This window comes from Aphelocoma coerulescens, chromosome 4, assembly GCF_041296385.1.
Source record: "Aphelocoma coerulescens isolate FSJ_1873_10779 chromosome 4, UR_Acoe_1.0, whole genome shotgun sequence".
Lineage (NCBI taxonomy): Eukaryota > Metazoa > Chordata > Aves > Passeriformes > Corvidae > Aphelocoma > Aphelocoma coerulescens.
In genome coordinates, this window is record NC_091017.1 from 58254922 (window position 1) to 58399100 (window position 144179).

The window sequence follows — 144179 nt, forward strand, 5'->3', positions numbered from 1 at the left end:
ATCTAGTGGGTGGCATCCCTGCCCATGGCAAGGGAAACTAGATGATCTTTAAAGTCCCTTCCAACTCAGGCCTTCCTCTGATTCCGTGAAACCTTCGCATGGTTAAAACTAATTAAACTTGTCTACCAAGATAAAATGAACACATTTAAATATGCATATGTGAATAGGTCTGTCTTCATTATCTGAATCAGTTTGTTTAAAGATTTACAAACTTTAAAACAAATTTCATGGGTGAAATTATCAGTTTGCCTGGAATGCTGTTTTTTGCTGTTTGTTGTAGGCTTTTCTTTTTTTTTTTTTTACCAGAAACATATAAACATCTCTTAATAGAACAACAAAAAAAAGGATTTTAAAAGCTTAGAAAATGCATGCAAAGCAAAATGTGCTAAACTGGTAAGCCTATAGACAATAAGACAAGGTGAAACGGGCAACTATTCATGTAGCCTCCTAGAATTGAGTACCTTTATCTTTGTCTACATTTTGCTATACTGTATACTCAGAAGAATATCTGTTACCTATGCAACTGATAGCATAATTTTATTATTGTTAATCTTAACATAAGTAACACAGCTAAATGCTCAATAGATGTAGGAAATGAAACGATTTTTTTCTTAAACTAGGAAAAATTCTGGAACCCTAGTAAAACAGCTATTTGGGGTCCATGTCCTCATAACAGGAAGAAACTTTTTTTTTCATTTTAAAGAGGAGAACTTTTTTTTCAGGCCATTAAAAACATAAAGGAGAGATGAGAGAAGATAAAGTGGTGTCCATCATGTATATAATGTAAGTAAGGTGAAAAAATGTTTTATTAATCAGTCTTGAAATGACATGAACCCAGAATTTTAGAACGAGAGCATTTTTTTTCATTTCTACTCACATTAAAAAATAACTAAAACAAAATAAGAATCCCACATTCAACGTTTAAGCCTTGAACTTGAAAAAATTAAAATTTTTTGGTTGAAATGAATACATTTTTTCCTTTTTGTTGTTCTACTCAGGCAGTAAGTAGTCTTTGATATAATCAATAGAATAGAATACAGAATATTTCAGTTGGAAGTGACATACACCAATCATCCAGTCCAAACACCTGACCATTTCAGATCCACATCAGAAGTGTTTAGTTTAACTGTGCTCTAATTATAAAGCTCTGATTTTAAAAAATCTAATTATTTTTCCTGACCAGGCATGTTGCTACTGTCCAAGTCTCCACAGGAGAAAAACCTTGAATTTTTTACAGTTGTTTCCATTTCAGATATGTTTATGCCAAGGTGAAACCTTACACATAAACAGACTAACTTTACCTGCAATGAACACCAAACAAAACCATTCAAACAGCTTTGGGGAAAAAACTTAGTGTAGCTTTTTTTTAACTCTTGGAGCTACTTCTGATTTTAGTTTGTGACAACATTAAAAAATAACAAAAGGCTATATCATCCCCTATGGCTCTACAAAGAGCAAACCTGCTAGAAATGTTGAAATGGGAGGAAAAAGAGGGAAACAGTAACTCACATGTTCCTACATTCCTTGGGACTCACTGAGAGCTTCTATAACAGAGTTTCACCAGGTCATTCCTCTATTGGATTAAGAGGCAGATGGAGGAAAAAAGGTAAAGGTAAGAAACAGATGCTCTGTACAGCTTGATCCCCTGCTGATCTCACAGATAGAACAGCAGGTGCTTGCACTGCTGCGAACAGCTATAAAGAACACACAGATCATCTCGGGCTACCTCTGTACCATTCTGGTGAAATGTTAAAACTGACTTTTTGTCTCCTACAAAAATTATTAAAATATTGCACAACACATTAAAATTTAATAATCTCTTTCTGTGTTTTGTGGGCAATTACTTAAATGTGGAAAGTTTCCAGATTTGCCATGACTTAAGTGAATGTTTGATCCATTGTACTATTCACCCTTCTTCTATAAGGCTGTATCACAGGATATTCACTCCTGTACCTGATGAGATTTTTCTGGTGAAAATCTTATCAAAATGCATTCCCTTGAAAAAAAAAATTACTAAATAATATTTTTTGACCAAAAAGCATATCTTTGAAAATTCTTGGTCATCTTTGGTAGTAAGACAAAAGAATTTGCACAGCCTATTGAATATAAAGTTATTGAATATAATCAACATTTGACTATGCTAGAGACTTGGTTTTTGATAAATCACTTATTTTTGTATGATTTAATTCCATGATGCTAAACAGATGCAACAATTTATTCTTCTTTTATTCAACCCAATGATGACAAGCATCATTTCTTCCTGAAGCTGCAAAGGTTGTCATTCCCCCAACTGTTAATAATTTTTTTTTTCACTGAACAGAAATTACTATTCCTTTAGAATTGCTAACTTATTTTTCTTTTGAGTGAAACCTTCTGAGATTTAGTAAGGAAATTGTTACATGAGCTGAAATAGTTTAAAGAGTGTTTGCCATCTTGTGGAAGTGTTTGACTGAAATAAGTTGATTAATCCATGTAGCCGAACTAGCAATTTAGAAAGGCAATGTAGGTGTGCAGTTCAAATCAGCCTGAGAATGTATTATGGCCTCCTTCTCTGATACATTCACTGCACAGTAGTTTTATAGCAGTACTTAAAGCTGTGCATTTGTCAATGTGGGTCCAAAATAGAACCTTATGAAGAAAAGCTAGGATATTTGGTAAGGTAGAATATTTGCTTGAAATTGTGAGATTTGAGATGATCTTTGAATGGTTTCTATTATCTATGTGAATAGATAAACATATACTGTTATTTCTAGAGAGCTACAGAATAAGCAAGAAAACTGCTAAGTCTTCTCTTGCTCAAAGTCTTCCCTGAGATCTTGGCCCCACTGGAAACTGTGGAGCCAGAATCTCTATTTCTGATACTGTTCTTTTGCACTCCCTGAGTTTCTCTCATGAGAAGTAAGATTAATACAAAATAATGACAAAAAATACTGTGTGGACACAGCTTTTAGCTTTAAAATTGCAATAGGAAGGTACTTCCAGGAACATTTAATTCAGATGGATTTAAAGATGGCCTTTTAGCATGTTCCTGTAAAGCAAAGCAATGGTATTTATCTTCTCATTGTTAACAGATTAGGAATTTGCCTCAGGGAAATCTGGCTGTTCAGCAGTTTTGAGATCAGAATGAAAATCATTAGCCCTATGAAGTCTAAAATTTAGTTATTAAGTGGGATGTGTACAACATGAGGATATCAAGTTTTAGTTTAAGGTGTCTATCCAACAATACAGAGGTACTGCACAGAACTTGTATAAATCAGGACATCTGCTCTAGTTGTGACCAGCACCAGCAGTTCAGGAGAACAAGACACTCTGAGAGATCAGAGTATCCACATCCATATATCTCAGTTTAGATGGGTAAGAAACACCACCAACCTTTTACAAACAAGTGGATTTTTCCTTATTTAATCTGATGAGTGGTCGTTATCTGAGGCAGTATCACCTGATGGATCCTTCTTCAAATAAATAAAAGTAAAATTGTTAATAGCTCATCTGCACTTCTTTGCTTCTTTTCCAGATGCACCTAAACTATTAGAGAGGGCAGATGTGGTCTGGAGCTTTCAGATAAGCTGCTCATACAATTATTATTTTTTCTCTTCTTGCTCTGCCAACCCATAACTGAATCATCTAATGAATCACAGCTGTGCTGGTGTTCTAAAAGTCTCATTTTGTCTCAGAAATACTCAAGTAGGCTTTACTTGCAAAGTGTTTGAGGTCTTATTTGGTCAAAATAAGAGTTCAGACTAGTGTCTTCCCATTGGCCCCTTACTTCAGCAATATTTCGAACAGATACAGACAATGAGATGAAGCCCATGAGTGTCAAACCACAGAGTATCTCAGACCGTAAAAAAAGTTGATGAAAAGTGTTATAGGATTTCTTAAAAATCTGATCAGCGTGTTGTCGACTTATAATGGAAGGATCAGTGTAAAAAAATTAAAAAGCCCCAAAATAAAGCACATCACAGTTTTATTGTTATCTATGAATAAAAGAGCACAGAAAGATAAGAACTCCTTTTGTTAATTATTTTTGTATTTGTTGTATTATTTTCCTTGAAACAATAAGGAATTCTGTGTTAGTTTCAGACTGAGAAATGATACTTTGATCTCCTGTCAGTGACAGCCAGCAAAGTCAATATATACTTCTACTCTATTCTAGAATATAAAAAATATGTATTTCTAAGAGTACAGCAACAAAGAATGAATCATTTCACTTTGTAATCTACAACTTTGCATACGTACTTTTGATACCTTTATCTAGAAGCTTTTGCTTTGCAGTCATATTGGCAATGGAAAATTCCTTTGTACCAGGGAACTTTATTAACATCTGTGTATCAAACCATTCTTGGAAGAATGCACTGCAACTGACTGCTGTCAAAAATTAATAATCATTGCATGGGGTCTGGAGCAAAGGGTAATAATATATTAAGTAATACAAAAAGGTTGCCTGCCAAGCAGTAAGCAAAGAACTTTGACAGAAACAGGACTGAGAGAATTCTTGTGTACAAATATAATCCTATAAACTAGAAATGGTTTCACTTCTTTTGATGAAAATTTATTAATTTTTCAGCTATCTCTGTATAGGAACTTAACATATTGATTAAAATATTGCAAGGGATTGTCACTGCTGAACTCTTGTATTCTGATATTTTTGTATCAGTGAGAGGGTTGAAACTAGATGATCTGTAAATTCCTTCCAACCCAAACCATTCTATAACTGTGTGATACCAGTTTTAGCAGCAACTCAACCAACTTTCCTACTGAAAATGTAATATTGTGGGAAATAAAATGTCATTTACACTATTTGTCATTAGTAACATAAAGCCATAACAATCATATTCTTCCATGCATGTTCTCTTTGTGTATCAGTCTTGAAAGAAGTATCCTCTTTTCTTTGGAAGTACTATGGTAGTGTCAGAATTGATGACAAAGTTTGGTATAGCAGTAAAAAGCTGAAGCAGCAAAAACATAAATAAAAATATATTACAGTAATTCACAAGATAATTGTGTGGGGGTTTTTTTTAAAGCATTGGTTTCTTTATCCCTCTAGCTACTTATTGCTGTGACAGTTACTGACACATGTCCTGACAGAAATGGAATTTTCTAGACAGCATGACTGAGCAGTTGAGCACTCAGCAGTTACTGAACTGAATGTTTCCTCTCTGAAATAAAGCCATGGGGAAAATAGTCATCATTCCTGTCAAGATCCAGCCCAAACAGTTTACACAAACAGCACATTATTGGCACATAAATCTACAATCTCAGATACTAGTTTGAGTAAAAACATTATGTTAACATTTGAGACAATTAATTGTCCCTTATCACAACTTTGCATCACAATTTTTTATGGTATTATTCATTCAAGTCTCTTTATAACACTTTATAAACACTTTTAAAAAATACATACTCTTTAGTTATTCATGTTCTGCAGAAATAAGGTGGTGAATTTTGGGAAATGGTGCAGAGAACCAGAAATTAGTCTATTACTGCTCAGTTCTGGTATCCTGTTAATTAATCAGCTTTGTAAAATCAATCAATCAATATCTTGAACTTTGGCATATTCCATACCTATCGGGACTATTCAGTTTATTTACTATAAACCGTGAAATCAAATAAAACTTGGCAACATGTAGTTGTGTGACCAACCAAATCCTAAACAATGGAAGAAGGCTCAGAATCACAGAATCATTCAGGTTAGGAAAGACCTTGAAAATCATTGACCAACCTTTGACTGATCCTCACCTTGTCAAATATACCATGGCATTAAGTGCCACATCCAGTCATATCTCGAACACCTCCAGGTATGGTGACTACAACCCCTCCCTAGAGAGCCCATTCCAATGCTTTACAACACTTTCTGTGAAAAACTTTTTCCTAATATCCCATCTAAACTTCTCCTGGCACAGTTTAAGGCCATTTTCTCTAGTCCTGTTACTAGCTGCCTGGGACAAGAGGCTGATCCCTACCTTACTACAACCCCTTTTCAGGTAACTGTAGAGTGATAAGGTACTCCCTGAGCCTCCTTCTCTCCAGCTAATCAACCTGAGCTCCCTCAGCTGCTCTTCATATGATTTCTGCCTTGAGCACCTGAACACAAGTGATGTACTTATGAAGCTCAAGGAAGAATGTAGGGGGGTGACCACAACTGTTTTAAAGGAAGACAAACATCACAACATTAAGGGGACCAGGAGAGCAGGGCATAGGATTTGGTTTAGATATGTAGCTGTATAAGTTGAGTGAATCAACTGGTATATCAAGTGGACAAATTGTGTAAACAACCTTCCCTGAATTACCTGGGAAAAAAAAAAGTGTGAATTACACTCTGACCAAGCCAGACCAGCATGAGGTAAATGTATACAGCAGAGTCCAACAAGGAGTATAAAAACTGAGCAACCAACAAAATGAACTTTGAAGAGAGCAATGGGCTTCATCTGTATTCCACCCATGTATTCCTTCCCACTGGGGACAACCAGTAACATGATGGTGAGCATATTTTAGACTGTTGATGAGAATCAGGTTGGTATTGTAATCCAACTGCATGTGCTTGCGTTACGATTATACTACATTTCTGTTGACTCTAATAAAATGTTGTAATGTCAAATAAATTTAAATAAGTACATTTATTATTAAGACACTAAACCCTCCCTGTGTGGAATATCTAAAGTACTTGCTTGGACACTGACAGGATGTTAAGAGATTGTTGCTCGGAAAATTGCTAAACTAAATACCACTGCATGTATTTATAATGTGGTGTCGTGATTTTGACAGACCAATAATAACAATTGATTGTTAAAAATAAAGAGGCTAGTAGAATGGACCAGACTTATGTTAATGGCATTGCAAAGTCTGTCCAGGAAGTTTTCTCCTAAAGTTTAGAGAAAAAAAATCTTAAAACCAGTCAATGATAGCTATTACAGAAACCTCACAACAGAAAAAACAAAACCCAACCCCAGAACCTTTGGTAGCATCAAGGATCTAGTTCAATTAAAAGACTTAACAAAGTTATAAAAAGACAAAATATTAATGTTCTGGTACCTTAAAGTAGTCAAATACCCCAAAACTTTGAAGAAAATGGAAACTATGAAGAGATGTGTATCTAGTAATCCGTGAATTATCTACAAAATGAAAGGTTTGAAGTTTTATTTTGATGTCTTCAGGGATTTGAAATTTAGACATCTGCATCCAAGGAAACATTTGAAAACATCAATGCTCCGTTGTTTCACTGATGGAGTAGTATTAGCTCAGTTATCCTCTGAAACCACATCTAGTTTGTAAAGGATGTAGAATCCCAGAATCATTTAGGTTGTAAAAGGCCTTTAAGACCATTGAGACCTACTGCAAACCTAACACTACTAAACCCACCACTAAACCATGTCTGCAACTGCCACATCTTTTAAATACCTCAGGGAATGGTGACTCGACCACTTCCTTGGGCAGCCTGTTCCAATGTTTGCCGATCCTTTCAGTGAAGAATTTTTTCCTATTGTCCAACAGAAAACTCCCCTGGTACAACTTGACACCACTTCTTCTCATCCTATTGCTTGAAACTTGGAAGAAGAGACCAACTCCCCCTTCATTACCTTTCAGGTAATTGTAGAGAGCAATAAGGTCTCCCCTGAGCCTTCTTTTCTTCAGGCTAAGCAGCCCTAGCTGCCTCAGCTGCTCCTTGTAAGACCCATTCTCTAGACCCTTCACTATGACAGCTGGTGAGGGGTCAGTAGCTCTGACGGAGGAAGCTGTGACCGGTCCAGAGAGATGGTCCCATAGAAGATCGTCTTCCCGAGGCCCAGTATCTTCCCTCAGCTGCTGGCAGGAGGGCCCGTGCAGAAGCTGTCAGCTCTTCAGTGATTGTCAGCTCGTGATTTCAGCTCTGCTCTGCAGGGCAGCCTCCAGGCCAGACCAGGGAGAGAGATGAGAGGCCCATGTAGCTGTTCCGCATGAGGCAGCTTTATTGGTGGCAAAGGAGAGCCAGGGATGAGGTCTCTCTGCCCTCGCAGGGGCAGGGGGCTAGCCTTATAGGGATACAGGGGGTGGGTGTCAGAGGGTAAAGGCCAATGGGTTGCAAAGGATCTGCATAGGGTCTCCCAGAGGATTCTGGTCTGTCTTCTTCTTGCTGTAACTGAAGCAGTTGCCTTTCCAGGGGAGTTCTGCTGGGAGATTTGAGCAATATCCTTATCTCAGCAGACATCCCTCCAGGACAGTGGCTGGGCATACCGCACACTTCACCAGCTCTGTTGCCCTTCTCTGGACTTGTTCCAGCACCTCAATGTCTCTTTTGAAGTGAGGGACCCAGAACTGGACACCGGATTCCAGGTACGACAGGATCATCACTTCCCTAGTCCTGCTGGTCACACTATTTCTGTAAGCCAGGATGTCATCATCCTTCTTGGCCACCTGGACACACTCTGGCTCATGTTTAGCTGCTCATGACCAGCACCTCCAGGTTTCCATCAGGCAGATTTCCAGTCACTCTTCCCCAAGCCTATAGTGAATCATGGGAATGTTGTGACAAGCACTTGGCGTTGTGCTCCACAACTCATACAACTGACTTTTTTCCATCAATCCATCCTGTCCAGATCCCTCTGCAGATGTATCAGTGTGGTGTCCCTAGCCAAATTCTGTACTTAGTAGCCAGATACCAAAGGATATTCTGCTAGAGCCATTCTTTCTGCTAGATCGGATCAATGATCTGATAGGAATGTAAGAGATGCAGAACCATAATGAAGCGAGGATGAGGGAATATATGTCAGTAAAGCAATTTAGATCTTTTCAGCTATGCTGAAAGCCCTCCTCAGTGAGGCACTGTGAATGTCAAAGGAAGCATGAAATATCTCCAGTGCCAACTTGTATGAGTCACATAAGGGTGATTAATTGATTGAAATCCATATGCATTCTTAACCTTTCTTGTCTCTCTGTTTAACTAATTGCTCTTTAACATTTCCTTCTTCACATATCCCTGGTGAATGCATTACTTAGAAACTTCATACAATTTTCCTTTCTTCTTCTCTAACTGATTCTACTTTGTTTTCTGCCTATGATGTAGTGACTACAGAGTACATGTTCTTTACCCTTATGCAATATTCTGTACTTTAATTCTAATAGGCCGAGCTTCATCTCAGCTATCATTAGTAGTGTAAAACCTAGTCACATACATCCAATCAGTCATCCTGGCTTCCTGCCTTCAGCAGTAAATGACACTGAAAAGGTGATACATTCCATCTATTAAAGACATCAGTCTTGCAGTGGGATGACTTGACTTCTGAAATACTTTGTCTCCCCCTCTCTTTCTTTCTCTCTCTCTACTATCTAGAGATGAGTTGTTTTTAGGCTGTACTCATAATTTGGCTTCCAAACATCTAATTTTACTTGAACTGTATTATCAGCCTTGGTTCTTAGACACCATGAATGTAGTTGAAGATACTCTGTGTTTACAAGACTCAAAACTGTTTTTTGAAGCAAGCCATATAAATGTCAATACCCTAATTCCTCTAATCAAAATGTATGAATTAATTGACTGCTTGATTTTTACCCCATGATGCATTATTAATATTTATGTATTTCTCCAAATGAACACTATACAAAAAACAAGGTACCTGAAAGAATTGTTTTCTTTTTTTTTTTCCTGTAGTTGCAATACATACTGATCATAGAACAGCATGTGACTTTAGGATTGAAATTCTTGATTCAATAATGGACTATAACAGAATATTTTTAAAATAAAAATGAGTAGATTTGATAGCTTTACATGGAAGAATGTTTCAGGAAATAAAATGAAAGATGACAAATCAGGAATGATCTAAGAAGTAAATAACATATTCATATCAGACATCAAATGTCATGTTAAAAAAAAAAAAGTGAGGTAGGAGACAAAATTTAACTACTTGTAGAAAATCCTCTTAATTTCAACTTCATTTTTGGAATTAGTCAAAAATTCTGCTTTTTTTCTGTTTGTTTGTTTGTTTATGGTCTGTTATTATTTTTTCATTAAATCTAATAAATAATTTTCCATTTCATCTTCATTCAGCTTAACACTGAAATGTTAGGCAGAATGATCTGAATATTTGCAGTGCAGCACCCCATAGTACAAAAAGCACAGACTGCTGGTTCCCAAGTAGAGCTCTACTCATGTCAGATTTGTGCCATGTAATATAGAAAGCTCCACTTCACCTCCCCCCCTCTCCTTCTCTCAGTGGAGAAGTATTGATAGAAGTACCATGCCAAGTTTTCTTCCCATGCAGGAGGTACAGGTAATGCTGAACTTCAGAGCCTCTGTTTCCTGTTCCCACCCAACTTCTCTTCATGCTAACCAGAGTCTACCATCTGTAGGGTGGGGATCCTGCAAGAATGGTGAGATCAGCAAGAATTTTTTATAGGGATCAGAATAAAATTTTTACATATAACAGGAGCTTCTAATGCTATCACAGACCTCTTTTCAGTGCTACTGTATTTTTCTTTCCCCTTTTATAAATGAACAACAGTAACAAGAACAGTAACGATGATAAGCAATTACATTTTTTCCCAAAATGTCATTAATAAGAATTAAGAATTTTAACACTGATACCATACCGATTTTTATAATATATGTTTACAATAAGACTGATGCAGATAATGTAATTTTCAAATGTTACTACTTGCAAAGGAAAACAGTAGCACAGACAGACTAGTTCCCTTTATGCTTTATCTGTTCTTTCTCTATCTAATGAGGTAAAAAATACAGTAAATATATATTACAAAAAATGTCTGCAATGTTTATTTTGACATGACATATATTCTGGTGTTTTTTTAAATAGAAATCATAGCAATACCAAAAATCACAGAAATGCAGAATGATAAATTAAGACCAACTACAGCAAGATAGCATACAATCTGAAGTAAATAGTATTTTGTTAGTGATCATTGAGTGGTATATTCTGTGATACAGCAGTGTCTACTGTTATGGCATTAATATGCAGCACTTGTTTTACTGCAGACTTACAAACTACTTTCATTATCTCTCATTGCAACATACTTTTAGGAAAAAGAAAGAAACCCAATATTTAAATTATTTTGGAATAACCTTTCAACATTTCATAAATGCTTTGATCATATTTAGATTTAGAAAGAAGAGACAACAAACCCAACACGTCACAATTGATTGTATAGGTTGACATAAGAGGACCTCTCTACTTTTAAATCTTAGATCCATTTTTCTAGACATATTTTCATTTATAGTTGTCAGGAATAACTAGTTTTCTATGGAAATGCACAGACAAAAGATTTCCTACAATACCACATTCATCTGTTTTAAATTCTAGCTGATGCTAAGCATAGGCATGAAGCAGAAGGCTGGATATTTTAATCATCTTTTTAGGGTAATTTTTGCTAAAAATAATTCAGGGTATCAAAGTTGTAGTGAAATGTTTCAGAATAATGTCTTTCTATGCACTATAATGTTCTGTGTTGTCTCACATTCATTAGATAGAGAATTTAAAAAACCAAAACGTAGTGAGTGTATCCTTGGCATCTTCTGGGATGCATCTTTTCACCACTATGAAAGTGTATCCACTAATTACTTAATAGATATTCTAATATGAAGGTAAACAAAAGCTAATTAAAATTTTCATTGCAGTTCTTAACATCAAAATATTCGTATGTTGGAATAAACTGTGCAATATGGATTTTTCTTAAAGAAGTACGGAAACTTTGTGACCCACTTCTGTAAATATAACTGCTTTCCATTTACTGGCTGCTCAGAAAAGTGAGTGCCTTGGAGACCTCTAAAGCATATTGATGGAACACTCTCCTGAAGTCTAATGTAAGCCGCTGTGTGTTTGACCACACAGCAGAAATAGAAAAGATTTTTAAAAAGGACAAAAAATCCAAACAAAAAATATAAACTGATGCAGAAATCTATTTCAGATGTGTAAGCAGTTTTTTTATTACACAGTATCTATCTATCTATCTATACTAGGTATTTATAGCATAGCACTAAATTACTAACTAAATGTTGAAATTATTTTTATACAACATTAATGATTCTTGTTAATAATTTCCTGGCAAAAATGCAAAACAAAACATACAATATAAATAGTACACAGATCAGTTACATATTTTAAAAAGACATTGCTAACACAATTCTTCCTAGAACTTGACTGAGGGTGTGTATAACAGTGTTTCAAGCAGTCTACTGCACCTTATTTTTCAGCTTTCCAGAAGAGTGATTTTAAATTATTTAGAAAGATGATATTTCTTAAAAGCTTTAGTAAGCATATCCTGCTCATTTTGTCTGTGCATTCCACCTTTATGAAAATTATTCAATCATCTCTCATACTGTGTCAATATCAGGCAAAAGCTAACACTTGCATTACAGTTTCTACTAAATTCATATTGGCTTAAGACTGTAGACAGTAAGGGCCATCAAAATGTCTCCAGCACCCAGGATTTTGGTGGAGACAAAATGTCTCTCTAGACTTGTGAGAATATAGAATTAAATATTAATTTGACTTCCAGGTAGGGTTTTAGCATTTATATTATTGAAGGTACAATGGAAAAAAAATTGATAGAGTGCCCCTAATGTGCTTATCAAAACCAAATTTTATAACATCTCCGGTAATATTATTGTCACTATCTTCCAGGTTTACTAGACTGTAGTGCTGTACCACCCTCATTCATAGCCGATTTCCCCAAACCAACTTATTAATTATTCCATGTCATTGAGATGCACATAATCTACAAAAGGTTTAATTGGCTTCTTCCCATGAGGAAAAATTTACTTGCTGAATGATTTTTAAGCATCTCTAATTACTTATTTTGTAAGTATACCTGTTATCTTGAAACTGTTGCACCTAAAATCTTGATACGGGCAAAGGAAATAGACCATATATGAAGTGAAGAACTTACTGTTGAACAAAATCTATCTTTTTAAAAATTATTCTAACAGGTAAAATTATTGAATTCAGATGGAAAGCTTCATTCACAGGAAGATGAAATAGTAATGCAACCTCCTCTCCTCCCTGGTATGTCTGGATGTCTTCTAGTGCAATGCTCAATTCTTGAGGTATTCCTCTGGGTCTCAGGGCTCACACATCATTATGTCTTAAGCAGACTGTTGAGGGGAAAGTATGACATGACAACAGCATCCTGATATTGAATACCTAATATGTTCACTTAACGATAAGAATTGTTCTGGAAATTATGTTCTAAACTTCTCTAACTTGGTATTTGAAATGACGAGATACCTACAAATTGAAGGTGAAAACAGATATTTAAAAAGTGTGGTAGAAATGAAATCCTTAATATTAAGACACAAAATTTGTAATAGTGATACTAGTTTTTAAATACACAACTATGCCTGTCCACATATAAGTAATCAGACAGACAGCAACAGAAATGCATGGAGGAGTGAAGTCTTTAGGTTGCTTATTTTTCTATATTTTTCATGGTTTTTTTCAGATTCTGTTCCTACATTATCTCCTTTAAATATTGACTTCTCATTGTTAAGGCAAAATTTTGCCTTTTTAGAAACTAATGCTGCATTTTATGGATTATTTTTTAAAATGTTGTTTATATCTGTAGTTTTTTCCAGCTTTTCATGTGCTCTGATTGTATATTGCATATTCCAGGGTTCCAGATTCACTCATAAAATTTTGACTTTCCACACGTATACTAATGGCAATCTGCTCTATTTTTCTTTAGAAGCTTCCATCCCTGAAGTGCCCTTAGCATTTCCTGGCTGTTTTTAAATCACCTGTGTCTGGATGTCATTTGATATCCTGCAAACAATCAGTAAACAGAAAAAAAAGGTTGGTTGGTTTGTTTGCTTCCAAAAAGATGCTATGCATACACTATCTTTGCTTAAAATACATTCTTTATTTAGAACAGTAATCTGGTATGTCTCCATGGCTTTTTTAAATGTTGAAAGTTCACTTTTCAAGGTCAATTTCATTGTACTGGAGATCTTGAACTCAACAACATTTCTGTTACTCTTTTCTGTCCCATCGAATGAGATCTCTGCCTTAATAAGGAGAAAAAATATCATTTTGAGTTCAGTGTATTTAATCTCCAATCCTAGCTCTTCTTTTAATTATTACAAGTAGGCTGTGATATGATCATTCTTTGAAGAGCTAAATATTAAATATATTACTACTAAACTGCTTAAAAATTGATATTTTTCTTCATAATAGAAAAAAAAAAAGTATTAGAAGGGTGCTGCAACAAATTCCATCTTCACAAGCTTTTGCTATGAATTAATCCCTACAAGGGACAACCAAAGCATAGGATTTTTATATGTAAAATATATTTTCTTTTCTGGCTTTGTGGATCTTATTGTTCCATCCATAAGAGCGGCATTAGGCATTTTTAAAAGTAGAGAGAATGTTAGCAATTAACCTGAGAAATCTTTCGGTGTTAAGATGAAAGTTTAGTCTTTCGTTCTAATAACATGAAGACTTTGCTGGTTATGAAAGGGCAATCAGTAGATCATGAGAGCACAGGATGGCTCATTTTCTTTCTGTTGAGGTCACACACAGCAGAAAAGGACTGGGTATCCAATAAATTCTTTTTCACAAAATTTGTTCAATGCTTTGCTGTTACTTCTGAAAGTGATAGTGAGATACCTTTAGAACTGAAGTTCTGGAACCTGAGTGGACTGGTGCGTGGAAAACTTCAAAGAATCATTTTGGATAGGGAGTTGGACTATCAAATACTGATCTCTTTAGGGAATGGAATGATTCAGCCTTCTCACAAGAATTTGAATGATGTGTAAATGTTCCAGGAAAGATTTCAGTTGAAAGGTATACTAACCAAGGAATAAAAAAAGTAAAGATACTGAGAATCTGGGGATCACAGTCAGAAGTGCTCTTTCACAGTTTTCTCTCAGGTAGCTGGAAACTACCTTTGGCAATTTGAGCTTTGCTATGGTTTGTGGAGGTTATTTTTGTTTGGGTTGGGTTTGTTTTTTTTTTTTTGTTTGGTTTGTTGTTATTCTTTTGGGTTTTTTTAATAAAGGTAATTTTTCTTTGGCTTATATTAATACTAACAAACCTAGGTCACCCATTTGTATTCTTATAAGTACTATGTAAATATAGTGAATTTTGAAGGGTGAGAATTAACTATAAATGAAATTCAAACAGCGTAAACAATCATAATTAACTTTTCAATATAACTTTCCTATGAAATAATAAAGTAAGAATTGTCTGTAAAAATTGATTATAATGGGTACATTATAATCAATGGGTAAATTATAATAATACATTCTACTCACTTTAATAAAGACAGTATACAAGATGTGAGTGCCTAGACTTCAATCTTGGTAGGCTAATAGCAAAGATTCATAAGAACGTTTTTTTTATAACCTGAGACATCTCTGACAGAGATATCACTGTTAATGACTTTTTTAGAAGTTCATAGGGTGTTGTATGTTTGTGTGGTTTTTCATTTTTAACAGAAGCATTGTGAAGAAAAGCAGTGGTTAAGGTTACCATTCACTGTGAGAGACAAAACAGACTATAAAAATATTATATCACACAGGGAAAATAAAACTACTTGAGAGACATGTACATCATTACAGAGAAATTCCTAAGGGAATTATCTGAAAATTTCTGGTAAAGCACATTTTGACCATCCTATACTTCATTTTTACATCTTGATATACAAGCAGGAGGATCAGACATGATCATACAAACCAGAAAGCAATTATTGCTTTCAGAACTAGTTATCAGTGTTTACTTTTCCATACCATGCTTTCATTACAGCTTATCTGCTAATTTCTCTGTCCCATCTCTGAATTATTAGCATGTACTGCAGCCTACAATCTGCAGGCTATCAAAGATGTATTATTAACATACTGGATTTCATAAAAGGCAAATTACAAGTGGAAATACTAATGAAAGAGATTATAGGCACTGCATTGATCAATATCTTAAATATAGGCTGAGAAAAGGTGAATTAGGGTGAAACCTGAAAACTTAGGATAATGCTGGTTATATTGGTATGATTACATGACATGATATAATTTCAGTGCCATTTTTTAGCAGGGGATTACACTAACTGAGCCAGAAGACTCTTCAGAGCACTAGATCCATGTAAAAAAAATACCCTTTTCTTTAAATAACACACTGTACAAAAAGATTCCCTTCCTCCTTCTGTTGGAGACAATGATCTAGAGTTCAGTCTTCCTGCTGTCAGTCTGTTATTAACTCAAACAGCTGTGAAGTAGATACAACTACATCTGAGAGGTTCTGAGGGAGCCATAGCTCTTTCTGAATCCAAATTTTTAATACAGTGTTTTATCTGCAAATAAGGAACATTAAGACTTTATGTACAACATTTTTGTATATTAAATTACAGAGAAGTTACTGTACTGCTGCTGTGAGATTTTAATAGAACTCTTGAAATCAAGGTGTATGATAAGCAGAAACTAATGTATTGCATTATATTAGGGGAAGGGAAAATGAAATTCCTGGTACCCAGCCAAAACTCACATAACACCTAAGTAGTTAAAGATTAAATTCCCCACAGGACTGAAAACTTCAGGTTCATGGGTGTTTGCACAGTCAACACATCATTTTTTTACAAATGTTAAATACTAGCCTTTTCTTCCTGATCACACCTGCAGAGCTACTGGTGTTGTTTACTAGTAGGTGTGTTGGAAATGGATAAAGAAGTTTGTAATGTACAAAAAAAACCCTAAAAAAAACAAAAAAAACCAACATAAGTACACCTGCAAACTTTATAGACCACCAGTAAATGTTACTCTGTAACAAAATACTGAAAATGTATTGAGAAAAAATTTTCTGATCAAAATTAGGAATAAGATTTAGAGATAATTTATAATGCTCAGTAATAACATCTGATGTAGGGAACTTTCTCCTAAGTATTTAAATATTCTGCTTGGATATGGAAAAGATAGTTTACGTCAGAGATTCAAAACCAGAAAAGGTTTAAGGAGAAAGACTGTATATGAGCAAACACACTAAGAGCAACAACTCATACAGTGATAGGGGACAGGCACTGAGTTGATAGTTCCTTTTTCTTTCATTTTTGCTTTTATTTATTCCTGATATGCCAAAATCAAATATCAGCAACCTTTTTATGCCACCAGGTTATTGCTTCTTCTTGCTTTACTTAAATCCAGGCCTCGATACACAACAATACCTGATTCTGCCATCATCTGCTGTCTGCTGCCTTGAGCAACTGACAACATTGGTTTGCTTAAAACTGCTCTGTTCCTGCCTATTGTGGCAGAAATCTCTCTGCTGCATAGATCTTTAAGAAAGCTTGTTCTGACTTCTTGATTTTTAATAAAAAAGGAGAGTGGGATCCTGTGTTTGTATCACAGAAAATCTGATAAATAATCTTTAACATTCAAACAAAATAGTTGTTTTCCATATTTCATATGCTGCTATAGAGTAATAAATTCCAGCATAGGCATGTCAAGAAACTCTTCCAACTTAAGTTGCTCCAGCAGTTCAGGATCCAACAATGCTAAGATCCAATATACCTTTCCCCTATGCTTACTGACAGTTTGGAAGAAATTATGAAAATAGGATTAAAACCTGAAAATTTGTTAGCTTTGTTCTATAAATGATTTCACTTTCATTCCTTCAAGGCTTTTCTCCATAATAAATTCTCTTGTAAACAACATACAAAAGTGGTGTCCTGGTTCTGGCCAGGACAGTGTTAAATTTTGCAGTAGCTAGGAGGGACCACAGCCAGGACTCAAAGGTTACTTTATACCACCTGACATCATTGTTGGGGCAGGTGGAAGGGAGTCTCTTGTGGAGAGAAGGGGTTCCTTCCAGTCGAGTAAGTGTGGCACCGGCTCCAAACTGGAGGGAGTGGTGGGTGGTGCCAGTTCCAAGGAGAGGGAGCAGCTGGGTCATGCCAGTTCTGAGCTGGAGGGATTGGTCAGTGTGGCATGGCTGCACCTTGCAGTGAGCATTTTTCCATGTGAATCGCTCTCTTTCTTGTACACTTTTGTTATTATTGTTGCTGTTGCCGTTCATTTTCTTATCTCACTGATGTCTCCAGTAAATTGTTTCTATCTCAACCCATGATCTTTGCCTTTTGTGCCTCCACTTCTCCTCTCCAGCCAACCGCAGTGGGGGAGGGCAAGGGGGGAGCAGGCTACTGGCATGCAATTTTCAGAGTCTCAGTAGAGCACTTAACTGGAGAGTACCATTCCTAAACCATGACAAGTGGGTTTTGGTTGAGATTTTTTGTTGTTGTTGTTTTGTTAGGTTTTTTTGGGGATTGTGCTTTTTTGGGGGGAAGGGTGTGTTTCTTTTCAATATATTTATATTGCATATTCTTTAAAGTATATATTATCCTTGAGGCTTTAAGTAGGAAAAAAGATCAATTAAATACACTCTCTTCCCTGGTACTTAGCCACAGGGGTCACTCTATGCCCCTCCTCATGTTCATAACTTCCCAGTGTTGTCAGATATATCTTGCTTCACCAGTTATTCAAATTACTTACAGGTAGTTTGTTACATCTCTAGCATCATAAGAACATCTGTCACATTATGCTGCACAGAAGTCAACACTGACTTTGCTTCTAAAACTTACAGTTCTCTGGCAAATTTTGTAGCAATTACAGGCTGCTTATACCTTAGTAAAATCTGAGTAAACCTATCAAAGAATTATCATAAGGAGCAGGTATTTAAAGGCTAAACAATGTTATGCACTGATGATTCTAATTAAATATAACAAAAAAAAAATCCTGTTTTTTATGTCTGGAAAAATTGCAAAGGAACATTTCATATAAAATTCTGTCACTCCAAAATAATTCGGTATAGATTATTTCAGCTATCATGTTCTGTCATCTGAAGGTGCCAGATAACATTTTAATAGAAGAGATGAACATTTAATGCACTAGTCATGTATATTGCACCAGTGTTATGTTTGGAAAAAAAGTGGAGTGTAGAGGGTTTTAGAATACTCACAGCATATTTATATTGAGTTATAATAATTCTCTCTAACATACGGAAGCTACAATGTGCTTTCATAGTCTGCAGAGTTTGTTAGCATGACAGTAAGCATATGCAGTTCTCTCAGCCTTTAAGAAGAAATGGGTTTTGTTTGCAGTAAAAGAAAGAAACCCTCAAGTCAGTGTTTATCACTATCTTCTCTCTTAGTTTTAACTGCTTTCCTGTTTTGTACTGTATGACAGAGGGAAGAAGGTTCAGATAATTTTAGATTCATGTTAATTGGTGGAAAAATAATGAAAAAGCTCTCATAATGCATATCAGAGTCCGAAAACTGTCATGCTGATGTGTAAGATCTACTCGTATCTGTAGCCAGTCCATTGTCTGTGTGCATTTCTTAAATATTAAGCCAAGTGATCGGTCGCTAGAGGGCATCAAATCTGTGCCCTAAGAAACGATGAAAGAAAAGCTGCAGATGTTTTAATAGAACAAAGAGAATTTACATCTCTGTATGCCAAGTGCTGTTCTGCAGATCATAAACCAATTCATGTGTATTTTTAAAGTCACTTTAGGGTAGTTGTTAACCACCTCATAAAACTGTGCAATAGAAAGCCTTTAAGGAAAAAAAAAAAAGAGGACACCATCTACCCCCACCCCCCAAATAATATTAAAGATCTGACTTTCAGACTCTAGAGAAAGACTTATGTAGAGCTAGAAGGTGGAAACATAGAGTATCTTCCGTTGCTGTTTGCCATCAGGTCAGGGTAACTATGGAAAAGAAAAAAAAAGAGCAAACAAGAAATGGGTAGAGAAACACATACCTTGCACCTCTCTCCTTTGTTTCATGTCTTCTAAATATAGGTTTCTTTTCAAAGCCACTAAACCTACTTTTACAGTACCCTCTAACTCTGTATGCTTGTCTGTCTCACACATACTTTTGTGTCCATTCTTTATTCGCTGTCAGAAGTCTTCTGCATTCTAGGATGTACTTCTCTTCTGGAATTGGACATCCTTTCATGTAGTACTTTTATGTATTTTCAGGGGTCTTAGCGCCTAGAAAAAATTCTGCAGAAGAGGTCATAACATTTTATTGCATATAAGAATGAGGAAAACTCTCAAACATGGAATAACTGTTGTGTTGTATGTAATGAGGTTTTTGCAGTAGAGCGTCATATTTAAACCCAGCTGGCGACTAGCACCACACAACAGCTTCCTCACTATGTCCCAGTGGGATAGGGAAGAGTCAAAATGAGAAAACACATGGGTTGAGAGAAAGGCAGTTTAATAGGTAAAGCAAAAGCACACACACAAGCAAAGCAAAACAAGAAATTCATCCATGGGCAGGCAGGTGTTCAGCCGCCCCTGAGAGAGCAGGGCTCCATCACATGCAATGCTGACTCAGGAAGACAAACATCATAATTCCAAATGTTTGCCCCTTCCTTCTTCTTCCCCTGCTTTATATGTTGAAAATGATGCCACGTGGTATGCAATGTCTCCTTGGGCAGTTGGGTCAGATATGCCAGCTGTGTCCCTTCCCAGCTTCTTGTAAAACCCAGGCTCCTAGTTGGTGGGGAGCCGTGAGGAGCTGAAAAGGTGTTGACTCTGTGTAAGCACTGTTCAGTAGTAATGAAAAACTCCCTGTGTTATTAACAGTTTCCAGCACAAACCCAAAACATAGCCCCCTACTTCCTACTGTGAAGAAAATTAACTGTTTATCATCCAAAACCAGCACAGATAGATATAAATCAGAGATTAATACTGCAGATAAATTTGGTAAATTTCAGTGCTTTGGTTTCCATTGATTTAATATTTGACAGATTTTCATATAAAAGCCTTAGCTACTTAACAAACAAAAATTGAGTAATTCCAGTACCGTTAAAATGGTTTCAGTAAAATTAAGGTGACATCAATCATATTGAGTTGATATTGCTTGTTAGTGCATTAGATCCAGAGTTAGCAAAACATCTTCTCATTTATGAAATGAAAATATTTGCATGTTCTGTTAGTTGTTTACCTGTCATATTGAATTTTAATGCTATAGGGATTCTCCACACAAATGAGTATTTTTATTTGAAGTTCCAAGACATAAAAGTATCCATAGATTTTATGCATCCAGGACAGTTTAAGATTCTCAAAACCTAACAGGAAATCATTAACATTAAACCAGAAAAAAAGAAAATAATAATAAAATCTCCCAGGCAATATAAAATTCTTGAATAGAAAAAAAAAAAAAAGTAGCAAAACAGTTTGTATAACTATTTCCTTTTCTGAAATCTTTGGGAGAAGACAGTACTTACATCTTAAGGGAGGCTGTGTTTCCTAGAAGTTTTAAAAAATTATTATCCAGAAGAGAACTGATAAGTGAAATCTGTTTCTGCCATATTATTGCAACTGCTATATTTCTTTCTCACTTACTAAGGGACCTACAAGGTTACTAACCTTTGAAATAAACTTTCATTCCCAGTATTTTGCCTTGTTCCTTAAAGTTTAGAAGTCAATACATTAAGTCAAGCAGTGCCATAAGGGTTTGATTTTTTTTTGCCTGCTGTTCTAAGTGTAGATACAAGATTCTATAGAAATGCCTATTTCGCATGCCTATTTCAAGACTTCAAGTTCCACAACAGCAGGCCTCTGATCCCTCATCACCTCAACTTTGTTTTCAGCTTTCCGGTGACTTTGTCCGTCATCATTTTTCCAGCTCAGGGAATGTTCAACGGACTATCCACCTCAACAGGTTGGAGCGCTGGGTCCCCAGCCCTCACCCGTCCCACACGGTGGCAGGATGTGTTATTTTTATAGCTGTTGTTGCATTTTTTACCTGTCAGTGACACCCTCATCAAATAGATTATGGGTGCTGATCGCAAAATAACCCATAGTCATTCCCCTTATCTTTTCATATAGAATTCTGTCATTCACTTAGTTTTTAAGTAGATTTTGGCTAAAAGATTCTCTGAAAGCCTATATAAAAGTACAAGCTTTTTACTATTTAACACTGATAAGGGTAAATAGCAGATATAGAGTAAAGAATGAAATCTTTATTTAATAAACTTAGAAAAGGAGACTGTAATTAATATTAGAAGATTCCATAATATTCCTCTTGTATATATACTAATAAGAAGACATTGTATAACAGAGAAAACAGTTAGAAAGACCATTGCTTTTCTCTAATCTAAAGCAAATCCTCTTGATAGACTGCTTTATTATTTCTCTTTCTGACTTTTCCATTTGAAAATATTTCCCCTCTGTACGGCACAATAGCATACAGAATACCTTTCAAAAAAAAAAAAAAAAAAAAACAAACAATGGTAAAACTTAAATTCGGATGTCAATATTTAGTTAAGTTGTGTGGGTGAAATTTGTCTATTTTTCCAAAGAAGATAACTTTTTCAGACTGTTGCACAGAAAAATGCATTAGTTCTATAAGTTGAGTGAGTTCAGTGAATGGTGAATTGATTATCAGATTGAAATTCCAAGTGTTTTGATCTCTTAGATACTTATTTTGGCTTTACATTATTTTCTTATATCTTCCTTTGCAAACAGTAGGATATAAACTACCTGACTAATATTATGTCATAGTCAGAATTTTAATACAAATAGGAAGAAAAGCTCTCAAAGACAGACAGCCTGAATGAATTATTAAAATAGACTTGCTAATAACCAGAGTCAAATATTCTTGTATATTCTTCTCTAAATACCAAATTTTAGGCAGAGAATTTCAAGGTTACAGCACTGTATTGTAATTGAGACCAGTCCTTGAGACTAACAGAAGAAGACACAACAGAAAGTGTGGTCACCCTCACTAAATGGTCACTCACATTTTGCTGAGTCTATCTAACTCTGATAATTATTTTGTAGACACTTGCACACTTATCCTGGAATTAGCCCAGGAATTGCTGACATCAGCACCAATCACCACCAAGTTATAATGATTTTTTGTCCACTACCGACAACCAGTGTGGATAGATAAATCCACACAACATCAAAAACTTTGAGCCTCAGTCTAAGAAAAATCTTAAATATTTTTTAACAAAAGTTTATTGGTTCTGTGTTACTAAGATATGGCAGTGTGGCTGCATGATTTAGTAAATTCCAATGAAGAAAACAATGGGAAAAGGTTGTTGTTTAAACAGGTGAAGACAAGTCTGCATTTATTTTTTCATGTGTTGTCTCCTAATATGATTCTGCCATTAGTACTCAAAAACTGAGCAAAATAATTACAGCCGAAAATAAGGAAACAGATCAGTGCAGAGCAGTTACTGAAGTACAGCTTTTATTCAGAGAAACACAGTGTTTATACTTCTCAGAGTACAACTTAAAACTTGGAATTGAGGTGGATTTTAGAAGTCGTTTTTGCAAAAAATTTCTTTCCGTAGTTTCTCTTCACTCAAAATCAACATCTTCTTCTTTAATGTTTACATTTGTGCATTTTTGCTGAGTGTTTTGTTTCATTTCTTCAAGTATTTTTTATAAAAAGTTTCTATAACAATTGTTATATAATGTTTTCTTTTGTGTAACACATGGAACTACACTCATGAACTCACAGACCTTTTCAATTATGTTCCTTATATTAGCTATTAAGGACATCAGGTGCCTGTGAGATTCAAAGTTCTTCCTTGCATTTGAAATTGTACGACAGATAGACAGAAAATAAAGTGCAACTGGTTTTCATTAGTCAGAGGTTATCAAAAAGACAACTCGGAACCTGTAATGGTACCTAATTTTTAGTGCAAATTAGTTATACCACCACCCAGCAGGCAATGGACAGGAAAGTGAAAAAAATATCAGATAAAAAATGGGGTTTAGCTCCACCACCAAAAATAATATTTCAAAGAATACAAAAAAATTATTTCAAATAAAATAATTTATCATGTTGGTTGGACAGCATGTTGGTAAATAACCGAACAGAGAGACATAGTTGGTAAATAACAGAACAGAGAGACATAGTTTTCAATTTGGGGTATTGTAATGCAAAGCAGTAAATCTGCTATGTACCTTATACCACCATAAGAGATAACAAAACCAAAACAAACAGTGACACCTAACTACCAGGTGTGAACATTTGATGGTTTAATTAACATGTAAGTGCGACAGTTAAATTATATAGTTGGTCCTGTAAAAAAGTTTGATAAAGAATTTATATATTTGCAAATAGAGTAAGAAATTTGACTGATTTTGATCTGTTAAATTCTATTTTCAGCTTTTAAAAGATCTCCCCATACATATTTATGATTTACATTGTTCGTTTTAGGATTAATTATTTTAATTTGTTAGTGAAAAATTTTAAGGAAAAAACCCAAACAAACAAACCAACCAAAACCAACAGCAATCCTTAACATTATTTTAATTATCCTCATGTTTTATCAAGGATTGATTATTCTTCACTCTCTAACTAATTAACATAAAATCTTGGTTATTCTTTATCATAAAATAGAGCTTTTGGTATTCAGTAATTCTTACAGTAATTCACTTTCTGTTTCTACTCAACTCTCAGTTTTTCCCTGCAGTGCTGGACATGTGGTCATGATATTGTAAATCACTTATGATCATACTACCTTGCAGAACATAAACACAGGGATTCACAATAAAGCCAGTTACAATAACTGGAAAAGAGCAGGCAGAATTATCAATTCTATTGATGTGTAGTAAAGCATGGGAAGATTAAAAAAGCAAAATATTAAAATGTTTGTTTTGTTTGTCAGTGAGTTGAACCATAAGGAAACTAAACTGTGTTCTATTAAATCATGCTGTTGTAAGAAGAATTATAAAAGGAAAAGAAACTCTAGTGGTATGTAGATATGCTAATACCAAAATATAGGGATTAGAGTTTTATTATCTGTATTCAGTCTCATGCCTCAATTTTAAGCAACGCATTTAAACTGACTGGGAATTTTCAGCTGACTTGATTTTATCAGCATCAAAGTCATAGAGATCTCTCTGACTCTTTAAAATTTCAAGAAAAACTAAACAAAAAATGCATTGGCTGTGCTTGATTTCACTTAGATTGATATATGAAAGAAAACCCAACAAAACAAACAAAGAACAACACCGTTCTGTGTAGAATAAATACGAAACATTTCAAGTCAGTTTCAGTTTGCATTTCATCTCACAAGCATGCTGCATTGCATCATATCCTGGGGTCCTTTTGTCCTTATTTTCCTCTTTGAGGGAAAAAATGGTGCAGTTGATTGAGCAATATATTTCATCATAGAAGGTGGCTCCTATATATAGCTGTTTTTTTCTCCAGTTTTGAAAGCATCCATATGTCAGCAGGTATTTAAACTTTAATACTTCAGCCTAAATCCAAAGTCCCCTATGCATTGTTGTGACATTGGCAGTTCAGGATAGAATAATTTGGGAAAAATGCTTGTCATCTTTACCATTTTTACCATTGGTATAAATGGTTTCTGTGAAGAGTAAAAAGCATACTGTGGACTTGAAAACATACAATTTTTACAGTGTTGTAAAACTCTTTAATATTTAGTTATCAAGTAAATCCTTTTCAGTGACAATGAATGCACTGGTGCATCAGCAGTATAAACTCCACAGGAGTCATGCCAAAAGGAAACCAAGCCCCACAGAGCAAAACTGGTAGTCCTTTCAGATTTCTTTGAAGAAAGTGATCTGTCATTAAAAATTCACTAGTAGCAGTAAAAACTTAAAAACATCACTACACATTTTGAAGATCCAGAAGATGAGAATATGGGAATTGTTAATGAAGTGAATGGCATCCAAGAGAAAGCTGACCAGACAAAATAAAGACATGCTAATTTCTTTCCTGAGGTTGCTTGCAGTAGATTCAATAAGACTATGTTTTTATGTCAGCTTTTAAACAGGTAAAAATTTTAAATTATGGTGATGGTACTTTTCCATGTAGTATACCCCTAAAAAATAGGATCTGTATATGGCAGGAATACAAATACATGTATCTCAAATTGGCTCCACTGCTTTAATCCTATGCTTCATTTGCAGTGCAGGTATAATTTATATCACACTTTGAGAAATACATAAATATTGCCATATATTCATGTGTATATCTATGTGTCTATATATCTCAACCTCAGTACTACAGTAATAGTTATTCATTCCTGTAGTGTATTAGTTTATAAAAATGATTTACCAGGGATGAAGAACCAATGAACGCATACAACTCAAACAGAAAAAAAAAAAAAAAAAAAAAAAAAAAAAAAAAAAAAAAAAAATTAACAAGATCAGAACCATAATGAAACTCAGTGTAGCCTCAAAAATGGACATTACAGCAAAGCTTAAGTGGTGATACAAGAGAGGGAAAAATGAGTTGTGAGGAAGGAAAGGGTAGAAAGAGTTTGACACTGTTATTCAAAAAATGCATGAAGACCCATAGCACCAATTCACATACTTCTTGCATTGTGCTTCTATTTTTTAACTTTCAGTTTTTTAATACCACCGCCCCCCCTGCCCCCCACTGTTTGGTATTTGGGGGGTACTTTTAATAAAACCTATATTGCTCTCATTGCTCTTGTTTGTAATTTACACAACTGGAAAAATTTTATAAATTTACCTAGCTTTTACTTCCTGTGAACTAATAAATCAAATAATGTTACTAACAGCCTCACAAAAAAACTGTCTAAAACTCTTAAATAATTGGAATGTATTAGGCTCTGGTTAAGAGCAAATTTTGCCTATCAGTTTAAAATGATACTGTCAATGACTATGTCTTAAGGAGAAATCTTCTCTGAGTGTCCAAAAAGTTTCAAAGCAGATACCTGAATATATGTAATGATGAAATCATCCAGAATATTCAGGTCATCCTTAATCTACATATCCATAGCCTCCTGTTGAATTCATTTTCATCTATAGCTGACCTCCAGGTCTTTTTGATGTCTATTCATGTTCTCCTACATGAGGGTTAAAGTCAAGGGAAAAAATATCTCCTTCATTACTGCATGTAAGAACACTTTCACCCATTTTGGTGCTTATCTTAACCCTAATAATTTTTCAGTTCTAATTTCTGAAGGAAATAGAGTGGTATCATCTTTAGAGAGCTGTTGCAGTAAGTTTTCACCGGTTTAATGGTATTAATCTGTTTCAGGTTTTTTATGGTCTGTAAAGTTACGTATAAATGTAGATATATTTCTACAATAGGGCATACTTCCTTGCCAGGGAGTGGGAGTGTGTGTATAGATAGATAGATATGCCTGGTTATGTCCCACAATGAAAATATGTTAGTCGGTGTGTAAATGGTAATCACTTCACATACGTTATTGACTACCTTTGTTATCTGGATATCTATATATAGACATTGGACCTGCTTCTATTCTTACAAGTTTATTGTTTTGAAAGGACAGGTTTTCATATTACAAAGAATAAGTCTTAAATTTGTTTCAAAAGTCTTGCTGGCTTGGTGATTAAACTGTAACTTTTAAGAATTTTGGATACTTTTTTCACACCGTTAAATAACTCAAGAGGATTGATTCCTAAATTGTTGTCTTGCAGTTCAACTCAGATTTATTTTGTCAAACCCTGACTCAGAACAACCAGTCAATTCCTCAAAATAGCTGAAACCAAGTTACAGCAAGGCAAGCCTGGGCTGTAACTGAGACCTTGCTTTTTCTTGTCCATACAAAGCCTTTGGCCTTTTACTAACCGCGGCAAAATTCATATTCACTTGCCTACTGCAGAGACGACCTTGATAATCTTAATCATATTCTCTGTCTTGGTCACTTGCTAAAACCAAACAGAGAGTTCTCTGAGCCTCCAGAGAAGCAAGAGTTATGTAGAAAAATATTAGCTCCATTTGGTAACAAACTTTTTAAGCTATTTATTAACATATTTGTATATTGTGCTAAGTTCTATTGATCATGAAAAGATAAAAAAGCACTTTGGTAATCAATTGCTTGAAACACTGATTTTAAACAGACACCAACTCCTTAGCTTATTAACCTAGTTTTAGGTTATTTGCTTCATGTTACCACAAATCCTGGAAATATAACATGATCTCATCTTAACTCTAATCAGAACCAAACCTTCCTTTGCCCATGAGCTCAAAGGCTGATCTTTTTTGAGCTGTTCATAATTCATGCTTGCCATCTGTTTCTACTAAAACAAACTAACCAATTTGTTATTTAAAGGTACATTTCTGGGTAGAATACTATTTAAAAAAAGATTGAAAACATGATCTTTAATGGCTCAAATTTTCAAATATGAAAAAATAATTACAAGTGATTGAAAAAACAATAAAGACCTTAATTTCATGTTGATTTTATTATATATCCTTATTCCTGTATTTTAGTAATTGTTCTGTATACACAGAATGTTTCTAAAACTGCATTATAATTTTCTCATTATATCTCCACTCTATTCGTCTAGGCACTTATCCTCATAGACGTCAGTGGGTTTTGTTTGGGATTATGGAGAATCCCATAGTATTTAATAGCAATAAAGAGATCAGTTAACTGGGCTAGTGGGTGGGTGAATGGATTTAAGCTTCTATTTCTCACACAGATAACAACCTTAGGAAGAGTAGAGGTTTTATGCTAGGAGACCAGGAAGAGATAATGTCTAAATGTTAGGCAGAGTAAATGAGCTACTAATTGTTGAAAAAAGGTAGGGGTTTGGTTTTTTCTTTTCTCTAGAGTATTACATGCTAAAAATAGCTCCAAGAAAGTTATGACTTTCATGACAATAATTTTTGTTTCAAATTTCAAATATATTTCCATTCCACATAGAAAATTATTGTAAGGGAAAATCTATCTTAGATCATAATTGTCATGGTGGTTAAAAAATGATTTATCGTCTGCTTCTTTCTTTGAGGGGAAATCCAAAATAATAAAAAGAATGCAAACAATTAATCACCTTGATCACCAAATATCCTTACTTTTCCTGTTATATATTGATGTGGAAATCTGAGGTTGTAGATTCGCAAACCAATTATGATGCTATGATGCTACTGTGAAAGACATTCATAACATGATCTTACTGTACTCTGCAGAAGCAAAATGTATTTATTTTTATGGCTCAGAGTTTTAAATAAAAATGACTGTGAAAAGCCATAATTTAAAAGCTGCCTATAGGGGATGAAAAAAGTTAATATTAATCTTCAATCTTTATTGTTACAATTTTGTGTTGCAATCCTATTTGCTTCTTTAGATTAAAAGTGAAAAACTTGTTTATTTATCCCTTTCAAATATCTTTATAGTGGAAGGCAGAAGAAATGGTTTATTAAAGGAGTTCTCCCTATAGCATAGAAATAGAATGTGATAATTAGAAGAATAAGAGTCTCACAGTCACAGGAAAATTAGACTTGAACAGGTGGCTGTTAACTAGACAAGTTATAAGGTGCTCATTCAACCTCCAGTGGAGGGTCTGACTGTCCTGTGGTATGTTTGTCTCTGACAAAAAAGCATGGAAAGAACTTTTTAGTAGATGACATTTCAAGAATGAGCAGAAAAATTGAGTTTGCCAAATTCCTTTTTGTATTTTATTAGGTATGGTTTTCACCTAGAGTGAGATCATGACATTTCAATCCTTTTAAAATATTACTTTATATCTATGAATATTTGTTTAAATTCCCTACAGGACGTGTTGTGAAATATTGGTCCATTTTTCCTTCTCTTGTTCTTCACCATGAGCCTGGTAGTATATTCAGCTTTTTGATACAAGAAAGATAACAGAAAACTGTTATGGAGCTTGGGTGTTGACTCAGTTGTTAGCTGAAAAAGAACATTTTGCTATACCTCTATTAGACTTTCATTTACTGTACAGTGGCTTGACTTGTGACATAGTATTCCAGCAAAGAAAACATCTACCTGGTGCTTGCATATTGTTCTTGTATTCATTCTAATTAATTACAGATACATCAGTGTTCCTGCTGTTAGCAAGCCTTTAATAACTGCTTCCATGCTAAACCTTGTTTTCAGTGATTTGTAACCACTTCCCATCCTGATATTCTTGAATAATTTTTCTCAGCTTGATGCTACTTGAAGTTAGATATCTTTTGATAAAGTTTCCATTTAGAAAAACAATTTGCCTTTTAAATTCTTTCAAAAACATCACTTAACACATCCTGAAGCAGAAAGGACTGATAGCTCATATAATAAGCTTAAATTCTAGCAAGGAACTGACCATCACTGAGGAGACGTCTGTTTTCTATAAAAAAATCTATGTTTTCAGTTATGTACCTTTGAAATTAGGTAACTGATTTATTTTTGCTCATTGACAGTATAAAACAGACATAAGAAAGTTTATATTGCAAATCTTCTTACTTGGACACTGTAACACTATTTTTTTCCTGTGTGGAAAATATATTTTGATATTACTGTTCCTACAATGTAGAAAACTATTCCATCTTACCTGTGTTTATGAACACACGTATATACAGAAATGAATATTATACAGGGCTTATAAACCAAAACACTAGCTAAAGTAAGTGTTCTGCTAAGCTACAGACATTTCATCTAGGTTAACCTGCCAGATCAAGTTCATATTTGTATTACTTTTCTACAGATTACTTAGTAAACTATGGCCTCTAAAGGCTCAGTTTCAAAAAGAATTTGCTCACTTCAAACCCAGAGGGTTTAATATTGCTGAATGCTGAGTTGTAGGTGTGAATACAGCATTTAACTTCCAGTGGTCTAATTTGAAAGAGTAATAATGAAGCATGTGATCATGAGAGAAACTTCACTCTCTAGGCACAAAAATTAAAATAGAAGCTGCTGGACCTAAGTTCCCTACCTTTTCTCTTTACTTCTTTGTTTTTCCCACCTGATTTTTTTTTTAATGATTCATCTGCTTTGAAGAAGTCTTTCAAATAATTAATTAGCTTCTGTAGAGTAACATACTTATCACCAAATATTAAAAGCTGCACACTCAAATCCCCAGTTAAAATGATAACTTAAAAAGTTTAAAACAGTCTACTAATTTCTTGAAAACCTAAACACATATCAAAGCTGCAGAGGCTTATACTGTAAATAAACAAAATATAAAATTATCTGATTACCAGTATTGCTCATCCTAACTTCTTAATACTGTTTGTTCAGAAGGGGCAGGCATCCAGTGTGGTGTTTCCAAATCACTTCATTCATTGGCTTTGTCTCTTATGAGACACATATATGTAGCTAATATACAAAATTCCCTTTAGATTTGCGATCTACATAATATCTATAATGTCCTCTAATTAAGAAATTTACAGGGTCATCATTTTGAAATAGTTTACTGATGGAACAACAAGCTTTAAAAAGTGTGATCACATACACTCTCAGTTAATATTGTTCTACAGTAAGACTTATATTATCCATTAGCATCACATGAGCATCTCATTCCTTAATATACTTGAATGTCCATTAGTTTGTAAAAGCAGAGGCATCAATTTTCTAGAAATAATAACTCTGTAGAATGTTCAAAACACTTGAGATCATGTTTTCATTTTAAACAAAAACCAGAAAAAGTCAAGGACTTTTTAGTTCTAAGCATGCCTTAGGCTGGAAAACGAAATAGTTATAAGGCGTAATTTAAAGTCAGGTTTCCCAGCGCTTATTGACTCTTTTTAAAAAGGCATCAGAGAAAGAAAGTAAAAAACACCTAAGGCGATTTTTTCTCCTAAGAATTTTTTTTTTACATTCTTGTTAAAATGTATGCATAATTAAAAAAAAGAAAGTTAACCTTTTGCTTTTTATTCATCTTCATAATCAGAGACAATGAAGAAAAAAGCATCGACACAATCACTTATTTTCAAAATCAAATGAGTGGCTGCTTAAAAATACATAATGGTGTTATATATGTAAGGAGAATGAAAGGCATTATGAATGAATGGATATTTCCTTGGAGGAATCAAAACAGTTCCTCTATTTTTTCTGTCCATGAAGAGCAAAATTTTGGTCTATTCTGCATGTTTTGACTGCATAGAGCAGAGTATGGTACAGAGATCCCTCAAAGTCCCTGCTAGACTGACAACATGGTCCTGAGGCGCCTTACCAGCTTAGATCCAGGTATAACCCTGTCTGTATGTATGACATCAAACTTCTGCTAATAATAATCTACTGCAAAGTGGGTGCATTTGTGTTTGAGCTGATTCTACTGCCCCTCCTCCTGCCCACTCCCAAGAATTACAACAGCAGCCCATGTGCTGTGGGTAGCAAGGCTTAGTGGAGAGTAAATGACACTCTCTCTGACTTTTCTCAGTTGGCCTTTTACCACAAAGCTGAGGACTTCTTTACAACTGACCAACTCATGATTGTGTCACAGAAAATATTGATATTGGCCAGCCAGTATCGCTGTTATTTGAATACCTTTCTCAATCCTACTTCTTGGCAGATTCAGCTTTCTATTTCAGAAACAGGTAATTAATATGTTTTCTATCAACATCGGATGGGAAGAAGGGGGAAAAAGGTCTCCTTTGAATATAACCTTGCTCAGTTATACATGAGCAGATAGCATCTTCACCATTTTACTGTGAACTTCCTAAAACTGCAGTAAAGTTTCTAAAAATATATGTGCACAAGGCACTGCCAAAATTAGTTTGGTCACTTGCAACAAAGGAATTTACAGCTTTGAATAAATAGTTTCGTAGTAAATCCTCAAGGGAAATAAAAAACACCCTTTTCCTTCCACCTTCCCCAAAAAGACATATACCCAAAACACTCAAACCCAAACCTAAACAAAGAAAACCTCTTACCCTCCCTCCCACAAAAAAAACCAGCCGACCAACCAGACAACCAAAAAACAAAACCAAACCAAACCACTGATAAACCCCCTAAACCATGCAAAACTTTAAAAGTCCGGGGGGGTTTTTTTGTTTTGTTTTTTTTTTTTTTTTTTTTTTTGTTTTTTTCTCTTTTAAGGCAAGTTTAGAAGAGGTAGCTGACCCACTAAAGAGATAAAAGGACATGAAGACGTCCATTCTAGAAAACATTATCCATTATTCTGCAACTAAGTTTCAGCTTAATTTATGCCTGTCATGGAAAAAGCTTCCTGATGTCAGGTCTGGCTGTGTGTAGGGCTGTGCAGGGGGATCAAGCTGTGCTGCTGTTTAGGATTCCTGCCAAACAAGTGACATTTCCCAAGAACATAAACAGAATTTTAAAAAATTGTCTTTGTCCTTCTTAAACAGCAGGTCTAAAGGGGACCTAAGGAAAAGAAGAAGAAAGAAAGATGACTTATCCTGATAGAGGTACATGGCTGGTAAGAAGGAAAATAACAAAGCTATTCTGATCAGGGAACAATGTTCCCTTTAAGAATAAACTATGGAAATTAATAGTTTGTGCTTTGTAAATGGCTTCATTTCCTATTGTAAAGTGTAAAGTAATTAAATATTTTTGAAGAGAAGTATTCAAATATTTAGCAGCATATTAAAACTGAAGAAAAGGGCATGACTGGATTTAGAGTTTGCCCTATCTACAGCATGGAGGCATGGTTCAGTGACTCACCAGGGAGAACAGCAACACAGATGACAGCATAATATAGGACTTAAAACTGACCTGTAATTTACCTTTTGAATATTCATTAAATAATTTAGATTACTTAATTTTTGAATTTTTTAATATTGAAAAGCTCAAAAAAAAAAAGTGTGTTTGAATTGAGGCAGACAGTAATGGATTCCTTCATATTTTGGGGGTTGAAGTGAGTATAGCTCAAGTAAATTAGCACCTAAGCAAGGACAGGACTTTCATGCTCCAGGATGTGATCTAAACTTTGACTAGGAAAAAAAAAAAAAAAAAAAAAAAAAGAAGGAAATGCTTTGAAGGGCTTATTCTAGCTTTGCTGACTTTAGCAATTCACAGAGAATTCCTCACCTTAGGAAATACATATACTATACTGAAAGCCAAAATTAATCACTACCTTAACTATCCTCAGTGAAGAATAGCATCATTGTGCTTTAATCCTTCCTGAAACTTAAGGAATAAAACATTTGAATTTATGGACATCTAAACTGTGTGCCACTGGAAAAAAAAGTGAAAGATAAAAAGGTTAAAACCAAAAATTTCCATTTGGTGGGAATTAAAAATAGTCAAGGGGAGTATTAATTCCATTCCAGAATGAAGAGGTTACTCATCTCCCAGATTTTGAAAGGAAATGATAGAAGATGATAAAGTTTGAGAATATAACAGATAGTTCATCTAGAAACATTCAAAATGTGCTTAAAAACTGGATTTCTGGGTTCTGACCAGTCAGCTTTGGTTCCCACAATTTTTGGAGTTTATTTATAAGCTTTGAAATCAAGTTACATTGATACTGGAACAATGTTTTTTTATGAGACACTTTTGAAAGCTGAGACCTTGTTAGTAAAAGTTTACGTCCTCTAGGAGAGGAGTCTGGAGAGTGGTCCAGAGACTAAGAGCATTAGTTAGAGTCTAAGAGCTTTTAGAGGTCCTAGAAGGTGTCAGATGAATCTCTGGATCATCAGAAGATCTAGTTTTCTGTCTCCAAAGCATAGAATCCAGTGTCTGTTTCTTAAGCTGCAGTTTTCATGATTTGTAGACTGTCCTTCAACCAGCCTTTTATGTTATATATGAAATTCAGAATCCCTACTACAAAGTAGAGACCTGAGCCTGAACTGAAGTCAGGACTTCTGATTGCATAGCTTGGAAGTTTGGTCTTGTAACAGAAAAAAGACTCACATTCTTCAGTGTCTCGTTGTAACATGTATTTATTTACCATCTGCACATCTTAAATGACACTTTTGGAGAGGAAGATGAGACACAGTATATTATGCTTAGAACCTACTGATCTGTACAAAGTCCTCTGTTCCTTGCCTTGTCAGATAGTCTCAGTACCCCACATCTTGCTAGAGGAAGTCCAAATCCTACCTGAAAGGAAACATTCAGCCCATGGCTCACTCCCACTCCCCACTGAGATGAAATTGCTGCAGTCTTTTATGCTGAGCCTCAACCACAGGGGCAATCTGTGCCCACAAATAAAAGCACAGTTGTTTGGGCACAGATCTGTTCCTTTCTGCAAAAAGACAAGCTCTGCATGATAAAGAAAGTGGGAGCTTCCTGCAATGAGGAAGCTCTCAGAAAAAAAATGCACAAAACAGAGTAACAAAATAATAATTAAAAACCTCTTTCTCTTTTGGTAGGAAAAGAACTGTTACACCTATTAATGATATCAAGATGATAAAACATAATTATATAATACTTTCAGAGATATTTTTATTGTTATTGTATTAACTGCTGTACAGAATATGCAATATGACAGGTGCACATCTTTGTAATGTTAAAGACGAAAATCTGATAAAAGAAAATCTTATAAATTAAAGATTGCAGTAACCAGAGACTGGTAACAGAAAATAAATATCCCTAAAAAAATACTGGAAATCCTATTTCAAACAATTGAGTTCCCAGCTTTAATTGTTTTGGGTTTCACTGACAGTTAATAGTAATGAGTCCTGTGAGGTTAGTCAGCTGGACATTTTCGTAGTCACTCAGAGGATGCAACTACAAGGAAAATAATCTAGACAAGTAAAACAATTACCTTTATGGTCTGTGTAAAAAATATAACTCAAAAAATTAGATATATATATATATATGAGAATTACTTCTGTCATTAACTATTTTATCAGTGTGCATTTTTAAGGAAATCTTTAGCAGACCCCAGGTTATAAAACACCACTGATTATGAAACACCTTTTATATGACTCTTCTAGATAAGTCAAGAACAGGGCTAAAATATTAAATGAATCATCTTTTCATGTATAATTTATAATCAAGTAGATTGCAAACGAAAAAAGTAAATGACTAGCTTATTCATTATTAATTGAAAATGAATTAAAGGTTTTGTAAGTAGACAATGTGAGAAATTTTCAGTGAGCCCTATAAAACAAAGAAAATAGATTTTAAAGAGCTGTATTAAAAAGAGAATTTAATCTGCATTCATACTTTAATGTCAGATTATTAAAGGCCTCTATACATCTTTCTCTTTAATTTGTTTCTTTCCTGAGCACTCATTCTAGTATCTGACAGAAAAACTTCTGCTACTTTGAAGCACAATATTTCTCTTTCAAATAATTGAGCTATACGAACAACCAAAATACATAATTCTTACAAAGTGGTAAACTTTGGTAAACTTCTTGCCACCATGCCGTAAGGATGATTTGAGGCTATGGAAAACAGCTGTGTATTGAATTCTTTGTTCCTTGTCTTCTTTCCTTGCTCAAAAGAAAATAGATGAAACAAGATTAAAGTATTTGAAAGGACATCCATTGAAATTAAAAGTGAGAACAGAATGTTGCTCCTTGCTTCTCTAAGAACAATTTAAAATATTCTCTTTCCATAGCATCACTAGACATGTAGGACAACCTTTTTGGGAGCTCTAGATAGATTTTTGCTGCATAGATTTAATTAGTTGTTATCATCCCTTCATTGGTTCAACACTTTCATAGATGATATCAGGGCATCTTAAGTTCATGAATTTTAATAGTTCTAATAAATATGCAACGAAGTGACAGCAGTCTATTCTACTCTGGATCAAAGACACAGACTATCCTTCAAGTTCAGGTTTAATTCTTAAGTTCTTGTATTTCTGAGATATTCCATTCTTCATAAAAGAAATAAAGCAGAGGGTTGTAGTTTGTTTGTTTGTTTGTTTTTACTTAGACAATATTTCTTGTTTTGAACATCCCTGAATGTTTCATTTTCATTTGAAAAACTTTAGGTTCAGATAATTCTTGAAGTTACCTTTTTTTACCCCAATTTTTTTTTTTTTTTTAATTTACGAAGAAACTTTCACTGCATAGACCCCAAAGAAAGGATGAGTCATAATTTTTGTTATTGTTGTCTAACCACACTGTAAGCACTTCTCTCTGGACTCAAGCTTCTCAGGAGAAATTAGAATCTCAGAGCAGAGTTTGACAAATCAGCATTTTGTCAGGGAAGAAAAAATATTTCACCACTAGAAAATTTTCAACACTTTAATTAAGGTGGCTTGTGTTCAGACAGGAATTAGAAATGGTCTCTAATTCTTTCCATTCCCATTGCTTGCCTTCTGTTTGACCCTGTGTGTGTGTAACGTGGAAGCCTGAACTGCTCTGAAAAATTATCCTTAAAAAGATTGCACTGACACTCAGAAACTAAATTTTAGATAATTTTTGTAAGGAAACAGTATTTAAAATAGTGTTGCATATTTTCTCTTGTTCTGTTGAAAATGAACAAGCTTTTCAAAGGGAAAACCTACGGATTTGCTTCTTCATAAAATGTAATGCACGAATTTTTGTAAACTGAGGTGAACATCAAAACGTACATTTAATAGAAAAATAATTGCACAATTGAAGTCTGGTACTGGATTTTGTCTAGCAGAACGGGTCCAGAAGAAACAACAGATTTAACACCTGTATCATCTTGACTTTATTGCACCTTATACTTAACAAAGGATGAACATAAATCCTTTCAGCTTTGTAAATTATTTTTCTTCTTTATTGTTGTTTCTCCTTTGCCAAAATAAAAGGATTAACATAGAATTAGAGTAAGAATAGGAGTAAATCAAAAATAGAACATTAAAACAAGACATAAGTAAAATTGCATATAGAAAGGATACTGTTGAGACGTTGCTGAAAAACTGTCCAAAACTCCTTAACACCGATGCAGCATTGGAAAGGAGGCATTCTTTATTACAGCACCAGATGCACAAGGTGATATCTACACCAATATCATGGAGAAAAAAGTACAAAAAAAGCCGTAGGTCCTTCTGGTGGTCTCTAGTGGTCCTAGAGCCCAAAGGTATACCTGATCAGCAGATTCCCAAATATGGAGCTGAGTTGGCATACCGAGGGTGGTTCATTATTTTGCAAGACCCTTCTTGGTCAGTGTTGAACATGATCCTACAAAATAAGCATTGTGTGTTTCCATAGGCTAATGATTTTGTAGAATAAGCATTGTATTTTTCCCATCAGGTGAGCAAATCATTCTCCATCTGGCTACAGAGAGTCATGTTAGAAAAAGCAGAAGTTACAAGTTTCACAGCCATCAGGTTGTCTTTCAAATGTGATAAATCCAAAAATTTTTCACTGCTTATACACACCAACACGAAATAATGCATTTTCCTCCATTTAACTTAAAAAACATGTTTTCTAGTTTAATTTTAGGACTAAGCATACCTAATTGTCACTTAGACACTTTATTAAAGAATACTTCAAGAAACCCAAAGAACTGAAGATGAGATATATCTTGACTTTTTATTCCTACAGACAATGCTGGAAAAGCTAAGCCATTTTTTATTGAAAGTATGCTTAACGAGAGTATCCTTTAGGAGCTTTCTTACTTCTTTTAGAATATATATATATATATATATATATATATATATATATAAATGGTATATTGCTGATGCTTCCTTTACTTGAGACCAGAATATTTACTGTTTCCCAAGAATGGAAGACTGATGTGATAGAACTAAGGACACCAATCCTAACCTTTTCCTATCATCCCAGCAGATGCATCTGGGTCATAATCATCATGAAGTACAAATAGCCATCATCCCTTCTGTTGAAACTGAGTCATGAAGCTGAGTATTTTCCTGTATTTTCCTTTTGGAATACCAAATAAAACTTTTTTAGCAAATTTAGCTTAACCTGTTCACTGGGAAGCAACCATAACCATGCAGGGTAGAGAATATTTCTGCTTTGTTGAGGAAACTAATCCTGTTTTTGTAACTGAAAGATACTTTTTCCATATTTGGCTCCTATCTGAATATTTGTTGTCAAACCATTAATGCAACTTTTAGACTAAATTCTACTGCCTATTTGAGGCCTCTTCGAAGATCATTAAACGTTCTTTTTTTTTCCTTTTAATTTTCTTTTATAACTTTCTCAGTTTTCTTTCTTTGTGTACATTAAGTTCTTACAATGGCCTGAAAATTCTATTTCATAAGAATTACTTTGGATGATAATACCCCATTCCTCAATGACAATTACTTTGGATACAATCTTTCTAACCATATTTTGTTATAATTAGCCTTCACAAAGTTTTATTTCCTCTTAAATATCTCTTAAACTCAGAATGTTTGTTTCAGTAAATTCCTGTCTTGCAAAAATCCCATAAATTCAATCAACCCCTACACAACCACCCTTTTTTTTCTCTATTAAAGTATATTTCTACCTGCATCTTTTTGTCTTTATATCAGATATTATCAGATGTCTTGGATATATTATTTTGCACTGTGGATGACTCCTCTGAAGCACCTGATTCTAGAGGGAGAGTAAGGGTTATGAGATTGGTAGCATGAAATCTAACCTCTCATGGCAAATCTTGCATTCTTATGCTAAGGTAACCTCATAAAAATGATAATAAATTCCTTTCAATTCATGCCCAAAAAATTCTGAAAAATAGGACCACAGTGGAAAGATTGGGATATATAAATGGAAGTAAAGACAGACATGCTACCTGAAAACAAAATCTATATTCAGAGTGGAAGGAAATAGGCTGCTGCCCCACAGCTTGGAGGCACACACCTCAACATCTTTTGGAGTCCTTAGCTAAGTAATTTTTTTTTTTTTTTTTGCTGTGCCACATTTTATAGATTCTAGTAGTGACGCAAAGTGGAACTGCAGTGGTCACAAATTGCTTAATTTAGTTCAGGAAAAATCAGAAAAGTTAATTCCATGTTACTCAGTTTAAACAACAGGAGTAAGTTTAGTTCTGGGATTATGTTTTAATAATATAATATAATGAAAGCACCTTACTTTTCCAATGACACCTAAGATTCCCAACTGTACTGTAGAGCTCCACTGTATTCCTTCCTGTACAAATAAAAGTATTTCACATGACTTTAAAAGTGATATTTTGAAAAGACTTATTTCATTTATCAGAGCTACAGCAGTTGATTTCAATTAAAGTAGCAAAAAAAGGTCAACTAGGAAAAAAAAATAATATTGTATTTAACCTGCATTTTGGAGTACATTATTTCCATGACTGTATTTTTCCCTTAAAGAAACAGGACAAAAGAATAGACATAAATTTACTTTCCAGTGCTCTAGGAAAATATGTCTATCTATTAATTGTAGGTTATTTTAAAATAGAGGAAAAGTGGGAGATATTTTATAAGCAAAATTTTCAGATATTATTTTTCTAGGAATTTTTAGTCCTCTTCTATTCAATGAAAAGAGATTAGAATGAAAATTCTATATTTATAAACAATAGTGGGAATGAAATAGGTTCTACTAATCTGTATCCAATAAAATACATACAGAAGATAGCTGTTACCTCTTTCAATTTTTTTCATTTATATTTTTCCTTTCCTTTTTTCCTTCCTTTTCTTAATTATTATTACCAGAACATTGTCCTACAGTGAAAGAGATAACTTAATATAGTTCAGAAAGAATTAATTGGATATTGAAATACTGATAATATTCTAGCTCTTAATCTCACTTTCTAGAAAGTAAAAATTAAAGATACACTTTATCAAACTAGGTTTTCTTATTTTTTTGTATTAATCTAAACATGTCACAGATTGTATGGATTCTTTCTTGAAGCTCCTAAATTGTCTTTTGAATGCAAAATGAGGAATTCAAGTCTTAGAGACTGAGAACTGACTTTCAGATGTTAAGGAGCCACGAATGAAAACAATGAGGCTCCTAGTCTTAAGGCCTTTTTTTTTATTATTTTCTTACATCTGTTTAATTTAAGAAATAATTCTTTCATTTCCATATTTGTAAAAATCAGTGCCTCCACATATCATGGTATATGACTTTCTCCCAAACATGAATTTAGGAGATTCCTGTGAGTTCCTTTCATCTCACATCAGTAGAAACTGAGAAACCCATAATAGGATTAAGGCCTGCAATAGTCTAGGTAAAAATGTTTATATTCTGAATCATAGAACTCTGACAAACAGTATATCAGAAACTGTCATTCGATTCTATTTATTTCTTTAATAAATGAATATGTAATATAGTGTGGAATATTCCATGTTCTTGGAAAGGCGGGCTGCTGCTGTTCAAAGGGAGAATTTATAGCAACAACAAGGCCAAACTTCAAGTGTTATTAAGAACAGTTTTTCAACATTTTCTTAGCTCTGTGGTTGTATTCCCAGTTGTTCTAGCCTTGTGAAAGAAAGAAAAATGCAAGAAGAGTTTGCTTCTTTTACTTTACACTATTTTTATGTATTTCACATCAAAACATCATTCTGTGTATTGCAGAATGATTCCATTACTGAATCTACTTTGACTTGGTATTTTGCATCAATGTTAGGCTTGTATGACCTATTTGAACAAGACATTCTGTTTAATCTTATGCTTGAGTTGGAGTATTTTCTTCTTTCTTTTTTTTTAAATTCCAGATTTCATACCAACAAAATTTTGTTGAGGAATGTAAAATGGCATGGAAACAGACCAACAGGGAAAACCCCAAAAGACTCTATAAATAATGTTTGAATACATAACCAAATAAAATAGTTATCCTGCAGTCACAGAAAATAAAAATATTTTTATATATAAAAGTGGCATTATAAATGGAAAATATAACTTATGTTTAAATAAATTTTAAATTCTTTTTAAAGCAATATGCGTCCAGAATTAATTCATATCTTCTGAAAAATTATTTTTAAAGTTATAATTATAATTAAACTAAAATTAAATTAATGAAAACTTATTTTAAATAATAAAATAATGTATTATTATGTTCAACAGATTATATCTATAATATATATTATATTATAGCCAATATATATTATTCAGTGCAAATTATCACATAACTTCATTTGATGTTAGTATCTCCCTGTTGACAGTGTGGCTCTATATTTTTAGTTTGTAAGAATACTGTTATTTGCTTTCCGATTACACATTTTCTCTCTGGGAATATCTTTCATTATTTGAAATATTCACTGAGTTTATATACTTTCAGTACAAGCTCTTGTCTTCTAAAATGAAGTCCAGACTAAACAACCCCAGCTCCCTCAGCTGCTCTCCATATAACAAGTTTTCTATACCCTTCACCAGCTCCACTCCCCTCCTCTGGACACACTCCAGCCCCTCAGTGTCTTTTTTGGAGTAAGAGACACAGAACTGGACACAGGATTCGAGATGTGGTCTCTCCAGTGCTGCATACAGAGGGATGGCCACTCCTTGGTCCTGCTGGCCACACTACTCCTGATACAGTCCAGGATAACATTGGCCTTTTTGGCCACCTGGACACAGTGCTGGCCCATATCCAGATGGCTGTCAACAAGCACCCCCAGGTCCCTTTTCTTTCTGTGCATTTGTATAGCAGAAAGGGTGATTTTTTACAGAACTGCTGTGAACATAAGCACAAGGAAACATTGAGGCATCATGAAGATTGCTTATGCAGATAAGATAAACAGATGAAAATAAAAATTTACTGAACCGTGTGTTTTGAACAAAGTGTGACTTTTTGCTACTTTCTTAGAAAGTAGGGAAGAAGAAAAAATATTGCCTAACAAAATGAAAAGGTCATAGAATTTTTTTCTCTCACTACTAGTAGCTTCTGTTTTAACATAGCCAGTCAAATCATATCAAGGATAATAAAGAGACAGCAGAATAAATTCATTTTCATACCAGAGAGTAAATATTTCAAAAGATATACTAGTTTGGCAACACTGACAGATTCTTTTTCTACAGTGAGAAATGAAGTTTGACTTTGTAACAATTATTTCCTTCATTGCCAGGGCTTAAAACTGTGCATAAAGTATTTCTTTAGTAATTGTGTTTCATCACACATAAAATACCAGCCAAGCACTATTTTGTTAGTGCAAAATGCAGCAAGAGAATTGAAGGACAGAAAGAAAAAACTAGATATTCTGTAAGAATTCCTGTTATAATTCATCCTTGTTCAGATTGTAGATGTAATTTGGAAGATTATATATTGTTCTCAAATATGCGAAAATTATTTGAAATTTTGTGCTTATTTAGTGGTGGACAGAGCAAAAAGATCCCAGACTATGAGCAAACTTGTAGCTCTGACTACTGCTTTAGAGGCCAAAGAATTTCATCAGTTAAAGGATTACAAACAGCTCTTTCAGGGGTGAGTAAAATTTACAAGGTATAATGATCATAGTCTTATGAGTTTCATAAAGTTTTAATGAATATGTAGTACACGTTAAATCCCCAAAACTGACTTGATTGTCTTACTAATACTCATCTGGACATGTACCACTTTAAAAATAATGTACATATCACAAGAGTACAGCCTGGCAATGAAGAAATATGTAAGTTATCTCAGGCATGGATATGTAACTAATACTGGCATAGATGTCAGCAAGAGTAAAAGTAAATGAGCCTGCGTTAAGAGCTGTGTATCTGAGGTTAGATTCTATTTGCAGCTAAGAGATGCTGTTTAGATCTAGTTTGGTCTACATAACACTACACTGCTGTGATTCTTGTGCAGATAAATACTAAATGAGAAGCTAATCAACTACAATGCATTACTCATGTTTCTCAGTGGAGTGTTGTTTCAGTCTCTGAGCAAAATCTTGACCATAAAGGAGCAAGAGTTGAGAGAAGGAGCAGGTAACATTCCAAGGGCTATGACAGCTGCACATGGGAGGAGAAGCAGGGGAGTAATATATTAGGCAGAATCACACTGAGAAGTATTCCTACCTAGATTGAAGAAATTCCTGGACAAGTCCTCTTTTTACATGCCTTTAATCTGTCTGGGAGGCAATGAACCCATAGTAAACTTCAAAGCGTGCTCTGCTTGACTTGTGAATATTCAGCAGCTTTCTTGACAATGAATTATGTAAGTTCATGAAGAAAATTTTCCTCCTTTGTTTTTTGAAAGTGAGGTGGGAAAACATGTAAAATAAATTGTATTGTATTTATTGATACATAAAAACATGTATCAATCAATTACATTTCAAAACCATTATTTTATTTAAAAAAAACCCATAAGGAAAATAAATCAAGATCTTTTATCCGTAAAAGTCCAGATATTTAGAAGGAATAAAAAAGCCCTATAATTACACTAGTTCTACACAAAAGACAATATTCAATGATAATAATGAATAGATTCAACATACAAATACAAAGGCACAGAAAAAATAATGAAATATAAAATAACATGATGAAAGAAAACCCTCCACCAATAACAGTGAGTGCAGAATTAACTACAAATTGTAAATGGAAGAGCTCTAACTATGGAGATTTCTGGTTCGTATTCAGTTACAATATTTGTCTCTATTGTCACAACAAGAGAAAAAAAAAGATCTTATACATTCATAACATTCCTCAGATATTTTTGTCATTGTATTTTTAACTTTTTATGTTAACCAGATAGTATGTTTTAATATTCAAATAACTTTATCTGTAGGCCAGCAATTTTTAATCTTAAAATTTGTATCAGTGATACCTCAGATTCTTAAAGATGCAGAGAAAGCAAAGTTGTATTATTTGATAGGGCCTGTTTTCAAAAGAATAACTCAGACATTCAAGAAGTGAGTAGAAAAGGGCAGGCACATACAACAGGAAGTTCCACTGCCTATGATGATGACACAGTCCCCCAAGAAATCTTTATGAGTGATGGCAACTGTAGATTTTCCTTTCCATATTCTTTCTAATTCTATTGCCTTGTATTTTGATGATATCCCTGCTTTTAAATGTTGTTGGTTTGTTGTTTTTTTTTTTTTTTTAATGGTAATTAATTTGCTGCAGTATTTTCATCTTCACTAGTGGAATCATGATTATTCAGTGATTTAAAAAAAAAAAGAGTATGACTTGGTCTTACAAAGTTTCTAAAACCCAACACAGTTTTTCCTGGCTTCCTTCACTGAGTAAATTAAAATTGATATTTTTTTAATTGAAGCACATCACACAATCACACAGTGGCTAAGGTTGGAAGGGACCACAGTGGGTCATCTGGTACAAATTCCCTGCTAGACCACATGGCACAGGATGGTGTCCAGATGGTTCTTGAATACCTCCAGTGAGGGATAATCCACAGCTTCACTGGGCAATCTGTTCCAGTGCTTGGTCACTCACACAGCAAAGAAATTCTTCTTTGAATTCAGGTGGAAGTTCCTGTGCATCAGTTTCTGCCCACTGCCTTGTGTCCTGTTGCTTGTCACCACCAAGAAGAGCCTGGCCCCATCCTCTTGACTTTCCCCCTTTAGATATTTATACACATTGTTGAGATCCGATTTCAGTCATCTCTTCTTGAGGCTGAACTAGTCCAGCTCCCTCAGCCTTCCTTGTAACAGAGATGCTCCAGTCCCCAAGTCATCCTCATTGCCCTCTGCTGGAGCCACCCCAGGAGCTCCATGTCTCTCTTGTACTGAGGTGCCCAGAACTGGACACAGTGCTCCAGATGCACCTCACCAGGGCCGAGGGGCAGGATCACCTTCCTGGGCCTGTTGGCAATGCTCTCCCTAATGCACTCCAGGCCTAATGCATTGGCCTTCCTGGCCACAAGGGCACTGCTGGCTCATGGACAGCTTGTTGTCCACCAGGACCCCCAGGTCCTTCTCCTCAGAGCTGCTTCCCAGCAGGTCAGTCCCCAGCCTGTGCTGGTGCAGGAAGCTATTCTTCCTCAGGTGGCAGACCCTGTATTTGCCATTGTTGAATTGCAGAGATTTCTTCTATGCCCATCTCTCCCGTCTCCTTCTGAAGGGCTGCACGGCACTCTGGGGTATTGGCCACTCCTCCCAGTTCTGTATCATCCGTGAACTCACCGAATAAACAAAGGACAAATTTTTGTTAACATCAAATGATGGAAGACCATTCTCCCTTTGTGAGAAACAAATATTCTAAACTGATAATGATTTAAATTTCTGGGCATATCATCTGCCCACACAAAATATATTTTCACCAATACACAATATGGAAAGGTAGAATAATCAGGATAATCATTCCTATTTTATAACTATCCTTCTTTTTTAAAAAAAAGACAGAAAATTACACAATATAGTTGATAACTCCAGATGGTTTTCACTCGTTTGTTTATTTTTAACACAAACGCAAAAATAAGGTATCAGATACAGGAATAAAAAAAATACAGCAAAATAACCAGGATAATGAAGTATATTAGTTACAGGAATTGCAAGCATTGTAAAGGCAAGAAGGTAGGAAGAAACAGTCAATGTGGATGTACAAAAACATCTCAAGACCTTCTGCATTGCTTCTAGTAGTGTAATCTGCATTCATAGTGGGTTTTTTTGATATTTTCCTGTTTAAACCCATGCCTTAACTAGCTTAGTTCTTATCACAGTTGTTCTTTAAATACAAAGTTGGTCTAGTTGTAAGGAAATTCTGCTTTCTGTGATTATGTGACTATTAATATTGACTCATTTTTATGTATAAGACTGATACTACTTATATAATTTATAATATATTATTTTTAGGTAGTATCTTCTGGTTCAGCTTTCTGCAAAATGTTCAGGTACTACTGTAACAGGGCTACTGAACTGGTTTATTAGTGTTTAAGTCATATTCTATACTTTAATAGTTTCTGGAAGCAGAGTGGTGATTGGATTTTGTTCAAATTATTATACTTATTCATCTTATCCTAATTTTAGTCAATTCCACCGAAAAAATATGAAAAGTTCTTGTCATCCAAAAAATAACACTTCCCTGTTTTTTGTTTGTTTTTAAATGTACTGAAGTGTATGAATTCTGACAGTTCTTAAATGTTTTAAAGCTTGCTTCCTAACCAGTAGCACTGTGTCTCTTTTACTTATTAATTTGGTATGTGGAACTATCGCATCGTGATTCTCCACTAGTATCACTGCAAATTTGTACTGCTCATAGTCGTTGCTATTATAACCTGCTTGGCCTCTTGAGAGATTCACTGATTCATTTTCTTTTCCCAGACTGTTCTCAGATTGTCAGTATTGTTTCTTAATCTAGTTCATATGGACAGTGAAATTCTCTGTGGCTTAGCTTTCTCACACAAAGATATGTGCAGCCAGCCACATAGAAATCCAGGGAGAATTATCTGCTCAGAGCTATAAATCCTCTAATGTTCCAGTGTAACCTGGTATAATGGAGATGCTGAAACAACCTGTATTACCTTATTGTTTTATAGCCATTGATACTGGAAGTCCTTTTTTCTTTCAATATCTAGATCAATGCCCTCCATATATAAGAAAGAGGAAGTAAAAATGTGTTTTCACCACAAGGCAACAATTAATATTCACCCATTACATTTGATGACAAAAATTAAAACCCTATATGTGCAATATAAATAGATATTCTGGCTGTGACTGTGTGCAATTTGGCACACAGAAGTACAAAAAAATATAGGTGGAAATATGTGGAGCAAAATGTTATAAGGATCTCACACCTAAGAAACATGTTTTGGAGAGACTTTACTTAAGATTATGTGTTATAGCCCCATTGAAAGATCTTGGAAAAATTCTTTCAAATTATTCTAATCTAAAAGAAATGAAATTTACTTTTACGCAGTTTAAATTTTTGCTTGAAATTTAAATTAATCTATTTTTTTTTTTTTTTTGTTACATTCCTTCTAAAACCAAAAAGACAAAGGAATACTGTTAATTCTCTTATGTGGTATAGACGATCTCAAAGATTAAAAGACACTTTTGGAACTGCAAACATAAGGTATCAACTTTAAAAAATCAAATCAAATAGATTCCTGTCAAAAATTTTAACTGAAACTCTTTATTATCTGTTTGTGTCAGATGTAAATGTGTCCAAAAATAGCAAAGTTAGACATCCGAGGATGTGCAAGAAAATATGTTAAATTATTTTGTATCCTTTTAAGGTTCAGTAAATCAAGCCTGTATGATAAACACTTGATTTTGGCTGGATATCTGACTCCTACATGGATGAGAATAAATGTGTGAAACACTATAGTCAAGCTTAATGTGGTGTTTATTAAAGCATTCTCTGTTGGCATTTTACAGCTTTTCTTTTTTTCTCAGTTTTATTTCTAGTATGAATCTCAACAGAGAAAAAAAAAAATAGGGTAGCTTTCATTCCTATGAAGTTAAGACACCACAGACATAGTATATCTGATTCCATCAAATTTTCTTTGTCTTTGTACAAGAACAATCTGAAATTCCCAAACTGGATTATTTAATAATTTTGTAACTTTTAACTATATCCAAGTATCTCTACTGTACAAGATTTCTTAATTATATGATAACCAATAATTATGAAAAAATATTTCTGGTAATTAACTAAAAAAAATACAATATTGCCAGGAACTAGAGGGCACATGAGAACACAGTAAATGCCTATTTGTATTTTGATTTGAAGAAATATTTGGAAAATATTACACACATGTAATTATTTTCTTAGTGACAACCTTCTCACTTGAATTGTCCAGTTGCAGCTTTAGATTTAGGTAAGGAACAAAAAGTGTTTCTGCAGGTAATAATCCTAAACTGCATCAACACTGGAAGCTGAATGTCCTGTGTTATTATCAAATTACAGTCACCTGCTTCAGAGAGCCATTCCCCTGCATTTCAGAATGCTGAAGTCATCTTCCCTGACTTCTTGGCAGAGACTCAAGTAAAACAAAGACAAGTAGGGTGTTTGTGTCTCACCCCAAACACAATTAAGAGTATTGTGACGGTGTTCACCCAGAGAGCACTTTCTGTGAACACAGAAGTGAAGATTTAACCATGATATATTTACAGTAGATGTAAAAGAAAGATGTCAAGCAGTTTCTCAGACACTAACATGTACAAGTTCAGTGTTCTTCTCTGGAATTAGCAACATCCAGAAAAGATTTGAATAATGGAAACTGTTGACCAGAGATTTCATAGGAACCTGATTATCCCTGGTAGTGCACAACTACTTATTTACTTCGGCTACCTAATGATATACCCAAAGGAAATGAATTAAAGGACAAGAAAAAGACAAGATTTAAATAAGAAGACCTGTTTCAGAAATGTGATTTATATTTTAATCCAGCAAATAATGTTGTTGCAGGCTGATGAGAGTAAAAGAGCTAATTTGATGATGAGAAAATGAAAAATAATAGAATCTCATACTCAAAAATCACATTACAATGCATAACAGAATCGATCTACTATATTTGGACTCAGTAGAAATAGGCACAGATTTCTTCTCTTTTTTTATTTAGTAGTCTTTTAGGGGACAGCAATTTGCTTGTTCACTCTTCTACACACCAACTGACCTCATTCTGGTAGAAACTGATGAAAAAGTGCTGTAAAAGCTATCACTCTGGAAAAAAAATGTACATCAGCTGCACTAAATGTCTGATTATGGAGAAAGATACTCTTTGTGGAAGATCATCACTGTTAATAGCAGGGACGCAGAGAGATAATTCAAAGATATTAAGCGTATACTGAGTCTGTCAGTGTCCCTGAAATATGATAGATTGCTTTATCAAGAGAAACTCTATAGTACCTGTTGTAACTATTCTTTAACTTTGTAGATAATATATAGTTCTTTACGTATGAAAGTAACAATAGGAAGTAATGGAGTTTATCAGATTTTGTAGATTTCTGTTCTCAGATGTTAAAATAACCCAACACAGCATCTCTCAATCAGGTCAATATTTACTGTAGCAATTATCCTCCTTTATTCCCTAGAACCAGGCCAGCTAAAACCCATCTGTCCATCTTTGGATTGACATTGTGCTCATCCAGTATAATTATAATTGTAACTTAAGAACAGATTACTCAGATCACAAGCCACATGTCAGACCATAAGTATGCACCTTTTGCATAGCTTGATGAAAGCTCTGTGCCTTTCTTCCCTTTGGCTGGCTGGAACACCATAATATGTATAATATGTATAATTGCCAAAACGGAAAGTAAAGAAGCTTTTGTGATACTATTATCAGCTTTTCTCACAGCATTGCAGAATCACATATGCCATTGGTTTTTGTACAATATGTTACCCTACAGTTATAACCTATCATGTAATGTAATTCTGTAGAAATAAAGTAACTAATGTCACCATGAAAGTCAAGAAAGAAGAAGTTCATATTAGGAATTGCCAGTGAAAAATGGAAAGTTTACTGCATATATTTTTTTCCATAGCAATATCATACATTATGCATTAGTTGTGCAGTAAAATAATATGAAATAACTTATCTGATCTTGCAGGACATACATCCTGCTGTATTAATTTTTCAGGTTTTATTTAATTTTGAAGTAGATTTACAGAACATTTTGAAGAACAGCTGGTTATCTGTTTAAAATGTTTCCTTGTGATTTCATCAGATTCTAGTAAGCGCAAATATACATGTTTTTCAAAAGTAGGGACTCGGGCCATTGTGAAAATGAATTTTGAGCAGGGAGTGAATACATGGTATATGCTTTGTCCCAAATATGGGGGGGGGGGGGGGGGGTTTATTCAATTACTGTCAAACATATATCAAGTAAGGAAGGTTGAGATTGGATAGATTGGACTGATTGGATAGATAAATTTTCAAGTGGGAAAACACATCAAATTTTTGCTTGCATAGTCATCCCTTTTATTTGCTCAATTACTTATCTAATGTTAAAGCTTGACTGTTACAAAAGTCATATAAGTTCAATTTCTCTTACTTTTGAAAGGAGAGCAGTGTCAGCATCATTTCCTGAGGAGTTATAAAAGTGCTCAAATTTCAGGAAGTAAAAATCAGATATTGTTGGAATGTGCTTTGTTTGATGCATTGAATTATACTGTGTGCACGTGCCCAGGAGCCAGCAGCAGAGGCTGCAGGAATGGCCTCAGTGAGGAGAGGCTGGGGCTGCCCTGTGCTGAGCACAGCTGATTCCAGCTGGCTCCATCACGGACCCACCACAGGGCACAGCTGCACCCCTCACACAAGCTGGTATAACCTCTGGGAAAACATGTTTAAAACACAGAGAAGAGTGAGGAATGAGAACAAAAAACAAACAAAAAAAAAAAACAAAAACAAAAAAAAACCATAATGAGAAAAAACATAATGAGAAAAAGCCCTGGTAACCTAAAGGCCAAAGAATAAGGAATGGAAGGAAATATTCCTGATGCTGGAGCAGGTGTTTCCCCCACAGTCTGTGGAGAAAACCATTCTTGAGCAATATGCCCACACTGGAGGCCATGTGGGACTCCACACCACAGCTTGTGAATATTTCCTGAAGGGACTGCAGTTGTGTGGAGACCCCAAGGTGAAAGAGAATGAAAAATTGATGAGGAAAAAGCTGCAGACAGGCACTGTTAGGGACTGACCATGAAACCCATTCTCTTTCTCCCTGCACTGCTCAGAGAGAGAAGCTGGGAATGAAAGAGTGAATCTGAGCCTCTGAAGAAGGGGTGTGGTGAGGTTTCCCAATGAGAAAATTAAAAATTCTACTCTATTTAGTTGGCAATAAATTAAGTTAAATTAAATTTTCCCAAATAAAGTTTGTTTTTTCTGTGACATTAACTGTCTTTGTCTTGACCCACGAGATATTTCATTTTTTCTCCCCATCTCACTGAGGTGAAGAAATGAGGCAGCCCAAAACTGCACACAGGACTCAAGGTGAGGCCACACCAGTGCAGAGCAGAGCGGGACAATCCCCTCCCTTGACTGGCTGGTGATGCTGTGCCTGATGCCCCCCCCAGGACACGCTTGGCTCTTCTGGCTGCCAGAACACTGCTGACTCAAATTCAACTTTCAGTTGACCAGGATTCCTAGGTCCCTTTCCATGTCACTGCTTTCCAGCATCTCATCCCCCAGTCTGTACCTCCGTGGTTGTCCCATCCCAGGCACAGAATCCATCACTTTCCCTTGTTGAAGTTCATATGGTTGGTATTTATTATTATTATTATTATTAATTATTCTATTACTATTACTATTATTATTCCCATGCAATCAGAAATTTATCTAAGTTAAATGTTTAAAGGAATGAAGAATTAGAGGAATTTAGATTTTTTTTGAGGTTCACCATTTCTAGGCATTAATCAGCAGTTACTAAGCACAGTTTGATGGCAAGTATTTGACACCTAAAATTCAAGACTGCATTCACACTAGAGCCTTGATTCTGAAAAATACCCGTGGATTTGCTCTCCCTCCCCCACCTGCTACCTGGCTTTATTATTTGGAGTAGAAATCTGATCCTATGATTCATGTAATAACATCATCAGATCTTGTTTTACATCTAAAAGTAAAAAATGTAATGCTTTGAATTTGACTGAACAAATGTCTTTACCCTATAATTATTTTATATAAACCATAGACATAGATATAACTGTAGTAGAGATATAATGAATACATAAAATTTGTTTGTGAGAAGAACCCTATACTGCTCGTGGGGGATTTTTTTGGGTTTTCAGCTGGAAGCAAGAGAATTGAAATGCAAAAGATGGAGAAGGAAGGAGTCTCAGAAGCCCAGAGCAGCTGTATTTGTCAGTCTCTTTCACCATAAAACAGAAGACTTTCTTTTGCAAACTGGAGGTCTCCTCTTTCAAGAGTGACACCTCTTTTTTGTGTACTTTCTCCCCATGCTGTGAGTAAGAACTAGGAAAATCTCCGAGGCAGGTAGAATGATCCTCTTTAACAAAACAAACAAATAAACAAATTTTGAGCTAGTCACTTTTGCTGTAGTTTTTGTTTTGCATTATAGATTTTCACCTTGACACCTTTATTTTACAGGTATTAAACACTGCCATTTTGACAAGGTTGTAGCCATTCTTTTAGACTCTCCAGTAGTAAGCTCTCTGGTTAAAGTAAATAGGAGAGACAAGAAAATATTAAAAAAAAAAAATTAAAGATAACTAGATCTTTCTGCCTTAGAATTCTAAACCAAGAGTTTAGAACTATAGAAGTAAATCTTTAAGAAGTACATAATCTCTGTAAACATTCTTTCTGTCTCTCTTGCATTGTGAGAAATTGGGAATATGTGATTAATTGTACTTTAAAGAAAAGTTATAACAATATATTATTGTACAAATATTATTGTATATTATAAATGTGTATTAATTTTACACATTTAAAACTCGAGTCTTAAAATTCCACTAATACATTTTAATAATTTATCAAACGTATAAATTTAACACTATAGTCTGTTAATTATTTTAACTAAAATTTCTCATAACTTCAAATTTTGGATGTAGAATGAAATTATGGATTATGAAAAGCAGTGGTCACCCAATTCAGGAGATTCTCTTGTGTTTGCACTGTGGTCTTCATATGTTTCTCTGGGCATTTTCCCTAAGTGTGCAACTTCATTTCCTTCAGTTGCAACATCTAGACATGCATGATAGAAAACGTTTTGGAAAAGAGCCTGGCTGCAAGACAAAAGGAACCTTTAGTGAACTCTGAGAGCTCTGTGGTCTGGATGAAAATCTCCACAGAGACTCATCTCTGAAGCACAGTTCTTTACCTGATTTTTATTTGATCCTGGGAAAGGATACATTATCTATTTTATCTAACCTGACAATCGACATTTTTTATCTGTCTATCCTGTAAAATTGTGCCCACCTCTCATACACTTTATTTATGTTATCTAACTATACATATATATATATATATATATACACCTTTGCTTCTCTCTGTGCTCTCATGGTTGAAGGTTTTGTGCTTTGATGATTATTTCTAGTAAAAACATGCACCCTGAAGCAAGAAATGTCTGTTTGTCCTTATTCTATCTTTCAGACTACAACAACAACAAATAATTGCCTCTGCATTTAGTAGAAGAGGGATGAGCATGCATTCTTTTATTGCTACTTTCTTTAACCAGTATGACCAGAGGAAAATCATGAAGGAAAACAAAAGAGGTTTTAAGTAAAACAAAAAACCTTATCAAAACCTAAGTGTGTGCTTTCTGAAGAGACAGGAGTTTATTGATAACACTGTGGTATGAGATATAAGAAAAAAAACAATTCCAGTGTTATCTGTGAACAGAGCAGCAAAGGTAAGGGCATTATTAAAATTTTGGTTTACTTGTATAAAATTCTGAGAACCACATACTTTGAGGATTTGACGCTGAAATCTAGCTCTATTTTGTGCCTAATAATTATTTTGAAAGTGTTACCCATCTTATACAAGATAGCCAAGAGTTTGGAGCACTTTACTTGAAGAACTTTAGTTTTGGGTCATTTCCAGCTTTAGATTTCTTTAACCTCTAACGTAAAAGGTTTGCTTAAAGCATTCAGATCTTTTCCTCCACTACTTTGAGACAGTTTTAAAAGCTTCCTGATTATTGCTAGCCTTTGAAATACATTATCATGACTCTTAAAAAATTAATTCTCAAACCTGTCTATGCAAATTCGCTGGACTCTGCTCCACCAGGCTTGCAAAAAAAAGCAACAAACTTCACTATTCATTCATTAATGAAAAACACAATTCAGTGAGATCTCACCTATATCTATGCAATTCCAACTCATAAGAGTTAGATTACCAGTTGCATTCTTGTTTGAGCTGGAAAAAAAAAGCACAGAAAATTGTTATGGGGATGTTTAATCCAAAGCTCTACGCTGTTGTTATGGTTAAGGTATTCCTAAGAAACAAACAAAGCTCAAATGTTTTTAATTCCTGTAGCATGCTTGAAGTGAAGAGAAATTATTAATGATTTAGGCAACTGCCACTAACTGGCTACAGATATGGAGAAAATCAAAGAAATTGGTCTGGGAAACTACGCCATTGGTGTCTCAACGCAACCATCTAAGTTAGAAAGCAATAAAGAGTGAAAGGATACCATTTGCAGAGTGCACTCTATACATGGATTTCTAACTCAGTATAGAAGTGGAATAGTGGGTAGAGACTGGGCCACCAGCCAAGATCCAGACACGTCAACCAGTCCTACCAGTGGACTGATATCACAGGAGCAGGACCCTAGACTAGTGTGAGTCTGATGTGTGTGGATGTTGTAGAATGGAATAGAAGAGAAAATGTACAATAAAAACGTTAGAATTAAAAAGCCATCCACTTTTTCTTCCCATCCTATCTAATAACTAAATTTTACATCTTCTTATACCTGTCATACTTCATAATAAATTTTTGTGCCTGTCAGTAGTGGGAGAAATGAACACACTATCAGAAAAACTATTCCTCAAACAAAGAGTAGAAATTTAAGGTTTACCTCTGAATAATTAACCTTCAAAATGGCAAGGATCAAAACATATCTCTGGAACGCTAACAAGATATAAATGGATGAAGCATGCAGTATAGGTCTTAAAATTTATGTTCATTGGATGTTACACTGTACATCTTGTTATTTATGGACCCCACTGAAATTAGAAAAAAAAAAAAGAGAAAATCTGGGTTCCAACACAGTGAAATTTTAAAAGGAAAATAACACCTAAACATGATAGAAATAGCATTCAAATTGCTTAGTTTTGAAAAGAGTTTTAAGGTCACTGACTCCAACCACCAACCCAGCATTGCCAAGTCCACTTGGACACTAAACCATGTCCCTAAGCGCCACATCTACATGCCTTTTAAATGCCTTCATGGATGGTCCACTTTCCTGGACAGCCTGGTCCAGTGCTTGATAAACCTTTAGATAAAGACATTTTTCCTATTATTCAATTTAAACCTCTTCTATCACAAGCTGTCACCATTTCCTCTTGTCCAATCATTTGGTACTTGGGAAGAGAGGCTGACCCCCACCTCAGTACTGTCTCTCTTCAGGGAGTTTAGAGGGAGATGGCACTCAGGTGGATCTACCTACCCCATGACCTTTCCTGGCACCAGGGTGAGGCTGACAGGCCTATAGTTCCTTGATGCTCCTTCCAGTTCTTTTTGTAGATGGGCATCACAAGGGCTAATCTCCAATCAACTGGGACCTCCTTGGTTAGCCAGAACTGCTGGCAAGTTGTTGAAAGTGTCTTCATGAGTGAAAGCTCCTCAGTATACTTGGATGAATCCCAATTTGTGGACAGACTTCTGTATGCCTAAGTAGTGTAGAAGGTTATTGACCATTTCCTCCTAGATTATGGCAGTTTCATTATTTTCACATCCCTGTGTTCCAGCTCAGGGGGCTGGGTACCCTGAGAAAACTGGTCTTACTATTAAAGATCAAGGCAAAGAAGGCAGTGAGTACTTCAGTCTTTTTCTCATCCTTTGTCACGATGTTTCCCTCTCAATCCAAAAACCAATTGAGAAATTCCTTAGCCCTCTTTTTGTTGCTAAGGTTTTTTTAGAAATGTTTTATTGCCTTTTACATCAGTAGCCAGATTAAACTATACTTGGACTTCGGCCCTTCAGTTTTCTCCCTGCATAACCTCATGAAATCCTTGTAGACCTTCTGAGTTGCTTGCACATTCTTCCAAAGCTCGTAAAGTCTCCTTTTCATGACTGATTTCTAGCCAAATCTCCCTGTTTATCCAGAAAAGTCTTCTCCCCCACCCGCACATCTTTCAGAACATTGGTTCAGCCTTCTCATTTGCCTTTAAAATTTCATCTTGAAGAATGTCCAGGCTTCCTGAACTCCTTTGCCATTCAGGACTAATGCCCAAGGGACTCAGTCAATCTCCTATACGGACCAAAGTCTACCCTCTGGAACTCCAAGGCTGCAGTTTGCTGACTGCCATCCTTCTTAGGGAATTGAAAACTTTATCGTTTTATGGTCACTGTGCCCAAGGCAGCCTGCAACCATCAGATCCCCCATAAGTTCCTGTTCACAAACAAAGGACCAGCAGGATGCCTTCCACAGCTGGCTCATTCATGAGCTGTATCAGGAAGTTATCTTTGACAGAGTTCCAGAAATCTCTTAGACTGTTTCTTCTCTACTGTATTTCCAGCAGATATCTGGTAAGTTTAAATCCCCCACAAGAACAAGGGCTAGTGATTGGGTGACTTCTCCGTGCTGCTTATAGAATATTTCCTCTGCCTCTTCATTGTGATTTTATGGTCTCTAACAACTGTCGCCAGGATATCTGCCTAGTTGTCTTTCCCCTTGGTTCTTATCCATAAGCACTCAACCCTATTAGCACCATCATTACGCTGAAAACAATTAAAACTATCCCAACATACAGGATTGCCCATCTCCTCTCCCTCCTTGCTTGTGTCCTCTGAAGAGTTGATAGCCATTCATCGCAGCATTTGTGAGAATTGTCTCAGCCTCTCTCTGTGGTGATGTCTGTAATAGTTTTCCTCCTGTGCAGTGGCTTCCAGATCTCTTGTTTTTTGCTGCATGTGTTGGAGTAGATGCACTTCAGTTGAGTTGCTGATCCCACCACCTTTTTGGAGGGAGAAAGACTACTTCCTGTGTGATTATTCTCAGTCATTTCCATGATTTCTAACATGTTAATTACCCTTGTGTCTTCATGGCTGCCTTGATCCCCATCCCCTACTTCCACTGATAATGATGCACTGAAGGACCTCTCCAGCACACCGTCCTCAAGCATTGGCATGCTTCCCCTAGGCTTGTATCTAGTGAGCCTGGTTTTATTCCTTTCTCACTTCAACACCAGTTTAGACCTTTTTAAATGACGTCTGCTAACTCTTGTGCAAAGATCCTTTTCTCCCTTTGAGACAGGTGTACATCCTTTTCTCCCTTTGAGACAGGTGTACTCCATCTGTTGCCAGCATGCTCAGTGTTGTGTAAACCCAACCATGATCAAAACCCCAAATTCTGCTGGTTTGTTCAGCTAATGTTCATCTAAACAGAGACAAAAATATTACAGATGAAGAGTATGTGACACAGAAAAATATATTCCCAGTGTAGTAAGTAGAAGAAATTTGGTGAGCTTAACAATTGATCTTCTCGAAGAGAATACTAGGTATGTTTAATATACTAACAAAATTTTCCAACCTCCTTACCCTGGTAGTCTTCACACTTAAAAATAAAGAGACTTGTCTAAGTCCTCCTTGTCTCACATTTGCATGGCTCCTTCTTAGAGAAATTAGATTACACACTAGCTTGAAGTAAATTAATGCAGTTAATACATTTATCTTTAAAGAACCAGATGGTCAGTTTAGTATTTAAAGAACAGTTTAAAAATTTAACTCTTAAATGAGTTTCAGTCACTATTATTTGTGGGTTTGTGCCTTATAAATACTATTTTAAATATAAGATAAATTCAATTTAAGTTTACTATATATGGTTGAAAACAAACATCCCCTGCCCTCCCCCGCATGTGTATTTTGTTCCACCCTTCATGCTTCTCTCTTCTTTCTGCTTGTTATAAGTTTCTGGAGTGTTTAAACACTGTGCCTTGCAACAAATTGGTTAGCAGCAGTTTTATTGCATTCATATTCCATCATTATTTTTTTGCCACAAGACAGTAAGTCAGTCTTTCATTTTTTTATTTGATTGATTCTTTTTAAAAGAAGGAAGAATGGAGAAGTGTTTGTCAGCATGATTTTGTTTTCACCTTTTTTCTTACTAACCTGATTGAATTTGGTTTACCTCAGGAATGCTTCTCCAACCAAAGTGTATATTTATTGAGAAGTTTTCAGTGCCTACAAGCAAACGGATAAGCTTAGCCATAGGAAAAGGTTTTATGTGAGCACTGGGTACAAGACAGGATTTAAGCACTGTGTTTTTAAGGGAATGTTTTAGTCTTTGCAGAAGAAAAACTCTTTAATGTATATTATTAAATGTATATTAACATACATACTGATACATACTACACATACTAATGTATACTGCTACATATTTTTGCTTTTTGTTTATTTACCTTCCAAAATTTGACCTTGGGTGTTCTCTTTGGGCCGCATTCCAAGCGACTGAATCAAATTTTCCTTGTTCTGGCAGCCAAATGAGTGGGACATGGAGAGGAAGGAGAATTGTGTTCCAAATGGATCTGCTTTTTCTCAAAGAGAAAAATGAAGAGCTCAAAAGTATAAGAAAGGCAGAACACAAAACTAATTTGCTTTGTTCTCTTAAAAAGAAAAGGAAATCGATTAGAAATGCATTTTTAATAAATCTCTCTGCTTCTGTCTCTTTTCCCTCATAACACCCTGATACAGAGATCATTCATGTCCCTTTAAAATCTTCAGGGAACTTCTTTACCATGAACTTTTAGTCAGTTTGTCACAGCCACAGTCCCTCAGGAAAAGCAAGGGAAGATTAAATTCCTTCTGGAGCTAATGGGTGCATCTGAGAGGCTCCACAATAACCCAGAAGGTCTTGCCTCTTAGTGTCAGTGCTTGGCACTGCTTCTGCAGTATTCCTAGGCTAGAAGCACTTTCAGCAGAACTGTCCACAAATTCTAAGAATTCAGGAAGCCCATTTTTACAAGTAAATTCCTTTATATAAAACAAGAGGTACCAATTACTAGATGAGAAAATGTTAAATGTGCATGGATTGCAAATGGTGTTAATGAAGCCAAACGGCATAAATGCCTGATTTCTTGCTAATGCTGCTTCATGGGAAGACTAATAAAGAGAGTGTATCAGCTATCACACTGCAACAAGTTTGAAGAAATAAAATAGAAATGAGAAATATTTTATTAAACTAATATGAGAAAATTATTGCTTTGAAAGAGACTATACATTAGTTATTTCTTTGTAAGGCAAGCAAAATGCAACACAGTTGTCAGAAATACTGTTGTTCTCAGATTCACTCTGTTGTTTTAAATTATTTTTTGAGGAAAAACCCCATTATTTAACTTCCTTTTTTTGTGCAATTTTCGTTCCCTGTTTATGTGTTAGAATGCTAATTGTTTTTGTTTGTTATTCCTGTAGTGAGTCCTTCTAGTCTACTGAAGATACTATTTATACCTGACATTTATTCCTTGCTTCCCGAATATCTCTCTGCATCAGATTCCAAACAAAGCTTGTTCCTGGAAACACTCCAAATTATTATGACTGTTGAATATAGTGGAAACAACAGGGTTCCAATTTTAAAAGTTCACCATGAAATTCTTATTTTAGTCTCTCATGTTCCTAAAAACCTGTTATTCAAAATTTGGGTGTTCAGATCTCCTTATATTCTTATTAAATCAAATAACTGGGTAAGCAGTTCAATATTGTAGGATGGGTATGTTAGCAAATGTCAGTACTTGGTATGATTCATGACATTATACTGTTCATCATTCACTCAGTAGCAATGTTTTCTTCTATATTTGTTCTGTGTGCAGACAGTGTAGGCACAGTAAATGATCTGAAAAATATAAATTTTCTTTTGTCTTGATTGGTTTCTAGAGTGGAAGATTCCTTGAAAAGAAACTTCTAATACTGTACTTGTCAAAGTTGTGTAAAAAATAAAAGACAAAGTTGGAGAGAAAAATAAAACCCTGAGGGACCAGAATGAAACTGAAAATGAATGAATGAGAACAGAAAATTATATTTTAAAGCACTACACATGTTAGAAGAGAAAAAAAAAAGAAAACCTCAAAGACTGAAAGCTAGAAAATTGAGTGAAAGAAAAATCATTCTTTTTATTAAGACAGAAACATAAGGTGATGTATGGGTCTTCGCAAGGTTTGTAGATACAGAATCAATCTTTAGGCTGGATCATTGCAGACATTTCTTTGAACATGTATACAACTAAGTTTGTTGTGATTCTAGGCAGATAAAAAGACAGAAAGTACTTTGCCTGAAGAACTAGTGAACGTAAGTCCAATAGTACATCTGGAACAAAAGAGTTTAAATGTATGCTTTTTCTGGCCCAAGATGAAACTTCTCTTTCTGTCTGCATATACCCACAAAGTCTGCAGAAAAGATTCAGCTGAAGAAATGCACACAAAAAAGTTCTTCACGAGCAAAAAGCAAACAAGTTTTGCTTGAGATTCCAGATTTATCTAAGAGCCAAGTGGCTGCTATTATGTAAGAGATATTCTTTACAGGTCTTGTGAACCCAAAAATTCCACCCTGCACTTCCGAGAAGAACAATAACCATCATTACTAAGCCCCATAATATGGGTAACTAAAGCGTGAAGGCTTCTATTTCGTAAACTGATGTTGGGTGAGAATTACTTCAATTGTGAATTGAATATATACAACCTAGCTATTAAACTGAAAGACTGTGCAATCTGCTTTAATCAGTATTTATATATGCTATAGGTAGATATCATTTCCATCTTCAAATTGATTTTGACAGTGGATAATATATGACAGTCATGCAGATAATCACTTTCAACTTTGAACATTATCACAATGATACTGTTTAGGGATAGAAATAACTACACTCAGAATGAATACAGCAATCCAGTTTGAGTTACCGGTGAACACACTAATAAAACTAGGGTGATCATCTGTTCCTACTTACTTTGTGGATGAATTTAGCTTAGGAAATATTTACTCCCCTAGAAAAGACAGCACTGACCAGCAGCTCTGTGGTACTTCATTTGCCTCCAGCATGAAAACTCCTGACATCTACCTCCAGCTGGATTACAGATAGATCCCAAGTGGAATACTGGCCCTCTTTGAAGTAAGACCATTTGTTTTACTTCTGAACTCAACAGGGCTTTGATGCTGTCACCTTTCACAGCGCAGAAATTTACCTGATTGTGTGTCACTTGCCCATTTTCATTCTGAGTTTGGTAGGGGCTGGAATGTATTGTCTTACAGGGAGGTGAAATCTACTTTGTATTTGTTGGACGAGATGCTTCATGGAAACCAGACCACAAAGGCAAGATGTCACAGACATTAAATGCTAAGTGATATCATGCCTCTCTATTAAATGCAAACCCTTAAATACAAGTAACATATCTGTTTCCTGCACAGGCTGAAGCTCCATAATTAGGGTATTATTCTGAGACATATGGACAGATACGCCTTCAAACAAACAAATTTCACCTAGATTTCTTGCATTCTGCTTGACTGTTATAACCTTTGTGCAATAGATGTAAGCAAACACCAGCAGATTTTTAAATAAGATTCAGCTGGTGACATAGTTTTGTATATATGAGTTGATTTTGTTTGTTTGTTTGTTTTTTCCTTTGTTTTTCCTATTTGTCCTAGGAAGTAAAATATTCAGTTCAGGTTAATTTATTTCTATAAGAAACAGTTATCTAATTAAAAAAGAAATAACAATCAGATGGGAAGGAAGGAAAAAAAGGCACATCTTTTAATAAGTATTTTACCTTCTGTGTGGTATTCAGAATGAAGCATCGATCATTATTACATATATAAAAGAAATGCTTGGACTAGGCACTGTATGGTGAAATCCTACCATACAATATCAAAGACAAAAACACACAGATAGAAAAATGAACCACAGACAGGCATTCAAGATGGAAATGAGAGTGCAATGACTAAAAGCTGGTCAAAATAAGCATTATCTTATAATAGTAGCACCATGTCAATCTCTATATCAGCATTGTTTTAAGGAGTGTCCCAAAATTTGAATTTCAGTTAGAGAATGAATATAATGAGTACACTAATTTTAGTACTCAAAAATAACAAAAATACATATAATCACAGAATGGGTAATGTTGGAAGGGATCAATGGAAGTCATCTAGTCCAACCTTCCCACTCAAGCAGGGTCCCCTGAAGCACATTACTCAGGATTGTGTCCAGACAGCTTTTAAATATCTCCAGGGTGATTAAGTGTCGAAAGACTTGCCAGGTAGACTGGGTCCTCCTTCTTACCCTCTTTGATGACTGGGGTGACATTTGTTTTCTTCCAGTCCTCATGTACCCCATCTGTATCTCTTGCATATGCATGAATTTCAGCAGGAGTTCTTTGTTCTTGCATGGAGATATCCTGCTTCTTTCATTAACTTTCTTGCCTATGGGGCTGTGTTCTTGAACTTGGAGGAAGTTATCCTTGAATATTGAAAAGCTCTATTGAACCACTCTTCCCTCTGGAGAACAGGCCTGAAGAGGCTTAAGTTACCTCTCCTGAATTCTAGGGTTATGATCTTACCTATTGCCCTGATTCCTCCTCACAAAATACTGAACTCCATGACCTCATCATCATTGTAGCCAAGCCAAGCCATAATTCACATCTCCAACCAGTCCTTCCTTGCTGATAGTATGAGGTCCAACAGCACACCTTTCCTCATGGACTCCTCCATACCCTGTATCAGAAGGTCTGTTGGGTTGGCCAGGTATTTAGTAGAAGGAGGGCTAAAGGGGTGACTTCTGTGACAAGTTGTCAGAAGCTTGCTCCAATAGAGCCAATGCCAGCCAGTTCCAGGACTGACCCACTGCTTGTGACACATATACTGGGCTGCTTGTTTTCAGGAATATCTCTCTCTAATATATGTCAGAACTTTATTTTGAGCCTGAGAAAATGTTAATTAAACTGATAAATCTCTACTGAACCATATTACACTACATGTTTCTTGAGGAAAGGATGTGGGCACAAAATTAAAAAAGGGTAGTCACAGGAGAAAGACATTCTGTCTACAGTGCACATACTGGTTTTTTTTACTGGGTACTTTAATCATGTTGTTGAATAAGTATATGTCTTGGTTTTAAAATAAGACTCTAAAGAAAGGTGTAAATCAGCTGGGAGCCCTGTGGAACTTAATTCCTGATTGGTTTTTATCCCTTCCTGTCAAATATTCACTCACCAGGGCAAACAGCTCTGGAGCAGGTGTGTTTCTAAGCAGAGAAGGGCATAGCGGCACACAGATGGGGGTTTCCTGAGCCAGGGAACCCCCAGGGGAATGCTGAGACTTGCCAGGAGGCAGCAGATTGCAAGGACACACAAGAGGAAGAGAATTTCCCTGAAGTCTGAGGTGCCCTTGGACAACTGCTTTGCTGCTCTGCAAGCTGAAGAGGAAAGACCCATTCCATCAGAGAAATATTGGAGCTGTTAGGCAGCCCAATCTGCTCACCCTATAACAACCAGTGCAACTAAGAAAAGGCAATGGGTGATAGTAGCAGGCAACACTCTTCTGAGAAGCACAGAAGCATCTATTTTCAGACCTGATGATCTTCAGAGAGGTGTGCTTCTTACCAGGGGCTTCTATAAGGGATGTCACTGAGAGCCTACCAAGTCTCATACAGTTCACTATTATCCACTGCTCTTGTTTCATATGGGTAACAGTGATACAGATAGGAACAGTCTGAGGAGGTTCAAGAAGGATTACAGGACCCTGGGGGAGGCAGTAAGGGACTCTGGAGCACAGGTAGTTCTTTCATCAATCCTCCTGGCCAAATGAAAGGGATTTAAAAGGACCAGTTGAATCTGGAAAATCAACAAATCAACAGGACTGGTGCCACAGTCAAGGGTTCAGCTACTTAGACAATGGGACTAATTTTTGACACCTGGCTCTACTGGAGGCTGATGGGATCTGTCTGTCAGAGAAGGGAAGAGGCATCTTTGGTCATAAGCTTGCGAAGCTGATGAAGAGGGATTTAAACTAAACTTACTGGGGGAGGGGAACCTCAATCCTGCAAGAGATGACCAAAGCTTGGAGAAGCTTGCAGGTCAGCAGGAGAGAACCTGAAGAGTATTACAAAGTAATTCCTGCCACTTCAGCCAGTAAATTTGCTTCATCAAACACCCAAATTAAATACCTCTATGCAAACACATGTAACATGGAGAATAAACAAGAGGAATTAGAGACGAACACATGCCTGCAAGACTATGGTCTTATTGGTATCATGGATATGTGGTGGGATGGGTCCTATGACTGGAATGTTGAAATGGAAGGATACAGGCATTATAGAAAAGACAGGCAGGGAAGATGTGGGGGTGTTACTCTTTATGTCAATGACCAGCTGGAATACATAGAGCTCTGCTTTGGGATGGATGAGGAGCTGACCAAGAGCTTATGGATCAGGATGAAAGGGAGGACAGGTTCAGATAGTGGGGATCTGCTACCAGCCATGCGACCAGGAAGACCCATCAGATGAGGTCCTCTACAGACATATAGGAGCAGCCTCATGTTCACAAACTTTGGCCCTAATGGGGGACTTTAAACATCCTCATATCTGTTGGAGGGACATAGCAAGCAGAAAGTTCCTGGGATGCACTGATGAAAACTTCCTACTCCACATAATAGAAGAGCCAATGAGGATATGTGCTATGCTGGACCTTATTCTCACAAACAAGGAGGAGCTGGTGGGGAATGTGGAACTCAAGGGCATCCTTGGCTTCAGTGACCATGAAGTGGTGGGGTTCAAGGTCCTTAGGGCAATGAGAAGAGCACAGACCAAACTCATTACCCTACACTTCAGAACAACAGATTTTGGACTCTTCAGGGACCTGCTCAGTATAGTACCATGGGATAGAGCCCTGGAGGGAAGAGGGGTCCAAGAAACTTGGTTAATACTGAGGCGTTACCTCCTCCAAGCTCAGGAGTGATACATCAACAAAGATGAAGTCAGGCAGAAGTGCCAGGAGGCCTGCATAGATGAACAGGTAGCTCCTGGACAAACTCAGACATAGAAAGGAGACCTAGAGACAGTGGAAGCAAGGATAGGTAACCTGAGGAATACAGGAAGGGAGAAATTGTCAAAGAAATCAGGGATCAGGTTAGGAATGCTGAAGCCCTGATAGAATTTAATCAGACCAGGGACATCAAGAGCAATAAGAGAAGCTTCCATAAGTGGATCAGTGATAAAAGGAAGACTATGGAAAACCAGTCACAATAGGGAACATTTAATTCCTTCTTCTCATTTGTAATAAATCAAGCAATAAGCACATATAAAGAAAGTCCAAGAACAGGAAACTCAAAACTCAGTCAAATTCTAAAAATTGAAAAATACTGCTTGGCTTTCCCTAATGCTGTTGTCTTTCCTTAAGCAGGGATGACAAACACTGTGGACAGAGGTAATAAGCACATCTTCTTTCGGTTTAACAGAAACTGGGAGTGTTCCCAGCAACTGGAAGGAACACACAAACAAAAATGAAAAAAAAACCACCAAAATTAGAGGAAAGATTAAAAGGAGAATGTATTTAAAATCACAATAACAACCTAACCCAGCCTACAAGATGTCATTCATTCATACATCTCAGGCTTATAAATGTGAATATAATTACTCAACATTTTTTTAATGCTAACAGCAACCTTTATAAAAAATTATACCTAAATTTAAGTGCTGCGTATCTAAAAGAATAAGTTGGCTTCCACTAGGAAAATGTAGAATAGATTTCACATTTGATTGTATATATATCATAAAGAAATATCGTTCCTGTGTATAAGTATTCACAGGAGAGTCCCATAATTGCTGCCAGGCTTTTCCAAACCCAAGAATGAGCTGATTTGGCTTAGCATAGCCTGAAGGTTGGAAACCACTGCTCTAGGCAAAAGACATGATGGGTATTCATCTATTACCTTAGCCTATGCGTGCGTGTGCAGCAGTCTGCACTGTTTTTAGCTGCAAGAAAAGTAAAACATAAAATTTCCAGATATTTTATTTTTAGTCCAATATTTGAGGGTTAGTTTCTAGGTTTAAAATTATTCAAAATCATTCTTGTTTGTGAAAGAGGGAAAAATTGGGCTATATATGTATAAATTTACCCTCATCTGAATTCCAGTTTCCAGCAGATTTATATTTATTAATATAAAGAAATAAATTGTTTTTAAAACTTCATAATAAAATTTCCAATGCTCTTTATTTCTGGTGACCCGGTTTTAACTTTTTAAATTGACTAGTTAATATAAGATTAAGATATACAGAAACTTTAGAGTGAATTTCTTGGGTGAAATCTCAGTAAAGGCTACTACTTACAGATAATAAAACATAGTAATCAGCAATGTGATATCTGTTTCATTTCTGCATGGACAAAGATATCCTTCCTGCAAATGCTTAGGACAGTTTCCAGTAAAAGTTGTGAATTTATGTGAATATTCACAAGCCAGTGAGACAACTTGTGCACCTAGTTATGTTTTCAAATTTATGTCAAAAGGTGAAGAAAACGTGTAAAAGAAGATAGAATTACATTGGAAAAGAAAGAAAGTTGCTTGTAAGACTGAGACCTATTTCCCCTGAACAAACTAAGGAGTAAAAGAAATCTGTAAAAGAAAGTTGGGAGGTGGGGTGAAAGGTTGTGGTTCCTTTGCTTTGTTTTTTTTTCCACTTTGATTTATTTTTTTTTTCCTATGTATCAGTTGAATTTAAGGGAATTTTTATCTTAGTTTCAGGTTAACTTGAGTGGAAAAGGTGAATCTGTCCTGTTTTTGATTAAAACAGAACATACTGGCAAACCTCTGTAAGAAATAAATGTCTTTTCACAATAAACAAACAAAACAAAAAGTTGAACATATTTTTATAAATAGCCACTGTCAAGAATTACTGATAACAACCCTTGATTACATACACATCTATCAAACATTCTTGGAAGACATCATCATGTAAAAATACTGGTATTAATTTAGATATATTATTGAGGTTTGTGTGCTTGTCTTTTCTATAAGGAACATGCTCAAAAGGGAAAAATACGTTATTTCATTTGCAAGATCTGGATTCTTAAGGTGAAAGGAAATGATTCTGTCTTAATTCTTAACAAACACTACCAGTTTATGTATCTTTTTTTTTTCTTAATTAGGACTCTTATAATATGTACAATAATTACATGTATGAAACTGCCTTTGGTAGTACTTACTTCCTGTAAAGTAGAAGGAATGTATTGCTTTTTTTGTGTGTTCTATTCACCCTCTGGAAAAAGATAAATCCATTTTAAAAGTGGTTTACCTGATTACTTAAATAAAAGGAATAAAGTTACGCATATTCTTCATGAACATGATACACACCTTTTCTTCAAGTGAATCTATTGTAAAACACATTTTGCTTCCTTTTTACACAAATAATAGGCCTGATGTTTCCCTATTTGCTTACCAATATTTTCTTTCCTATTTTAGTTTATTTGTATTTTGTATATCTGAGCCACAAAATAGAGTAAGACTTCAGCAATCTCTTTCTCCAGACACATTTACTCAATCTGAATTTTTGCTGAAGACCATACAGTAGTTTTTTCTGTATCTTATAATTTTAAAAAGTGCCATTTCTTGATTTAGTGGATTTTTTAACCAATAATTCTGTCATACATTCTTCTTTTTGTAAATTGATATTTTGTAATAAAATTTTTCTTTGTAAGCTTAATTATTCTCAATATTGTGTGTGGAAATGCAGTTTCAGTCTAGTTTATGTATGTATTCTGTATCACAAGTATTCAACAGTGGCTGTTAAGGAGAATAATGAGGTTCTTGCTGTACCTCAATTTAGTTACACAGCTGTATAATTTAAAGAAGTTCCTAGAAGTTTTGAGTCTTCCCAGGGCTACATAACACCCCAGGGAAGATTTTGATTATCTAAGTTTTGAATGTAGTCTTCAAGACTTTTTTTATTCTAAGAGTTCAAGCAAAGTTTTTAATGAAAAGAACCTATAGTCCTTGCTTTACAGTTATTTCACAGGTTTTCATTCTGTTTCATCATGTGATAATATGAGCACCCTTAGCATCATAGGATAGTTCTGTTTACCAGGGTCATCAGGATGTTGAAAAACCAACTTCTCATGCATGACAGGGTCACAGCTGAGGTCAGACTAGGTTATTCAAATTTTAATCCAGCTGGTTCTTAAAAAACAGCAAAGATGGAGACTTCTCAACATCTCTGCACAGCCTGTTTCACTGCTTGACTGTCCACTTGCAGATAAAGTTTCTCTCATTTCGGTTTATGTCTGTTGTACCTTGTCCTACCACCACAGCGCACCATAAACAGCTCCATTGTCTTGATGACCTCATCATCATCATCTAGGAGATTAGAACCATCTCTTCTCCAGTCTGAACCATTCCAGCTGCTTCAGTCTCTTTTCTCAGTAAAAGTTCACCAGCTCCTGACCACACTGCTGACTCTCTGCCTGAACTTGCTCCAATTAACCAATGACTTTGATTGACTGAGGGGTCCAAAATTTTACACTGGACTCCAGATACAGCCTCACAGGTGCTGAAGTCCCTTTGACTTCTTAGTCATCCACTTGTTAGTAGAATTCAGGGCATTCTTAGTCTTCCTGTGCTTTTTGCTGATGCCCAGCACGACCAGGTCTTTCTCAGCAGGGTTTCTTCCCTGCTAGTGAAGTCCCAGCCTCTAGTACTCCATGGAAGCTCTTTCTTCACGAGTGTAGGACTTGTCATTTGTACTTGTGGAATTTCATGAGCAAAGATAACCAAATTTTTCCTTATAGCTGGATTATTTTATTGGTCTTTATGGTCTTTTGTGCATCTCTTTAAGAGAAACCATTAGGCTAAGTTGCAAAGGATTCAGACAGGAAAATTATGCCAATGTTGCTGAGCTGTGACTGCAGAATTAGATGTAAGTAAAGGAGACCTGATGAGAGGAAATCCTTATATGTATGGTAATGTGGCTTTTCTAAAGCAATCACAGAACTCCTGGACCCAAAATAGTAACTGTGCTCTGTACAACATATAATTGTTTTCCACTTCAACCTTATGTTGAATCATTACAGAGATTTGTTAACACAGGAGGGACATAGTGAAGTCAAGAAGTTGATTCCTAGTCAATTATTAAAGAAATGAAAGCGGACAAATGAAATAAATTTTAAATATTTTATGGGATCAAGCAATATCATGACCGTATAGTCGCACTTTCTAAAATTATTTGTTAAAAAAATGGAATCTTACTCTTCAGATCTAGAGTCTTCAATCTAGAGATTGTCACTATTTTAAAAGCAATTTTGGTTGAGTAGGAGCATTTTTCATCCTTAAATCAGACTTCCATGTGTCCTCTGTTTTGTGCTTTGTGGTGAAACTTGCTACTAGACCTGACTCTAGGCCAGGACATACAGCATATTCTGTTCTGCAGCAATATCTTCCAATGGTGTTCTTGTTTCTTGTGAATTACCAACTCCGATAGCTGGTAATTCAGATATTCAGATACTCAGATACTAGAGTCCTTTATATTCCTTCCCATTTTTCTGGTTTTGGTGTTTTTTGGACTATTTTTTAAAAATTATGTTTACTTTAGTTCAGTGTTTTTTGATACAGTATTCAATATACTCTTTATGTCCTGGTAACAGAGTTGTTCTGCATATATATAAAAATATATATATCTGTAATAAAATTGTATATGTATATATTTATCTCTGTATATAATTAAACCTGCATTAAAGCTCAAAGAAAATGAAACAGAAATGTAACTACCCCCTCCCTCCTGTAAAACTACGTGTTATTATCGAAACATGTTATTTTTACAACTTTATAATTAAAGCTTTATGATTCATCTTAATGTCACTGGATACCAGTAATAGCATCCCATAGAACTAGTTTTGATAATTTTATTCACATGTTTGTGTTACAGTGCTGATATCTTCTACAATAATATTAGGGGAATCTCTGACTCAATTAATTCAGGTGTCACCGAAATTTTATAATAAAATGCCTCTGTGTGAATTAATTGATCTAATGATTTTTCTTACCTAAAAAGCCAGCAATTAAAACATGTGATTATATTAAAATACATGTGTATTTTACTGAAGTTTTACTGAAAGATTTTATTTCTAGAACATAGTTAAACTTTATGAAAAAAGCAAAAATCTGAACTTTACCACAATATATAAAAAAGGTGACACAAATAACCTTCTTTTCTGTAAGATAACCAAACTATTCTTACCACTTTGTCATAATTTCTCTAACTGCATCCAAGCTGGCCACAAGGGAAGCGATACATGAATATAGATATGTATATAGCTGGCACTCTTTGGACTTAATGTCTCAATTGTAATGACACACTGTTCCTGAATTACAAATGAAGCATACCCTTGTGCTTCCATAATACTAGATAGCTACCTGTTTTATGAGGGAATTGGTTGGTTGCTTTGCACTACTTTTGGAAAAGATGGCAATATTTCTTAGTTCATATGAGTTTTTTCAATTACGCTTACTGTTTTAAAATTAGTTTTAATCAGGTTAAATAATGCTGTCAGATGTGGGTCTGGTTCAAATTCATTGAAGTAAATAGGAAGGTTCCATAGATTTCAAAATCCTTTTGACCAGATCGCATCTGAAAATCAATGAAAATACGCCTTCCAAAAGATAAAGATTTCTAGTGCAATCTGAGAACATTACAAAAACATCTTGAAAACAATCCAAAATTCAATTAATTTTCTGGGTTTTATGTTGGCTCCCTATACTTTAGGCAGAGAGCAGAGGACTAGTACAAATAGCCTGTACTTTTGTTTGTAATATTTGTGACAGCTACCATAAGTTATTGAAAATGCCACCTCAAACAGTGTGATGCTGTATGTTGGCTTTTTCATTTACAGGAATTATTTTCAAAACATTATATAAAATGGCTATTTAACTCTGATATTTAATGTAGATATACTATTACCTCATGTTGCTCCTGCTTTTCACGAGCCCTTTTTCAGATATGGTAATAAGGATTTTAAGTAATATAAACAGCAACAAAAAACCATGGAAAATTACAGAATCACACAGAATCACAGAATATTCTGAGTGAATATCCTGGAGGAAGCGACTCACAAGGATCAAGGAGTCCAACTCTTTAAATGAATGGCCTGTACTGGTATCAAACCTGCAACCTTGGCATTATTTGCATCATACTCTAAACAAAATACATACATATATAAATACAATACATACATATATACATACATATGCAAATATATACATATATACATATACTCATACAAACACACATATGGATACATGCATTCACACATCTGAAAGTAACCAATGGAGTTTTTCTTATCAGAGCAATTTTTTTCCTGTAGACAAAATGGACAATATGTTATCATTCATTAAATAATACATTTCAAATGCACTAGAAACACTGGTCTCACTATAACATGAACATCAGCTCTGGTAATGACTAATTAAGCCTGCAAACATAGCCAGAAATTGTGTTATAATTACTTTTTATTTTATATTAATGCTGCTTGTTCTTGATCATTTATATACTTTTCTAATTTTTTGCATAAGCAAAGTACAATATTAACATATCTTAAGCGAAAGAATTCATAAAAAAATAAATAAAACAAACAAAAATAAAGGTAATAATAATATAACATAATGTAATGTAATATAACATAATATAATGCAACTTAAAGTAAGTATAATATAGTATACAGTAATACAGTATATAATAAATATATTCTCAAGAATTTGTGGGTTCCAGGTCTGTGCAAGGAAAGGTTTTCTTTGAACTACAGCTGCTCTACATCAAACAATGGAGTTAAATGTTGATTTCTAGTGTTAAGAATGAGAAGACATTTAGATAAGTGTTTAAGGAATTAAACGTGGGAAATGGGCAATGACATGCACTGCTTTTAACTGTTAAAAAAAAAGATTATCACTAGCAACTGTCATCATCTCTTCTTGACTATAGATTTCGGTGAACCTCCTCAAATATAGTTTTAGGATCACAGTATGGAATTTATAACTGTTCATACACTGATATTAAATTGATCGCAGTTGTTGCAGTCACATAACTATGGTATTAAAGATCTGGAAGTTAAAGCAGACCAGCTGCAAGAAAACAAAAAATGCAACGTAGTAACTGTTAGTAGGAGTACAGCATACTGATAATAACTGATTCAACATTAAACCATCCTGTTAACACATCACACACAATTTTGAATTGGCATGGGTTAGTTGATATTGAATTCGTTTTCTGTGTAACCTAGCACTGGGATCCCAGTGCAAAATTTTCACTGTTTTCAAGCCACTGCCTAGTGGCCTGAAAATAATTTTATTTTTGGACAAGAAAATTTATCTGATATTCCGTTCCACACTCAATCTCTGTGTTATCACTTTTCCATCTGCTACAGAATGACTTTTGTATATGCAAACCCATCAGAGATAATCAAATACCGTTTTTAGTCACTGCCACAACATTATTTCAACCACACACTTCACATAACTGTATTTCAACAGTGCACTTCACATATTTCAACTCACATTTCAAGTAACACATCCAAGGCTTCTAAAGTTTTGGCACTTTAAATATCACAAATTTGTACCTCCTAACTCTTTGACCAAAAGTGGAAGTTAATGAATTGGGGTAACATTTGTACACTATAGTTATGTGACAATGGGTAATTTATGCTGACCTATGTTTTAAACTGGATTTTTATTCAGTATAAATTTTCAAAATTCAGCTGATTACTCATGACTATTTCTCTAGACAAGAATATTTATATTTTTTAATATTTATATCTCTAATAAAAATCTGAACCTTCTAATGTAATTTTTTTTCTTTGACTAATCTCTTTTTCACTTCTGTAGGCACTCTTTTCATCAGCTATAAACAAGGAATAGGAAAGAAGCCTACACAGAAAGATTGTAGATCTAGGTAACATGCCACTTTCTATACGTTTGTGAGAAGTTCAATTTGACTACAGAAAATTCAATATTGCTGAAATAAATTAGACTTTTTCTTTTGATCCCAATAAGGGTAAAATAATACACCCAGAAATATGGACCTGTACTTATTTTTTTCTGCATTGCTCTTACTGCCTTATGTTATTGACTTTTGTTTTCATATAAATAACTTGCCACAAGAAAAGCAAAAGACATAGTCAAACACCCCTCCTGTCCTCTTCCTAGTCTAAATTCCCCTTGCTTTTGTCACATATACTCAGTCCCACCTTGGTGATGTGGCAACAGATGGTTCAGGAGGCTGAGGCCATAGCAAAAAGATTTCCTTCTGCTACTCCTTGCTTCATACTTGTTTTCCTCTGATGCTCCTTACTTCCTTCTGCTCCTCTGATCCAATGAGGACCACCCATGGGTCGCACTCCCTCAGGGTAGGCCCTGCTCCTACATGCAGGAATGGCACAAGGTGGCTCATATCCTCCTTTCTTACAGAATGCCCTGCAGCCCTTGCTACAGGAACCCTTTATTTTACGTTCAATACAACATTGTTGGCTATTTTCAACTGCTTAGTAGCTGGTGCAACCCAATCACATCATTCTTTTGGGAGAAAAGGAAAATGAAACCACAAGCTAGTTCTTTATTTTATTATGGAACACTGATGCTTTGAGAAAAATTAATCAAACTTCTCATGCAAAACCTACTTGTTAGGTCGAGTTTAAAACTCTTTATGTCATCTGTTTTTCTACACAAAATATTGTAGACAGTTTCTTCATATATATTTTCCCTTCACCTCAGGAAAATATTTTTATATCTATCACCCTTAAACAACATAAGAAAAAAATGCATAGAATGCTTATATGTGTAAACATACAGGTCTTCTTACAATCATCTGTTTAATATAAGAGAAGACATAATTGTTTCTATGTTCTTTGAGGTCTATAAATACTTGTAAGGGAGCCATGCAGAAGCAGGCATGCAGTTTGCTTCAGGTGTGGGACTCTTAAAACCACACAAGGAATGTGGTTAGACTGATTGAGACCACTCACAGGCATGGAGCAGTGGATTAAAATCGAGTGGCTAAACTGTTGTTGCCCTTAGCACTCTCCATGCCCTTCTGACCAGCATTGCCTCCCCTGAGGGATGGATGCCTGATTTGCTTGTGAATAAGTAGAACCAACAGAGCCTTCATCCTCTATGTTGTATTTAAATGACTCCAGTTTTGTTCAACTTTTGTATGACAGACTCAAAACTGAGGTGGATGCTGACGCTCATTTGTGAGTATATCAGATCTACTTACCTCAGGACAGCTCTGTTAGTCATTGGGATGGGAAAGATGAGTGGGGGTGGTAGGAGCTGCAGCTGATCTGTTAATTTATGTCTGTTAAGAGCCCTGAGAGGAGGAATATCTTCTCTGATGACTTTAGTTCCCTCTATGTTTTTCCCATGTTCTTAATTTTTCAATTTACCAGACAGTATTGCTCTTATTTTACCTGGATCTTTGTGATTGGATTTCTTTTCTTTTTTGCTGTTGTTTCTGAGGTGTTAACACTTTCTGGTTTCTCAAAACAGAAAATAATTGAAATGTAAAGCAATTAGAAATTAATAAGGTTTCTGTGGTGGCAGACCTGAATCTAATTCATGATGTTAACAATGATGAGACTGAAATATAATTCAGTATATTGTTATGAACAAACAGGGGATTTAAGTAGAAAGCAAATTAACTAATACACATCTTAATTTCATATAATGGCTAGCACAAGTTATGATCACAGTCTCCCTCAGATGCAATTGTACTTACAAGGACATTATGCCATTTTATCAGTTCACCATACACAGGACACTGAGCTTAGATTCCTGGGCTGCATATAATATTAGTAATATTTCCAGCAGAGAACTTTGCTTTGTTAAAACATGAACAGACAGAAAAGAATCACCCTGGTTCTCAGAAGAAAGTACAGACTGCATTTCTAAAATGCCGTGTAATTCCTACTCAGAGCCACTCATGAACAGTAAGGGCAATTTAATTATCTAAATAGTAATTAGGAAATTAAATGGAGTTGAAAGCTTACAATCCTTTGAGACCTGGGGCTGGCAAATATGGAAAAAAGTCAAAGGCTTCTGCCTGATCATATCTTAAGGGGTATGTGGTAACATAAAACTTCAGAAGAAAGGCTTTTTTTTTTCTCCCTCAAGATAATTAAGGGTGAATATTTTACTTCTATTGGGATGAAAAAAGCTTATATATTCCATATAATTATAGGAAAACTTGGAGACTGAAGCCAGTAAAAGGGACTTCAAATTTTATAATCGTTAGCAAATGCCAAAATGTGTTCAAAAATACTTTCAAATCCATAAAAAACAGTTACTTATCCCATGTACTATACATGGAACCATCTAAAATGGAATAATGTTCATTTGCATAAAGGAAAGTAAGGAAGAATCCTATTTAGGAAGAACCTTAAAAAGGACAGAAGACTGTAAGGCAGCCAGAGATTCAGAATAAATCTGACTATGAAAATGTTCTGAAGATAATGGCACACAGGAAGCCTTTAATTAATATGAAATACATTGTCTGCAATATATGGAAACAGAAATATGATTTTGAAATTTCATTAACCACAGATAATTGTTTGTGGTAGTTATAGAATACTTCAAGAAGTATTAATGAAGACTCTTGAACTATCTATTAAATAGTGCTTATTCACCAACCAGTAATTTAAATACAATAGTTTTTTTATAATACAAACATGTATCAATAATTTAAAACTTTTCTAATATGACTGCTACTGCAGTGCTAGAATTAAATCTAATATTTGCATATGTGCTTCAACATAATTGCACCATTGAAAAAAAGCTTCTATGTTCTATGTGATGCCTTTTGAGAAAAGTTATCTATTTCCATTGCCAAAATTTTGTGTGCTGAGGCAAAGGTGATTCCAGTATGTAACTTAAAGCTAATGTATCTTAATGAAAGAAAAATGAGCCACTTGGTGCATCCTCTACACCAAGGACTCTTTAAAGGTCTCAGTCATCTTCAGGACAAGCCAGTGTTCTTGAATGCTGAGTGGGAGTCACTGAAGCGAGTACCAGGAAATGTTCAGTTTTTTGCACTGCGCATTTTGGAGACTTCACTGGGTTTGTTACAGCTGATTTTAGATGGAGAAACATAAATGTTTAGGATTCATGATTCCTAAATGGTGCAGAATGAAGAACCAGTAGCTGAAGTGACATCAGCTTTTTGGTACTTCAGTCTAGTAACAAAATACACACCTGAGCATAGAGAAGAAAATTTTAATTTCTTCTCCACTTCCACGTCTCTTGTATCCCAAACACGTAAATTATAAATGTTAAACACTAGCAGACCTATTTTCTAATATCACTCTAAAAGCTAGATTTGACAGTGCAGAAATCAACTATCAAACAGCCCCTGGACTGGGTGCACGTTGCAAAGTTGTGGCGGTGGGACAGGAGGTATGTGCTTATAGATGTCTCTGTAAGAAGAGGTAAGGGGCTGCACCATGTTTGTTCCTGTCTATTCCAGCCAGCTTTGCAATGGACCCCCCACAGGACACATCTGAGTCTGTCAGTGAAGCTGCTGGTTCTTCTGGAAATCATACTTAAGAAAGAGCAAAGTTCCACATAAGCAGTTAGTAGTGACAAAAAAAAAAAAAAAAAAAAAAAAAAAAAAAAAAAAAAAAAAAAAAAGCGTGAGAAACAATCTCTGTAGGCAGCAACATCACAGTGTAAGGAAGGGAAGGAGGTGCTTCAGGTGTTGGAGCAGAGATTCCCCTACAACTTGTGGAGACAAGCATTCCAGAGCAGACATTGCAATCCATGGAGAAAAGACCATGGACTGCCCATACTGGAACAGGCCAGGAATGTGAGAAGGAAGAAGTGGCAGAAAGAAACTTATGGAAAGGCCATGAACCCCCAAACCCCCTTCCCTGCTGTGCAGCTCAGTTTGGGGGAGAAAGGAGAGGCAGTGGGAGTGAAGGAGTGATGCTAATTGGTAATTTATCTCCTTGTTTTGATCTAGATCCTGCTAGGCTGACTTTAGCAAGAAATAATAGAATATATAATATATGGACATATTATATATAATATTTCCACTTTATTTGAGCTCCTTAAATGGTCACTGAAGTAAATAGAAAGGCCCTGATCTATTTCACGAGATCAGTTCTACAGCTCAGCAGTTGTCTTCTGAAAGATCATCTTTGATTGAAACATAAGATTTTCCTACTCTTACTCTAGAAAAGAAAAGCAGTTCTGAGTTTAAGGTCCATGTTCTAAAACTTCAATTCCCCTAAAAATTATAGATTCCAGATCATCAGAAATGCAACTGTGAAAACAAGAGTAATAAAACACTTTGCATCAGAATAAACAACAGTTTTATATATGGAAATGGAAAATATTATTCCTTCTTTTAATTTCTGTCTATATAGAAAGGGTTTACAGTTAAAGTTTTCACAGCTTCCTCATGTCCCAATTACCATTCTGCTTATTAATTCCAACAGAGGAATTAGGTGTGTACAAAGTAAGTGTAACTGGTGAGCATTTTTACATTATTCATAGAGAAACTCAAGCACCCTAATGTCTTAAATTGGCAATATCGATTAAACAATACATTGAACTTTGGCCCAGTATAGTTTTGAAAGGTTAAGCCTGCAGACCACAAGCTCCAATAAATGTTACATAATAGAAATTATCATAAAATGTGTACAAACCTATGTAAAAATCCATATTTGGAGAGTGCTATAAGTAGTTCTCAATCAAAGAATTATTTAGCTGGGGTTATGTAAGGGTGTGCATTCGGAGAAGTGCACAAGGAAGATGCTGTTTCATTCAGTACTTAAATGGTGAAATAAAGAGTAGGATTATTAAGATTGCAGATAACAACAGCCTAGGGAGAAAAACAAACAGTAGCTGATGTCAAAGCCTCTCAGTGATTTTCAGCAGTCTTGGCCTGAAGAGGACCCAATTGACTGAAAGGTGGTGAATATTGTCCCGATTTTCAAGCAGGGCAAGAAGGAGGACCCCAGAAAATACAGGCCTGCCAGTCTCACTTCAATGCCTGGTAAAGTTATGGAGATTTTTAGGGGGGGTATTGACAAACACTTGAAAGACAACACAGACATTGGCCACAGCCAGCATAGCTTTGTAAGCCTTACTAAAATCTAGAAAAACTATATCCACTGCCTTCCCTTTGTCCACTAGGCAGGTAGTCTTATCACAGAAAGATATCAAGTTAGTTAAACAGGACTTATTTTTAGTGAACCCATGTTGACTGGCCCTAGTAGTTCCATTGTTCTTTAAATGTCTTTTGGTAGTACTCAGTACAAGCTTCTCCAAAATTTTTCCAGGAACTCAGATAAGACTACCAGGTCTGTAGTTCCCTGTGCCCTTTTTGTAGACGAAATAGCATTGACTAACTTCCAGTTAGCAGGAACCTGCACAGACTCTCAAGACTTTTGGTAAGTGATAGATATGGGTCCTGCTCTAACATTCTCTACCTCCTTCAGTACTCTGGAGTGAATCCCATCAGGCCTTGTGGACTTGTAATCATTCAGTTGATACAGCTGGTTCTTTACAATTTCAGCATCCACAAATGAAAAGTCACTGTTCTCACACTTGTGGTCCACACACTCAGGTGACTGAGCAGCCCAATGTCTATCAATATTACTAAAGGCTGAGGCAAAAAATGCATTGAATGCCTCCATTTCTCAGTCATTTCTATTAGATGACTGTCTTCAACATCTTTAGATCTCCTGTTGCTATCAAGAACTACTTAGAAAAGCCCTTGTTATCTGAAACAACACTGGCCAGTGTTACGAACCAGTCTAATCACTGAGGAGTAAAGAGAACTAACTTTCTGTGAATAAAACTGAAAGAACTTTGAAGGTTTGAAATATTCCCAAAAAACTAGATAAAAACAAAACAAGATTAAATGTTGAGGACAAAAAAAATTGATATCTTTTAATTTAATAGTTAAAGAGACAAAGTAAGAGAGAAGTAGAGAAAAGTTAGAAAAAGCTAAGGTTACCTAAAAAAGCAGGTCACCACCACACTGTGCTACCTTTGTTGCTGCTGAGATGGGGGGTGGGGCGTGGGGAGAGAAGCAGTTTTTGCCCTTTTTTTCCTGCGTCTTATCTGCCTTCTCCGATCCCGGGAGCAGTTTGGCTGGAGTGTGGCAGCCCATCCTCTGAAGCGCACCCACAGTGCCCGATGGATGCAGGTGAACCTCGGTGCACTCACGGTGCTCTCACCACGGGCTGCAGGAGCAGGGTAGGGGTTCCACAGCTCACTCGTGACTTTGGTCCAGGGGTGCAGGATCAGGGGGTTAAGCTGGCAGCGTCAGCTCCAGGAGCCCGCAGGGTGTCTCTCTGCAGGCAGTGGTGGTCGAGGGAGGGAAGGCAGAGGTCAGGGATTCTGCTCCTTGCTTTCCCCTCCACCTTTGCCCCAGTTTCAGCTTCCGTTTTATGGCCCTCAAGGTGGGCTACTCACAGTCCATCCCGCACGTAGTTTTCAGGTGTTCAGGAGTGATTATGATAAGAAGACATAATGATGAAGCACTTTTTGAAGCCTTTCTCTTATTATCAGGTTCTTATAGCCAGTTCTAACTCTGACTGAGCTTTGGTCTTTCATGTCTTCTCCCTGCATATAAGAACAATGATTCTGTAATCTTCCTGCAAAGCCTGATCTCTCTTCTAGAAATCATACAATTTCTTTTTCGTCTTGAGCTCCACAAGGAGTTCCTTGTTTAGCTCAGCTAGTCTTCTATTCTGCTTGCTGGATTTATGACACAGTGATATTGCCTTCTCTCTAATTCCTGAAAATAGAGCTAAATGCTATCAATCAGTCAAACCTATCCTGTACATATGGTGAAACACCATTGTTGAGGAGGTGTTGGAAATAAGTCAACAAAAGGCTTCTGTTAGTTTATTGTTCACCTAAAGACCAGTAAAATTATTTTTCTGTCCTATTAGTCACTGGTAAGAAATCAATAGATAAATTATTCCAAGTTTAAGACAGATGCAATTCTTCAAGATCAGTAAAAAACCCCATGAGTGTAATTTAAAATAGTTGGAGGTAAGGAAACCAGAGAGGTGATATGGTGACGTATTTCCTAGGTTACTGCTTCCCTGAACATAAGTTATAGCCATTATAATCAAAGCATCTGGAGGCAGAAGTAGCAAATAAAACATTTATTTTAGCTTCTTTTTTTTTTTTTCCCTCTTAGTTTTCAGTGAACAAATTTGTAAAAAATATTAAACCTTCTTTGGTTTGGTCACAGAAGATAATGTATGTACTACTCTGCAAGCAGAATAGAACATCACAAAATAATAGGTTATACAATTAAAACATTAAATTATAAATTACTGAGAGACAAGGAGGGAATGTTGTGCCAGATTTTGTCTCAATTATTATAGTCATCTAGAAGTACAAGTTACAAAATGATTAATGATTCACCCTCCAGACCCAGCAGATGGAAACATTCTGATCCTGATTTGTTGCTTAGAAGACAGTTGATGACTTTGTTAGGTTTTCTTGACTAATTTCTTTTTTTTTATTACACACTGCCGTGGTCAACTTTTGAAGTTTCATTTGTTCTATTCCAAAAGCTTTTTTGATTGCTGAAAAGAATATATTTCTTTAGCAGTGTACTAATCGAGGTTGACAGACACGGCTGTAGTTCCTCCTACACTTACAAACACCATAGCTTAACTGTATTTGTACTTAGTTGGAAGTGTAGAAATATTTATCGTTATGTCTGATAAATTAGACTTTGATTTAAAAAGGGATAGAATATCTAAGCTCAGATTCTGAATGAGCACCTCATTTACCCAATTGCCTTCTATCTAGTGCTTTTATTGACCAAGAGTGTGTGAAGGCTCAAACTTGAAATGTAACTTTACTGAATCTTGGTTTCAGGTTTTCTATTGTTTTTTAATTTCTTTTTTTGTATCGGGGAAAAAAAAAAAAAGAGGATTAAACCCCAACCAATTAATCAATCCAAAAGCCTAAACCCAGTCTTTTGGCCTCAATTAATACCAACAAACTATGTGGACTAATGCATGTTTCCCAAATGAAAGCTTTTATAACCTAGCTTTTATCTAACTTCCTGTCAAAATCTCTCCACTATCCTACAGGCAGGTGCCCAGGTTAGCTTAGTCCTGTCATAAGTTCAGTGTCCTCAGAAAAGCCAGGAGAAACTGCACTTTCCTCCCTGTTACCCATTTCAGAATATTGCTAGCATCTGCTTCTTTGGAAAAATATACGGATTTTGATAGCATTTAGCTCTATTTTCAAGTTATAAATGTGCTGGCATGTCTGTCATCATTCAGAAAGCAGTGACTGTTGGCAACAATAAATGGATGAGAGACAGTACAAAATAATTGTGATACAAAAGACTGAAGAGGAATTAATGGCACCTAAAGCTTCAAATGAAATGGCTCAAAATGAGGTATTAACATAAAATGCTGCCTCTGCTAATTTCTCAGAACAAGCTGCAGTTTGCAGCTGTTTCTAACTGACAGGTGGAAATTATATTATATCTTTGTGGGAAAACTGCCTGTTGTACAGGCATGATGGTGTGTATCAGGAAAAATGGCCCTGGTTCTCCCAGGTCCAGAACTAAGTCCTAAGGGTTCAAATTGTTAGTCTGAATGTCAAAAATCTGTTTGGTGAAGACAGGAACAAATGGGTGTGGAGTGGGGCTGGGCGAAAGTAAAATCTACTCAGCCCAATACAGAACATTTTTTTTCAGTATGAAAAAGATATAATTCCAGGGTTGTCTGAGGATAAGCCACAGAAATGTTTTTCTGGAAGGATCAAGGAAAGAGAAAATTAAGATTTTCAGTGAAAGTCAAAATAATTTTCTCCTATAGAACCAGGCAGCTGATATTACACTCAAATACTTGTTATGTGCAAAACGGAACATGTTGTGTACATGGAATGAAGAATTTGCTGTGTAATTAAACTCTTAAAATCTAATAAAAATACAGCAGTTTTTCAGTTATAACAATACTAATATTCATAGCCCAAATTAATATAAAAAATTCACATAAGTAAAATTGTTATACATTACATTACCTCTATCAGCCCTTTTTCTATGGTGTTATGCTCACCTCCCCAGTGTTTCTTTCCATCTTCATCAAATAGATTTGAAATGGAGGGTTTTATGGCAAGTCAAAATATGTTCCTTCTTGTCATTGGTTTCCCAGTTACTTAGGCTTTTTATTTTTGATCTCCACAGTGGGTTTGTGTGGTGCGCAAGGTTGAACTTTCTGGTAATGACCAGTGACAGATGGCAGTGATTTGTATTTGTAGTTTGAGATCTTTGTCTGGTATCTGCACTCTTCCACAGCACATTTTGTTATATGATCACACCTACACTCTTCTACAGCATATTTTATTCTGAGATCACAGACAGTTCAATCCAGCCAGAACAATTATTTGTATTTCCTACTAGGTAAAACTAAACTAAAATACATTTTGCAGCTAGCTGAGAGTTAAAACTAATTAAAATCACCTCAGGACAAGACAGGCTAAAAGAAGTTCTGAAACCTGTGCTGTCAGGTCAATATAAAGCCTATGAACTTGATGGGGCTGCACAGGCAATTGTAATAACTTACGCTGGAAGAAAGCTTGGTATACTCAAAAATACAGGGCAAAAATATGTTTTCCAGTCTTCAAGCATGAGGTGTGTAGGATTTGCCTGTGAGTAGTGCAAATAAGTGTCCAATGCAAAATGTTTTGATCACAGATTTAGGCTGGTAGGATCAAAATAATTCATGAAATTCATTTCAGAATGTCACTGATTTACCAAAATATGAATATCGATCTAATATCGATATCCAGCTGAGAGGGACAAAGACTAACAGTTTAGAGTTAGAAAGTGTATGTTTTATTTGGCGCCAGGCACTGCGTGGGATAACTCCCTAAGGTGCAGGGCCCCAATCGAAGCAAACACAAAGCTTTTTATTTACAAAAATTATGAATATCCAAAATACAAATGCATATTCATAACCTTAACACCTCCCATTCTCCGCTTCATATGGAAATGAGCTTACATGTCATTAAGCATGCATAGTGTGTGCTCTGAATTGAGTTAGTGGTCTTGAATTGGGTCAGTGGTCCCAAAAAAGATGAAGTAACTCATCTTCCTCATTTTGACCTTTTTGCCTTTCTGAACTTTAACAATCCTAATTACTTTAGTGACCTCTAAGTTTCCTCTTGCATGGCTTTTGAATAGGTTCCCACAAAGGGAGGAAATTGGTAATTGTCCTTGTTCCCTCCACCAACTTATCAATGTTTCTATTCCTCGTTCTAAGCACAGCTAAGCAAACATACAAATGACAGATCATCAGTTATTTGGTAATCAGTTACTAATATCTTAAAACCCATTTCAGGTCCAGCTCTCTTAACTGTTTTAATTAACTCTAGCCGGGCCCAAATTCCTTCCTATTCTAACTAATTTCAACACAGATAGCCTATAACTAAAATCGTTATGTTTCTTCTAAATCTATGTTTCATCACCTGAATCCAAACTGCTGCTAAAAACAGAGTCACACATGAGGTCAGACAAGGCCAGTTGGGATTTTATCCAGTTTGGAATACAATATACAGATTGGGATATATAAAATCATACAGACATCAGGGTAGAAGGTATTTAAAATTTTTATGATAAATTACCCTTTGAAAGTGTCTGTCTTTCATAATTATAGAACCTTAGGTGTTAACTGAGTCTAGATGCCTGACCTTTTCACAGCTTAAGATGAGCACCAACTTCTGCAGATACTTTCTTTGTGTCTTCTCATTTAGCACTTTCTTTTTGTCTTCTGAAAAACAATTTGTATAACCAGTGTTTCCCAAAAACAAGTTTTCTCATTCTCACCTATACCACAGAAGTACAGATCCTCTTGGCATGCTACCACATGCTCCATATGCATCAAGCTCATCATTCAATTGTTGCACAATTGGCTTATTCATTCACTTCCAATTTTTGATTAGAATATGATCATCCCTTCCATCCCTGGGCATCACCACACCATCTAATCTCAAAATTTGCCTTTATTTTTCTTTATCTAGGCTGTTTTTTGCATCATAACTAAAACCCAATTTGAAAAATACTGTTCATGTATAACATGGAAAAAATCCAAATGTTGAATTTCTCTCAAGTGAACCTTCCCAGAAAATCTTGAAGAAATGGCACCAAGCCCTTCTGGCATGTATTAGATATTCTTCCATTGGGAGGATTATACATCTGAGGTTCTTAAATGGCAAAGAGCTTGCAGGACAGAAGTTCTGTAATTTTTTTTTTTTTTTTGTAGTCTTGCATAGTAAGTTTGTTCATTTACCACTTACATCCAAAAAAAGAAAAGATTTTTTACTTGTAAAATGGAAGTGGAAATGGTAACAGCAGTAGCAAGAGTATTAGCACACAGTAGTTTACTTGAGCACACTAAATCTCAACTATGAGAAGCACAAAACCCAGATTTTTTAAACAATTTTCTAGAGTAGTAGACAACTCATCCTGACAGACTAAAAAGTACTTAGAACTATCCACAATGTAGTTGCTGGAAAACATTATAGAAAATTGAAGACTTAGTTTCATTGCTGTTCCAGAAGAGACAAAATACCATTTAATGATTTCTCGTGTTCCTGTGAAATATAACTTGACTATTGATTATTCTGGGGCAAGCAGATTTCTTCATGGAATAGGTCATGATTCAGTAGTATATCAGAAAAATAGGAGAACAGATTTAAACAATAATGCTTTGCTTATTTCTACAGTATTTTCTGTTTAATCAAGGTGATTGTGTAATTTTTAGTTTTCCTGAATAAGTTGTTGAGACAATGAAGAACACACATAGTGACTACACATAGATTATTCCCCAGATGAATCTCATGGCCTACCTAATTTAGATATGGATGGTGGGTTGACCCTGAGCAGTAGCTAAACACCCAGCCTGCCTTTCATTCACTCACTCACTCACTCACTCACTCACTCACTCACTCACTCACTCACTCACTCACTCACCCCAACCTGGGAACGGGAAGTGTCCTGGGTTGCAGTGTATTCTATTACCATCCTCATGAGCTGTTGAAATCAGGTGGGGCAGTGTTTCCTTGCCTCCTCCCCCCAGACTATCTTGCTGTTAACGGCCCATCATTGTCCTGCTGCATGACTCAGAGATAACTCCCTCCAGACTATCTTCTGTTAACGAGCCTAATCAACACTTGGCCTCATGACTCATTACACCACTGTGAGATGCTCCACCCAGAGGGAGGAACCAAGCATTCCATCCTGGATATAATCTGAGATTCTGAACACCAGAGACAACCTTTCCACTGGATTTCTAGAGGACAGAAGCTACAAAGCCACCACTGGACCTTCTGAGGAAGAGCAGAACCTTTTTCTACAGGATCACCGCTTCAGAGGACTGCAGCCACCATTCTACCAGACTGCTACCACCATCCTGATTAACAGGGTGTCAGGTTGTATCCTGACTCTGTCAGTTTAACCCAGTGTTTTCTGCCTTTATTTTTTGGGGTTTTTTTTCCTTATTTTATTTCCCTATTAAATTGTTATTCTGACTTGGTATCTCCCACTAGTTTGTTTTCAAACTAGTACGGGAAGAAACATAGAAAGAATGAGAACATGCATCTAGGTAATGCCAGTTTAATCACACAAAAACCCCCCACAAGCACTGGTAAAATATGGAATTAGTTTACTACTTTCCATTAGAAGACAGATGCTTACCCATTTCAAGGAAAGCAGGCCCTTAGCACATATTACTTGGGAAGACAAACACCATTGCAAACACACAAATGTCCCTGCTTCTTCCTTCATTCCACCAACTTTTACTGCTTCGACTATCCCTTTGGTCAGCTCAGGTAGGCTGTGCTGGCTGTGTCCCATCTCAGTCTCTTGCTGACATCCAATCAACTCACTTTGGGGGGGTGGAGTGGATGGGGAGAGAGACAGAGGAATTCTTGATGATGTGCAAGTACTGTTCAGCAGTAGCCAAAACTATGGTGTGTTATAATTGGGAATATTATTGAATTTATTACTAAAAAAATCAGAGGAGGATAACGAGAAGTAAAATAAATCTTAAAAACACCTTCTCCCCATCTCTCCCTCCTTCCTGAGCAATACTTCCTCCCCCAGCAGCTCAGGAAAACAGGAAATGGGTGTTACGGTCAGTTAATCATAAGTTATTTCTCCCTCTGCTCAGGGACAGGAGTTCTTCCCCTGCTGCACCATGGGATCTCTCCTATGGGAGACAGTTCTCCACTGTCTTGTTCACTATGAGTCCATGCCATAGGCAACAGCTGTCCATGAACTACTTCAGTGTGGGTCACTCCTCCATGGGGTGCAGTCCTTCAGGCACAGCCCGCTTCAGTGTGCGTCCCCCATGGAATCATAAGTCTTACCAGCAAACCTGGAGCCCTGCTCCAGCATGGGCTCCTCTCTCCACAGGTCTGCAGGTCCCTGCCAGGAGCCTGCTCCAGGACAGGTCTCTCACAGAGTCACAGCCTCCTCTCAGGCATGCACCTTCTTCAGCCTGGGTGACCTCCATGGGCTGCAGATGGATCTCAGCATTCCCGTGGTCCTCCATGAGCTGCAGGGTCACAGCTGCCTCACCATGGTCTGCACCATGGTCTGCACGGGAATCTCAGCTCCAGTGCCTAAAGCAGCTCCTCCCCCCTCTTCTCCACAGATCTGTGTGTCTGCAGAGTTGTTCCTCTCACATATTCTCACCCCACTCTGCCTGCAATTATATTTGTGCAATAACTTTTAGTCCCCTCTTAAATATGTTATCACAGAGTTTTTACCAGCATTTCTATTTGGCCTGGCCTTGGCCAGCAGCATACCTGTCTTGGAGCAGAACAGCATTGGCTCTGCTGGACCTGGATGAAACTTCTGGCAGCTTCTCACAGAAGACACCCCTGTAGCCCTCCTGCTACCAAAACCTGGCCATATAAACCCAATACACATGGCACCGTGAAGATTGCTATGAAGAGAGTTAACTTCATCCCAGCCAGAGACAGAAGAGTATGTTTACAGAGGACAGTCAATAAGAGACTGGAATGCCAAACCTTTAGGCATTATCCTTTACAGCTGTATTCAGAACACTTGTTTTCTACTCAAATTAATTGTTCTGTTAAAAACGCCAGAAATTCCTTCTTACCTTGCAGATACATGAAAATCATCATTAGGTAATGAGAACATCTGTGACTTTATTCAGCAAGTATTTCTTAAGGCTATGCTCTTTGCACCCTTAAGCACATATTAATGTTGAGGTCTGAAAAAAAGTTCATATAATACACTTACAAGATGGTTCATAAGAGCAACTCTGATTTTTGTTTTGTTCCCTGTATGTTATTGACTTAAGTATAACAAAGTCACAAGATTACTTACACTGGTCTTTCTGCCACTTGCAATCCTGCATACCCTGCTTAAATAGCAACAGGGGATAGAAATAGCATATTAACTATTTTTTAATTAGTTTAAAATGTTATTTCGAGGTATATAGTGACAGCTTTCTAAACATTTGCACATCTGAAATACCTATTGCACTAGTAGAAAACACTTTCCAGATGTAAACTGAATTTGGTCCATAATGATCATTGCACTTCATCTCTTATCAAGGCATATAACAAGTATAATATTTATGTATTATATTCTATTTACATCTCGCATGGAATCAAAACTATATAACTTATTTTATAAATATATATATTGATTCAGATGATCCTCATGCTAAAAGTTGCAAAATATGAAAGTTGTATTCTGGAATATGTAGTTTCTCAAGAGCAGTGACCTGCTTTCTATTAACTTCAAAATACAACTGCATAGAAGTAATTCTAGCCTTCAACTCTAAAGAATTGTTTGGGGACATAACTTCTATGTCAATTGCAGTGGCAAGCTTGATGCTTTGTTGGATCTGGACCTAATCCTTCTATGTCATATCAAAGATGGTCAGCACCTTATAGAACTGAAATCTTTTCATCACTGGGTGTCTTCACTCAATAATAATGTCAGGACAATATCATTAAGATTTTGTGGCTAAAATTACTTGAAACCAAGGTATACAAACCAAATAATTATTTTGTTTAACTTCTGACAAAGCTTCAAAACAAAAGTTCAGATTAAACTTTGATTCAAAAGATTAATACCATTTTGGATGTGACTTAGGGCTGGATTGATGAGCTGAGGCCAATTGCACAAGGTTCTACACCACCAAGTGTTGGGTCCTGCACTTAGGTCAAAACAACCCCTTGCAACAATACAGGTTTGAGGCAGAGTGGCTGGAAGGATACCCAGTGAAAAAGGAGCTGGGGATGCGGGCTGACAGCTGGCATGCATGCAGCTGACAGCATGAGCCAGTGTGTGTGCCCAGGCGGCTGAGAATGTCAGTGTCATCCTGGTTTCTATCAGAAATAGTGTGGCCAGCAGGACCAGGGCAGTGATTGTCCCATTGTACCCATCACTGGTGAGGCCACACCTCAAATCTTGTATTTAGTTTTGGGCCCCTCACTACAAGAAAGGCTTTGAGGTGCTGGAGTGTGTCCAGAGAAGGGCAATAGAGCTGGTGAAGAGGCTGGAGCACAAGTCTTTTGGGGAGCAACTGAGGGAGCTGGGGTTGTTCAGCCGGGAGAAAAGGAGGCTTGGGAGACCTGATCACTCTTTACAACTACGTGAAAGGAAGTTGTAAAGGTGGGGGTTGTTTTTTTCTCCTAAGTAACAAGTGACAGGACAAGAGGAAATAGCCTCAAGTTGCATGGAGATTAAATGTTAACAAATTTTTCTTCAGAATGAGAGTTGTCAAGAATTGGAACATGCTGCCCAGCAAAGTGGTTGAATCACCATCCCTGGAAGTGTTCAAAAAACTTATGGACGTGGTACTTGAAGGCATGGTTTAGTGGTGGACCTGGCACTCTCAGGTGTATGCTTGGACCTGATGATCTTAGAAATCTTTTCCAACCTAAAGGATTCTATGATTCTGTGATTTCCAGAGAAAACTCAAAAAAAAAAGTCAATTATTTATAGTGTTAAGAGCAGGAATAACTTTAATTGCAGATAAAATTCAACTAGTGATATTTCCTTCTTCACTTAAATTATAAGTTTGATTGATAAAAGTAGGGCATAAATGTAATGCAGTGGGATGTGTATTATGGATTTGACAAGAAATTGATTGTCATACTAGATGTGAAATAAATTAATAGGTGCATACAGTGCAAATAAAATACAAAAAGGAAGAAAATCAGTAATTTCTCTGATCTTGAACATAAAAAAGAAATCTTACAAATTCATGGGAAAATTCTTAGTGGAATTCTTCTGGAATTAATGTGATACTGAAATGCTATTTAAAACTTTCACTAGTGTTATAGCATGTTCATCAGTGCACAAATATGATTTATTTATGATAAACTGCAGCTATGTCAGGAAATTATATCAAATGATAAATGACCCCCTTAAAAGTAACAATGTTGTAATGCCATAAAGTGCAAAAGTAAATTCAAAGTAAATGGAATAAATGCATACAAAGGGATTATAAATTAGAAAAGGCTCTACTCGGTGGTGCCAAGCAATAGGCAATGGCACAAACCGATGCACAGGAATTTCCACCTACACTTGAGGAAGAACTTCTTTATTGTCAGGGTGACTGAGCACTGGCACAGGCTTCCCAGAGAGGTTATGGATTCTCCTTCTCTGATTTCGTCCTGGACATAATCCTCGGTTACATGTTCTAGGGAACCCTGCTTGGTCAAGGAGTTTGGACAAGTGACCGTCCAGTTGTCCCTTCCAGTCTTACCCATTTTGTGATTCTGTGACAATTCTGTGATTGTCTCCTTCTGGTATTGTAAGGTCCATAATGAGATGCAGAAATCCATTTCTGTGATCTCAAAAATGTTTTGGAGGGGGGAATAGTCATTCCACTCAGCTTCCTGGCTATGATCCTATCAATACTTTTAGCAGCATATACTGCTAGTTTGTGCCAAACTTTTCACAAACCAAAGAAATAAGGAGAAAAATTATATGAATAAAACTTAGATTTTAGTTCTATTTTTATTTAAAATTAAAGTAACAAACAATACACAAAAGACAACCATCAAACAAACTAAAGTCAGACAAACCAAAGCAACTTAAGCCAACAGAGTTCAAGTTTTATGATATTTTGGGTAAAGCGAAAGTTTCAAAATCCTCAGTAATTACTTAGGCGCATCTGTCTTAGTTGTTGAGGACACAGTAAGCTGGCATTTCTAAACACAAATTCTCATTGAGATGATTGTTATGCTTAATTGACTGTTTTGATTCACCAGTTTAAGAGAAATATTGAACACTTGGCGAGAGTCCAACAAAGGGCCACCAATATGATTAGATGTTTAAATGATTTGGCACATGAAGAGAGGTTGAAGAAATTTGGTTTATTCAGCCTGGAGTAGACAAGGCTCAGAGGGGAACTCCTTATCACAGTCTCTGAGTAGCTAAAAGGGAGTTACAGAGAACTTAGAGAGGTTGTCTTCTCACTAGGATGCAAGGTGACAGGACAAGAGGTGACAGGCACAAGTTGCTTCAGGGGAAATTCTGCCTAAATAAAAGACAGAAATTCCTCATTATGAGAAGATTCAAACATTGGATAAGGTTGCACACAGACGAAGCAGAATTTCTGTCACTGGAGAAGTTCAAGATTCAGCTTGACAGGGCCTTAGATCAGCTTGGCTCTGCTTTTACAAGAGGTTTGGAACCAGAGGATTTGCAGAGCTCTCTTACAATCTATACTTTCTCATGACTCTGTGATGTTTAGATGATGAGAGTTTTATGTATAAACAGAAAACAGCTCTGCAAAACAATTTATAGATTGTTTCAAAACTATTTTTTCCCTCACTGCTTGAAAAATTAAAAATTTGTCTCCACATAACTTTTGATGCCAAAATACTGTTAATATAAATCACAGCAAAAGTAACTCAAACAATGTAGTGATAAGGTTTTTATTCATTAAGCTGGTCTAGAAGGAAAAAACAAATGTTTGTGAAGTTCCAGTTCAGTTTCCCATGTTCTGACAGTGAGGAGACCAGTAGCCTGGAGTTAAAGGTTAGGGAAGCCAAGCAACTGGGATAACTTTCTAGGGAAGGGGCATTGAAAAAGTGATTGGAAAAGGGACACATGTTCTTAAGCTCTGGAGGCAATTCCCATCTATTGTGAAGGAAAGGCATTCTTCAAGGAAGATTCTATATGCCAGCCAGGCAAGTAGACCCCAACAGAGAAAGGTATCCAGTACCTGAGGGAAATAGCTGAAATATAAATACAGGAAGGCCTGGCAGATTGACTGTATTACACTCCAAAACACTCCACCAAGGAAAGCACCGTGTGCTTACAATGGCGGAAGGAATCACTGGGTAGTTGGAAACATTTTCTCTGCCTTGTCTCACTACCTGAAATACTATCCTGGGCCTTGAAAAGCAAATTTCATGAAGACTTGTCATCCCAGAAAAGAAATGAGCCAGACAACAGAACTCATTTCCAAAGCAATTTCATAAAAACGTGGGCCAAAGGTCATGGCATTGAGTGGGTGTATCACATCTGTAAATTCATGAACCTCTGGAAAAATCTACCAATACAATGGACTGTTAAAGGCTACACTGAAAGTAATGGGTACATTTAAGCATTGGGATAGACATTTATCTATCTAGACAATGTCTACCAAGTTAGTTAACACCAGAGGATCGGGCCAATTGGATTGATCCTGCCCAATAAAAACTCTTATGTGTTTTTATGTCTTATGTGTCATTAGACAAAGTACGGAAACAAAAAATTTGCTACTTCTGCAGCTTTGATGGACACTAAAACTGTTGTATTCAAGAGTTATAATAAAAATAACAGTAAATGTGAAGACGTATTTTCAAAGGAGACACTTGAAATGTGTTGTAGCAAAGTCCAAGAATTTTGCAATCCCTATTCTCCTGTTTCGCAACAGAAGAACAGTTCCATCTGTTTTTGCGAAGAAAGGCCAGTTCCAACTAATGGAAAAAGTTGTACCTTCTTGATCAAGAAATATTGATCATAAGGTCCTTTGCTGGCTTGTGTCCTTCTGCAGCAGGTTATCCTAAAGAGAAACATCTGAAAAAAGACTACTTTCCAAAATGTGAAAGCTATGGACCAACAACTGGAATATTTATGTATTGTTTAATTTTACATTTTTGATAGCATTCCTTGTTTTTCATTCCCCTGAGAATCATTAATTCATGTAAATATTTACAGACCAAAGGAGGAAATTAAAATTACTCTTAGAAGTTAAGTCATCCAGGCAGGAAAGAGCAGCGATGAAATTCATTAGACATAAGTTTAGCTATGTAATAATTAGGGTTTTGGCCTAAAATCTTCATGCAGTTTTCTCTATAGTCAGTGTAAACTCTGGAAGACTATTTCATCCCATGTACTGAGACATTTATCTTAGCTTCAGATTAAAAGTATAGGTTTACATCTCTCTACAGTAGAGGAAACCATTTTGGACAATAACTTTTAAAAGGCTACAATTAGATACCAAGAAACACATGCTACAAGACCTATGGAACAGAGAAATAACTCTTCTTTACAATAACAAAACTTGAGATTTTGGTTTTGAAGATTTGTATACAGCTGCATTTTTGTCTTGCTCTAAAAATCTGTTTCATCTGATAACTTTTCACTGATCTGATGAAAACCTTGTTTCCTTTAGCCCTCAGTTTTAAAAACAGAACTCAGAATCATATTTTGATGTTGTAGCGGGTTTGTGCCTTTGTGTCCCCTAGGAACAGTTCCTTCTCAGCCCGGTCAGCTCAGGACACAGCAGGCTGCGGGGGCCAGCCTCTGATATCGGAGGGATCGGAGGTCTGGCTCGTGGGTCCTTCCAAGGGACCGCGGCGATGAAGGCAGACGGTGGAGGAAGGGGGCAGGCTCAGAGTTGGGTTAAATCCAGAAAGTTTATTGGTCCTCCGAACGGGGGGGACCTCAACCACCAGGGGTGCCCAACCCAGAGCACCTGCAGATCGCGTGCAGGGGATTTTATGGGGGGGGGGAGACATGGGGGGGGTACAGAACAACCAACCAGGGAAGGGAAGGGTGCGGCAAACAGAACGAGGGACACATAAGGGAACCAACTGTAACAGGGGAAGGGAGGGACTTCTTTCCCAGGACCAGTCACCTGGCCCCCTGGCTAGAACTTTCCAGAAGCCTGGGAGGGGTGCCAGAGAGACAGACAGGGTCCTGGGAGGAGATAAAAATGACAGACAGGGTGATTTAAATAAAACAGGGGGGGCACCAACTGGGGTACACCAAACTTAGGGAACATAGAGGGGAGACCCGGACTGAACCAAAGCAAACACACTCCCACAGGTTTGGTTTGTAACCGGGCAGAAACACCAATTTAGTGTAGTGGTTTGGTGCAAAATACTCATTACTATTTACCTTCTGTGAGATAAGAATTAGGAGAAATGCAAAGCAGGCACCAACCTTGAAAGAATATAAAGATGTTTATTAACAGACCTAAAAGAGGGAAAAAGGAAAAATAAAATGAGACCACACCTTCAGAACTCTTCTCCTCCCCCCACCTTTCTCCCTTCTCCCAGTGACAATGTAAAAAGACAACCCTTGAGATGTTCAGTCTGTTTACCACTTCCATAATAGCCTTGTTCAGTTCATTTAGGAAGAGGAGTCTCTCTTGCCTGTGCTATGGAGAAATTATCACAACGAGGCAGCCGCCCGGGTTGGTTCTCTGCTCTCATCATGTGAGAGTCCCCCTCCCACGACTTGCAGCTTTTCCCACAACTGCTTTCGAATTACTGGGGTACAATTTTAAGGTTGAGCCATTCAGAAACAAAAGTTCTCTTCACCCATCTCTGGGAGCATTTCATTGCTAAGAATAGAGGCCTGGGAGCAAAAGGGTCCTCCTCATCTTCATCTCTAGGACTATATCTGGGAGCATCTCTACAAACTGAGGTCTTCTCCTTTCCACTTGGATCAAAAGTCCTTATCGCTTCCATCTCTCCCTGTTCAAATTTCTCATCAAATTACAGCTACTTCACCATCGGCTTATCTCAGCACAGGTGCTTTTGCTCACAAGTACAAGTTGAACGCTCCACCCCCTATGCCTTTGTGAAATTACAACAGGTACTCTAATACATCATAGCTTTACAACAGAATTTCAGCTTTAAGCATCTCCTCTTTCTCCTCACTCAGGTTTTCAGCTCTTCACAGCACTAAAAGGGTTAATCTCACCTAGGCCTTGCAGCTGGAATGTGGCTTATCACTGTTGGTCACATGATCCTTTGCCAGACAGCGGTGCAGCTCTTGCTGAAATCTTGGCTGCACTGGAGAGGGGAAGCCGGGCCGCTCCATCTGCACAGAGCAGGGCTAGGGTGGGGGGGGGTGGGAGGCCATGGGTAGAACAGGGCCCATCGGCTCCAGGATGGCCGTGGCCCAGCCCAGCCTGGCCCAAGCAGGGCCTGGGCCGGGCCTGCCGGACCCCATATGGGGCCCTGCAGGTACCTGTCCCAGCGCCGGACATGAGACAGAGCTCTGTCCAGGGTTTGTCTATTCTTAAGTGTGGATCACAGAGGCAGTCAAAATTTTAAGTGGCTTAAAAAACTGGCCAGCTGATAGGTTCTGTTAGGTCATAGAGGAGCTGTAAGCACTCCTTTGCAAGAACATCAGTTCTGGGACTATGCTTTGCTATATTATATTATATATATATATATATATATATTTGTTATATTAGATTTATAACTAAATGTCTGGTTCAATTTTTGGAGGAGTAAAATGCCTAGGCATTTCTAAAAAAGTTCATTGGTCCTCTCTGCATCATTAAATACTTATTGTAGAAAACAATCTTCTAGAGCTAGCAGCATATTTTAAGATTAGTGCATATATTTATAATGTAACTGCTTTCTCTTTATCTGTGCATGCTGAATACCCAAAATAATGGCATTTATGCTTCTACTTTATAGTATAGTTGTGGGAAAAAAAATAAAAAACCAGAGAAATGTGGATTAGCACTACAGAAGTTTTAAAGTTTCATGATTGCATTAACTTCAATGAAGTCATGCTGATTTGTACCGAAAATCTGTCCCTTATAAGTTAAAAAAAAAATAATGCTGTTTTCTGTGCTAGTAAAGCAAAAGACATACTTGATATTGTTTACATTTTCATTTTACATTTTTTGCAGGAAAGTTTGATTTTCAGGTAGTACAGAAGTAACCTTGAAACACATTATATAATGCTTTAGATTAGAAACCTAGGGACATTTTTTTCTTCCGTCTTCTATTCGGGGGGGGGGGGGGGGGGAGGAATTATTGCTGTTATGTATATATGCAAAAATATTTTTAAAATAATTGCAATTTTTTATAAATAGAGTATGACACCAGAGGGTGGAATGAATAATTCCTGTGGGTTGCACCTAGCCAGCAGACACAGAATCACAAAATCCCAGAATCCCAGAATGAGTAGGGTTGGAAGTGACCACAGTGGGTCATCTGGTCCAACCTCCCTGCTGAAGCAGGGTCATCCTAGAACCCAGAATTGCATCCAGACAGTTCGTAAATATCTCCAGAGAAAGAGACTCCACAACCTCTCTGGGCAACCCATGCCAGTGTTCAGTCATCCACATGGTAAAGTTCTTCCTCATGTTCAAGTGGAACTCACTCCACGAGCTCCATGTCTCTCTTGTCCTGAGGAGCCCAGAACAGGACACAGCACTCCAGATGTCACCTCACCACGGCTGAATAGAGGGTCAGGATCCCTCAACCTGCTGGCAGTGTTCTTCCTAATGCATCCCAGGATACCACTGGCCATCTTGGCCACAAGGGCACTGCTGGCTCATGAACAGCTTGTTGTCCACTAGGACTCCCAGATCCTTTTCTGCAGAGCTGCTCTCCAGCAGGTTGGCCCCCAACCTGTACTGGTACATGGGAGTTACTCTTCTCCCAGTGCAGGGCCCTGCATTTGCCTTTGTTGAATTGCAAACAGCTCTCGGCCCATCTCTAAATCTGTCAAGGTCCTTCTGAAGAGCTGCACAGCCATTGTGGTCTTTTCCATCATCAGGGTTCTGTAGCAAGGTCTAAGGATACACCGTACTAAGTTAGATAACAGTAGCAGAAAATAGAACTATGAACCATCCGATGATTATGACATAATGGAGATGTGTAATATGATGGTGGGGATTTCTCAAAGAACAGTCATGTCCTACTACTCTAGATAAAAGTTTTGAGATTATAAATTCTATTATCTAATATTTTGTTGACAATCCTGTGAGGATTAAAACTATGGTTATATAAGAAACTATAACATATGCAACTGAATAAGACAAAGCATCAGTATTTGATTTCCTTTCTGTAATGTGCACTTATGACAGGCCTGCAGTTCCCTGGATCTTCCTTCTGGCCTTTCTTGTAGATGGGTAACACATTTGCTAACTTCTAGTCAACTGGAACCAACCCAGTTACCCAAGATTGCTGATAAATGATTGAAAGGGGCTCAGCAAGCTCTTCTGCCAGCTCTCTCAGTACCCTTGGGTAGATTCCATCCAGTCCGATAGACTTATGCAGGTCTAAGTGGTGTAGCAGGTCGCTGGCAATTTTCTCCCGAATAATGAGCATTTCATTCTCCTCCCCATCCCAAATGTAAAGAAATAGAAAACTGTTCATCCCTTATCCCCTCGTTTAAGACCATGTCATTAATGTTTATAGCTTCTCTCTTTAAACACAGAATCAGTTTCCAACTTCTTATTTGAATTCTTCCCTATAAGCATCTTATTTGGAAGGATCAAGAGAAATTTACAATTAGAAAAATTAGAAAGCAGGGAGCTGTTCTCACTTTTTCCTATCATCTCATGATTCTTTGGTGTGTATGAAGACATTAGCAAAAGAGTTATTATATTGTGGAGGAAATGGCTAAAATTTACAGTCTTACAAGAGAACATTCATTTGAATTAAGTCAAATTAAACACTTAAACCTTCTGGCCTGGGCATATGAGCTGTTACAAAGTTTAGATTATATCTTTATTGTAGCACAAATGACAAATTTTGGTTCTTCCTATGCTTTATCACTTAGAGCGAGTCGAAATGGCATTGACTACATCTCTGTTCAAAAAAGTGTTTTATCATGATTTAATTAGGCCAAGGGAGTTCAGCACCCTGCAGATAAGAGCTTAAGATAACTAAATAGCCATAGATTTTAATTGGTTTGTGGACAGAAACAATCAGCAAAAAATGTAAGCATAAAAAAGTGAGTAACACTGTTCAGGACCTTTACCTGTTTTTCTGCAATCAGAATACAAGGTTATTAAAACTTAAAGCACCCGGTAACAAATTTTCAGTTGTGAAGGTCATGCTCTCTTTTATTTAAAATTTTTCTTTTTTATTTAACATTAATCTTTAAAGAATGTTCCCATTATTCTGTCCTTTAGAAATCCCTACAGACAGGAGACCCACTCTAATGTGAAAATTTCTGAAGAGGTCGACCTTTACTTTTCAAAAACAATATTAACGAATGCCTGAGTTACAGGGCATAAATAACATTTTCCATGGAAAATTTTATTACAGGGCAACTCAGTTTAATAGAGGAAGGTTTAATAAAATTTTGTTTGGAAAAGTGATTATTCAAATTAGCAAAGTGTATAGTGACTTGTTTTTTCAGCTCAGGAGACAATGTCCTTCCAGGAATTCAACTGAAACTTTGGGGCTTGGAACAAAAATAAACACTTCCACCCCCATATAATATGCAGCAGGTTTATATAGTTTAGTAGTTTATACTGTCATGCCCTCCAGTCAAGTCTTTTGCAAACACTCTAGTTTACATGACAAGATTTTGGCAGTGGGGGAGAGGCCAAGGTCTGTCCCTATGGCAGACACAGAAGGTTGTATCTGACTCCACAACAGGACACAGCAGAGCCCATCATCCAGATTGGTGATGTCTCTGTGAAAATATAATTAATAAAAAATTAAAAAAGAAAAAAAAGTCAAGAGGAGCAGGGAAAAGCAGAAAGAGTGAGAAACAGCAGTAGGAATGCCAAGGTCAGAGAAGCAGAAACAGGAGGTGCTCCGGGGATGGACCAGGTATTCACTGTAACCTCTAAAGAGTTCATGCTGGAATAGAATTTTTCTGAAAGACTTCAGCCAATGGAGGACACATGCTGGAGCAGGGGACAAGCATGAGGAAGAAGGAGCAGCAGACAGATACTATAAAGTGCTGACAGCAGCCTCCCATCCCCCAGAGAAAATGAAAGAGTCAATCTGGCCTTGGAGGAGTTGAAAGTGAAGGAGTTAAATAAGGCATGGGAAAAGGTGGAGAAGGGAAGATACTATTTATGTCTACCAGAATCTATTTTAAGTGGAAAAAAATTAAATTAATTTTAAGCACGTTGAATTTGTTCTACAGTAACTATCAATTGCTCTACCTGTCTCCACCTAACCCATGTGCTTTCTCATCCTACCTTCTCCCCTTGTCCTGCTGAGGAGGCAGAACAAGAGAGCAAGCAGCTGGACGGGCACTTGTCCCTTAACCAAGGCTAACCCACTGCAAATGTGGGAGCTGTTACCAGCCTAGGAGTTGATTTGTTACAGTGCAGATACTGCAACATGCATATCAGACAATGAGGCCTGTGGAAAAGCAATATCTATGGACTGATTCTTGATAGATGTTTCAGAGAGATGTTTATTTCTCCAGCTGCATGGCCGGGGCTCTGTCGAGGAACTGCGGCAATCACAGGACCCGAGAGTCCTTGCCCACATAGGAGAACACAAAACAACCAGTGGGGAACGAGGCTGACCAGGGGCAGGGAAACCCTGTGCCTCCCCCCAGGGCCCCTCTCCCAGGACCCCACAGCAGGGGGAGGGCCCCAACATTTCACCCGTTTATTTTTAATAAAAAGAGATTTAAAACTTAACATTAAAAATAACTGGATAAACATGAGATAGCAAGGACAGTTTCAAAACAAAACAAGCCACCCTCCTGAGTCTTTAAATGTCCAAACAGATTCTGTGGAAAATCTTAAGGCTGACAGAAGGGAGACAGGACTCTCCGGGTATGCTTTGTGGGGAAACTGTGGTAGGAGAGGGTTTAATTTCTTTCCTCCCCCTTTTCATCCCCCCCTTGGCATTGGAGAGGAGTTGTAGGAAAAGGGAATTTTATGGGGAAGCCATGGGGTGAAAAACGGATTAGGAATAAACTGGGGATAGGGTAAACTTAGGAAAGGGTTCATACTGGGTATAAGGTAAAAGGGGAAAGTAGGCTGTGGGTAAGGAAGCTGCTGGGATGGATATTGTTTATAATTTTGTGCATAACAGCTGCCTTTGACTGGAATACCCCCAGGCCCAGTAACATTGGCTGCTTGTAAACCCTTCTTTCCTTGCACTATATCAAACTGTACAACTTCCCCATCTCCTACACTTTGCAGGTAATTGTTATGGTTATTCCTTTTAATGGCAGTTCTATGGATGAATAAATCTTCCCCTGTATCATCTCATGTTATAAATCCATAGTTGTTTTTTACATTGTACCATTTCACACTTCCTGTGATTTCGTGGCTACAACTTCTCCTATCACGTGCTTGCGTGTTTGTCGTGGCTGCTTGTCCTGTGTGCCTGCTGCCTCGCTGACTCCAATGTCTCGGCCGGGCCCCCGTGTTGCAGCTGCTCCGCGCCCTCCGAGCGGCGCTGCTCCAGTGCGTGTCTGGGCTCTGCGCGGCCCCGCGCTGCCATCGCCACCGGCCCCACACCCTGTGAGAGGTTCCGCTCTGCCAACTCCACGCTGCTTTGAGAGCGGCCCCGTTCCGGCTTGGCGCTGCGCTGCGCAGCTTCTCGTGTCGCTGTGGAAACCGCCGCTTCTCGCTCTATGGGGCTCTCCGAGCCGTATGCTCAGAGCGGGCTTCCACGCCGAGCCCTGGTTCCTGGCTGCTCGTGGGGGCCGCCTCTCTGCTGCACGTGGCCCATGGCATCTGTGGCGCCTGCGGCGTCGCTCCCTCACTCGCGGTTGAGCGGCAGGGGACCCTGAGACAGGGATGGGGTCTGCAATAAGGTGTGCGCTCCCAAGGGGGCTGGGCACATCCAGCACAGGCACCTCTGCTGGCACGGCTGCAGTCACGCGCTCCTGGAAAGGCTACCGCGCAGTCTCAGCCATGGGATTACGGCCATCCTCTGCTTTAGGGGCAATGGGACCATACAAATGCTCCTCAAGAGCTTCGCTGATTACAAGGGATGCATGGAGAGGTTCTATCACTAGTGCATGTTTTCTTTGATCCCTTATCTCATCCCAGATCTCGTACCAAAAACACCCGTGATTAATTCCAGTAGTTCCAGGAGGATTAATATCAAAAAGCAAGACTTGAGAAATATAAATTTTTGAAAACCCAGTTAAAAAATGTTCTAGATCTCCCAGAACAAGTACTTTCTTCTTTTGTTGTTCAAGGATTCTTTTCACTTCTAGATACATTTCTTTCTGTGGTTCAGAGAGCCACATTTCCCACGATTCTTCCATAGTCCAGAGAGAATATCCAAACCAAGGTGAAAAGAGAGGGATCTAGAGTGGTTTTTACTCACGAATTTTCTGTCCTTAGGGATTGGTGCCTTGCCAGTATTTCTCTACCATTTGTTACAGTGCAGATACTGCAACACGATGTATCAAACAACAGGGCCCGTGGAAAAGAAATATATATGGACCGATTCTTGCTAGATGTTTCAGAGATGTTTATTTCTCCGGCCGCATGGCCGGGCTCTGCTGAGGAACTGCGGCAATCACGGGACCTGAGAGTCTTTGCCCACGTAGGAGAACACAAAACAACCAATGGGGAACGAGGCTGACCAGGGGCAGGGAAACCCCGTGCCTCCCCCCAGGGCCCCTCTCCCAGGACTACATGTCAGGGGGAGGGCCCCAACAGAGTTGAGTGTAACACAAAATGTTGTTCATGTCTGTTTATGAGAGGAGCAGTTTTGAAAGCAACCAAATCAAGGTTTGCATTTTAGTGTGACTTTGGGAAATGTTGGCTGAAGGTTTTTACTTTTTCTCCTTACTTTTTCTCCTTACTTTTAAAAAATATATATTATTATATATATATTATTTTAAGTGGAAAAAAACTATTTGAATGAAGTGTGCTACAGAATTTGAAACAAGATAAAATCAATTCAGATAAGTTAATGTCAGGTATAATAATCATAATGCTGCTTAGCCTTCAGAATAACTAAATAATACAATCAAACTGTGAAGTTAAGTACGTTTTTCCATTTCACTGAAGATAATTCAAAGCTTCAGACAAGATCTTTACAGTCAGTACTGAAAAAAAAATTAAGAAATTATAAGACTAAGGTAAGAATAGATATTCTTAAATAAATACCTCTGCACTGGGGAAAAGTAGGGAAAAGGAGGAGGGGGAAAGAAAAAAGGAAAAAAGTAGGCCAATTCACACCCTTTGTCAATAAAATACATGGTAATCTACCAACCACAGAGAGTTTATCTTCAAGGAACCCCCTAATGGTAAACAAATTGTTCTGGAAAATATATAGAGAGAGCATCAGTATGTTTCCCCTGTTCTGATTTTCATCATAACCTTCACTTTTACATTTGCTATGTTGTTACATTGTTAACTTTCACATTTGTTACAGTTACACCTTATTAGGTTAAATCACAGGATTTAATAAGGTTTTTTTTAAAATAATTGTGTACCAGATGTAATTTTCTAGTCACCAGATCTTACGTGTTTGTCTATTAGACGAGCTTTTTTTATTAGAAGTAATTATCCTTCTCTAGGAATTTTTACACAATTATTAAATTATATTATAAACTTCTTCTGCATAAATGAAATAGTCTGAACTCATTTAGTTGTGTTAATCAGGAATAATTATAAATTTATTTTAAATCAGTAAATCTAATTTACTAAAGAGTTTTAATTTGTTTGTTTGTTTGCTTGTCTGTTTGTTTGTTTGTGGAAAGATTATATATCTGAAACACACACACAAAAAATGGACATTATCTCATGCTTGGGAAAAAAGACACTGCCTTGTGCTCACAGTAAGAAAATGAAAAAGATTTGTCAGCAATTATTCATTTGAACAGCTATGTGCAAAACCTAAAATACGTAGAAGGGAATATTTTGCTAAATGTTAATCACGTGTCAAGTGACAACAGATGAGGTCCACAATCTGAGAAGTACACGTTACTTGTCATTTACAAAAGCAGCCAACAGAACCTTTAAATAATTAAGCTAATGGAAAAAGATCTGAAAGAAAAAAAACACAGAAATCATGCCATGCTTTCTCATTGAAATCCATCTCTTTACTGAACTTTTTGCTCTCTTTATAAAAAAATGAAGATCATCAACAAAGCTTATCTTCTCCAGTTATTGTGCTCTTTCAACCTTCTTTCTTGAATGGAAAATAGAGATTTATTCTGGATTCTTCTTGTCATTATACTACTTCAGCAATTCCAATTAAAAACGTGCTCTTTTTTAAGTCTAAATCTCTTTCCAAGCCACTGAACGGAACTGGCAACCAAAATTCAGATTTAACATTTTTACTTCCGGGTTGCTGTCTCCTATATAATTTCCTTTAGTTCTACTCATTCTTCATAGAAATACAGCAGGAAAACCACAAATGTGGATCTTTGCATGCATATTTGTGAGAAATAAAATACTTTAGTGAAGTTACTGCATTTTTTCTATAAATAATTATAATACAGCTGCAGTCACTTCCAAACATAGAAGTGCAGTGCCAGTCCCCATCCTGCAGACATTTATGGCTGGCATTTATCACGTATTTTTCTTTTCAGAAATGCAGAATATAATTTATAGCTTCTGTCTATATTTAATCAAACCCCTCACAATTATACTTGATCTAACTTACAGTAAACTCTTTAAAAGTTAAGATTATGGTAAAAGTATTTCATTTTAATCTAACATTATAGAAAAAAACCCTAGCCCTACCTGTGGTGTTGTATTTCCCACTGTTTCATTTATGAAATGCCTTTCACATTGTTCCCCCAGCCACTTTCCCCTGCCCCTAGCCCTGGCCACTCCCTCGGGCTCTCCCTATTGCTTCCTGTACCCCAACTCTTCCCATGTACCGCCCCTGCAATCTGACAAATCCTCCCCTGTATCAGGATCATGAGGTCTCTCTGCCTCTGAGGATTGCTGGGACAAGATGTAAGATTAAAGATTCTCTTAAACCCTTATGGAGACACCCTTCTTGCCTCCTTTGCCGTCACTGTGTTGTAGAGCTGATAGCAGGCTGGAGCAAAAACTGCAGAGCCATCCAAAAAGGACTACGGGAGGCCCAAATGGTCACACTGCCCTAGGCAGCTCCACTGAGCTCTCAGGAAAAGCTGCAGCTTGCTAAAGTAAACCTAGCGCTACAACACCTACCAAAACCTATCCCACCACAAAAGTCAATTTATCTGAACAGACTGCATAAAATGCCATTTAATTCTGTCATACAGAAAGTCATATAGCAAGCCAAAGTGTGGCAGCTCCATGAAACCGTAGCCCAGTAAATTCAACTTTGCCAATACTAGTCAGTGCTGTAGGCTTTATAGGGTCCCAGAACTGGCCAGGGCTTCCCTTACTCTGAATTGGTTTTGACCACTTGCCTTGGTCATAGTGCGCTGCAGCCAGAAAACACTGAAATAAGGAGATATGTATTTCAAGTACAACTTAGGCAGGGTATAATTAAAGGTCTTGATTGCAGAGACTCATATGCTACCGTGTGTATATTTGACTGCCTTTATCTCTTTCACATGGAGATGTGTACAAACATACTTCTCTCCATGAACTTCACTGCCACACAGATGAATTTAGACAGCTGTAATAGAGAAGCCTGTTCTTGGTTCCTGCTCAGTACATGTGGATGACACCATCTACAGCCCTTGTCTTATCTTGAGATTAAGCGGTTTATCTACAAGTAACTTTCCGTTACCTGACAGTAGAAATGAAGAATGGAATTGCTTATTTGTAACAAAATCCTTCAGGAGCCCTAAAGACCACAGTGCCAAATAACGTCACAACAGCCGTTGTGTTTCAATAAAATTAATGACAGAATTGTGTTTTAGACACAATTCACCCTTTTCTTTTCTCCCAGAAAACTAACGTAAGGGATAATATGAAGTTTTAACTAACCTCCACCTATAGGCCTGTATGGGCACTAAATGCTATATTGCTACCTTCTGGTTTTATGCATGTGCGTCAGTGCGTCACTGCTGCGTCAGTGAACAAAGTTTGAAATACGACAGTTGATTTCTAAAACCTTCTTGTGTCCTGTACCAGATTAATGCAATTCCTAACAGAAGTATGAAATACACGTATTTATTTCTATCCTACCCTACCTTTCTTCCCTGTAGCTTCATTCATTCATTCATTTCTGGAGATAGTCAGAATCAGTAATTCATAGTTAATCACATTTTCTTCAACCAATATCAGAGAATCAACAAGAAACACATATAGAATTGTAGACAGGCAAATAGATGTTTTGCCCTGGAACAGTACTCTGTCACGCCTTAGGCTCTTTCTAACCTAGAATTCCTACTGAAGGATAAAACTGACTTTTACTTTTGTTTCAACAGTTCTAAGGAGTTCAGGACTTACTAAAGCAGATCAATAGAACAATTTGGTTTAGTAGCAGAGAAACTGGTAGTCCTTCTCCCTGTTTGGAATAATTTACACTTTTTTGCAAACTGCAAATAAAACTGTGAAGTAAAAATAATGAAACTGTCTAAGACAGAAAAGCAACAGAAGCCAAAAAGAAATTTCATAAAAAGTCATAGAAAAAGTCTTTCTTGTATAAAAAAATGGAAAACTTGATAAGCATACCCCATAGTAATTTTTAAATATAACCAAGATATAATTTTTTAAGTCTTGGCAGGATTATAGGAGTTGCTTATTCAGTCGGTGGAAGTTTGCATTTGATTTTGTCCTTCTGCATGTATAAAATAGAGTCCTATGTCAAGTACAATATGAAAATGGGCCACAGTATCAAGAATATATGTCATATAGCACTTAATATTTATAAAAGCAATTTCAGCTTAAAGTCTGGCTTTGGGTTAATTGCCCTCAGGTGTAACACAGTTTAAGTTATGTTTGTATATTTCAAATTAAAAATAATGAGTAATTATATTTACTAGTTTTGCATCTTTTAAAGGACAATCAAGGTCCTAATCCTGTACTCATGAAAAATATTTTTTCTGCCTCAGCTAAATAAAAGTTATTATGCCTTAAATTGATTATATTTTCCCCAACTCAACTCCTTTCACTGGTACTTCAAAACCATTTTGGAGCAGAAAGATCATTAAATTGAGAGTATTCCTATGTTACTTTCGAAAAACACAATTGTTTTTATGAATTTTTAAGTTAGAGCCACAAAACAAACAAACAAACAAAAAATCCCTCAAAAAAACCCACAATAAAAAAAAAATTCAATAGAATATTCACTTTTTTGACAGGGATTTTCCTTTGCTATGTTACTGCTATTTTGGGCTTTGAAATGGAACTTTTTTTTTTGAACCAAACATGCTAAAGGAATATAATTATAAAGAGCAACTTTCTCTGCTTCTTGACTTATTTTACCTTAGTTCATTGTTTATTTTAACACTTTAAATCTTTTCATCCCAGAGCTCATCCCAGGGATTTGAATCACAAATAGCATTTGTCTTTTCTTCTGGCTCCAAAAACTTTAATTTTGGGGTTTCCATGAAAGAAATTAGAAGCGACTGATAAAAATTATGTGAATAAGTAGCAATAAGTAGTCTGACATTAAATGCTTCAAATTTAACCCTTATTTTCAGAAAAATATTTTATTGTCTATCTCCTGTTTTGCAGCTGATTTCCCTTTTAGATGAAATGTGTATAATGGTCTTTTTGCAGAGTTCGCAAATATAATTTGTTACAGTAATAGTTTGATGGCGAGTTGAGAATGCCTTAGAGAGCCTCAAAGTAAGTTCATTTACTGCCTTTGATTGCATTCCCCTAGAGTTTCAATGTAGAATATATTAGGAGAAGAGTTTGGAAGAAATCCATATGGACTCAAAATAGGTAATTATTACCCAGTGTTTCTATTCATATTCCTAGATAAATTCAAGGACATCACAGAATGACCAAAGACATTTAAAAACCTCGGACTATTACATTATATAATTTTTTGTGACTTAGTCACAGTAAGATCTCTCAGCTATGTCTGTTTTATTTGTTTTCACTTTTAAAGTGACTTTTTATTTTCATTTCCTCTCCAGCTCTCTTCAATGATTTTTAAATGTTAAATGAATTAAATGACAAATATTTTCTAGATTTTTCACACTTCTGTACTGCAGATCAGCTGACATTATAAGCAGCTGTAAGCAGAATATCCATGGCATATGGGACTTCAGGTCATATCCCCTTCACTTAGAAACAGAAAAATGAACTCACTGGAACTGCTACGGAGGTTTTAATATCCTTGGGGATTGTGACTATGCAGTGAAATTCTCTCAAAGGTGCAGTTCATTTCCTTCCAGCATTGTACTGTGGAAGAATTGCTGCAAAGCAGCTGAACTGAGTCCCAGATTTGTATCTCCTTAACTTCAAAGGACAAGCCATTAAAACACAACCATTTCCTTTTGCAATGATGTTTCAAATGTGTATTAAAAGAAAATTATACTTGCCCCAAGCCTCACTTCAATCTCATTTTAATTGATAGTCATTGTTTATATTAGAGAAATGTAGGCAGATAATGAAGTTACAGACATGAATGTCCCTTATGGAGATATGTTAAGACATAAAATGGGACTTCATGTAACCATCAGGGTCTTTTAACTTGTCTGGAGAACTAATAAATATTGTCTTTGGAGGTGAATTGAATCCATTTCAGATAAAATTGCACAGGGATTTGGTATGTGTTGAAACATGTATTGTAGAATTATTCCAAGCACTGAGACAGAAGAGACTTAAGCAAGGAACAAAAAGATTTTTGGGTTTTTTATTATGATTTTAAACAAGAATGGGATGCAGATTTCTAGCTGTAGATCTCTACTGCAAGGAAACACTATCATGCAACCAAGAGGAAGGGACTATCAGTGCAAACAATGGACAGGACTTGGACTGAGCAATAGCAAAAATGCAACAAGAACAAACACTGGCAAAAAAATCTCAATGCATTTTACTCACACATTTCCTACACTTTAGTCACTCATTTCCTACCTCTGTCTTCATGTCTTTCTTCTCTCAAGCTTTTTTGATGGCTGTACATCAAAGTGTCATTTTAAAAGAACCCTTTTGTTCTTCAAACAGTTTTGAGTTTCAAGTGGTTGACATGAACAAAATTAAAAATGGAAGTAGTGACTAAAGTATTTGCAATTAGTCTCTGTTTTGATACATCTGCTTAGTATGATACAACTTTAAAGAAATTAGCTATGACTTGTTTTCACAGACAACCTTAATTAACACTTTGGATATTTTTGTTTGAAACTTTAACACTTGAAATTACAGCTTATTATACTCCTATAAAGTACAATTTTTATTAAAAGATAATATACATTCTTTTCTTTGTTCAAAACATCACTGAACAAAACCTTAGTGTGAAGAAACCATAAAACCACAATCATTTTCCTCCATGTAATTTTAGAGTCAAGATATTCAGATATTCACAATCTTCAAGAAAAAGGCAGAGACTATTATTATCCATAAGGATTTTCTGTCATGCAGATGCTTTTGGTTTCTTGGGATATCCTGTTTACTGACACTAAAGGATTTTGAAACTCAGCAGTGAGTAAGTGGAATGAAAGTTGTGCAAAGACATGTTTTAGAATGATTAGGAAATATAAACAATTAGACTTTTTAGAGAATTTAAAGATATCTTTTTCGTCACAGAGTATTTTTGCATTCCTTTATGTTTGATTTGAGAGAAAATTTCTAAGTTCCTTATCTTTAGTTTCAAGACTGTTCTACTTTCCATTTCTTACCCATTCTAGTAATTGCATATCACTATTTTAAATCCTAACAAACAAGAAAAAAATATATTTTCAATATTAATGTGATTAAAATATTAATAATGGTAGTAGTAATTGTTCTGTAAAATTCCAGAGAGATATCTAAGAGTTCTGGATCACATTTTTCTTTCTGTAAGAACGTCACTAACGCTCCTGGATACAACACTGCATTGGGTGTCCCATGGCAAGGCACCGTCCTCGGAGGGCTGCAGAGGTGACTTCAGTGAGAAGAGACCAGGGCTGCCCCATGCCAGAGACAAGTAGTTCTGCAATGGACATCAAGCTCAGACAAGAAGCAAGGGAAGGTAGAGATCCCCATGGCAGAACAGGTATTCCTTGCAGTCTGTGGTGGAGCAGTTGAATATTAACTGACAGGGATCACGGCCCACAGAGATCCCATGCAGGGGGAGATCTTTCTCCTGAAGACCTCCAACATATGGGAAGGATAACTGCAGCAGTTATCCTTACCCCTCAGCCCTCCACCTACCATCTTCCCTGTACCATTCTTGGCAGAGACTGTGACCAGGGAAGAGTAGAAAAGTTAGGAATGAAGAAGTAAAGTTGAATGTTGGCAAAAATGGAGGGGAAGTAGGGACCTGTTTCATTGGTTTTTAACACTCCTGCTTTGTTTTAATTTGGTAATAAATTATTCTTCATAGAATTACAGGATACTGAGGTTAGGAGGGACCTCTGGAGATTATTTATTTTGCTTCCACTTAATCAATCAGGGCCAGGTACAGAAGATAGACTGGTTTGGTTGGAAGTGACTTTTAAAGATCATTTAGTCCAAGCCTGGTGCAATAGGCCAAGATGAATCCACCGCACAGTGTTATTCTGTGGAAGGTATCTTTTCAGCTCTATACCAGCTAGGCTAGTAGTTTAATGCCTTAGAAAGCCTCGAGCAGCCTAGAGTGGTAGCACAGGAAATCTAGCACTTTAGTAGCTCTAAAATCGGTACCTGTATCAGCTGCAAAGCAAATACCATCAGCAGAAGCAAAGAGGGAGAAATATAGCTCCCTGCTCGCTCAATTTCCCGCAGTTAGAAGCTTTCAAATGAAACAGAAAACAACAGATGTTCACAGGAGGATAGCAGAGCCAAGAGGGTGGGGCCTCCCTTGATTGTCTCTTTTACTCGGAGAAGGGGAAAGGGGCGGACTGGGGGCGGACCCGGGGTGAGCGGCCAGTCAGACACTGCTGAAGAGTTTGAGTTACATTTGGTTTTGCCCGCGCTTAGAACAAAGGAGCTTGGAGCACAGGGCATTATTCCACTGCATTCTCCCATTTATATGTTGACATTTGTTGTGCCTTTTCTTCAGCTATAAATTTTTGTGAAACAAGAAAGCTCTGGTTTTGACTGATATCATCATATAATAATTTAGATTGGAAAAGACCTCTAAGATAGTCAAGTCCAGTTCTTAACCTAACACCACCAACAATGAAACCAAGATCTTAATCCACATCTAGGAATCCTATAAATGGGGTTTTACTCTTTGGACCTGAGAGCCTGTACAGACCCAGGTTGGGGTCCATCTTTCTATATTGAACTTAATTGCCATTCATGTTTACCTTGGTTTCCTAAATGAGAGACAGACAACATCAGCCTGTGGATCTCTGGCAGCACTGACTCCCAAGAGAAAAGGCCAAGAAGCAAACCTACTAGTGAGACACAGCTTGTGAGAATATTTTTATTAACAGACTCTCAAACAAAGATGTAAACTTGAGCTTAGCATTCCTTGTTACTGGGTCTAGAGAAAGGAAGAGTAAAACGTATATTAAACTTCTCCAGTCAATTTGCACTAGTGAAATTGTTCAAGCTGCAGAACCACAGGAGGAGGAATATTAATTGAAAACTACACTATACACACATATTTTTTTGGACAGTTGGTTCAAATGGTTCATGAAACTATATTTCTGTTCCAAATGACACCATAAGTGAGATAATGCCTTGCTATTCTCACGTTTTCACTTTTTTTTGTGGGAAAAGTCCACACTTTTAGAACAACTGACCAATTATTAACAAGATCATCTTAATTTAATGAGACCAACATTTTCTTTATAGGAAAGTACTTTTATACTATGTTTAATACTAAAACAAGCTTTGTAAAATTATTTATATTTAAATTGAAAAGAATTTGATACAAAGAGGGGAAGCCTTTTGATGAGCAGCTTGGTTTGTTCAGCCTAAAGAAGAGGAGATTGAGAAAAGACTTCATTTCAGTCTACAGTTTCCTCATGAGGGGAAGTGGGGATGCAGACACTGATTTTTTCTCTCTGGTGACCAATTTTAGGACTTGAGAGAAGAAGAGGAAGCTGTGTTAGGGGAGATTTAGTTTGATTATGAAAAGGTTCTTCATCCAGAGGGTGGTTGGGCACTTGAACAGGCTCCACAAGGAAGTCATCACCAGTCCTGTCAGAGTTCAAGAAGTATTGACACAACACTATGAGGCACATTACTTTGCTTGGATGGGCTGGTAGAGCCCTGCATCTATTATTTCCCTGATATCCAGGGGCAGGGCGGCTGTCTTAAACAAAGTGTTTTCATTCCACATAAGGGAAAAGGCTGATAAGAAGCAGATCCTGCAGAGATGGGGTAATGCTCTTTATCATGCTAATCTCCTCCCTTCAGATAAGACACAACTGCATCTGACAGTGTAAAACTCCCCTCCAGTGGAGATATCAGGATGCTCCCACATGAGACTAAATGTATATAACTTGACAAACTCTTTGTTGGACATGCCCCATCCCCAATGGATTAGGATTGCAACCACCACTCTGCACACAGGCATTAAAATAGCAAAGATCATCAGTGGATCATCAGGAGGTGATATCTTTCCATTCTACTGTCTTCTCTTGTACTTCTCTTTCTATCTTTTCCTTATGTATTTTCTCCGTGATATTTTTATAGAAAAGACCAAAACCAGCTACATACCTCCTTTGTGCTGCAACGAAGTTGTTTTAAAATAAACCTGCCTTATATACACATTGGTCATTCAGTGTTGGTTCACTTTAATTCATCCCAAGGGATCTATTAACAGCAACCTAGTTACCCTACCTGAGAGGCAGGTCATAACAACTTGGTGTGGCTCTTGGGTTTGTCCTGAGCAGGGCCAGGAGTTGCTCTCAGTGATCCTTCCCATCAAATAATTATCTTAAGAAAGAGGCCAGTTATAGCACATTTAACATTTGTGTTACAGAACTGGTAAATTTAGGCCTTATCTTTATTCATGTGGAGGTTAATGAGAATCTGGCATCAATTTAAGAATTAATACCTAATCAAGCAAGACACCTGAGGCTGAGTAACTAGCAGATGTTTCTTGAATTGGAACCTTAATGGCTCACCAATCAATAGAGTGTCATAAGTGTATTTCTTCTGCAATTCCAGTCAGAGCAGATGTGTTTAAACAGAAACATAAGTGTGCAATAATTAGCTTATTCAGTGTGACTAGCAACAGTTATCAGTTCAAAGGACAGAGGATACAAAAATAAGGAAGCTTTAATAGAATACATGGATCCTAATCATTACTCTCAAATTAAATGTTTTCTCTCCTGATGAAAATATCTCTAAATATGTGCAAGGAATTTAACTATTTGCTATGCATAGTGTATTTAATTAATTTTCTCACTGACAAAAACTAAGAACTACCCCACAGTTTAAACTTTCTACACAGAACAATCTGGGTTGGAAGGGACCTTAAAGACCATCTCATTCTAATCCCCTGCCATGGGCAGGAACACCTTCCGGTAGACCAGGTGGCTCTAAGTGACTGTAAGTCACATTTTAAGATCTGCCTCCTGAATGCAGTCAAAAAGGATTTTAAGGCTAGGGAGGCAGGAGGCTGAATAACAACACTGGGGTTAAAAAACATTCTCGTTTTCAGGAATTCTCAAGTAATGCTTATTAGAACAGGAGAAGGTGGTCAAACACTGGAATGGGTTTCCTAAAGAGATAGTCAGTGCCTCAGGCTTATCAGTGTTTAAGAGGCATTTGGACAACTTTTGGTCAGGCTTGAAGTGGTTAGGCAGTTCAACTAGTTGATCTGTGTTTAGTGTAAGAGAAAGTCTGTGGAAATGTTAATGCTCCTTTTTGTCCAGACTGCTGTTAGACAAGAGAGTTCATAGGAAGCTTACTTTAGGGCTAGATGAATTAGAACAAGAATTTCCTTTCTAAATTAAAAAAGTACCTGAAACAATAACATTTTTTTTTTAGTTTAAAAAGAAAAAAGGTGTATTTTTAATGGAATTACATGGATAAGAATTGCTTACATTTCTAAATACTTTAGAAACAAGAACTGGAATTCTGAGTATTCCATGTATAATAAGTGACTAAAAATACATAAAATACTGAATAAAATAATTCTGTTGCTTAAAGACAAACTTCTAGTTTCAGCTGAGATGCCTTGAGATTTTAGACATCCTCACTGTTCTCTTAGACATGATACAGAACCTGTGTGAAACCCATAGGCTTCTAGAGTGGCACCTGATGGCAAGGTGGAATAACATTTCTTCATTTTTTTGGGAAACAAACCCCACCTATTCTGAAAGGAGTGATGACTTGATAGACTGATCAATATAATAAAGGGTTTTAGGTTTTTTTTAAGGAAAAATTTACTTTAAAAACACCTCTTTTTAATGTAGTTCCAAAAACTGAAATTTTCTTCAGTCTCTTATCTTTAAACAAATTAATCCAGTATAAGATATTCTTTTATCTAAAATAGCTTCAGCTATTGTATTTAAAATTGGGAAATCAAAAAAATGTTAATATTATGGAAGTGATTCTGAGATAGTTTAAAAAAATCTAAGAAACCTTACTCTGTGCATCTTTCAAAATTCAGACTTCACGGGGTGTTTTTATTTAATGAGTAACAGACTGACTCAAACATTCTATTCTATTTAGTCTGGGTAACACTCCTTTAAAAATTATCTAAACTGAAATAGTGTGTTAAATTTAAGAGCTAGAAGCAAGAAAAGAATAAGTGTAGAAATATCAGCCATTATGAGACTGCTTAATTTGTATAAATTGTCCTTAATGAAAGAATACACTTGTTTTCTTCTTTTACACTACTGCAGCATTAGATAATTAAACAAAAAGAAAACAAAAAGTATTGATTTCAGAGAAGACATTAGGGTATTTTAAGGGATAATCTTAAAAGGAATTAAGTTAGAAATAATCTTTAAAACCTCAAAGAAGTTAATTTTTATGGACTATAACTCCTAATAGGGAAAAATGTGTGCTGTCATAGAGTAGAAATTTAAATATTAGAATGTACTTTACTGACAGATGGCAAATTTCTTTTTCTGCAGTCTTGCCACGTTTGTCAGCCATACCAGGTAAAGTTCACAAAGACAGAGGTTTTCATCTACCCAACCTGTTCTACTTTCCAGGGAACTTAAGACACCAATTTCCAATGGGATGCAAACCAGGAATTAGACACTTAAATACGGATGGAGCACCTCTCCTATGAGGAAAGGCTGACAGAGTTGGAGTTGTTCATCCTGGAGAAGAGAAGGATCCGGAAAGGCCTTATTGAGTTCTTCCAGTATCTGACGAGGTCCTATGAGAGAGTTGGAGACGAACTTTTTGCAATGGTATGTAGTGATAAGACAAGGGTGGGTTTAGATTAGATATCATGAAGAAATTTTTTACTGTGAGGGTGATGAGACACTGGAAGAGTTTGCCCAGAGAAGTTGTGAATGTCCTATCCCTGGAGTTGTTGCAATATATCATTCCTTCTCTGAATAAACTATATTCTACTAAGGAAAGCAGATCAAATTACATAATGGGAGTGAAGTTGAAAAAAAAATGTAGTAAAAACTGAACAGATCTTCATGGACCAAGAGCATCAACCTAAAACTTGATCTGAACTGATTAGATAATTTCATATGTCACTTGAAAATTTTCTTGATATATGCATACTTGAGATCAGAAAAGCCTACCCATTAGTTTAATTACAAAAGAAAGTGCATTTCTTGGCAAAGTAAATGATTATGTATAATCGAAGGAATAAATTAGACTCTTAAAGATACTGATACTTCTTAAATTAGAAGCCACAAAATCAGAACAAAAAATTCTGCAAAGTGGATAGTAGTTCATCACTGAGCTATGTAAACCCTTTTTAGTATATTTGGCAAGTGAAAAAAGTTCAATTCACAAAATAAAAAAACAATTTTCACAATATTTTTGTTTGGGGAAATTTGTTTTATTTGTTTAGGACAAAACAAAGGTATCAACATTCTCCTCATATAAAACATTCTGCGTTATTTCTAGTTTTCAAAATACAGCTACAGAGAATTTCAAAGAGAGGAGAGCTGAGAAACACATCTATGTCTCAAATCACATTAATGTGACTCAAAATGTTCCTCCTCAATTTTGATACAAAATTTAATTCACTTTAATAAAAAATAATTTTTATTTTTATTGAAATATTGATCAAGTGTTTCCATTTGCATAGGTAATTTGCTTATATTAAATACTTGGTTATTAAAAAATAAGTTGTGATTTAGCAGTTATTTGTTAAGTATTTAAAATAAACTAGAGCTCTAAGTTAATTTTCCATAATTCTATTAGATGTTAAACTAATGATTTTTCATTTCTTGGTAAAGGTACCTAGTATTTAGATTTTGGTACTTTTTAGCAATATGGTGGTCCTTTTAATACATTTTTAGACTCCACTGAGCACCTTTGAATACCAAAAAGCCCTCCCCTTCAAAAACGTTAATAATTTTCTTTTTTATTTATTTAGTCACATATAAAGAGTAGTTTAAGCGGGTGTACCAAAACTATATGAAACAAGTAATCATATATAGATCCACTAAAGACACTTCCTCCTTCATACTGTCTGATTCTTTTTGGGAATTTTTAGAAGAATTATGTCATGGAAGAATATAACATAGAGAATATCCACCAGAGCTTTTCAATTTTTGATGGTTCTGTCACAGAACACAACAGATGAAAGAGGAAGAGACCAGAGGGACTGAAATATACTATGAAAATATTTTTGAGACCTTGTTTCTGAGAAATCCTTTTATAATACAGGATTTTGAATAGTGAAAGGAAAAATTTGAACTGTTTAAACACACTGAATGAATTGTCAGCACTCTTGAAGGGTAAAAAAAATGAAGGCCAAATCATGCTGTCCTTCTGTCATGTCAAAGGCCATTGTGTGATATTTTTTGTCTCTGTTACATATATGTTCTACAGCTGTACCTTGAGTACTTTGCCTTGTTGTAACTGCTGTATTGAAATAGACAGAGATGTGTCCTTTGGTACAATTGTTATGGAAAGCAAAGGATTCTACCACAATGTCCAATGAACTATGTAGAACTGAGAAGAAATCATTGAGATTATTGCAGAATTAATTTGATCAATAACTCTCATTTTCTTAATAAAGTAACACTTCACATAAATGTATTTATTTTTAAAATAGTGAAAAGACTGAAATTATTTGTTTCATATCCTTGCTTCATTTAAATTTTTTCAAAATATGCTGTTTCAACTTTTCATTTGGCGTAATATACTTATATTATTACATCAAAGTAATGCATTTCTACATTAATCTCATATGAGTGAAAAACCAAATTAGGACAAAATTGGCAAGCATTTTCCTTTGATTTCACAAGGAATTATTAGAATGTGTCTAATATTATTTCTTTATAGAAACTTTTGGTAAGAAAAGAAAAAAATAGCATTCTCTTCCAATTTAGAGTTTAACATGTCAAGTTTATTACTTCTCCACTGCAGAAAAATATTGAAAATGATGGAGTTCTTGGGATGAATTTTTGTATTTCTAAACTGTCTCACTAATGACACAGATCTGGAGATTCAGCAAAGATGAAGGACTACTATTAGGTTGTTTCCAACTCTTCTCATATTCACTACAACACTATCCTGCCAAGGTTAACTTATTCAGACTATTATACCCATAATGCATTACAGCTGTGAGATAACCTTTAGTGATATAACTGGTACTTGTTACTCAAAAAAAAAAATGTAGTTGTGGTTTGTGGGTATGCAGGGAAATGTTTCTGTAAAAAAAACCCCAAAACCCCAAACAAATAACAAACAACGACAACAAAAAAAAAACACCAAAAATCATAATATAAGATGAATTTTTCCTTTTGTACCCTTTGCCTTTGCACTAGTTTCAAAACTGAGCAAGAAAATTAAGCCCACTCAAACCACCCCCTTTCAATAATGGAGGAAAAATACTGGGAGAGATTGTAAATTTGAGTCACAATTTACTGAAGAAATCACAAAAACCACAACACTTTTAATAAAAGATTGTACAAAATAGTGAATGATTTACCCACAAAAAGGGCATTCACCACCAAAAGATGTCACCTGGTCCCCTAGGACAAAGACAGGCTGGTGACCATTCCCACCCTCTGTGCCACATGGGTCCCCTGAGAACAAAGGCAAGATGGCAGGGGGTTCTCACATGGGATCACATGGCTTGAGAAAACAAAGCAAACAGTGTGACTAATGAGTTTCTGGCCCTCACCCAGCCAGAAAACAATGGAAAACAGGGACACAGCAAAACCTGGAAGGCTATTTCATTCAAAAGGAGCTATGTTACTGAGCTGCTCAGTCCGTGTCACATGGCAGGGGTTCTCGGTGGTGGTGGCGAGATCAGACAGGGGCTGGAGACTTGTGGGAGTCTTCCTCTCCATATTGAGACCAGCAAAAAAACAGAGAACGCCTCCATTTCCACCTGCAGTTTGTAAAGGGGACAAAACTGATCCCTTCTGTGAGTGGGTAAGAAAGTCCCTCTTCCAGAGCTCAGTGCTCCTCACTGAAAACTGTCCCCATCGTGGTAATGGGTGTGGTGTGGAATAAACAGCTCCAAACCTCCTCCCCTTATCCCTCTACCTGGGGGAGCTTCATAAGAAGTTCTCCATACTTCATGTAGAGGACCTAAAGCCCTTGTAAGATCAGCTCTTACAAAAGAAAATCCAACCTACCAAAACCTCCAGACCCTTTTAAACTTATGTGTGTTAAATATCAATGGTTATAATATGTTCTTTCACTAAGTTACTAAAAAGGAAAATGCTGAGTGAGCAGAGAAACCACAAATTAAAATACAATCATATTTATTACCAAAAAACGGAACAGCAATATTTGTGTGACACCAACTTTCCAAAAAAAAAAAAATTGCGTCTTTAAGACAGCTGCAAAAATTTACAATGAAGAAAAAAAGAAATGTATTATGATTTCAGAAAATTCTGTTTTATTTCTCTAGTCAACACAATATTCTCTTATATTTCAATTTTAAATGGCTATATTGGTACTTAATCATTATGTGAAGTCTACATATGAATTTCTTATACCATACCCTTAAAAGATGCTTAAAATGAGTCAAAATATAGATCTCAACATGGTACCTTTCCAATGTCCCTGTGAACAGCAATAATTTTTACCTCATTGTAAATATTCACAATGATTCGGTGTAAGATAATTTTATGAGAAAATGGATATACTTCTCATTTCTGAGTGATACAGTTGACTCATTTCATCAACTGAATAATGCAGTTCAAAATGCAAATTACTCTTCTTTATTTCTTTAGACATATGCCAAATATTACCATTAAAAGTCAAGTGCTTTTGCTAGGAAAAGTTATAAAGAAAAGCCAGTGTAACCAATTATCAGTATTTTGCATGTTCTTAGCTATTTTTCTTATTATGAGAGAATGAGGAAGTTACATTGTCTTTGTGTCTTATGTGCTACATTTTTGTTCCTATTTGATTTATTATTTGTCCAATCTATGATAAAAATAAATAAGTAATATATTAAAACCATGGTACTTAAAAAACTACCTTACGCTCTTAGAAAGTTATTATTTTTCTTAAAAATTTATCATTATTTTATTCAATTGTAAGTGCATCTACCTAATATGTGGCATGGCTTGTTCTTCATGTCTTTAAATTTAGTGTCTTTTTATAGTGTTATTTTTATATATGGGACACATAAATTTGATCTGTATGGAAATGAAAATAAGTTCATATTAGCTGTGCTAGAATCTTGGACTAGATTGATCATCAAAAAAATCTTTCAATTTATGTTTTAAAACTTTTTTTACATTGCTTGAAAATAACATGATACTAGAATACTTGGTAGGTACTCTAAGTATGTTTTTCTTGAAGATTTTTGGAATCACATTCATCACATCCACAATCTTGGCTTGAAATATGCATAATAAGAAAAAGGAAAAAAATATGTCTCTTAGAGGAGGAGATAATATTCATCTATTTTGATTATGGAAATATGTATGCCCTATGGTGCTTTTTTCATAACCCTTCAGAGTAGTCATTTTCTACTTTCTGTTCTCTGTGGAATGACATTAGTGCTTCATTCCAGAATCACCACAGAATATCCTTTCTCACTGCTTCATAGAGAAAGCAGCAAGTAAGTGCAATATAACAATTATAATAAGAATTGTCAAGAATATTACAATGACTTATGTCTGTAAAGAGCAATTTAGCCTTCTTTCTGCAAAGATCTTGTGATTGTTTCTTGTTCAGAAAACACTCTACTATCATTGCTCACTTTGCAAACCCTATTGACCCCCCCATAATACTTCATATCTTAAAAAGCTTTTCAAGGCTCTGTCTCCTTGACCTTCATTGTCCTTCCTTGACCTGGATTAACATGATATCCAGAAACACTTCCTTCATGCATGCTGAATGCCTAATGGCATACATCTTTCAATAATTTATTCCAGTGCAACACTCACTTTTACAATATGCCTTCACAAAACATGTCAGACAGTATAATTTAATCATCAGTAATACTTAGCAGAATATATTGAAATTATTAGAAAAGATTATGCTTATTCAGCTTCTGTCTTCTATCAAGTGTGACTACCATGTCATAAGGGAATGCAAAATAATTTAAAAAGTTTTACATAAATGATTTTTATGAATAGCTTTTAATTTCCACAAATAAGAGAACAGGTGGATATTTCCTTAGAATACTGATTGTGAAATCAAACCATAGTGTCTCTGCCATATAGGAGTATTTTAGGCATTTGTAATAGATGTGAGGCTGAAACAATATTTCTGCTAAAGCATGTTAAAAGGACTCTGACTCTGGCAGGCTTGGGGGTCCAGGTGTTTCTCTGCCCTGGCTGCTGGAGTTCAGCCTGGTGCCCTGGAGGCTTGGGAGTTGTTTTCCCAAGCTGATGCATGCAGCTGCTGCTTTCCCGTTTGGAGGCAGTGAGTCTGAGCATGTATCCCAGAGACACAGGGAACACTGACACGGCTGGCTGCAATGACAACACTGGACAGGGCACTGTCTTTAACAATCCGCACATATGGCACCACTAGGACTCACAGAAAACACAAGTATAGATAAAGAAGTCCCTAAAACATAACTACAAGTAGTCAATTACCTTTCTCCTTTCCAGTTGATGAGTACTGAAGTTCACTAGTGAAAATACACACACACCCCCACTCTTTCTCTGGGTTCAAAAGCATGTTCACATGCTCATGTATCCCTAAAGCACCAGAACAATTCCCCTGTCCAATACCTCTGCCTAGATCTTGAGCCCTCTTACTCACTGCATAGGTGTCCTACTCCCTGGCTGATCTAGCCTGATGTTCACTAGCAAGCACACACTCATTTCAAAGGTACCCCACCTTTGCGCATCTTTCCATGCTCCCCCTCCCTGCCTGATATCTCTGCCTGGACCCGGGTCCTCCTATGTTGTCTGGGACAGCTTGAAGTTTGCTAGTTAATTAGATGCATTCCCACCTCTCACACCTCCCATGTTTAAGAAAAATGCACCTTCCTCTCCTGACACTTACTGACACCCAGGCACACAGGCTCTGTGAGCCACTGTCCCAATCCAGTTGCTCGCACCATGGACACACAGACCCTGTCAGACCTGGTGTCATTCCAGCTGCAAGCTCTGAGTTCATCAACAGTCTCTCCAGTTGCAGTCTGAGCACTCACACACGGGACAAATGGTGAGATTACAAAGATTGTTTAGAAAAGATTTCGTAAGGAGACAGGATAGACAGTGATGATTGGGCATAGGGCTTGATCGGGCAAATGTGCTGATGACTTGCATACACACAACTGGCTCCTCTTATCCCTCTTCTTATCATACACTCCTCCTTTCTTAAGTCTCTGGTCCCTCCTTTTTCTCTCCCTTTGACCTTTCCTAAACATTCCTTAGTGAATCTTGCAGACTACCACAGTCCCCCTCAAATATCCCTATACTTATGTTCTCTTGCCTCCCTGTTCTTGACAGCTACAAACTCCAGATGGACAGTCTCCAAAGTTAAGCCTGGAGTTTCTTAATGGGCCATCAATTACCATTTCAAGAGCTTTAGTCTTCAGTCCCCTTGTCACTTGTCTGTCAGATTGGTGTCTGTCTGTTTCATTCATCATTTTGACTCCCATTGAACTGGAAAGGGATCTTGTTCTGATAACCTAAATGAAGCAGATGCTCTCATATTCCACATTCCATCACAGTCTATTAATGGAAAATTTAGTACATAGTTTTAATAATACCTGTTTATAGGTATGTCTGCAAAAGCAATGGGCTTTCATTTACAGTCAGTTACTGAATTTGCTGAACAGATGTATATTAAAAAATTGATGAACTTTCCAGCAAAACTGAAGGAATAACAGAAAAACAATTTTACCAAACAATGAAGTTCCAGATGCACAGTGATAAACATTGTTGCATCTTTAAAATCTTATGCACTATGTTCTTGCCAAAGACCAGAATATTCTCACGATATTAAGGGAAATAAAATTTTATATATGGTCTTTGAACGGAACGCAATTAAAATCCTTAATATTTTCTAATATCTAATATAATTTTACATTAGAATCACATGATATGCCTCATGGTTATTTGCTTGCTGTCCTTTTTTTCACATGTGTTTCTTACAGCAGGATGAGTTATGGTAAACACAAAAAAAGGCTAAATGGAACTATGTGAGTTATCATTTAAAGTTCTTTCACTTAAATGTAGCAATATATGGATAATAGTGGTTTTACTTTTTTGTGGCGTGGGACTTTATTTTCAGGTTTGGAACCTTCTATCACAATTCCGGATGTAAGATTAATGCTTTGTATTTTGTTGAATCCTGCTTTTTTAACTTAAAGTGGTATAGAGAGCTTCTATTAAAAAAAAAGGCCAGATTATATTGAGTGCTGAATGCAAAATTAAAAACAAATAGAATAACCCACAAAAAGAAAAAAAAAATCAACCAAAAGACCTAGATGCAATATAAAATTTTCTTCAATAAAATAATGTTATATAAGGCCATTTAGTCATAAAGTAAAGATATATTACGTATGGCAAAGCTAAAGAGAGGGGTCTGACAAATCATTCAGTAACTTTCTGAACGTATTTTGTCAGAACATATTCACAAAGTTTTGAACACTTTCTAGATGGGAGATACAGCCCAGGTAAGTAAGCTGAAGAGAAGAATCCACCACTGTCTTTCAGTTCTGATTTTATAAAAATACTGTTCTTTTGCTTTTTTTAAAAAAACCCTTCAATTAAAATGTCCAACTTTCTACTTCACCTTGGATTTGAGGCATAATGTCAGTTTGGTTGTTCCTGTAGCATAACTCATGTAACCATGAGAAATATGTAACTAGATGATTCAAGCATAAAACTGGGTGATCATTATGATTTTTATATATTTTTCCCAGAAAAAATTGAATCACTTATTTACACTAGCATCATATAAAATTTTCATAACAAAAGAAACCTACAAAAAAAAAAAAAGCTAAAAAAATGTTGAGAAATGACATCACAGCAGTGAATTTAACTAGTAAAAAGTTTAGATTATGTTCTGAAGAAAGATACAGGAATAAGAACTAGTGGCATTATACACTTTTATTTAAAGAAAATATTTTAATGTAAACCATACTTGATGTTAAAATCTTACTGCAAATATGAAATGGAAGGTAGTAGGACAGTTATTAAAAGGTGTTTAAAAATAAACTCAAACAATTTTAAAATAATTTTGAGTATGTATGTCAAGGTGATTTTACATATTTTCTACCGAAATTCTCATTGCCTAATAATTACTATGAATTTTCATTAATGATTTCGTTGTACTATTTGGGAAAAATAACACCATTTTACAGATGAAGAGCTAAAACATGTCATTAATCTCTTCAAAATATCCCTCTGATCTTTTGATTCCAAGCTGGGGAAATATTATTTCTCTTGATTGATACTTGTGTTGCTTAAAAACAAAACAAAACAAAACAAAACAAAACAAAACAAAACAAAACAAAACAAAACAAAAACAATAAAAAACACAAAAAAACCAAAAAACACACAAAAAACAAATAAACAAAAAAACTCCCAAAACCAAAAGAAGCTAAATGAGACACATCTACCTCAACTTAAGTCATGTGGAAGTTCAGTCTGGACTAGTAAATCTGTTCTTCAAAACAAAGGAAGCTTTTCTCTTTAGTCACTTCTGAAGAATTTTACAAAAACGGCTTGAATGTAGGAATCTGTTCATTGATAAAGGGAAGAGAAAAAAAATTGTCTAAGATCCTGCAAAGCAGGATTTTAAACCTCTGAATACAGAACCTGGGAATCTATATGTCTGGCATATGTAGTACACCATTTTAAAGGTTATCACTCATAGGCAGTGCTTATACATTATGGAACACGTGGTACTTTAAAAATAGCATGAAATTCTGCCAGTTATAAAATCTCTATCACTCTATGCACGAGCAGTTTTTTATTCCTGTTACTATTAAAGAAAGCCTTAACATTGAGAAAGTATCTTGGACTATTCAGATCTAGTATCACGCATGAGAGACAGTATTACATTACTCATGGAGTAGCTAGGAGGGACACCATGAATCTTGGCTACATATTTTGTAGTCCTGCTGTGTCAATTGAGTGTGTTCTTTGATAATCAAGGACAGCTGTTTCCTTAGTACAAAGAAGAAGTTTCATATAGTCTTAAATTTTTAATTCTTGGGTTGCAAGGACACAAGGAAAGTTCTGTCAATCTTATTCTCTCTGACATACATTTATAACAATGTTCATACAGTCATATGCCTGAAAATCTCATAATTGACTTTTAGTTCCTCACTGTTAATTTAGAGCATCTGATGATGCTACTTTTAATATCTACTCTTTTAGAGAGAGAGTTACAGGTAAATTAGACTTTGTAACAGACCACATGCTTTTAACTCTTTTTTCTGATGGTAAACCATTAATACCTCATATAGACACTGCAAACAAATATCACTCTTTAGAAAAGAAGTTAGCAAAGACTTTATTTCTCTTGAAGAAAATAGTCAAAATGAAGTAAATCATCCTTTTCTGCAGGAAATATTTGTCTTCTATAGAGATTAGACTACAGTAAAAACCAATCTGAGCTATCTAATTTGTATCCTCAGAAGACAGCCTAAAAGGTCATGTTGATTCTTCCTTGCATTAAAAAGCAACAGCTTTAGAAAAGGTTAGTATAATTTGGGTTCTCTAGGTTTTATTGCTGTTGTTTTTACTGGTGCTCAAAAAAAACCCTGTCAACTAACATTTGGAGAAAAGAAAAAACACTTATATTATTGACTTAATAGGTAATTTCAACTCATAACTTCCCACCTTGTTAAATTGACAGTGTAGAAATGCATTACTTATCACACTGTAGATTTGAATTAAACAGACTTGCTTGTATTTCTTTTTTTTCTTATATTGCATTGGTTAAAAATACACTGTAATTTAGCTTGGGAAATTATTTGGGGAACAATTAACTGCAATGTAATATCAATACTACTGAGGAATGGAATATTGATTTATAATAGCCAAATATGGCCAGGCAGCCCCATGGGGAGCCTGCAAAGGAGAAGAGAATGAATAATCATATTGAAGGAAATAATAATAGTTCCTTGGATTTAATAATGAATATAACATGTTTTTATATGTGTGTATGCATGAGTTCATATATATGTCTGTGTATCTACAGATATATATATACATATATATAGATTGATATCTGTTTTCATGCCTCCATGCATTCATATATGATACATATATATTCTTGAGATTTGCCCTGGCTTAAAAATAAGCATTTTGGAAAAAAAAAATCAGAGTCACAACAAGGACAGGAAAATTACTCAAAGTCATTCAATAATTCCATAGAAGTGAAAAAAAGGGAACAGTGATCATTCAGTTGCTGACTTTGTGGCCAGCATAGCTAGGTACTGTTATCTCTCCCACAACAGAAGAACAGGATGGAACTGCCATGTATGTGTTAAACATTAAGAGAAAGGATAAAAAAGTCAGTCAGGTTAAAAACTTTTTCACCTTCCCTTTCCAAAATCACCAAAGCCAGAAATGGAATTTAAAATGCTGGTGAACAGCTGTTGTGGTGAGGGATGTGTTGAAGGACCTGTCAGACCGCTAAAGGAAAGGGAACAAAGTAAACTGCTTTCTCCTTACTGTACTCCCAAAGGTATTATAGTCAGAATATGCAAGCAGAAAAAAAATTAAAAATTAAAAGGAGCTACTGTAAGATCATAACTATTTTAGTTACATGTGATTTTCATCCAAAGGAGTTTTGACCTTTGATATACCCCTGTTTTATAACAGCAAATAATCCTCAACTGACTCAAACACTACCTCTTATGGCTCAGTTCATTGATTTTGACCTACTCTGTGTGGGGTTTTTTTCAGTATCCTTGTTTGGTCAGGTAAAAAAAGACTAATAGTACAGAGGTCAGAAGGAAAATGACGAAGGGTTAGAGGGAAAGCAATGAAGGACTAGCGACCGTGAAGTAAATCTGCATTGGCATGGCCTGACATGAGAGAGAAATCAGGATTCTTTTTTTAATCCATCATTTTCCTTTTTTCCCCCCCCTTTAAGAAACATTTTCTTTGTAACCAAGGAAAAATCTTCTTTGACTCCCTCTTCCTGTTAAAGTATATTAAATTTGAATAACATATGAACATTACAAACTGTGAATGTTTTAACTGCATAAGCAAGTGAATCTTGCAGGTGTAAAGAATAATTCCATCCCTTTCTCTGCAACTGTGTATTTTGAAGAATGCTTTGTAAATAAGAACAGTCATCTGTATTCAAAAATATTGTCTTGAAGGACATTACAGTAAAAGCAAACTTACTTTACCTTCTTAGGCTTTTCAAAACAGGATTTGCTAAGCAAGGAATAATTCTACATGTGCACTGAAATGATTTAATGAAGCTCCTGTGGGGGAAAAATGCCTCAGGCTCTCAGCCAACAAGTATTCCACCATTTGAATAGTTCAACTAATATGAAAGAAATATGTGCAGATAGTTAAAACATTGACCAAACAATGATTTCAATTCATCAAAGTTTAACACTGGTGAGAACCACTAAATCTGCCTGACCTGTATTTCACAAGTCATTGCCTTTCTCCCAGTTATTTCTGGAGTCAGACCAATATCTTAATTTTGATGTCTTCATAGCTATTTCATTTGGGTTTTTCCTGAAGTAAATCTTCATGGGTTTTTTTGTCATGTTTTGCTTCACCAGATAAAACTAGTGCCTCTAGTAATGACATATTCTCCTATGAAATATATGCTTCACTGTAGTCATTTCACCATATTCTGTTTTGTACAACTTGCCACCTTTCGTTACTCATCCCAATCCAAAAGAAAGGTAACTGTCTCAAACGTTTAAGGATATTTTCACCATATATTAAATAACCATGATTTCTCTCTATTTGACAGTTCCCATGACATCTTTGTCCTCATATATACATTTCAGAAAGTTCTGAATCAGCGCACATCATCTGTCACAAGGTGGAGCCTATCCCAAAGCACTTCCCAGACAAAGTCCAGCTCTGACTGGATTAAGTAGGTATGAGCTGGAAGGCCGAGTAACAATTAGCAACTGTAACACTTACTGTGTTCACACTTTTCTGTAATAAACGTTGGACTGGAGACAGTCATGACAGACATCCTGGTGACCACAGTGTTAACTTTGTCATAAATATGAAGACAGCCAAAGATGATCTTAAAAGAGTATGTGATTTTTAAGAACTTACAGTAACAATCAAATATAGGAAGGGCCATGAATACATACATGCAAAAGGTGAAGTGCTGGGTTATGCACTTGTGTACAACAACCCAGTGCATCACTACAGGCTTGGGGAAGAATGGTGGAAGGCTGCTTGTTGGAAAAGGACTTGGGGGTGCTGGTCGACAGCCACCATGAGCCAGCATTTGCCCAGGTGGCCAAGAATGCCCATGTCAGCCTGGATTGCACCAGAAGTGGTGTGGTCAGCAGGACCGTGGGAGTGATCACCCTCTGTATTCAGCACTGGTGAGGCCACATCTCAAGTACTGCATTCAGTTTTGGACTTTTCAGTACAAGAAAGATACTGAGGTGCTGTAGAAAATCTAAAGAAGGGCAATGGAGCTAGTGAAGGGTCTGGAACACAAGTCCTATGAGGAGCTGCTGGGGGAACTGGGTTTGCTTACCCTTAAGATAAGAAGGTTCAGTGGACACTCTACAACTACCTGACAGAAGACTGTAGCAAGATGGGAGTCAACCTCTTCTCCCAGACAATGAGCAATAGGACAAGGGTAAACGACCTTAAGTGACATCGGGGGAGGTTCAGACTGAATACTAGGAAAAAATATTTTCACTGAAAGAGTGATTAAAGACTAGAAGAGGCTCCCCAGGGAAGTAATGGAGTCACCATCCCTGGAAGTTTAAATGAACAAGTTGACATGGCACTTCGCAAAATGATTTGGTGGGCATGGTGATATTCATTTTCCAACCTTAATGATTCTATGATAGATATATGCTTTCCATTTGCTATTTTTCTTTAATTGGATTTATCAAAATTATTTAGGCAAGTATCTTCTCAAATCATAGAAGAATTCATTTTGCTATTCTCAAAATGTTTAAATTTTTCCTTCTAAAATATTCCAACATTGAACCAGAGCCTGCAATGTGAAACCTTGAAAAAAGTCACAATTTTATTTTTTCTACGAGAACATTTTTGGACAGATTTTTCACTAGAAAATACTATTGACACAACACTAAAGGAAATCAATACTTTCTCCTCTGACAATAGTTTACAGAGATTATTCAACCCTTATTTGGGCAATGCAGAACATAAAACTTCCCATAAAGGCTAACAGGAAAATTTAGTCACTTATTTATTTTCTGGTTCTAAACATAAAACCATATTTATGTTGTCTTTTCTTCACTGCTGTCTAAGTGATTCTTTTGCTGAGTGTGCTTAAAAGTCTCTTTCTTCTGTTGCTTTAGATTGTAAGTTCAGTCAAGGGTTTATGGACAGCTAGCTAAAAACCATAAAAGATTTATTAAAGATGTTTTGCTACTGCCTAAGAATTTTAAAATTTGCTTTCTGGTTCTTAGAAATCTCTTTACAAACATTTTAGTGGATATACATTGATAGAAAGCACAATCCTGTGGACATCGTGAATTCTCTAGGAAAAAGCAAGGTGTGCTTAAAGATTTAAATCTGGTTTTGTCCCTGTCCCAACATACTTATATAAAGCAGATGTAAGGGTTACCATAACTATTCAATCTTTTGAGCACTGCTGTTAAATGGTGATTATAAATGCAGGTTGTGTAGTACACTAATCTGTTTATAATGTAACACCTTTGATTAAGAAAAGCTGTATTTTGTATTTCCTACAGAGATTAATATTAAGTCACTGATAGAAATATAGGTAAGTACTTAATGTTTTCACTGTAGTTTGTCATTAATGACATATCTCATGACACTGAGGATTCTGAAAACTGTTTTCTTCTTAATATTAAAATTATCTCAAATATTACACCCTTTTTTTAGTTCAATATACTTTGTTCATTCAGGGTAACTTTTACACAAATTCAAAGCAGCTGAAATCACTGCTTTTTCACAATCAACACAGTCATCTGTGCAGAAGATTATCTATGCAGAAGTCTCATGAAAGGAAACATTTTTAATACTTGAGAATCTTTAGATACTTAGAGAAGGGAAGATTGTATCCATGTAAAATATTTGCTTTCAGGATAAATTCTGATCTGCCTATTTACACAGAGTGAGAATATTACTGTTTACATCCAGTTTGCTTTTGATCCTTCTCAGAAAGTTGCTTACTGTTCTTTTTCTCTATTCAATTTTTGTGCATTTTTAGAAATAAAATCGCACCACTTCAGTAAATTTACCTTTACTTCTGTCTGGTGTCATAATGAATGTAATCCATTGGAACCCAGTAGTTACTACTGTTAGAGTAATTCTGGTTCTCTATAACTTTAAGTATTTTCCACATTTAAGGATGAACACATTCTATAAAAAAATAACAAGATAAAATCAGCAGTGATTGTATGTTACATGTACTTTATGGCTTTATTATGTTTGTCTTCTGTATGTTGGCTGCAAAATTCTGAGGACCTGAAAATTTTCAGACTTCCAATGGAATGCAATGATATGCTTTATCTTTTTTTCTCCAAGGTCATGTAATCATAGAATGATTTGCATTTGAAGGGACCTTAAAGATCATCCAGTTTCATCCCCCTTTCACTAGACCAGGTTGCTCAAATCCCATCCAACCTGGGTTTGAACACTTCCAGGAATGGGGCACCCACACCTTCTTCAGTGCCTCATCACCCTCACAGTGAAAATTTTTTCATAATATCTCATCTAAACCTACATGCCCTTGCACAAGGTCCTTCACCTTTCTTGTAGGCCCTCTTTAGGTCTTTCTCTTCACTGCATGGATTACTCTCTTGACTAGATAATTTACAATATTATGAAACAATAAAACCAAAAGGTACATGTTAGAAGCACTTCAACTTAATTTTTTAAGTCGGGTAGGTTTGTTTATCTAAAAAGATCATTATTTTACACTTTTAAATAAACTTTACAACTTTAAAATTTACTTTTATTCCATGAAACTTATTCACCTACAATTTGGTGCCAAAATACTTTTTGCTTTCCAGATAAGTTACTTCTACTTCAATAAAGCCTCAAATATAGCTTTGCCATCAGCTTTTAGATGATAGCAGAGTTTTGATTTGTGAATTGCTGACTGAGTGCTTGCATCACCCCAGTAACAAGAAAAATACAATACCAATTCAGTACAACCAAAAAAGACAGTCTATACTTACTCAGATAGCAGATGCTTCATAAAATGAAGAGCTACCTTGCAGGTTAATTTCCACCCACTGATTCACTGGTTCCTAAGAATCTCCTCTTGTATCTGTAGGTAACCATGGATTTAATAGAGAATACATCTTTTAATCAGGGAGAAGTTAAATGTAATTTCATACAGTAAAAGTGGAAGGAGTGGATTCTGTAAGTATATGCGGAGTGTGATAGTATTTATTTCAGTAGGATTAGCTGAGGTGCTTGTTGAAATGGGATACTATGAAAGGGGGTGAGAAATTTTTAAAAAATTGCAGAAATGCAGACCTGAAAAACAGCAATGGATACAATGACAAGAAACCAATAAAATCAATGACAATAACTGTTGAGCTGTCAAGAAACTGCAGGGGTACCTTGAAAAAGGGCCTTAGCAAGTGATGGGAATGTAGACCTGAGAGCCACACGAATGAGTAGCATAGGGACATCTTGGAGCTAGGTAAACTGATGAGACAATGTGCACTGGAAGGGGATTGGGAAGATTTCAGCGCCAATTATTTTAATGAGAAATGGAAGTGACAGAACTGGAAAGCCTCTAGTGACAATATTCTTAAATGAAGGAAAAAAAGCTGGAAATTTAACCTGATCTCATGTCTATTCTCTTGGCTATATTTTGTGGGGTTTATTTTCCTGTATGCTCTCCTCATAACTGAATCTTGAGTTACATATTTATTTTTTATTCAGATGTATTTTTATGCATTAAAACTGACCTGTATCCATTCACATTATTCCAGTGTCTAGTGGGTCTATAATCTTAGTACTTTAGATATGTGCCCATAGTAGTACTGAATATACTATACTTGTTTTCCAGACAGCCTAGTATTTAACATGAAATGTTCGTGCCAGCAAAACTCTCTGCTTGATTTCTTTCAGTGTGACATGCTTTCAGGGCTTGGAACCATTTTGCACAGTTGAATGATACTCTAACTAAAAATTTCTTCAGGTTCTATAGATAATGGCTTACAAGAGTGTGCCCTAGGTATATTATCTATTTCCACAAGACACAAGACTTGCAGGCATAAGCTGACTTGATTGTTAAAGCACAGTCCTTCTAAGAGTATTCTATTAAAAATGTATTAAAACTCGCAGCAGTTACAGCCCACACAATATGCACATAGACATAGTCAAACTAATGTCTCCCTATCAAAGTAAAGGTGGAATTCACATAGTGAAAGATATTTAGAAACAGCTAGGTTTTGGCTAGTAAGAAACATTTGCAATAATTGTGGGTAAAGATTAAAAACTCTGCAGTTTTAAGTTATGCGGAGCAAAAGTCTCATTCAATTGTAAGAAAAAGGTACATAAGTTTCTACAGAAATGCCTGCCTACCTGCTCATTCTGCTTATATATACCCATATATACCTACTTACAGTACTGTTCTTGATGGCTGGAGAACGCCCTTCTTAGAGCAGCTGGCTACATGCCAGCAGCCTACTAAGGTGTGTGCATACACATTATTAGGTCCAATAAAGTAAATAAAATGTTTCTGGGTTAGAAAGAGTGGGGAAGGAAGGGTGGTATGATGCCAGTGACAGTCACGTCCCAGGAGAGCCCACAATAATAACAATAATGGTTTGCAGGTGCAAGGCCATGAGAACAAGAAAAAAATGCTGCCATAGTGGATGTGGAAAATAAAGCGCCACAGCAGCTTGTATGTGAGGCTGCAAGTGAAAGGCAGACTACTGAGGTATAGATGAAGGACTCTCAGAAATATAAAAATCTAATGACACTTAACACACTGTGCAACGTTCTTGCACAGAATTATTAAATATTTATTAAATAGCTTCTACGAGTTGTATGGACCCTCTTTCTTTCATGATATTTTCAATTTCTATCAAATATTGAAGTCTCTCCTAAGGGGTATTAATGGGATCACAGCTGAAATCCTGCTTTCAGGATTTACTAGTCAAAGAGAAATCATTTATATAAACACGCTCCACTGTTTTTTTCTTTGACATTTTAATACAGTCATCACAGGAACAAATATTGTATCAAATATTGTATTCTTGAAGTATTCAATATTTCGTTATGATTTTTTAATAAGATACTTTCCACAAGACTGTTCTTTTTTATAAAGACTGATATCAGTCTAGTGCATTAGCTTATGTGAAAGTTCATTTTCTTTAACAAGTTTGAAGTCCATTTTAGGGTAAAGTATTGGATTATTTATTATATCTTCTTGTGTTTCTATCTAGTTTGAGAATTTGTGATATTTCATATGAGAACTTTACCATGTTATACCTGTCAGTGTTTAAAAGATTATTTAATATTTCACAAAATCTTTTTTTTTGGTATTGTTTATTTTAATTCACAGCCTGCATTTTGTTATGCTGTAGTCTTCCTTGAGTAATTAATCAAAATTTTGCATAACAAAAGAGATCAGATATATATTCTATAAAAACTGAAAAATAAAATGAACCAAATATATAAAAATTAAAATTTTCCTTTTCTAAATGCTGATTTGTGGAAAGAAATTATTTAATCCATAGAAAATTCCTGACCAAATCTTCTCAGGCTTTGAAAACCTAATAATTTTTAGATGTGAACAGACTTGTCCTGAAAATGTAATAGGAATTACCTGGACTATATTAGGTCTTATAAAATTCTGACTTTAATGACTAGGGACAGAATTAGCCTAGTTTTACGATTACATGAAGGGACTGAATTTTGGACTGAGTATCATTTCCTACTTCCCAGTACATTTTTTTTCATTCATTGAATATGTAGCATACAGATGCAGTTATATATTCTTGCATAAGTTACGATGTGGTAAAATTTAAGCATCTCTCTGGAGCTTTTTTAAACATACAGATCTGCTTTCAAAACCTGAACTTAGCAATAAATTTTTCCCCATTGGTTTGCACAAATATTTAAGGTGGCATACCTTTTCCCTTCTACTAGGGGTGTGGTATTTGCTTCACACTTCTCCTGGAAGACCTTACGCATTTAAAGAAAAATCATATTGAGCAGCAAATACAGAAGACAGATTAGAAGTAATATATCCTATCCAACTGAAAGCTTGTTTGCATGCTGTGTTGTACCTTCTTTATTTTTAAAAACATTTTATTTTCAACTGGTATTTATCAATACAAAAATCCCAGTTAATGTAGAAACTGGGTTACACACAACAAGCCCTGCTAACATTAATGCAGTCATTCATGAGCCATTACAGCAATTGAGTTCCTTTGTAGGGCGAAATAATTTTGTGAAGGTCAGACAGAGAACACATTTTGGTGGGTGGTGGTTAAAGCCGTATCACTAAAGCTTACCTAAATTTGAAACAAATCTCCAAAGATCACTAGTTTTGAGTCTGAGAAGCTTTGTCTCCCACTACTGAAGAGGCCATTCTGTATATATAAATTAATTTTTCTCAATAAAATAATTAACATCACCCTTACCAGTATAATTTACAGATTTGCTAAACAATATTCTCACCACAAAGCAAAATATCTGGAAATTCCACACTAGCTTATTGTTTTTAGGGTTTTTATTAACATGTGCTTAATCAGTAAATGACAGATGTAAAACTCTGAGATTGGTAAGAAAGACAGACATTACTAATCTTGATTATTTTTTCCTTTATATTGACTGATTGTATTTATCTGATATGTAATAAAGGTGATTTAATGTGCAACAGATTTAGGTTGTGTTAAGAGTATCTCTGTACTCATCTGATTCCATTAAATAAAAATTACTCTTCTGGTAAAATACTAAATACATACAAGGCAAAAACCACCAGATAATAGAAAATTAAAGAAAAATTATTATGCAGGTAAAGCACTAAGCATACACAAGAGACAAAGTAGGAAATACCAAGGAGGGTGAGAGCTCTTAGTCCCTTGTAACTACCAGGCAAAATTTCAAAGTATAGCTACAGCATTTTGAAACTTGTATTCAAGCAACATTTTGTTCTTCACCCAAAATCTAATGACATCAGGTTTTCAGTTACCATTGTGCTTTAATGCACTACCTTTTGTCTTCCACTTTATGACACACTGCTGGAAATCCCCAACCCTCCACAGTTAAATTTTCTGTCCTTAAGATCATTTTGGAAGCTATTAGAGACTATGCAGAGATGCAGCCTTTTTCCATATTCCTTCCACAACTTTCATCCACAAATAATTTTTCTACACCTGAAAATGGTCCACTGACATTTTCGTACATATCCTTGAGTGATGTTTTACACTATCAATTAATCTCTTTTTTTAAAGAATTATTTAGCATTTCTCTACACTGTGTATTTGTTTTTAATAAACTAAAATTTTCTTATATCTGTGAACTTCTTCTGTGTATTTGTATTTAGAAAATAGCCCTTTGAAGTCCTGTGACTAAATAATTTAAAAGGAATTATGTCAATAGCTCTTGTTTAGTTTTAGCAAATTTATCAATAGTTATAATTTGTTATTTTATACACACACACAGAAATACACTTTCTTAGGATCTCTTTTACTTTATTTTAAACCAAGCAGCTAAAATTATGTTAGATATACTTTTTCCTAGTTGAATAATACATACAGTCAAATATATCATATAATGTTGCAGCCACAATAGATGTCTCCAAAATACAGTGTTAATTTAAAAGCTTAGTATGAAATTTTTATTTTTGTGGTTTTCCATCATTAACAAATTAATAAGTAATAGCAACACATAATAATTCATGACATTCTCTCCATGAATTCCAGATAATATTGGTTTGTCCTCAACTCTTCTTGAAAATTCTATTTAAATCTGTAATTCTAAGAAATTTAAGACTTATTTTTTTTAAAAAATCACATTTGATCTGTAAAAGTTGTGACAGATTTTGAACTACATGATGCAGTAAACTAGAAATCCAAGAAGAATCATTCTTTCAGATCTTGTGTAAATCAGCAGTAGCAGTTAGATTGTAAGTTTGCAGAGGCTTGGCTTTATTAGTGACTGTTAGCTGCTTTTGTAAACAGCTGACCTATCACTACAGTAAGAAAAGCTTTTCTGGAATGAGAGTCAACAGTTTTGGCAGGGCAGTTTCCATTACAAAGTGTTGTTTATGGCACAGCATTTTTAAATCTGATACGTGCATATTAGTAGGTCCAGTTTTCACTCCTGCATTCACATGTCTTGGTTATGTCACATGGGTGAATAAAGGAGGGCCTTCAGGGATGGTGACAAACTGCAGTCTTTTGGAAATAAACGTACTGGGAATGAATGGATGGTGCACAAGGTCCATACTACAAATTCTACCTATATGTTCTAAGAAAGAAAGAATTCAGACATATCTGTGGCTGACATAGTTACAACAGAAAAAACTTGAAGTCAAAATGCAGATACATCAAGAAAATTAATTATTTCTGGTGAAGACTGTGCAATCTGGGGAGAAAATAAAGATGCACCAGGAGTCCTGATGGCACTTACAACATTCCCTTGAGGGTCTCTGTGACATAGCTTTGCCCAAATAGCAACAGCAGCAGACTTTTCTGATGTAAACAGCTCTGAAGCAAACTGGATAATTGCCTTTGAACATGTACACAGAATCGCTCTCTGTTCTCATCCAAAGGGGAAAAAAAACCCAAACAAACCCAAAACATATCAAACATTCAGCAAAATCCTAAAAATCATAAAAAATTAAGATGCTCATTACCAGTCCATGAACAAGGATGTCTTTTCAATATTGTTGTCAATCAGAAGCTACAATATATGATAATGTTTCCATAAGCAATATATTCAACAGAAAATTACGAAAACAATCACAGAAAACTTTGACGTAACTGACAAGCAGATTTAAGTATATTTCTGTCTCCAGAAGTAATGCTTAAGGGTAGATGTCAATAGCAGCAAAGCAACCCTCACCAGCCTCTCTTGATGGATACCACTGTCTTGGATAACAAGAAATATATTCTTCAACTACATTTTTGGAAGCATGAATGTGCAGCATGTTATGCTAAAAGTCTTGTTTACAAGCAAAAGATGAAACACCCTTATATGTAAATCAAAATTTACTCTTATTATAATTGAAGTCTTACCAGTCTAATCCAAAAATCATTAATAATGCACATCTAATTATTACAGAAAAGGAATATGTGCATGCAGAAACAAGTTTTAGAACTACTGAAACTACTAGTGTAGTAGTTAAAATTATTATACAAGGACTTAATTTCTACTCCCTTTGCTCTTATGCTCATGCTTCTCCTGCTTTTCTGGATCCTAAAGTTTGTGACTTCATTCTGGTGTTAGGATGGTTATTTAGCACCTGAAGATCTGTTGTGAAGAGTATGATGTACATGTTGATGGCTTCTTCCTCACCGTATGGTCCACGTGGGGTCATTTCTATGTCTGATAAGATGCTCTTATAATTTTTCTTTTTACATTTTGTTCTGCAACTCCAACTTATGTACAAATTTCTTATACATGACTTTCACAATTTGTAGATAGCATTTTTTTGTTGTTTTCTCTTGACTCTAAAAGCAGATCTACATTTCTTTAACCTATAATGTGTGAGAGTTGTTTATGCCTGTGGAGTTTCCAGTGCCAGGCCTGTTCCCTATTCCCTATCATCCCAGAACTGCAGTCCTCCAAGATGCATCCTGCACCACCAGTTCTCAAGCCCTCTCTTATCATATCAGATCTGTTCTTTCCTGCATCATGTCAGTCTATTAGAGATGTAAAACCATAAAACACAAACATGAGTAAAAAAGAAATCACTGTAGAAACCTGCTTGATTAGAAAATTCTGTGATTCTGTGAAGTTCATTTCAGGGTTACTGACTGGGGTTTTGCCATGTTACTCTCTAGGAGTGGTATCTTGCATTTACTGAATCTCACCTCACTTTGTGCCAGTCTTACCTGAAGAACTGAATGAAACCTAGTTGTCATCAGTGGGTCAAGAAAGAAAGATGGGTTGTTTCAGAGGACGATTCACTGGAAACCTCTTTCGTGTAGAATTTCTGGAGCAGACTGTGCTCTGGGCACTGTTGAGTTTTGGGTGGTTCATCCAGGGGTCTTAGGTTATCACAAACATTGCTCTTAGAGAAGGATAATGACATTCCAACAGGATTCTGTTAATTTTTCATGCAAATAATCAAAAAATAAATTACTCCTTTCCACTTTCAGGAGCTGCTCTCTTCTGTCACTGCTCATCCTCACCAGGAACCAGCCCATCACTGGGGCTCTGAGCAACCTGTTCTAGTGGAAGGTGTCCCTGCCTATGGCAGGGGAGTTGAAACCACATAACCTTTAAGGTCCCTTCCAACTCAAGCCATTCTGTGAAAAGTTGCTGCTACAGCTAAACTAAGTAAAATAAATGTATGGACAGGTCAAAAAATATCAGACAGAATGAGCTTTGGTGTTAGCGTTTATCCGGAGGCCTTGTCAACTCAGTACAAAGCTAATGTGTTAGCCAGCAATGACAATACTGTATTACAGGGCTACTCAGTGACAGGTATTGGTCTGTGTGCTTGGGAAAGACAGGGGCAAACCAACAATGAGGCAAAATACATCTGAAATGCAGATCACCTTTTGTGAAGCAAAGGGGAATCTATACATGCCTGTATCACACTGCAAATATCTGAGGAAAATGTAAAAGTATCCCAACGATTTTTACAAATACCTTACTCAACATCAGGGATCTCAGCAAAATGCTAATTTCTGTGAGAACATTTAGCATGGATTGAATAGGAAAATGGGACTTTTAGTGATTAATAAACACCAGCTATTCAAGGGTGATATGTGTTAATTGAGCAATTGTGAAGAGCTGATGTAGATGGGAAACACATCATGCAATTTTCATTTCTACAGTGGAGTCAGGTCTTTTGGAGCTCTGTCATTAACACAACAGAAAAATGTTGTATTTTTCTGGCCCCATAAAAAAAACAAGTGGCCAGAAAAATAATCGTTGTAGATTATGTATTTTTGAGACTTGAAAAGGACTAGACTTGAAAACTTATTTTTCTTATACAGACAAGTCTTCCTAAAATTTTTCATGTTTCTCCTGGTTTTTACTTCCTTTCACAAAATAATGCCTATATCAGCCATTCAGAACATGACTTGGAACACTAGACAGGTTATTACAAACTATGTAAAGTGTCAATAACATGAAGTATCAGAATGTGCTTCCTTTCAAAGATAATTAAATTAAATTAAATGCACCGCAGTTCATCTATGCCTATCAGATTGCTGGTTTTCATATTTATTTTTTTTTAATGTGTTCTGAACTTTTACTGAAAGTGATGTTCTGGTATTTGTTGCTGGACTTTAACTTCAAAATTCAAAACTATGTCAGGAAACATGTTTTAATGTATATGTCTTAATTCAGTAGTCCTGCATATATTCTTAAATACTATTGTGATTTTCAGCGATATCCATCTAAAACTATTTCTGGCTCTTTTGAAACAAAAAAAATAAAACCTCTGTTAAAAAAATAATATCCCATTCTTTAAATAAAGGCTCTACCTTTCAGCACACTCAGAAATCTGGTACAATTTGCTTCGTCTACATGTTTAAGTTCCCTGAGAGCTACTTACAAAAGAATAGATTAGGACTGAGGAGGAGACACTCAGATCTTTAGTAGCTAATTGTTTTTACAGAGGGTATCTCTCCTGAAAATGTGGCAATTAGAAACTGAAAAACAGCTGATTTGAAACAAAGATGTAAATCATTATGTTCAAGGTTAATGCAGCTGCCCTTTGCTCTCTTTCTGTATAAATGGTCTCACTCTGACTCCCTTCCTTCCTTTATGGACACAAAGATATGAGTTAGACAGGAGACTTCATACAAGTGTGCTCATGCCCAGAGCTGCCTATCTTCACTTTCTGCAGTTCAGTGGCATTTAATTTTAATTGCTCCCCAAGCTAAGGCCAATTCTGTATGGCAAAACCAGGGCAAGAATCATTCATTGCTCCTTTGAAGTCTGAAAAGCCTGTATTCAGATTGCCTCAGGCTCTCATTCTTACATTTATGTGAACATGTAAGCTGCTGAACACTGCTGTTGAACATCTACAACACTGAATTAACAGGAAATGTCTTGTAAAGTGCAGCTTGATTTTTTTCCTGTGGATTTTGTGTCAGAGATCTTAATAAAAATAATTGAAAAGATGTAATAAAAATTCAGGAAAATCCATGCTAATGAGTTTGGATAGGTGTAGTTTTCAGATCATATTGCATAATCCCTTCATTAAACTTCTTTGGGAGGATTATGACATCTGTGTATAGCTCCAAGTGCATACTACAAGTAAATCACAACTATAATTTCTCAGTATGCAAAAGTTTGTCACAGAGCAAAAGCAATAAATGTTGCCTTGATGATTGTTTTGCAAAAAGATGGGAGAAATAGTTTTTGTCCTGTCTCTTCATCCCTCTCTTTCCTTGCCAATAGCAAAATTCAGGCCTCATGGAGGAAATTACTTCAAGCTCCAAGAAAATTGAAAGAGTGAGTCACTACAGGAGATAAGCTGAAGTTGATGGTGGTGCAGAGAATAACATATTCCCTTGTGGGTGTTTCTTCATAGGGAGTTCTTTGCAATAGGAAAAAAGAAACAGGCATCAATACCAAAAGGTATGTCCTCTTGAAGAAGAAAGGAATACATTCAAATATATTTTTTTGTATGCATTGGCCCTAAATTAAAAGTAGAGGAGAGAGTAAGTCTAGAGGTGGGATAATACCCAGCTAAATTTTCAGAGAAATTAATATAATTATGTACATTAAAAAAAAAAAATACATTGTCAAATGAAATGTGTGATTTTTCTTCACACGTAACTGTGTGGTATCAGTGCTGAGCTGACCAGACAAAAGTACAAACAAAAGAAAAGGGTTGGGCAGAGAGGCAGAGAGAGAAGAAAATTGCTTGTACACATCTGTGGGCCTTAAAGATTGTTTACCAGAGTTATTGCAGAATCTTTACAAAAAAAAAAAAAAAAAAACAAAAAACAACACAAGAAACTCTGCAAAACATGCAACCAGAAAACCCAAAACCCAACCCTGAACAACCAGAGAATACAAACACTAACTTCCCAGAAGCCATGTTCTAATGCAACACACTTACCCAGTTCTTATTCCACATTTCTTCAGACCAAAACCTTTCACAAAATTTCTGTTCAGGTTTTCGCCTCACACTGTGACTAAAAGGAGAAAGTCTCCTTATCACAAGTGCCTTGTGTTTGGGAGGGTACTCATCTGCTCTTTTGAAGTTTGTCTCTCTAGTAGTTTTCCCAGCATGACATTCTCCGAAAGAGGCCTTTTAAAATTATAGCTGCAGCTGCAAATTGCCCCTTAACATTAGATAAATACAAGCAAATACAGCAACAGCAATGTCTTATCCTGGGTTTCTTTTGTTTACTCCTGAAAACCAGCATTTCTCTGAACCTTCAAAAATAAAAACAACAAGAACATTCAGGGCCTTTCACAAACAGTGTAGAAAAATTCTACGTTAATTAAACTACTTGATTACATTCTTATCTGCAGCATTATTCCGGTCTTAAAGTTATAATACTTAGCAACAACAGAAGGTATTGCTTTTAAAATAACTTCATTTTACTATTAAGTTATATATCTTCTAGTAGTTATAAGTTCAAAACCAGAATATTTTGCTGCTTTTGAGCCAGTTTTTATTCTATTTTAATAATTTAAAAAATAATTTAGCTATTTATTAAAAAAAATCCCATTCAGTATTATCTAACTTAAAAATTCATTAGCAGCACAAATCTACAGAGTTTTTAAGAGCTAAAATTACATCAATCCTTTCTGCCTTATGTGTGGCCTGTTTCAGAATATAGAAGGCACCCTAATTCTTTTGCTAAGAGCTACCTGGCATCTGAAGTGCCCATTCTATAGAAGTATTTAACTATTTATGTTTTAGCATATGTTGAAACATATCCTAAAGCAGACAGTCGCCAAACTCCTAAAATAACCTGAAATTTCACCATGAAATACAAATTTATATTAAATAATATGAAACTCAGGTTATGAATATTTGTAAGATGAATAAGTTTGTATTTGAAATTACAATCCAGTTGCTGTATTTTTTGAATGCCTGCAGGTACAAGAAATAAGCCCCTGAAAATATACCATGTTCTTCAAAAAACATACTTTTCAAGAAAAACCTTGCTCATCATTATCTGAGAGACACAAGTTCAGTACTTACACATAACAATTTTAGAAGTCATGTAAATAAGGGATCCAATGTAGAAGTAAGGAATAATTGGATAGGGTTTTTAGGGGAAGTTATTCTGGTTTGGGGTTTGGGATTAGGGTTTCTTTTCTCATTTAAATAATAACCTAATTATTATATATTTGTTTCTCAAGTTGGCTTAGAACTCTTTCCAAGTCTTAGGAAAAGTCAAAGTGTTTCTTAAGTTTTATTCTACTACTGAAGAAATGTTTGGGATTTATAATTTTGGGTTATTGTTTCAGTGGGAATAGAATCATGTCTGCATTTTCATAAGAAAAAAAAAAATTACCTAGTATTTAGAATTCAGTGTTAAAATTGGGAGAGTTCTATTAGTAGGAGGCTTTCCAGTGGCATATTTTTAAGTTCTTCCTCACTTTTCCCTCTGAAATTATTGTGGAGTTTAGCACTGTTCAAGGAAAGGAGCATTTGCTTTCCTTATTTCCTTGCCTTCCTTTTTTATTTAAAAAAGAAAATAAAAAAATACTTGTGACTATATTAAATTATGTTATGTGTTTAATTGTTTGCCACCTGCTGGGGCTTCACTTCAAATTATGCTGAGACTTGGTCATTAGCCCATGCCGTTATTTCACGCATGAGAATTATCATTTTTAATTTGGCAGAAGTGAACTAGTACCCCAGCATGTGTCCACAATATCCACCTCAAAAGAGCAGTAAAATGAGTCAACTAAGTTGATTAAGACAATAAAGCTATCAAGATAGCTTTGGGGCTAACAAAAATGCTTACTCAATCCCATTTAGTGTTTATAATTGTTTGTGTTTTTTTCCATTTTTTTTATAATGTCACTAATGTGGAGTACTAATTCAAGTAGTAAATTAAAATGTCCATAAAGTAGTAACGCATCCTATAAATTTACGAAATCACTCGTTAGAATTCTAATTATGGATATATTTCAGTGTAGAATGTAATATATGGAACTGCATTTATTGAGGTAAAGTCAACATTTTATCTATGTAGAAAGCTTTCCCCAGTCTTCCAGGAATGAAAGTCTAATTAAGTTACCCACAAAATACAAACAACTTTGTAACAGACTCTTTGTTTTCCACAGATAGCCTCCATGGAATATTAAAACCTAGAAATATTCTGTTTAAAGTATAAAATAATGGCTCACTGGAAATTGATTTTTTTTTTTTTTCTTTTTGCACTCTGTAACCTTGTGACAGTGAAATGGAGACTTAAAGGATTAAAATTTCTTATGGAACTGCTAAGATCTGATTCTTTTCCACTATAACCACTATGGACTATATTATAGGTCTATTATGTTTTTGTCACCAATCCTCAGTTTTTCATGTATATAATAAAATCTGAGAGTCATTTAAAGTAATTTGACAGATTTTTATGTACTGGTAAAGATCACAAATAGTACATCTTCCTCTGGAAAACATTATGCAAATAGAATATTAAAAAGATTCAGTAGAAGAAATACTAAAACTTGAATAGGCAAACAGTTAAAAAAATAAAATGTTTAGCATCTAATGCTACTGTTTCAAAGTGTACAGATATCTTTCACTTAGTCTCAGTGAAGATGGGGCACAAATAATGACAATTAGGTTTAAGATGACATGATCTATTTGTCCCCTTAAATTCTTTTTTTCCTTCAATGGTCATGTTTTCTGACCTCATACTGAGCCTTTCTTCCATTTCTCCATGTATTCTTTTTAGACAGATGCCAAATGCAGGACGTGGTATCACCAAGGCCTTACAAATATAATTACTGAAAAGCCCTTGTGCAGAACTTCTATTATTAAATTACAAATGAGAATCTCCTTTTTACTTCAGTGGCATTATATTGAGCTGGTGTGGTATGGTGACCTTGGCTGGCTGCCAGGTGCCCACCAAGCCCCTCTGTCACTCCCCCTCCATCAACACAACAAGCAGAGCTTAACAAACAGCTTATAGGTAGAGATAGAAACAGCAAGATCTTTCAATTACCATTATGGGCTAAACAGATTCTACTTGGGGAAATTAATTTAATTTATTGCCAATTAAACAAAGCACTACCCCACCAGCCTCAAACAGCACAAGGAAATGGGGAATGAAAGTAACAGTTCAGTTCCTGCTGCTCCTTTCTCCTCCCACTTTTTCTCTATTGCATTGTGCGGTCCTTCCTACAGGAGACAGTACTCCACAGAATCCTGGTGTGGGTCTTTCCCATGGGCTGCAGTTCTTCAAGAACTGCTCCAGCATGTGTCCTTTACATGGGGTGCCTTCTGTCAGGAGCAGACAGCTCCAGTGCGGGTCCCCTATGGCATCACATGTTCTGTCAGAAAACCTACTCTGTTATGGTTCCCTTTCTCCCTAGGGCCACAGATCCTGGCAGGAACCAGGTTTATCAAGGAGCTTCCACAGGGGCACAGCTTCTTTTGGGGCACATACACCTACTCTGGCACTGGATCCTCCAGTGGATAGCTGGCAGAGTGGATATCTGCTCTACCATGGATCTCCATTGATTGCATGGGGACAACTTGCTTCACCATGGTCTTCTTCACAGGGTGCAGCATTCCTGATTGGCTCAGCTTTGACCAGTGGCAGGTCCATCTGGGAGTTGACTGATACTGGTTCTGTGGGACCTGGGAACAGCTTTTGGTGTCTTCCCACAAAAGCCACCCCTGCATCCCCCTTGACTGTTGAAACCTTGCCATGTAAATCTAATACAGCTGGAATCTGATTATTAATTCATGAACCTTCCTGCCTTTTTTTAAACACAATTTTGATATAGCACTATCAATTCTATACTTCATATATCTATAATTTAGCCTTTCATAAATGCAATATCTTACAGTTTGTCATAGAATTCTGCATTTCCGGGTTTGGAATATTTGTCCATTTTAACAAGAGGGTGACAATATAATATTATATATAATAATATAATAATAATTCTATTCTTTAAAGTTTTGGAAACTCCATACAGCACTTTCAAACTTACAAATTTCTATATGTTTATATATATAATGTTATAACTGGAAGGGCTACATATGTATTTATAGTCTGTCTGCATCACCACATTGTAACGTAGAGGACTTGTGAAAAATCTTTTGGAAGAAAACCTCTTATTTTGCCTGAGAAACTTTGAATGTGTGAAGTGCTTTTTCAACCATGATAAACCAAGATAGTGGTTTTATATACAAACATATTTCCCTGTATTTCAAGGGAGTAAGGAAATCTTTCAAGTCTATTTATGCAAAATCTGAGTTCCCTCTTGTTTTCCCAGATAATACTATTAAATCCTAAAATGAAACTAATTTCTTTCTTGTCATCAGTGATGTTCCTCATGGTTCAGTTCTAGGGCCAGTTCTGTTTGGTATATTCATTGGTGATCTGGATGCAAGAGTTGAATGCACCCTTAGCAAGTTTGCTGATCATACCAAACTGGGAGGGGATGCTGACTCACTTCACAGAGGGAGCGGCTTAGAGCACTGGACAATGACTAATGTGATGAAATTCAGCAAGTTTGAGTGCTGTATTCTGCACCTAGGACAGAATAAGACTAGGCAGAAGTACAAATTGGAAGAGGACTGCTTGGAGAGCAGCCCGGCAGAAAGGGATCTGGGGCTGCTGGTCAACAGCAGCTCAGAGTGAGCCAGCAGTGTGCCCTGGAGCAGCTCAGAAAGCAAACCCATCTGGGGGTGCACCAAGCACAGCATCACCAGCCAGTCAGAAGAAGTGATTGTCCCACTGCATTCAGCATTGGTGCAGGCTCATCGTGTCCACTTAGAGTGGACTCTGAATTTAAACTATTAGCCATGTTATTTTTTAAATAACTTGGATAGTGAGTTAGGTATGTCTAGAATATTCCAATATTCTACTTCTAATTAAACCCTGGAAAAGTTAATCTGATTTTAGTGAGTGGCCTTAAAATTGCAGTTCTTGCCAGGTACAAAGTAAATTCCTTCTAACAAAGTGAGCGGCACAGTTCCAAGGGCATATAAATGCATACAAAGGTATATGAGTACATAGAAATTATACCAGTGATGTATATATCTACCTAGCACTTAATTTGTTACAAAGTTTTCTCTGACAAATTGTTAGACATTTCACAACTACCAGTTTAAATATGCAATCG

General features: G+C 36.1%; 1 long non-coding RNA gene across 1 annotated transcript; it reads left to right on the forward strand.

Moving 5' to 3' along the window:
* Positions 1-17717: 17717 nt before the first annotated feature.
* On the forward strand, positions 17718-113317 carry LOC138109100 (uncharacterized). Its single transcript, XR_011150263.1, has 3 exons — positions 17718-17778; positions 32983-33053; positions 113202-113317. It is a non-coding gene; the product is annotated as an uncharacterized lncRNA (long non-coding RNA).
* Positions 113318-144179: the final 30862 nt, after the last annotated feature.